The 144179-nt window shown below is 39.3% G+C and overlaps 8 protein-coding genes and 1 long non-coding RNA gene across 15 annotated transcripts; 4 read left to right on the plus strand and 5 right to left on the minus strand.

The window, feature by feature from the left end:
- Positions 1 to 13555: 13555 nt before the first annotated feature.
- On the minus strand, positions 13556 to 54830 carry tmem8b (transmembrane protein 8B). The gene is made up of 13 exons (XM_077715722.1): positions 54689 to 54830; positions 50822 to 51011; positions 50513 to 50720; positions 45578 to 45711; positions 42798 to 43066; positions 39386 to 39768; positions 32636 to 32732; positions 31468 to 31591; positions 29131 to 29273; positions 27117 to 27295; positions 26138 to 26284; positions 21812 to 21928; positions 13556 to 17941 (listed from the first exon to the last, which is right to left on the minus strand). The coding sequence occupies exons 1-13, from the start codon at positions 54759 to 54761 to the stop codon at positions 17606 to 17608; spliced, it is 2400 nt and encodes a 799-aa protein (XP_077571848.1). The 5' UTR covers positions 54762 to 54830; the 3' UTR covers positions 13556 to 17605.
- A 3610-nt stretch (positions 54831 to 58440) lies between these two features.
- On the minus strand, positions 58441 to 66160 carry mccc2 (methylcrotonyl-CoA carboxylase subunit 2). Its single transcript, XM_077714978.1, has 17 exons — positions 65923 to 66160; positions 65160 to 65226; positions 64865 to 64949; positions 64649 to 64750; positions 63742 to 63869; positions 63454 to 63566; positions 63222 to 63335; positions 63007 to 63071; positions 62327 to 62426; positions 62155 to 62250; positions 61907 to 61979; positions 61397 to 61473; positions 60479 to 60545; positions 60005 to 60161; positions 59667 to 59781; positions 59215 to 59300; positions 58441 to 58690 (listed from the first exon to the last, which is right to left on the minus strand). The coding sequence occupies exons 1-17, from the start codon at positions 66052 to 66054 to the stop codon at positions 58573 to 58575; spliced, it is 1695 nt and encodes a 564-aa protein (XP_077571104.1). The 5' UTR covers positions 66055 to 66160; the 3' UTR covers positions 58441 to 58572.
- A 5038-nt stretch (positions 66161 to 71198) lies between these two features.
- LOC144195428 (transducin-like enhancer protein 4) lies at positions 71199 to 98042 on the plus strand. 5 transcript variants are annotated; one of them, XM_077715061.1, is made up of 20 exons: positions 71199 to 71666; positions 72521 to 72618; positions 76432 to 76495; positions 76600 to 76644; positions 83638 to 83700; positions 85977 to 86051; positions 87246 to 87444; positions 87700 to 87716; positions 91027 to 91149; positions 91223 to 91276; positions 91872 to 92024; positions 92156 to 92285; positions 92357 to 92532; positions 93015 to 93091; positions 93713 to 93962; positions 94049 to 94296; positions 95005 to 95152; positions 95243 to 95393; positions 95509 to 95585; positions 96157 to 98042. In XM_077715061.1, exons 1-20 carry the CDS (start codon positions 71622 to 71624, stop codon positions 96262 to 96264), a joined length of 2301 nt encoding a protein of 766 aa, XP_077571187.1. In that variant the 5' UTR covers positions 71199 to 71621; the 3' UTR covers positions 96265 to 98042. The 5 variants fall into 5 exon arrangements, with proteins under 5 accessions (XP_077571187.1, XP_077571188.1, XP_077571189.1 ...); XM_077715062.1 differs by having other exon boundaries at positions 87249 to 87444; XM_077715063.1 differs by having other exon boundaries at positions 71200 to 71666; positions 72533 to 72618.
- A 1422-nt stretch (positions 98043 to 99464) lies between these two features.
- LOC144195130 (uncharacterized) lies at positions 99465 to 115538 on the plus strand. The gene is made up of 9 exons (XR_013326053.1): positions 99465 to 99776; positions 105092 to 105295; positions 108915 to 109090; positions 112151 to 112204; positions 113651 to 113718; positions 113829 to 113912; positions 114005 to 114112; positions 114373 to 114480; positions 114676 to 115538. It is a non-coding gene; the product is annotated as an uncharacterized LOC144195130 (long non-coding RNA).
- On the minus strand, positions 114458 to 119594 carry psat1 (phosphoserine aminotransferase 1). Its single transcript, XM_077714544.1, has 9 exons — positions 119350 to 119594; positions 118328 to 118388; positions 118122 to 118191; positions 117558 to 117763; positions 116546 to 116718; positions 116313 to 116482; positions 115741 to 115869; positions 115519 to 115656; positions 114458 to 114784 (listed from the first exon to the last, which is right to left on the minus strand). The coding sequence occupies exons 1-9, from the start codon at positions 119413 to 119415 to the stop codon at positions 114682 to 114684; spliced, it is 1116 nt and encodes a 371-aa protein (XP_077570670.1). The 5' UTR covers positions 119416 to 119594; the 3' UTR covers positions 114458 to 114681.
- Positions 119595 to 120022: 428 nt separating this feature from the next.
- isca1 (iron-sulfur cluster assembly 1) lies at positions 120023 to 122099 on the minus strand. The gene is made up of 4 exons (XM_077714546.1): positions 121916 to 122099; positions 121115 to 121168; positions 120931 to 121036; positions 120023 to 120608 (listed from the first exon to the last, which is right to left on the minus strand). Exons 1-4 carry the CDS (start codon positions 122066 to 122068, stop codon positions 120460 to 120462), a joined length of 462 nt encoding a protein of 153 aa, XP_077570672.1. The 5' UTR covers positions 122069 to 122099; the 3' UTR covers positions 120023 to 120459.
- Positions 122100 to 122809: 710 nt separating this feature from the next.
- On the minus strand, positions 122810 to 135032 carry tut7 (terminal uridylyl transferase 7). 3 transcript variants are annotated; one of them, XM_077714543.1, is made up of 29 exons: positions 134928 to 135032; positions 133459 to 133796; positions 133177 to 133331; positions 132315 to 132431; positions 132029 to 132206; positions 131168 to 131256; positions 130997 to 131048; positions 130838 to 130907; positions 130625 to 130751; positions 130441 to 130560; positions 130232 to 130360; positions 129336 to 129513; positions 128643 to 129262; positions 128197 to 128347; positions 128036 to 128122; positions 127261 to 127361; positions 127118 to 127175; positions 126941 to 127044; positions 126422 to 126511; positions 126222 to 126335; positions 125469 to 125546; positions 125221 to 125398; positions 125095 to 125142; positions 124918 to 125009; positions 124539 to 124654; positions 124281 to 124474; positions 124018 to 124082; positions 123882 to 123942; positions 122810 to 123797 (listed from the first exon to the last, which is right to left on the minus strand). In XM_077714543.1, exons 2-29 carry the CDS (start codon positions 133775 to 133777, stop codon positions 123724 to 123726), a joined length of 3765 nt encoding a protein of 1254 aa, XP_077570669.1. In that variant the 5' UTR covers positions 133778 to 133796; positions 134928 to 135032; the 3' UTR covers positions 122810 to 123723. The 3 variants fall into 3 exon arrangements, with proteins under 3 accessions (XP_077570669.1, XP_077570668.1, XP_077570666.1); XM_077714542.1 differs by having other exon boundaries at positions 122810 to 123794; positions 133408 to 133796; XM_077714540.1 differs by having other exon boundaries at positions 133408 to 133796.
- Positions 134606 to 137549, plus strand: ccno (cyclin O). The gene is made up of 3 exons (XM_077714545.1): positions 134606 to 135721; positions 136279 to 136464; positions 136995 to 137549. Exons 1-3 carry the CDS (start codon positions 135452 to 135454, stop codon positions 137433 to 137435), a joined length of 897 nt encoding a protein of 298 aa, XP_077570671.1. The 5' UTR covers positions 134606 to 135451; the 3' UTR covers positions 137436 to 137549.
- Positions 137550 to 138982: 1433 nt separating this feature from the next.
- Positions 138983 to 142822, plus strand: mcidas (multiciliate differentiation and DNA synthesis associated cell cycle protein). Its single transcript, XM_077715668.1, has 7 exons — positions 138983 to 139225; positions 139306 to 139372; positions 140591 to 140661; positions 141023 to 141089; positions 141491 to 141669; positions 141877 to 141984; positions 142387 to 142822. Exons 6-7 carry the CDS (start codon positions 141976 to 141978, stop codon positions 142765 to 142767), a joined length of 390 nt encoding a protein of 129 aa, XP_077571794.1. The 5' UTR covers positions 138983 to 139225; positions 139306 to 139372; positions 140591 to 140661; positions 141023 to 141089; positions 141491 to 141669; positions 141877 to 141975; the 3' UTR covers positions 142768 to 142822.
- Positions 142823 to 144179: the final 1357 nt, after the last annotated feature.

Consider the following 144179-nt stretch of genomic DNA (forward strand, 5'->3'; position numbering starts at 1 on the left):
AAGATCTCACTTTTTTTCTCAGTTTGCACCCTTGTTTTCAACACTTATTATCAAACAGACTATGTATTTGGGGAAAAAAATCATCAAAATGACCTTACGGCATCTTTAAACTTCACCAAACAGTCTTCTTATTAATCAGTGACAATGTAGACCGACGCACTTTCACCTACATGTGTTGCTGATCCTTATACCAAAATAAATGGGATAGTTAAGCTTCCATCCCAATGGTTGTACCAATGCCAATCTCTGCAGGTCGAATCAAGTTCAATGCATCATGCATTAAAGCCTCCTCTATTCCCTTTTGTCATGCAATTTATACAGCTACTATAATGTAACCCTTTTGCTAGCAATTCTAGAGTTTTAAGTGAGAGAAGTAAGGTCACTATTTGTCCAGGAATTGGTGCAAGGAGAAAACGCTATTACGAAACCTATACCGGTGCTGCAGAAGAATCCGAGAAATATGTCTAATATTCCTGATGGCACCAGCACAAGCAGTCAAGCAGAAAAGCGTATTTCTAATTCAACTGCCAGTGTCTTTGACAGACTCTGACCTTTCACAGACAGGAGGCACTTAAACGCTTTTTCAGGGTTTTTGTGGAAATGGAAGTCATTTAAGCTAATGCTCGTCCGAGGCACTCACCAAATCCAATAAAGCGAGAGGTTATAAACTGTCCATTCAAGTCTCCCACTGAGCCATTGAGCAGCCCTGGCTCAGAACGTGTGCCTTGTTGGAAAGTCAAACCGAGCGGACAGGTCAATAACAGCAGTCGGGTCGACAAGAAGAATTGCATTTTGGCAAAAAAAAAATCTTTAAAGTTGGATTTGATTAGTAAAATTCAGGTCATCAAATAGGAAGGAGGTGTCTTTTTCGCACATGATAGAAAGGTGTAGCTTAATCATCCATTTTGACTCGTAAAGCCTGGCAGTGAATGATTACTGTCAACCCTTCCTATCAAAACGGATTGGACGTCCATCCCCATCAGAATTAACAGACATATCAAGAATTGAAAGTGTATTCTATTGTAGCAGGCATCCGCTTAAGCAGACAAATTCAAAACTCGTCACACAGTATTTCTGACCATTATGGCTTTTGACCTTTTTTCTATTTAAGTTATCACAAAACTCATTTTCCAAACTCTTTGCCTCCAAGTTTAAACACCTCTTTTGCTTAATATTACAACTAACAGACAAATAGGGTGACGTTAATGCCTTGGAGTGGAACTAATATTGTCAGTCAGATTTAAGAACATATAACCCTTCTAGCGCTTTAAGTGTATGTATGTTTAAAATGATTAAAATGTAACCTTTTCATTCTTTACGTAACCAAAATGCAGCACGAAAAAAAACCCATATGATTAAAAAAAAGGCATCACAATCTTAAAATTACCATTTTCTTGGAAACATGACAATAAGATCATATAGTATTTTTTTATGTGATTTATTGACATTTTTCCATTTGTTAGCCAAGATTACAGCAGAACTAAACCCAATATGTCAAGGCAATGCTGATGCGATACAGTTTCAGGGCTATGTGTCGTTGATAGATCACTCTTTTCGGGACCCAAATGTGCCCCCTTGCTTGCAGATGGAGAGCAGCGACATAGCTCGGTCAGGTCCATTACCTTTAAGCTTCTACTTTTCTGTCTCTGCCTTCATTCTTTATATCCCCTCCATTACCACCAAAATCGGCTCAGTGAACACCAGACACTTTCAATGTAGGGAAAGTGGCCAAGAATTCGAAGTGAATTTGCTTTGGAATACCACAAATATGTAGTATAAGTCTCCAGCATTGAAAATTAGTTTTGCCATGATTCATTCACTTATCTGGAACAGATTTATTGTAAAATTAAATGACAACTATTTTAATAGGTGGTTATGCTTTACTTTATCACTGTTGACCGAAGAAGGTCTAAATGCCCAAATTTTCAGCAGTAATAGTAATGATCTGTATATATCATTCATTTTTGTATTTTATATCAAAATACTAAATTTTCTATAGTATTGAATAGACTATCATATAATCTATATCATATATTGTATTTTCTTGGTGTTTAAATCGTTGGAAAACAAAAATACTGTAAGGTAACAGTATTTTAAAAAGAATATATATATATATATATATATATATATATATATATATATATATATATATATATATATATATATATATATATATATATATATATATATATATATATATAGACATAGATATATTGATAGAGATAGATACATAGATAGATAAAGATATATTGATAGAGATAGATACATAGATATAGATTTATAGATAGATAAAGAGATATAGATATAGATAGATAAATATATATTCATATCTATATCTATCTATAGATCTATCTTTCTATATACCGATATAAGAAAGCCCAAATTGCATTATTGCAACTTAACGATAATGAAAACAAGTCCCACAATGCCTGAATTCTCAGCTAAACACTACCTTGGATGTGAATTGAGTTGACCACAAATTGTGTGCTGGCAAAACAAACCCTTGCTGAAAGGGAACAGCACTCAGTCTAATGAAAGTGTGTAGGAGGCATTCTGGGATCTGTCCAAATTTTATGTCTGTGGGAGCGCATGAATAAATGCATGCAAAAATCCTGTCGACATTTCGTAACAATGCAAGGTGTCAAATGAATCCGATAGTGAAAATAAATAATTATATTATGGTGATTTGCTTCCCCTGTTGTAAATAATTTCCTTTTTTTTCCACTCTTCCCCCACATGCACATATAATGTCTTCATATTCTTGGACAGACTCGTTGACGTGTGGAGTCACATGATTGAGAACTTCCAATCATGTTAATCCTTTACACATTTCAGAACAATGCAATGCGACATCTAAATCCACCGGTGAAAATAGAAGAATTATTGGGTGGTAATTAGTTTTTCAGTCAGTGTTATTCCTTGCTCTGTATATATACTAGAAATGACTTACATGCATTATAGCACAGTGTTGTCAAAACAGAAGTGAGTTGAACCTGGGACTGGTCGCTAGTCAATCACAGAGCACAGTCTGGGCAGAGTGTGTGAATGATGGTCATGTTTTTTTTATGCCATTGACGGAAAATGACGTCCAATCCATTTGAACTCAGTGATGAATCGGTTAAGTTATCACAGTTAGATTAATACCATATCAGGATTCAGTAAAACTTTAGCCGAGATTTCTACTAAACTGCCATGGATCAGTGGTTCTTCGGCCTTGGATCAGCGTGGGCAATCTGGGTTCGATTCCCACTGGGTGGCAGTGTGATTGTGGGTGTGAATGGTTGTCGATTTCCTTGTACTCTGCTATTGGTTGGCAACCAATTCAGGGTGTTCCCTGCTTACTGCTTGCAATTGTGTGGTGGTACATTAATTTTCCAACGAATTATTGAAAATATGCATTATAAAATCGCTATTCAATTGCTGTATTCATGCCATTCCCATTGCTAATGATAAATGAATCTGCCAGTAAAAGAATTACTGACGTTTGTATACTACTCTACACTAAATATGCTTTGTTATTATTATTATTTTAATTGAACAAAGAGCTTATCCACCATGTCAACACATAATTATAAAATATAAAAATGTATATATGTGATGTCAATTAAAACATACAGTCAGCCAAAAATTATCCATTGAGTAGTATTGACAATGGAAGCAGAATTGCTGGATTAAAATAAAATGGCAATGGAAAAAGAAATCAATCTGCCACTAAAAATAAAGAATGACTCAGTAGTAATTCTTCCCTACAACTCCTGTATCATGTTTTTTTTAAACACCATAGCTATTACTTTTTTGACGATATTTATCATAGTTTTATGCAATATCTCATTTTAACTTGATGGTCAACCTGTCTGTACGTGACAATCATTACATTGGTATTTGATATGAATGTTTTTATATGATTTATATTACACTTTTACACAATATCAATCATATTTTTACACAATATCAGCTTTTACTATGTATCGTTTTTTTATCCACATTTTTAATTGATAGTTATCAAATTTTTACATGATATAACCATATAAAAACAATAATGGAGGATTTTGGAGGGGCAATATGTTGTCATGGGTACAACGTTTTCAAATGATAGTTATCATGTTTGCACATGATAACGTTGCATTTTTAAATCATCCTATACATTTTACATGATATGTCCTCAATTAATCAAATAATTTATCGCAATTTTACATGATCAAGTTTTCCCATGATCGTTATCAACTGCAATTACATATCATGGAAAATTCCAGCAGTATTACGCCTGAAGAATTTTCAATTTACCCCTTTAAAAATGCAAATATTTTCCTAGAATGGGCAAAGCACTAATCTACCATGTCCCCTTGTAAATCCATATGGCACCAAAATAAGGTTTGACATGACAAGACCCGAAAAGAAGGACAGCCGCAAGGTTAATAGCATGACATTCTTCATAACTATGGCCGTTGATTACTTTTTGCTGGTAATTTGCTGTTTATAATAAGGGAAAGCTACATAAATAGCAAAAGCTGCACATAGTGACAATGTGATTATGGCTTTGGCGACTCCAGATAAGCAAATCGTGTCGCTGGAAGTAAAAAGCCTTCCCCAGGATTCACTTTGCGTGACCTAGAAAGTCCCGACGCTCCCACTCAGCCACATTCTTATTTCCCCCCTCAAGATGTTTGAACAAGTCGGTTCCGCCTGAAAAGAAGCAGGTCCTCCGTTGGCCGCAAATAGCCTGTCCTCGTTTTCCCCGCAGTTCAAATGTTTACAGCTGTGCGAAGCGGTAAAGTGGGAGCGCTCACTCGCTGATGGCATTGGAACGAATGTTGGGGCACTCGTTGATTGGGATTTCAAGAAATTCATGCGGATTTAGACGGGGATTAAAGCATTAGGACAATAATAAATCAGCTATGAATTTACTCTTATCTCACTGCTTGATAAAGATGTCCAATAAGAAGGCCTACTACCGCAATACGGTGGCGCCGGAGCGGAACCTTTTAATACCATTGAGGGGTTATTGTATGGAACTTGTCCACACTGGTTGGCTTTAACGCCATATTTTGAATTTTGGTTGGGGTTTTTGTTCCAAAGAAGATGTCTGTGACTCTTTTTCATCTTCATTTGTACTGTTCCAATATACGATAACAGGATCGAAGCTATGAATACAACAATATATTTTCTGTATCTGTTATTTTATTTTGAAATTGTCGCGGTAGCGTTGTGTCCTGCATGACAATCTCCCTATTTTCTGCTGGCCTTCCAAAAACAATTTTCCATGTTTGTTTTTTCTTTATATTTAGTTTTCAATTGTGGTCGAACCAACAGTTTTCTTCATGTAAAACTGTTATCCATCTATGACTGATATTGCAAGTTATATTAAATGCTAAGTAGTTTAGAATTTATAGTTTAAGCTGATTAGATGTGTGTTTATGCACGTGTTTGTGAACTTTGTCCGTTGCCTAAAAATGTGCTTCCAATTTACACCTTAAGCACCTGAAAATGTTTTTGCATGCTTCTTCTTCTTTCATTTTCTGAACCACTTATCCTCACAGATTTCCTGGAGAAAATCCACGCAAGCCTGGGGAGGACATGAAAACTCCAGACAGAGTACCAACCTGGGATCGATCCCTTGACTCCAAAACTGTGAGGCCAACGTGTTAACCACATGACCAATGTGCAAATTTCATCACAATAATATTGCTTTTAAAACAAAGGTTGGTGAGTCAGATAAATCTAATGATTACATTTCGGTGCCATTGATGTTGACGGCACTGAAACAAGATCATTCAACTAAAATTTTAAACGGATAGGACATCTATGTCCCCTGAAAGTGTCCATAAAATAAGCACGCCTGTTGTCAAATTTAAATAAATGCCTCTTGCATGTGCAAATTCAAGAAGAGCACTTACCATAGCTAGAACGCTCTTGTTTAGGCGGTGTTAACACAACACTTTTACAGATGAGCTTTTTTCAGGTTGTGACAGCTTGTGATTGCGCCATTTGACTCAATAGCTATGTGTGTGAGTGGGTGTGTGTGTATGTGTGTGTATGTGTTGCAGCACCCAATGAGGCGTGCGATATTTCTGCCTTCAGAATGGTAATGCGAACTTGAGGATTCTACACAGCTGCCTTGATATTCGACATGCAGTTTAGAGTATGAATTTCACATTTTGCTTGGGCGGATATGACATGACAGCTTTAATGATGGTGTCACGGTTAATTGAGAATCAAACTGTGATCAAATATATTATAGATTACTGTAGTTTCTGGTCTGTAAGGTGCACTTAAAATCCTTTGGTCATGAACCAAATTCTCCCAAATCTTACCCGTTTAACACAAAACAAACATAAGTGATCAAGAAGTGTTTACTGACCCACAAAAAAAGCTTTTCCACATTCTGTCATTTCTCTAGAAATTACAATTCCTAGTGGTTTAGAACATGGGGTGGTCAAGTCCGGTCCTAGTGAGCTCCTATCCGGTCAGTTTTATATCTCTCTCTGCACCAACACACCTGAATCAAATAATTATGGACAGCTTCGATCATTTGATTCAGGTGTGGTAGAGGAGGGAGATATGGAAAGCCGACTGGATAGGAGCACACAAGGACTGGACTTGTCCACCCCTGGTTTAGAATGTTAACCTAGTTGTCAAAATAATTGTTTTTAATTCTTAATAGTATTTTTTTTTAATCTTTGTATTTTTCTTCTGTTTTCTTTAAAGGATAAACAGTGATTTTTCTTTTTTTTAATGTTTCTTATTTAGCCACCTGATGGTGTTGAGCGGTTCACTTATATGGTCTCTATTTTTTTCTGTTAAATCGCCCGAATTTACTGCACATATTGTGGTTTCCACGAGTAATGAACAAGTAAATAAATAAGCATTTATGAAATGAATATACATTTTTTTTGACAGCCGATTAATTGTTCATCCATATTTTTATCCTCTTTACTAGGATTGAGTATCACAGGGGTTTTATCTAATCCGGTTAATTCTGGGTTCTTTTCTATTTTAAATATTATTATTTTTTTTTTAATTTGGGAAAAAAGTAAAAATTGTCATTATATTGTAAAATGTTGCTTTTTTCAAATTACATTTCTGCCCACTTAATGCTTTAATTCATATTGATTAATTTTCAATATCATTGATGATAGTAATAAATGTCCAATCATTTGGCATCCAATCTTTGGTTTTGAATTGATGAGTTTGTCAATAGTAAATGTCCAATCCATTTGAACCGGGAGGGTAGCCAGCACCCCGAATCCAAATTGGATGAAAAGTCAAGTGCCATCAATGGCAGCCAAATAAGTCAAATATTTATACGGCTTGGCCAATATAATAGCGCTTTGAAAGAAACCCTGAGGGAGTCTTTGAAAATGTCACATGAGCTTCCATGGGCAAGACCTGGACACCTAAATTCCCTAAAATAAGCCAATTTACCAAATGATTTATCAGGTGTCAATAAATTAGCCAATTGTTGTGAAGTAAAAAAAATGCTTTAACGTTTAAAAATCCACAAACTCAGGAGGCAATCATTATACTGGATATCAAAATCAACTTATGCTGCTACACCTAACATTGACTTTAACAACCCAAATGGAAAGCTTAAATACAAACACATGGGGTAACAAGACAAAGAGGAACAGATGGGTGACACAGCAGGCACCTGATTGGTTGACACGCAATCAGCAGAGAAAAATCAGTAAACTCACCAGGTGATCACAAGGACATGACACACTAAGGTACAAATGAATAAACCCAAAAGAAACCATTTATTCACTTATCCTCACAAGGATTGCAGGGGGTGCTGGAGCCTATCCCAGCTAATTATGGACACCTCATGCTCACTGTCATACCTAGGCAAATTAGGGTTTCTAGCCAGGTATGTTTATGGGATGTGTGAAGAAAACCAGGGAGAACATGCAAAATCCACACAGTGAGGACTCACCTGGGATCAAACCCTCAACCCTAGAATTGTAAGCCTGATGTGCTAACCAGTCAACCCACAGGCCACCCCAAAACTAATCTTTAAAGTGTGCAATTATAAAATCAGAAACAAATCCAGAACAGGACACAATCTGTATGCTTGTTAAGAAACAGAACAAAATAAAATGATAGATAAAAGTTACATTAAATCTGCCAGACTGTTTAGAACAAAAACAATTGCAACAAGAAATTGAAATAAAATCAATATATGGAAAAAACTAAAAGCCTTAGAATACTTGATATGAATACGCTCTTATTAATAATATTGTTTTAAAACCTGGTTTAAAGATGCTCACCTTTCCCCCCCCTAAGAAAGTATTATTTGATTCTTATTCAAATGCGATAGGAATTAAAGGAAGATATCTGGTGGCCTTCACTACTGGTCTCCATGGATTTCTATTCACCTGTATAAGCTTTTTGTGTTAGTTTGAATCCATTGAGAGTAACAAGGTTACTATGACACTGGCACTGTGACATGTCCATGATAGCCCAGACGTGTTCATCCACATCACTAACCTTCAAACTGACACACAAGCTGGGATAGCATGCATTTTTCTTTTCCACATTACTAAGCTTTTCTTTCACATGAAAAAAAAAAAAATCAAAATCAAATCTCGAATGCCATGATGTGAACTTTGGTCCAATATTCATGAGCTTTGCTAGATTTTAGAAGCTGACGAGTCAGTTAAAAAGAACTTCATTGGGAGAAAGCGCCTTGTCAAGTAACGATCCGTCTCCTCCCTAGCAGTCATGCCGCGCTGACAGGCAAATATAACCGTGCGAACAGGCTAATACTTTGCTTATAATTCATAGGCCAGCATCATATTTCACTTCCACTGTGCTGCCAGATGCTCCAGCTACATGCAAGTCATGATTAGTAGTGAATTGAATTGACTTGAATGCTTAATAATGAGATTTAAAGCTTACCCACAAATTGCACAAATAAGAACAAAAAATAATCAATTTTGAAAAAGAAATTAAATAAATAATCAATAAATATCTAAGAAATAAATAAGTAGCCAAGCACATAAATAAGTAAGGAAGTGCATAAATAATGTTAACAAACAGATGAATAATCAATAATCAAGAAATAATTTCAATTAATCAATATGTAATATATAAATAAGTAGTCAATCTAATAAAGAGCCTCGCTATTATGATAACTTAATATGATTTTAAGGTAGGTTGTGATTTTAAAAAAGTACAAAAATTACATTCACTTTCATTGACAAAGTAATATTTTTAAATGAACTGATTAACTGATGTATTTTTATATTTGTAATTTTTGTTTAATTATTATAAATGTTTCATATCATTAAGTCCAATTCCGGTTTCTACCTCTTACGTTATAAATTCAGGTGTGTTGGAGCATTACATGGAAAACAGTCAATGTGGACTGGACCCAAGAATCAAAACTCCATTTATTTATTCATTTCCTGGACCACTATATCCTCCCAAGGATCCTATCCCAGCTGACTTTCAGGCACGAGGCGGGTGACACCCTGAATCGGTGGCCAGCCGATTGCGGGACAGGACAAAACGGATACGCATTCGCACTCACATCCATACCTGAGGGCAATTTACAGTGTCCAATCAGCCCAACATGCATGTCTTTGGAATGTGGGAGGTAACCAGAGTACCCAGAAGAAACCCACGCAGAAGAGCATGCAAACATCACACAGGTGGACCAGCTGGATTTGAACCTAGGACCCGAGAACTGTGTGGCCAACACGCTAACCACTCTTGCAGCAGGGCCGCCCGAATGAATGCTCCAAAGTCAGCAAAGTGTCTATTTTTCATCGTATTTTTTTTTTACAACATGCAACAGTAAATGCCACTCGCACTTATACTAATTGCAGTCACAGATAGCCTTCTAGAAAAAGTACATTGGCAATTCCAATTGAAGCACTAAAGGGTTGACAGTGAAGGCCCATAATTAAAGACTCTGTCTTGCTCGTGGGCGGCGGCGCAAAGCACCGACACGTGAGCCGCCCCGTCAGCGTGGTTAGCACGTGGCGCAAAAGACGAGTCTTCATGACAGACTGTGTTGAGACGTGTACCCGCCGGCCCTCCGCGCGTGTCGTCTGAAATACAGCGTGACCCATTTGGTGTCATGCCGCCGCCTGCCTGTCACCTCCATCCGTTTGAGCCCTTTTTGCGCTGACAGGGACGTTCATATTTGCATCGGTTCGCCATTTTTTTAACGCACGACCTCGCAGAAAACATGGAAATAGACGTCCAATCCATTGGAACTGGGAATTTTAATGTGTCTCATGGAGGTTTGGTGAAGTCTCACTGTGGTCGTTGTTTTTGAAAAATAAAGACTTGAAACTTTCTTTCAAATTAGATAGTTAGAAAATTAACTTTGATATTTTAAAATGACAATAGTAAATGTAGTTTTTGTTTAAAAACAATAACAACATAATTCAAAAAAAGGCTGAATATAGGCTTCTATTTAATTTTTTTCAGTTTTCGTTTTTTCCTGATTTAAATGTTTTTTTAAAGAATGACTGAATGTTCATTTACTGCCACCCTCTAACTTCAAATGGATTGGACGACTATTTCCATGAATGGCAATATCAGTGACTCAATTTATCCAATGCAGGCAAGGGATCAGCCTCTGAGGACGAAAAGATGTTATTTCCCTTGCCGATGTCCTCCATGACAGAATAATTCCTGGTTGTTCCCATCTGCCGGCTTTATCGGGATCTTCTTTTCCAACTCTGTAATCTCGGCACGCGTTCCCTCATCTCGTCTTAATTGCTATCTGAGCAAGCGGACTGCTACTTCCTCATTGAATGCCAGACCTTGAATGGGCAACAGATATAAACGTCAAGAGGCCTGGCTGATTTTTACTTGTTGGATTTGCCACCGACAATAAAGTGAGGAGCAACACCGAAGCCCTCCACTCACATGGGTGCTTTGTCTTAAACACACTTTTCTTTGTTGCAATCCATCATTTAAATTTAGAAAGCAGTATTCTTTATATATGGATGGAGTCCGGTTGTTTTGTTTATTCATGGGCAAAAAGATTGAGTCGATTCCAGTGGCGGGCCATGCATTTTAAACCTATGCCTTCAATCCTACCTCTAATAACTATATCAGACCAGTTATATATCAGGCCATGTTGTTTGGCACGGCCCGCAAATGTCAATCATGTCCATTTATTCTATAACTTTAAAAAGATAAAAAAATATTTAAACGTATTCTTCAATTTTAAAAAGCATTAATGTTTTCCCCTGTGCTTTCTATTAAAATTACATATTAATTTTTTTATCAAATCAAAAACTAACTAGGAGAATATCCCTAATTAAATTTTTCGTATTAAAAAGCCAGACTTAAAACCATTAATAAACATCCGCCAAATAAAAACATGACTGAATGTATGTTATTTTCTTTTTTAAAAAATTGTGTACTGATTTCCACTTAACCATTTTTTATCAAAAAAGTGGAAAAAAAAACATTTTCCTTAAACTCTCTCAGTGCCATTGACAATGATAGACAGCCTTTTCAACCTTCTGCCATTAATTTAAATGTGAGTATCAACGAATGAATAATCACTGCTCTTCTGCCAACCACCCCAGTTCAAATGGCTTGGATATCTTGTGCCGTCAACAGCAGCCAATGAGTTATGAGGCTCAACAAATCGCGTTCCAACAGTTGTTAGGTCTTTAAAGTATCTAAACAGTTCATCAAAAAGTTGTCGATTCATTTATTCACTTACTTATTACCTATTTATTTATGTCTAAAATGTCTTTTACTGTGTCTGTATACTCACCCTCTTGCTAGTGTGACAGTGAAATTTCCCAAATACGGGATGAATAAAGTTATCTAATCTAATCTAATTGGATGGTCGTTTTTTTTCTCCTCCAAAGTAAACCCTGACTTGGGTGTTTGACAGCCTTACTCTACCTGATCAAACGGAAGAAGATCTGCTTGACTGCAATCGACTTCTGCTTCCTGGTTACTAAGCGATCATCAGACATGAAAACCCTCAACGGACGCTCAGTGAACATTTTTAAATGAGGTGAGAAAAGTAAAGAAGCAATCCTTAATGGGCTTTTGAAGCAGCTCTCCAGTTTGCAAATGGCTAGAAAATGGCGTTTCATGTTTCGCCGCGTCAGAACGATAATCTCGTAAAATCAGACGAGGTTCATCAAGATTCTGTGAATAAAAAGGCGACACTCCTCCGTTATTTCACGCGTGGTGGAAAGACGATTATGAGTGCGCTTTGAAAAGAAAAAAATGTACCTGCGTAGAAAAATCTGGCGGCCGTGCTCTGATTAGAGGCAGCGAGGAGCGTGTCGGGCCTTTTGTTCTCGCTATTCTGACACTTGGACGATAGGATTTCTCATTACGAGGACGTTCATGCTGGAGTTTGAAAAATATGGAGTGTGTTCCCGTTTAGAAACCGTCATTGTGCATTTGCATTAGAATTGCAGACCTTGTTTTTTTTTTCCTGGTTATGAAGGTCAAAAGAGAAGAGTTCCAAATTGTAACCCTCGCCATTTGCTGAAACTAGGGGAAGGCAGTTCTGTATGTTGGTCTAGTCCTTCGGTAGGAATTATTATCCAAATTATAGAATATGTTTCTAATAAGAGGCAATTCAATTTAGGGCTATATGGTTAAAAGTCTAAGCTCAGAAAGTTTCGGAAAAGGAATTTCACAAATAGTGTATAAAATGAGTAAAGGGATTATGATCAAACTTTCGGGATGTTTGTAATATGAAAGAAAAGCTGATTAAATTGTGTGGTAAGGAGGTCAAATGTCACCAAAATGATGAAAGATAAATGAAGAACAAATAAAGCAATATTTTTACTTGCTGGATAGGAATGGAGTATGAATCGGAAGTTACCATTTTGGGTATAACAAGGTCAAAGGTCACAGATGTCAGAAAAGGAGTTTTTCGATAACACAAGAAGAAATGAAACGATTCCTAGCAAACTTGAAGGTATGTTTGTAAATTTACATGAGCTGATTCAAGGTCAAAGGTCATGGTGGTCAGAGGCGAGGCTTTTGTAATAACTTGTTTTATACTTTAACTATATTATCTATAGCTTTTGGTCCAGTTTATTAATACTAGGAGGGCTAGCGCCATCATTCATCGCCTGCCCCGGTTAGTTGAAATTTGATTGGTCACTAAAGGGTTAAGTATAGGTCAAACTAATTTCAAAAAACATTTTATATTCAGGTGATTTATTTAAGACACCTCACTCTCAGTGAAAAGCATTGGCAGAATATCCACCTCAACAAATAATGTCAGGAATGCTTGTTATAAATATTTGTATTATTCTCCCCAGAGTAAACCAACTTGCCGTAAGGTAACTCTCTTGTCATTTTCTATTGGAAAAAGTTGGACTTTTATTGAAGAAAAAAGCAAATAGTCTCACTTTTTTTTTCTTTAGCAGAGAGCGTCAACACTGGTTGTAGTGCTCTGCAGGGGAATTATTCATCTCCCGCTTTATTCCTGCGAGGATGCTGTGATAGCGGCATCTCATCTCGCTTACTCCGTCTTCCATTAGGGCCCCGGATTGCCATCCCATGTCTCGGACGGTTCGGCCACCTTTCAAACAACGGGAGAGCGAAGGCAAAGAACGAAAACATTTATTGTTTATGAATGTGGTGTCACGTAGGTCCTGTCGGGAGAGAGCGAAAAGAGGAACGCTGTTGATTTGAGGTCTGCCATGATCCACCTCTCTCTCTCTTTCTCTCCCAAGAGGCAGACACCACTTTGGATTGGGTCCCCCACCCGAAAACAATCAGCACATTCGTCGCAAAGGAAAACATTGCCATTGAAAAAGACAGAGTAACATTCCACGACACCAATTTTTTTCTTTTTTGTTTTTGTTTTTTTACATGTTATACCCGCTGTTGGTTATAAAAATGTACATGACGTTGTGTCTCAGTGCAAAGATACAGTATAATTCAAAAATAAACACATAAAAAGAAGTGCCCTTGAGAAATAATAAGATGGCTCATCACTCAGTTGCAGTGGTTTTAAAGTGTGGTTACAGCAGCTTTAAAAGGTTTGGGTTTTTAAAAAAAATGTATGAGATGGACTTATGTTAGGGACAGATGGTCTGTGATGAAATAAATAACTGCCGAACTAGATTCTTTAATAAAAAAAAAAGGATTGCAATTAACATTTTTACCGTTCACTGTTATGAGCTTGATAATTTAAATGTCTTCTTGTGGTGTCAAACAGATTGTGTTAATTTAATTGTATAAAATGATAATGCAGACATGCAAAATGGGAATCTCAGTGTGTTTATTGTCTGACCAGTTTTCATGTTCCACATGGGAATCTGATGTACCACCATCATAGTGATTTTAAAACAAACATTCACTAGAAATGTCATTGTTTTGTTTATATCTAGTTTAGAAGCAATTACATTTAATTTTTCATTAAATGATATATAATGGAATAAGGTAAAGTGTTATGGAGATACGTTAAAAATATGTTCAAATTTGAATTAAAAAAAATGGTTTAAAGTTTAAAATGACATTATAATAAAATTCCATGTGTATGGATTGGACATCTACCATCCGTCTATTGGAGCTCCAGCACCCCAAGCGACCCTAATGAGGATAAAGTGGTTCAGAAAATGAGATGAGAAATGATTAGATAGTATGCCTATGCAATAAACCTATTTTATGAATTAATCTGAGTGTTTTCCATTATGAATATTCAAAAACTAGTAAATCTGAGCTTTTTGTTGCAGTTTGTTTTTATTATAACATATTATTCTATAAGGGCTTTGTTTCTTTGTGTGGTTATTATCTTGCACGTCTTTACATAAACTGTCATTAAAGTCAGATGAATTAATTAATTAAAAGCCATTTAAACTCACTTTTATTTCATTTACATGCTATGATTTTTACATTTTGTTACATTATGCCTTTTATCAGCAGGCCCCATTGTGACATGGTATATAATATATTAACTATAAATGGTTGTATGGCTCTGCAATTCAATTTAATAGGATAGTTAAGCAAAATAAGTTTCAACAAATTCTATTGTTTCTTCATTTGAATAGTCTTTAGTACTAGTTATTGGAAGACACATTTTGTTTGGAATGCACTCTAATAATAATAATAAGATGAGAATGAGAAGTATTTATGGTGGCCATTTGCAAATGTTTCTCTAATTTGCATTTTCTCTAAAAGTGGGACATCATAGAAGCCTCAAAACAACTCTCAAATGATCAAAAACAAAGATTATTCCACATTATGGTTTAAGGAATGGATTCAAAGAGATTTTACATCTCAGTGGGAGGCCAAAATCAACCTAAGGATAGTGGAAGATGGTGAAAATACTCCAAAGATCTAAAACATAAGGTTGTGGTAGAATGTAGATGATGTCTTTGTGCATTATTCAACAATTCGACGCACACTCCACAAAGTGATGCATGGGAGAGTAATATGGAAAAAGCATGCCACAAAAGCGTCGCTTGCAGTTTGCTAAAGAATATTTTTTGACAAGCCGGGAACACAGATTGAGTAAACCAAGAGAAACTGGAGTTATTTAGACATGACAAGGCATGTTATGCATGAAGGATGAAGAATACAGCATTCTAAGACAATCCTAAAAATAAAATTTGGTGGTTTTCCTTCATGCGACAGGACTGGGGGGGGGGGGGGGGGGTAGTGTATGCACTCACATGGATTCTAATCAGTAATAGCAGATTCTTGAGGACAAAGACATCGGTTTTCAACACTACTCCAAGTCTAGAAAGGCATTCATAAAGAGCAGAATGTTTAACATTCTTTTAAATGCCATATCAATTCCCAGACCTGAATATTTTTGAAAACCTGTGGTGTGATTTAAAGCAGGCTGTTCATGCCAAGAAACCAACAAACATTAATCAAATGGAAATTAATTAAGAATAGTCTAAAGCACATTAAATCACAATCTAGAGCCTCATTGGAAGCTATAGACAATGTTTCAATGTAATTTTTTACAAAAGGATCTAATTGACATTGATGCAATCTTTCTTTTTTGTCAAAATTATATCGCATTCTCCACGAAATTTGTCACCTGTTAAATGTTAGTGTTTTTATATTTTAAATATTTCACTGAAATTGCCAACCAACTATTACTATAGCAAAGAAAATCTTGAAAATAATCCGGGAAGTTCAGATTTCATAGAAAACCCAAGAATGAATATATTTCTTTGCTATTTCACAAAAGCCCATCATAGTAATCTTCATAAATTGCAATATGAAATTAAGTTGCAAGTAACCCACACTTGTAAAACCCTGTAAGTGTAATGTAATCAGCCGCTTTCAATAAATAACTACCACAAGCAGTTGTACAGTCACCGTCAGATAGCAGCCTTGACTTTGAATGCATATTCACAAACAAGTGTGTGTGCTCGTAAAGCACACACTCATATTTCATAAGAACGTCTTACACTATACACACAGCAGTATTCCTGGCGCCTGTCTCCATGGTAACTTACAAAATTGAGAAAGATGACAGCGCCAAGCCCCGCCGACCAATCCGTTTGATTTTAACAGCGCTCGTCCTTGTTAGGGTCACGGTTGAGGTTCACCCTGGATTGGATATACAAATAGGGTTATAACAGTTGACCTCTGTTAACTCCTTCCAATTGCTATTGATGGGGATTGACTTCCAATCTGATTGGTCTCCCAGTCACAATGGATTGGAGATCTATCTTCTCAATGGTCACCAATGAGTCAACTGTGGTATTCATTGGGTTTCAGTGTATAAGGAATGTGGTAAGCAACAAGAACAAAAAATCTGGCAGTCTTGGTTGCCGGGATGTTATCGTTAAAAGGTTTACTGTCAAATTAACACACAAAAAATACCTTTTGACTGCTGTTTTCTAGCAAATGGCTGTAAAAAGTATGTTTGTGCAACCGGTCTGATGTTGGTGGTGACATTATTGCACAGCCTTTTTATTATCTGCATTGTCAATGTGGCAGTTGAGCATCCTGACAGCTGAGCTAACAATCCAATGCTACTTTAAATTCTTAGAGAATGAGACTTCTGAATTCAGGGCCATGTATTGCTTGTTTTGTTCATGTATTTATGGAATAATTGAGACGATAATTCTTTCAAATGATTTGGGTTCGCAGTGAGTTTGAAATTCTTGTTCTATGAGTACACAATTTTCACCAACTAGCCTTAGCGCAAATAACTCAGAAGTCAGCTTGCTCGACTGCTGAAATGATGGGGCGCATGATTTAATCCTAGTTGCCAAGGGAGGGAGAATGACAAAAAGGGAATGCAGCAATGTCACCACCAGAATTATGACCAATTACATATGAATCACATATGATATAAATACAAGTACATTTTTTCACCAAAATTTTGAATGAAAAAAAAATTCTATAGCTTTCCCGTTCTTTTTCTGCTCGTATTTAGTGAACTGCAGCTGCCAGTATATTACCAAAAAAAAAAAATATCCAGTGTCCTCACTGCGTAAAGTGCCGTGCGATAACTTGAGTCGTGAATAAAAATGTCGAGATGTGGCTTCAGCAGGGGGCGACAAGAAGATGTTGAAATCATAGTACTTCTGCATAAAAGTATTTACATTGGAGTTCTGTGGCTTATTTCCCGTCCCCGGTCAAAGAAGGCAATGAAGTGTCAGTAAGGTAGAAGAAGAATTCATCAGCTAGTGCAGATGCTGTTTATGGAGATGATGGCCGGGTCCACCAAGCCAAGTTCTTCATGCTCATTGACGCACAGCTGATAGCCGCAACCTCGCCGGCGCTTGAGCGGCGTCACCTTGGCGTCAGGCTTTGCGCGGGGTGGCAGCAGGAAACCCACGCTGCCGGCAATCAGCATGTGCCAGATGCTGTGGATGTAGAAGTAGTTTTCCTCCGTCTCCACAAAAGCGTAAAGGGCCACAGCTGAGGTTGCGATGGCAGTGCCCGGGAACAGGAAGAATGCCCAACGCTTCCAGGTGGGTGGGTAGCAGCGACGTCGGCGGACGGTGCGTACCGTCTAACGTGCCCAGAAGCAAAGAGAAAATACATATTTTACTCAACTTAATCTAAAACCTTGTCTCAAATGTTGTTAGGTCAACCAGAGTCAACTTCTTGATGCAAAACCTGTGGTCAGGAACCCTATGGCTTGCGAGCCAGATACTGTGTATCTTTTGATGTATGCATCTGGGTCTCTGCTAACCTGCAAGGTAAAATATGGAACCTGCTGGTGAGAGAGATGAAGTCCTGAAAGCACCAATAAGAGCCTCGTGTTGGCACGTCACATTGGCGTCCACACTACCTCTAAGGCATCGATCATTGGGAGCTTCACGTTGGTACATCAGTGGTGGGGACATTAACATCAATCAATGGGAGCCTCGGGTTGTCACATTGGTGACTTTAGCGCTGCTACATCGACCAATGGGAGTGTCGCATTGGCAAATTCCCTTGTTCAGGACACTAGACATTAACTCTAGCGCTGCTTTCATCATGATTTTGCTTTTCATTAGACTCCCTTGCATGATACTTTATACATAGTATTGTATTGTAAAGGTGTTGAAATGACAAAAATTACATGCAATTATATCTGCTCTTAAATTCAGAGTATGGCTTACTACAATATGTTAGATTTTACTCAACAATGTCTAACAAGGTGGATCTTAAAAAATAATAATAATAAATAAAAAATGTCCACAAGCTAGGACTGCATGATTAGGCCTGAAGTTGTACGATTTTTTTGTCATGCCGCAATTAGTGTTTCATACCCATACTGTGTGCCGATTATGTGCAAAATGTATTTTTCCAGATCTAGTTTCCTAACCAACACACATAGCAAATTAAAAAAAAAAAACAAAGCTTGTCACCCTTCCCAAGACGATGATAGATGTCCAATTGTGTGGCATCCAAGCATCCTTCTACTGAAATTTCAAATGCGACTATGACTGGTAGACGTACCACCCATTTTCAGTTGAAGGAAGACAGCGAATGAATATTCGTTCATTTGCTTATAGCCCCTCCCACTTCAGATGGATACCAGCGCCATAATGGCAGAGAATGCTTTATGGTTTATGCAGTGTCTGTCCAGGCCATGATTATTATTTTACATTCACACCCTATTTAAAAAAATGTTGGTATGCACACCCACCCTAAAAGTAGACATACATGTATATTTATAACATGAGAAATAGGTATCTTGCATTTATATTGAACAGCTTATACAGCCAATAGCCTTCTGAAAATTTCATATCAGAATTTTGGTATGGGTCAATTGTTCTCATTTGGTGCATGTAATGAACATATTTCTGGTTCATTAGAGGCGAATATCTTATCTCTCAAGCCCACAACGTGACAGTTGTGACAATCTGCTGATCGATGTTTTCAAAGGCGGCGCCTCGCCTGGGCTGCCATTAAACATAATTAATGTTGTTATTCTCGCCTTGTTGTTCCCTTGCGCCGCCTTTTAACTGGATGTCATTTTAAGTTTAATACAGAATTTTCGCATTCACTCCTAAGTGGCCCAGAAAGGCTATAAATGCTGACCGGGTAGATTTTTCATGTGCCTCTTAACAACATCTGCGCATAACTGTATTTCCCTTTTATTCCCACTTCCTAAACACTGATTGCTTGCATTATCAGTCTCCTGTGGCGTTAGGCTATGGAATGCCAGGACAGATATAGAGCACCCACGAGTGAGCGTAATAATTACATGGATTCCGTCTGGAAAATGTCTGCCGTCAAATTAGCATGCTGAATACATGTGAGGTTAAAGAAATAATTGAAGTGAAGTCAAGGGAGAAGAAAACCTGCTGTGTCTTACTGTCTGTTTGCACTGCTAAGGCCTTTTTTTGAATGTTTGAGGCAGGCAGCTCGTCGAGTTTGGGGAATTAGAGAGTTTGGCGGTGACAGATTTAGACCTCGACGGAAGCGGCACTTCTCCACACATTCGGCACCCTCCACTTGACTGATCTAATTCGCTTTGTGTCTGCAAATGCGCACAATAGACACACCTGCAGAGTTGAAACAAAGACATACTAATAAAAATGCTATACACCATTGTAGCATTGGTTTATGTGTTCATTCTTTTTCTGAAACACTTATCCTCACAAGGATCGCGGGGGGTGCTTCAGCTCGAAGCGGAGGACACCCTGAATAGGTGGCCAGCCAATCGCAGGACAACGATTTCACTCATACTCATTCCTAGGACAAAATTTGAGTCTTCAATCAGTCTACAATGCATGTCTTTGGAATGTGGGAGGAAACTGCAGTGCCCAGAGAAAACGCACCCAGGTTTGGACCTTCCTGTGTGAAGTATGCATTTTCTCTGCGGTCTTGTGTGGGTTTTCTTTAGGTACTTGGGTTTCCTCTCTCATCCCTGAAACATGCAGGGTAGGCTGACTGAACACTGTTAATTGCCCCTTGGTTCAGATTGAATTAAAAAGAAAATATATTATGTATTATATGTATATACTTTTTTTCCCTCTTCATTACACATTCTTCAGGTTTTGCAAAAAATATTTAAAAAATATGGTAGTTGGCCAGGGTGACTAAAGTCGTTTGTTTGTTTTTGTTATTCGTTAGTTACTGTGCACATGCATTACAGTACATCTGCATGTGAGCCCATTTCTCATTGGCTGCACCAAACCGTGCCAGACATCCAATTCATTTAAATGAACAAATGTTCATTTACTTCCATTCCTCCACGTCAAAAGGATTAGTCGTCTATTTGTGATAAACATATTTAAGAATTTTACTTGATTTTTTTGAGACCCACATGATTGGATGTCTATCATCATCAGTACTGTTCATTTTCACCATTTCATTTGCCTTATAGCACCAACAGCTGAGTGATTAAAGCTCCTTGCTGTCTTTCCGATCTTTCATCCTACTAAACGCCCACGCTCATCCACACACGGTTCCCCCCCAAGGAAGCCGCACACCGTGTTCTCTCCCGTCAGAGGCGTGCTCTTTGTCGTTCTCTTTCAACTTGGCCCAAAAGACTTTTTATTTTTCATGTTCTCAGTTCAGTGAGGACAGAAGGTCAGAAAGAAGAGCCCGTAAAAGTACAAGATGACTTGTAATGGAAGTGCAAGCCTTGACTAATACCCACGCAAGCTGCAGAACTTTTAAAAGCCCGTCAGTGATAATGTGAAATAGCTTCATTGGTCAGAATGGCACGCTTCTTAGCCATGCACATGTGAGCCTAAATGATGGATTTCAACTACAAGTAGGAATTTAAACAGGCCCTGGCTGCATTAGTTTCAAGCATAGTATCCTAATGTTATATGGCTGCACTCGATTTTCAAAGAAGGACATTTTTGACAGTATTTTCTGGAAATAAAACTAGGAATTCATACCACTGAAGGCTGAACATTGGTACGGAAACTGAATGGATCTTATAGAATAATTCAAATTCACACAAGGAAAATTCCATTCTATAAGTTGCCCCAACTTGGAGACTTGTCGGCCATTGACGGAGATGGCCGTCTAATCAATTTCAACTGGGAGGGTTTGCAGCAGTCATTCGCTATTGATGCATCTGGTAACTGCATTTTTTTAACAGTTTCACATGAAGCTAACGTTAAAGAGCCTTATGCAAGTGCGATAATTTCAGAAGTGGGAATATATTTTAGGTTTGTATGTGCTCTTTTTCTCCATAATATGAAATTTCGAGAATACAGGATGAATGAAGTTATGTAATCTAATCTAATAAATTGCAGATCATCATATAAAATCAGTACTCAGTATCGGCAGATCGTCAAAATCAGATGACTCTGACTCAAATTTGCAAAAACCATTGGAACAATGCAACTTTATATATACTTATCATCTGCTCATCAGTAGTCCATAGTATAGTTTAAGTGTGAGTGAAAAAAGTAAACATTTGCCTTACCCATGCCATTGCCATGATTCCAAGAGCAAACAAACTGGGTCCCAGCAGGTTCCACAGACCGTGACGATCCAGCTGCAAAGCCATGGACAGGGACATAGCCCCCAGCAAATACAGCACCTACAGGGAAGCAAATAAAACAACACGCTCATGCATCAACGTCAAGTCGCTCTCAATGCTGTAACCGCAGAGAATGGAAGGCTTTACCTTTTACAGAGTAAATAGGACACACTACAGAGTCAATAATTGGACAATGAAAGCCATTTGATACCCCTTAAAAAGCTCCATTGTGGCTAGACGATTGGGGAAGTTGACCATGTTTTGTTTGTGTTCATAAAGGTAAAAGAGATACATTAGGTGACTGATAATGGGAGTGTTTTTTTGTCTACCGTAGTTGTTCGAGTATAGCGCGCATAATTTTGACCAAAACACTGCAGCAAAGTTCGGGTGTGTGTTATACGTCTTCACTTTTATGACCAAATCCCTGATAAAAGCTGCCCTCCACCGGTGAAAAAGTCCCTTCTGCAGCCATTATAGTGGGAGACGTAAAACCTGTCTTTGTCCGCCAGATGGCGCGTGGGAGCCCGTTCGACCAAAGAAGGTAAATTTATTTTATATTGGTATTATTTTATGATGATGAATTAGACTTTAAGGATTAAAAATGCAACTTCTATTTGAGAATTGTGCACATACTGGTAGTTTGTTTTACCAGGTTTCCGTACCATATATGTGTTAAGCATTTGCCAGTTACCAGTACCAGTACAATCCTTGGTGTGAGCTGAAAAAAAAGCGCGGGTGCGTGTAATACTTGAATAAATACGGTATTTTTATAAATACATATTTATCCAAATTTACACACACAGATATGGCCCGCTAGTAGTATGTCTAATCCGGCCCGTGGAGGTGTTGTGCCCAACCGGCACGTTTTAGCTTTTATTTTGTCTTATTCATTTTTTGACAAGGACGCCGTAAAACCTGAAGTTTGAGAGTCTAGTGATCAAGTGCATGCATCATTGCACTTTGCTCAATTTCCTATCCACACTTGCATTCATCCCTGCATGCAGCCAATCATTTAATAAGGAAACCAACCGGAAGTAACCTGGAAATGCCCATAAATCAGCAGGAACTGACAAACAAGAAGCATACCGGAAAGTGCCTTAAAATCAAAAGGAAATGATCCAAAATTTACTCGAAGTGACCTGTGGTTAGCCTTAAATGGAAGTGCCTGCTATTGACAATAATAGATTTCCACTTCGCTTAAACAGGTTGTGGATGCACGAACATTCATTCGCTCCTTCCAGTCAAAACGGATAGAACACACTGTCAGTGCAGTACGTCAATTTTTGGGGATAAAAATAACCTGTTCCGGCCCACATGAGATTGAGTTGCTATTAATATGGCCCATGAACGAAACAGAGTTGAAGATCCGTAAGATAAAGCAACATTTTGACACCGACTCCATTCCGTCCAACTCTTTGACCAAATCTGCCTAGCAACAAAATCTCTTCTCCACTAATTTTCTAATATTTCCAATCAAACAAACACATCAGCTTCCTCTCTTGGGAGAGACCCATCACAACAATGCGAACAAAGGAGGCAAAGTCTAAAAATAACCAGCTTAAGTTTTGTTCTTTTTTTTTCTTTCAAACTCACAATTTGACACAAAGCCACAAGCATGTCAAGAAAAGATAAAGTGAGCGCGGACGGGAGGAATCAATAAGATATGCCACACACGCCCGGCGTCTGCCTTCTGTCTGGTGGGGGAACGTGAGGAGACATTTTCTTTCTTTTTTTTTTTTTCAAACAAGAGAGGGAGGGATGACCCGCCCGCAGGAGAACAGGACTAATTGGAATAGACGAGGGGGAGGGGGAACGATGCCGTGCGGCAACAGTCATCAGTCATGCTGCACCGCTGGGTCAGCGGCCCGCACACTGTATGCTGCCATGGACGCGTGACCGCTCGCGGGCCGCCACGTTAATGAATCATTAGCTGTCGCCGTGATGGATGAGCTTGGGAGAATTGAAGTGGAGGGATTATTTTTAGCTGTCATTTACGTGTTCCCCATCACCTGAACATGGTGATGCGAAGGCGCTCTGTTTCTGATGATTAACGTGTTTTTGAGGATTCTGTGTCGAGTGTCATTTCAATTATTGCGTCGCGTGGGAAAAGTAGGGAAGATGTGAGTGTTACTTGAGGGTCTGATTAGCCAAAAGTGGATGGTACCAATCTGCAGAGATTCTGGGTGAAAAAAATCTAGATTGTGAATAAAGAATAATGAATAAGTTGATTTTAAATAGGCAGAATTCAAATTTTCAAGTTTTCTTCCCTTAGTTGTTATTTTGAGTAACCATAACTCATCAAGTGAACGTCATTCACTTGATAAAGTGAATGCATAAATTGAATGATCAACGTTTGAGCCAAACATGGCATTTCTGAATAAGCAGAACTATAACTCATATTTTGTGTTAATTATCACCTGCATCGAGTTCATACAACTTAAACATTACAATTAAGTTCCTAGTGTACACCTCGGGAAAATATATGAAACAAAAGGCTGAGGTTGAGTGTACCAGATCTTTTTTAAATTCTGCCTTTTTCAAGAATAATTAAGTTGCATTTTTATTAAAATTTTACTTCGTTTTCCCAAATGCATTACTGTGACGGGTATATATTAAGTAGTTAGCACATCAACTTCACAGTTCTAGGGTTCTGGGTTCGAAGCCAGGTCAGTACACCTGTGTGGAGTTTGCATGTTCTCCCCTGGTGTGCGTGGGTTTTCCCTGGGTCCTCTGGTTTCCTCCCATATTAAAAAAGCATCCATAGTAAGCTGGTTGGACACTCTGAATTTCCCTTAGGTGAGTGTAAGCGTGAATGGTTTTTTGTATCCACGTGCCCTGCAATTGGCTAGCCACCAATTCAGGGTGTCCCCCCTCCCCCAACTGGGATGGGCAACGGACATCCAATTAATTTGGACTCGGAGGAGCTGGCAGCGATGGAAAGATCCAAATGGGTTGCATGTCAAAAAGTAAATAGAAAACATGAAACCTGTTTCATACTGATTAATGCACACATTAACCTTGAGTCAGTGTAGATGAACGGCTCCCTTACGGCTCTTCCAAAGTCCTTGTGTGAAAATTTAATTACAATATGCATTTGCAGACAATCATCAGCTGTCTTCTTCTTTGCTGCTACCGCAAGTACACGCAGGCTCTTTCTAGTCAACAAACACGCGGTTGCACTTGTCAGTCTTGACGCGCATTTGATTAGCGGCTACGGACTGCATCGCTCAGCAAAAAAGAAAAACTCCAGAGGACAGCAGATGTTCGTAAACACGGCCCCGCCCCTTCTCTGTCTCATTTATGGACACATTGACACACACACACACACACACACACACACACACAAACACCATCCTGGCTCACAGCGGGACGACGGTGACCCGCAGAGAAGCTGCACCTGTTAGTGTTTGCTCACCGCATAATGTCAACAAGCAGAAAATCACAGAGGCTAACGTATTGATCTTTGCGTTTACGAGACACGAAAACCAATTTGACTTATCGCTGCTTGGCAGTCCACTTATCCATTTTTGCTTGAAGGCAAAGCCCTCAAACACGTGGCCTGGGGGCCAAATCCGGCACACCTCGTGATTTTGTTTGTCCGCGAAAAAAAAATCATATGCATAGACTAAATATTTCTGACTCAAATGAAATTTATCAATGCATTTTTTGTAGTTCCCAATGCAAGATTGAGGACTACAGAATTTTTTTTTTTAAATGTCCAGTTTTATTTATTAGGCAAGAAATAAAAATACGATATAACACAAACATTTTACAAAAAAATATAGATACTGAAAAAAAGAATATTGACTTGTTGACAACATAAACAAGTTTGCTTTTATCAGATTAGCTTTAGTGTATTGTACAATATTTTAGATTGTGCAATATTTTAGAATTTACCTTGCCAGGACATGATTTTTAATATTTTTTTTATTACTTATGTATGTTTTTTTTTTTACTGGAAAAGCGCACTTTGTGGAGTAGCACCACCAATTTCGGTATATGCAGCTGTGTATGATAGCAATAAAAGCTTTTGATGTGATTTGATTTGGATAAATAACATTTAAGACAATATTTAAAAAGTGGATTGGCGCAATTTGGGAGTCAACAATGTCTTTAAACATTTAATAGACTAAAACAATAGCTTTTGGTTCATTATATAATTGCCCACTGGGAAAAGAACAGGACTTGCGACGTGTCCTGTTACAAAGATGATTTTGAAAACCCTGGTTTAAGGTTTATAAGACTAGAAACTCAAACATTCATATGTACCTGTTTAATGATGGATTTCAGCCTGGCCATGGCAATGACGGTGACCCATACTGACATGAGGGAGCCGAGGAAATCACAGAACTGGAGAACGTCATACTCCATGATGCAAAAGACCACAATGCCAGGTTGGTCACATGCGTGGTAGAACTGTTGAAAGACATATAAAAATGTCATTTCGCAGATATTTCATGATTAAATTTTCTTGATAATATAATTTTGAGGATTAACTGATTGAATGCCAAAAAGAATTGAAAAACTAGTGGCTTCAGTAAAAATGAATGAGTTAAGCAAAAAAATAATCAAGGAAAGGTTTGAATATCAATATGATTATAACTTTATGACTAAATATATTTCCAGTTTTGTTGTCTTTTTATTCTAGGAAACTGTTGACGGATGAGAGTTAAAACTATTTTAATTTGCTGTCAATAATTGAGTTGTTTTGCCCTTTAAAAGGTAAAAATGGATCAAAACAGAAAATTAGTCAAAAATGCTTAGAAAAGAATGGCTTTCATCAAATGTCTCAAATGTTATATCAATAAAATTGTCCCAAAAAATAAAACTGCTTTTTATTTCTCATAACGTGATGTAAAATGTAACTAATTGTAGTAAATGTGTACCATTTTATAATAAATGGATCAACGGCCCTTGAAACGGATTAAAAGCAAATTCTCGTTGTAATAATGGCAAAACCCTATCAAATCTAGTGATTCACACCTTGTAACAACTATTGCAAGGAAATGGATTAACAGAATCAGTCACCTTTTACCTTTCCATTCTCAACTAGTCTTCTTTCTGATATTATTCTTTCAAAGCAGCTTCCTGAAGATTTTAAAAGATGTTTGACATGAGTCCGATAAAGCAGTTGGCATGAAATGTCAGCGTTGAGCTTGACAGGCCATTCCTCCAACCCTCGGGAATCTTTTACCTTATCACTACGCAACTGGAATGAAAGATGTGTCGATGTTCGGTATAAACTCACGGTGGAGAAGAACATAGTGAAGATGTAAACGGAGGCTTCCAGCAGGTAGTGACTGCGCACTGCGATGAACACAGGCGGGACGAACATGAGGTTACTGAGACACAGCAGCAGGGTGGAGAGCAACTGGAAGCTGTACGTATAAGCTTCGGAATTGTCCGTGCATCCCCAGCCTTCCCAGCCTGGTGGACATGAAAAACACATGCACGCAATCAGCTTTTGTTTTCAAGTCGACTAGAGATTCACTCTGCAGAGTAAGAAAATTAGTTCCGAGAAGTGATTGCCACTCAGTGCTGGCTTCAAAACAACCATTTACATTGATGACAATGTAAAAAAAATAGGTTAATTTCAGGATTAAAATACAACCCTTTATAGCCTGATGATAGGAGGAAACAATTGACAAACACCAAATTTGCAGCACCTCTCAAAAAGTAAATATACCTTTTTAGTCTTCCTATATTACTCTTCTGTATGGCAATTTGACGTTAGGAATTGGAACAGAGGGAATAGGTTTTGTTAATGTTTTATAAGCATGGCAAAGATCGCTTTTTTACGCGTGTGCGTTGGTCCGTGATTGAAATGGAAGGGGGAACAAATAAGTTTTTGTGGATAGTATCAGTGCATCACCAAAAGAAATATTATTTGCCATTGTGCTGACGTTGAGAAAAGCATGGCATTAACTCCCATTGTGGTGTAGAAAACAAATGTTGAGCTTGTAGCATGTCTCTTGTTTTCTTGTCCTAAAGCCTAATGTCTTTTGTGTCTCATTTTTCATCTCATTTTCTGAACCGCTTTATCCTCATTAGTGTTGCGGGTGGTGCTGGAGCCTATCCTAGCTGACTCCGGTCTAGAGGTGGGGGACAGCCAATCGCAGGGCGCAAAGACAACTATGTACGCTCGCACCCATACCTAGGGGCAATTTAGAGTTTCCAATCAGCCTACCATGCATATTTTTGGAATGTGGGAGGAAACCGGAGTACCCGGAAGAAACCCACGCAGGCCCGGGGAGAACATGCAAACTCAACACGTGACCTGGATTTGAACCCAGGACCCCAAAGCTGTCAGCCCAACGAGCAATCCAGTCAATTTTTGTTTCTGGTTACAGTTCTATTTCCGGCCACAAGTCTTAAATTCTACTCCTTTAAAAATTGTACGATAATCCGACGAATACATGAATGCTCAATCCGACTTTTTAACCTTTCGTTGCCATTGATGATGACAGACATACATTTCATTTTTGTCTGGGAGGGATGACAGCGACCATTCGCTGACTTGAAATGAACACAAACCTTCTCTCATCAGCTCTCCCTTGTAAATCACTCGTCTTTTCGGGAGAGTAGCATTCAAAAGAAGATATGTTTGGGAAGTTGTTTATCAAGCACAATAGAGCCTCCTGGTGAGATCGCCACTGCGCAACATGAATTGGATCCCGATCAAGAGGCAAATTGGATAAGACAGCATGAATTAAATATTTGTGAGCACACTTGAATGGAGAATTTGAGTCCAGGGGCAGAAGCTGAGCCACGCAAAAAGCAAAGAGGATGATTTTACCGCCACTGATAACGGGACAATCAAAGCAGGATTTTATGAAGAATCCTCAAAGGACATGCTTTGTTTAGCTTCATAAGCTCATACTTTATTGAATCGCTGCTCTTAATTAAGCGCTGTCTTTATTGTACTTCCCAGATTGCTCCAATCAAAAGATTAACATCAGCTGCTGGGTGACCTGATCCCATAAATTTCATCAGCGGATGAGGGATAACGACCTCTGCACTTCCATATTCTGCCACATGATGAATTTTTTGATAAGATAACAAAATAAAAGTAATGGCAAAAGATGGAAAAAATTGCTTTTAGCACATTGAAATTTTGCTAGGCTTTATTTGCGGGGGAACAACGTGGACTTCACTAGAGGACTGTCCCTTTTATTTGAATGTGATAATGAAATCATTTTTTTAATTACAGTTTTATTTGGATTAAAAAAGTGGGGAAAGGGAACTTTTAATACAATTCTTACCTGCTTTGCATTCACATGCGGCATAAAGGTAGTTGTTGGTGCGTAGAAGTTTGCACTGTCCATACGTGCCGCAGTCATTGACGCATGGAGTCAGGTAGGCGCGCATGTACACCTCTGCGGTTACGTTGGCGCACGGCTCAAAACTGTAACGTAAAAGAATTTGCATGAAGTATGTTTTCACTCGTTATGCCGTTGATGGACGTCCAATATGTTTGGATTGGGAGGACTGGCAGCGATGGCTTGAGCCACGATAAAGTTTCACGTTCTTTATGGCTCCAGTTTTTTTTTAACTAGGTCTACAATGTCTTGTGTGTCTTGTGTCTGTCTTGCTACTGCAACCAAGAAATTTCCCGAATAATATATGAAATAAAGTTCTAACCTATCCATGGCAGCTACTCCCCATCCAAATAGATTGGACATCAAGCACCGGCCACGACCCTGATTATGATAGTCATGTCTCAACCTATAACAATACATTTGCCTGCACTAAGACAATAATTAATACACTTTGACCAGCTTGAGTTTCAACATCATCACTTATTTTATGAAATTTGAGTCAACAATTGTAATTTCCCCCAAAAATGTTGGCATATTCACACATCAAATTCTATTTAAAGAAAAATCCCGGAGGTCAAAAGTAACCACATATTATTGTGAATTCTATTCTACTTGCGGTGTATCACAGTTTACAAAATTTAAAATGATAAAATAACAGGAATAAACTGTGGCAATGAAATGTGATCATTACATTATGTAGATTTTAGTTGTTTTTTTTCATTCATTCATTCCTTTTCGGAACCACAAGGGTTGCAGGGGGTGCTGGAGCACTATGAATTGATGGCCAGCCAATCGCAAGGCACAAGGAGACGAACAACCATTCACGGTCACACTCATACCTAGGACCAAATAATTAAAAATTAAAAAAGGGTTAGGGTTTGATTTAAATGCTTGTTCCCAGAACTGTGAGGCGGGTGTGCTAACCATTCTTTTGCCATGCCATTCGTGGTAAATATTATTTTATTTAATATTGTTAATTACATGGTATTCATGTGGTCTAAATATTTTAAAGAAAGGTGAAAACATAGCATTAAAAGATTACATTCTGTACACTTGAGATTGCCTTTATTAACCAATTGAATTGGAGCTGTAATACAAATCTGTCACTTGTAATACCTTTTCCACTGAAGCAAAATAATTAAAAGCGAGTAAATATATAAAAATCCCAGCTTGCCTCATACATATTTTTCACAGCACAGCATGGCTCACTCTCACCATCTGTTATTCACACGAAATTGCATCTCCCAAGTGAATTGGACCTCTTTCATTCTCTTCACACTTTTAAGGCTCAGACAAAACAAGTCTGACTGAAAAGACGGAAAGTTCTGAACGTGTGAGAAAACTCAATAAAAAACATTTTCCTTTTGACTTCTTCAAAATGTTGTGAGCATATTTACACATATTAAAAAAAAAGATTCAATACACTGTACCATTTTCAATAGTACAGAAATAAGAAACTAAATGTGTTCTTTTTAACTGATTCAGTGCTATATTATACCCTAAAAAAATCTACATATTGAACAATATCGACGCATTAATTTTTAACATAGAGTAATTGTGGATTTAACCCTATAAAAAAAAGAAACGTGTTTCCTGTCATAATCCAAGTATACTGAATTATTCATCCGGGTAAACTCTTGCAAGTAAAAGAAGAGCAAAGAATGGATGGATAGTAAACAATCTATGTTTAGATGGAAAGTAAAACGTATTGAATGTTTTTGTTTTGTCACTGTCATTCGGGAATAGATGACAAATATTGTCTTGCAGTAGGCTTGGGGAAATTGAGTCCAATCCAAAGAACTGATTACACACTATTTAATATTCATGAGCATTTGTCAACACCTGCTTCAAAGCATTTTGCTATTGTAAATAACAGTTTGCACCCCGGCGGATTAGAGGTTAACGCATCGGGTTCACAATTCTGAGATTGAGAGTTTGATCCCAGACGCCTGTGCTGAGTTTGCATGTTCTCCCCGGGTTCGCGTGGGTTAACTCTGGGTATTCCGATTTCGTCCCACACAAAATAAATGCTTGGTAGGCTGTTTGATCACCTAAATTGCCCTAGGTATGAGTGTGAGTGTATGGTTGTATTTCCTTGTGCCCTGTGATTGGCTGGATGTAGCTGAATTTGCATTAATTGTTATTTCTTCCTACTTTATGTACAGATTTAAGGTAAATGACATTGTGGCATAATATCTAAATTGACAATTTCAAACCTAAAATGTTTGTAATTTATCTGAAAACATTTTTTTTAAATGGTAAAACACTAAAGAGGCTTACCCGTGTTCTGTAGCACATAGCGAGCGGAGACTGAGGTACCACGTGCCAGTCTGAGGGTATGGAATCCTGAGTTTGGTTATATTAGTGGAGGTGTTCACAGAGAGGAAAAATCCAGCAACAGATTCTGAAACAGAGCAAAAAGATGGATAGGTGTTTATTCTATTGCTCACTTTATGTGCGGAGGTGTTTTTCCCCAAGTCCACATTTAGCTCAACCACTCATAGGAACAGAGTTTGAACCTTTCAACCCTTTTATTTTCATCCTTTCTTATTCATTGAATCATCATTTGAGAGGTTGCTACTGAGGAATGAATTCTGTGTTTCCAACATACTTGGCCAATAAAGATGGTTATGAAATATTACCTGTTTTGTTCCTTTTGTTTAACTTTGATCATATAATAATGTCACTGTTTTTTATGTTGATTGAAACGGAGAAGCAACCTGGTGATGAGTGTTTACATGGTTGGCTTCGCAGTTCTGAGATCGAGGGCTCAATCCCAGGTCGGAACCTTTCTGAGTAGGGTTTGCCGGTTTTCTCTGGGCTTGCGTGGATTCTATCAGAGTACTCCAATTTCCTCCCACAGCCCCAAAACATGATGGTTGAGCATTCTAAATTGCCTTTAGGTATAAAACTGAGCGTGGAAAGTTGTCCTTCTCCTAGTGCCCTGCGATTGGCTGGCCACAGGGTGTTCCCTGCCTGACTCATATTCATTGAAACTGAGAGGTTATTTTCTACTGTTTCCAACGTACTTGGCCAATAAAGATGTTTCTCATAGACCTCTCCCTCCTTTTGTTCCCTTTTTCTACCTCGCTACATATGGGTCATGTTTTTCTTTATAAGATTTATTTGGCAGAATGAAATTGAGAAATTAATGCCTATGGTGTTTCCAACAGAGGTGATTCTCTTATTAACGTAGCTTTTTCACCCTTTTGTTTTCCCTTTTCCATCCAAATAATCTTTAGCCTGTGTTTTTATTTATTTATTTATTAGTAATTTGGCAGGTTGGAATGAAGAAACAAATTGTTTGTGTATGTCACAACAAAAATGATTCTTATATACCTTTCCCAACCTTTTGTTTTCCCTTTTCCCCCCCAGAAAAATTGTGTTCATGGAAGTTGAGAAATGTATTTTTCTAGCATGCGCCACCAACAAGGACCCTCTCACATACCTGATTCACATTCCAACGATGAATTTTGCCAGAGAAATAGCGGCCTCCCATGAGCCAGGCAGCCGAAGATGGTGACATTCTTATCTTTAAGCGTCGACTACAACACATAAGAAACAGAAACAAAATTACTACATCTATCATATGCTGTTCAAATAAAAAAAAAAGTAGCAAAAGCAGATTGTGCCAAGTGAGTGAAGTAAACTGGAAAAATGAATCTAATTTCGTCAGACCTCAAGTTATAGTAGGAAAATAAAAGGTTGCATAGTGTACAGTATTGCTAGGCAGGGACAGTGTTGATTAATGAAAGGAACCAGCAGACTATTTGCCAGGTGCTTCCTGGAGTCACCATCTGGCCTACAATCTCTTGATAGAATGACTCAATCAAACCCTATTTCAAAACTCAGCCCGTAATGAGTCCTGCACCTCCCTTGATTACACTTGCGCTTCGCTCTCTAGGCAACAAAGTGCAAACTCTGCTCGGAAACTTAAAATTGAATCCCCCAACTTTTGGTGACGACAACCTACAGACATCTTACTAGCATCTTACTAGCGGGGGTCCTCTGTTGTGTAGTTTGTGTCCATGTGTGTGCAACCCCCCCTGGGGCAACCGGCAGATAACGAGGCTTTCTCCGTTTACAACATCTTTGATTTAACGCTTTTAAAGAGAATGTTAAGGCAGACACACTGGAATTACAAAGTAATAAAAGAACTAAATTGAAAAGAAGATGACCGCAATATGCGATCCTCAAGGACAGATTTTGTCTGCTTACAACAGAAATGATCACATTTGATTGCTTAACTCATGAGTTTCGCAACAGGACAACCATCCAACACACCAAAAAATTGGCTCGGAGCAAAACATAGGAATTTAAAGTGGTTAGAATCTTTTACAGCTAGTAAAGTCATACTCTTCTTTATCATCGGCCATATCATTGATATGCATTCATTCGATTGACAACGCGGGCTGCCGTAATTATTCAACTAATGGACAACAATGCATTAACAAATGGATCAGCAACTATTTTAATAGTCAAATTGCAACAGAGACATTGTCAACCTTTAATCTGTTCAACCCTCGTTTTGAGCCTCTTTAAACCAATTTGCTTTCGGACTGTGAATTAACATTCATTTTTCCATTGCCAACCTTCCAAGCCCAAATGGATTTGACATCTTCGAGTGACAAACTAATTTAAACTCACAGCAGAAAGATGGATAGAGCTTTAATGTCAATCTTCAAAACTGACAATAAAATAGTCATATTCTCCTGGAATTACCATTTTAAATTCTCTAATCCAGTTTTAAATTGGTTTATTTTTATCATGCAATGTAATGTAATTTCTTGTTTTTTTAAACATAGAAAATGAAAAGTTGTTGGCTAGTGTATTCATTGCCAAAATAATGGATATTAAATAAAATACCCAGGTGGTTGGTACCTTCTTTTCTGCTGTGGGTTATGTTACAAACAATATTTAAATTTCCTAACATTTTATTTAACTATTATGTTATTTCACCAGGGGGCCCGGTGGACAAATGGTTAGCACGTGGGCCTCACAGTTCTGGGGTTAGGGGTTCGATCTCGGATTGGTCCTCACTGCGTACAGTTTGGATATTCTTCTGTGCTTGCATGGGATTTCTACGGGTACTCCGGGTTACCTCCCATATTAGAAAAACATTCGGGGTAGCTTGGATAGGCTGGGATAAGTATCAGCACCCCCAGCAACGCTTGTGAGGATAATCCATACATAAAATGAATGAATGAATTATTTAATCAAACCTATTTCTGTGACCTCTGCAGCTTTTTGTTTATTTGTCAAACAGAGATATGAATGACCACTGCCAACCCTCCCAGTCAAAATGGATTGTGTATCGGCATAGGCAGCGAGTGAGTTAATAGCCAGTTGGTATCATTTCCTTTTTATTTGCTGCATTCAGCAGCATTCGTGCGTTTACAGAGCCACTACCCCAAACTAATTAAAATCAACTTCCATTTGGCTCCTTAATGTACACGCATTGCTGTCGATGTGATTTGCAAAGGGGGTAAAAAAAACAACCAATTTGTGTTGACTCAGTTCAACACCTTCCACTAAATAAGTTTCTCAAAGGAGGTGCATCTCTGATTAAAAAAAAAAATCTGTAATGTAAAAAAAGCTATTAAGACATACGGTGTCAGACTTACTCATTATAGTATGCGTAAGCCTGACTCAAAGAAAACCTCGAAAATTGGATCTGGGGCGATGAAATGAACGCATAAGGATATATTTTTATATATAAAAATTTTTAAAAAAGAAGTCACATTGCATCCAATTTCCTAGTCTTTTCTACCGAGTGATGCAATGCGTACGATATGTTCTTGCTTTTGTGACTGCAAATCTTTCAGATTCCCCAAAGGAAGCTCATGACAAGCAAATGACACATTGTGGTTTGAGGCACAAATGTGGCTATGAAATAATAAAGCCTAACTGCTTCTCACAAAAGGTAAAGAAGCGGCCAGGTTTCATCACGTGCTGCTTCTGGCCAAATCAAATCTCTTATTTTTAAGATTTTTTTTCCCGGTGAGGGCAGGAATAAATTGAAAATATATGTTTTGTTGATTATGAATATATAGTTATAATAAGCCCAGCGGCCCACCTGTGTGGAATTTGCATATTCTCCCCAGGCCAGCATGGGTTTTCTCCGGGTACTCTGGTTTTCTCCCACATTCCAAAGACATGCATGGTAGGCTGATTGTACATTCTAAATTGCCCCTAGGTATTAATGTGAGGGTGAATGGTTGTTTGTCTCCTTGTGCCCTACGATTGGCTGGCCCCCAATTCATGGTATCCCCCGCCTCTGGCCCAAAGTCAGCTGGGATAGGCTCCAGCACCCTCCGTGACCCTATTGAGAATAAAGCTGTTCAGAAAAAGAGATGAGATGAGATTATAATGTAGACATTTTCCGTATTTCTCAGACTATATGTTGTAGTTTTCTTTTTTTTTCCAGAGTTTGGCCAAAATCATCAAAGTGATGAAGCTTGAGAGATTAGCAAACATAGGTAATAAATAAAATAATGAAAAATAAAGGGTGGCCGGGCAGATGAGTAGTTTGCACGTCGGCCTCACAGTTCGGGGTTCCTGAGTTCAATCCCAAATCTTCTGGGTTGAGTTTGCATGTTCTCCCTAGACTGTGTGGGATTTCCCTGGGTACTCTGGTTTTCAGATTTCATTTTTATCAATTATTATACATCATAAAAAAATAATGTATTCATTTTCAACCTTGAAAAAGTGGACTTCACCCTAGATTGGTCGCCAGTCAGTCATAGAGCACACATAGATACAGACCATTCCCACCGACAATCACACCACCACCAAGAGTAATTCAACCCTACACTGCCTGCTCCAAAGTCTGGCGAAAGAAATACTGGCATATCAGGTGTCCACATCAGATTTTTCGTTTTTTATGAAGTTGTAAAACAAGATTATTTCCGCTGGGAAGCAAATAATAAAGGTTTTGTTTTTCCCTCGTAAAATATCAGCCGATACACCGAGCATTAACACATAACTTAAAAAAAAAAAAAAAAAGGAAAATTTTAGTCCTCCATAAATGTCGTAAAAAGTGCTTATGAAAAAGACACTGAAGGCATTTAAGGGACATTAAAAAAGCTGCAAAAAGCAGAACAGGGGTTGCCATTCATACGTGTCTGTGAGGTGACGGTAATCACTATTACTTCATGACATCAGTCGATAAACTATGCAATGAATTATTCACTCCATTAATCTTATTTCCGAGAGAGGAAGAAAAAGAACAGAAAACCCGCTTGTTTGCTTTTTTTTTTTTTTTTGCAGCCGCCATGAGAGAGATGATCAATTTCATCCACGCCTTTACCGGCCGGAGATGAAAGACGTGTTTGCATATCACACAATGTGGAACAGAAGGGAAGCAGCATCCAGGTTGTATTTCTAGTTGGCAGGCTGCACCTGTTGGAGCCGGCGGCATAGTTGGTAGCGGTGCCAGTCAGATAAAAATAAGATTAAAACAATGAGGGATTTCAAATAACTCATTTTGGGCTCCTCTAGGCATACGCCACGTCAATGCTGCAAATTGAAATTATTCTCTAAGGGCCCCCGTCACTAGAATTTTCATCACGCCCTCCTGTCACTCTGATAAATCACAGAAAACGACAAGAGAGATTAAAATTGATCATACGCTTGATCGCTAACCTAGGCTGAATACGGATGAAAATGGAAGAAAAGTACTGGAAGGTTTGGGAAATCGAACGGATTAGTCGACAAGTTATCAATTTGAAAACTAATGGACAACTATTTTGGTCATCTATTATTCATTTTTAGCCTCTGTCAAGCATAAAATTAACCAAATCCTATTATTTAAGACTCCCATACAAAAAGTAGTTACCTGACTTGTATGGTTGTCAATGAAACATTGTATAGCCTCTCAATAGTTTTATTTTAAAACCTTTCACTTTTTCTCAGTCATTTATATTTTTATTTTTTTAAATAAAAAGGGAGACATTTTGAAAAAAGTGTTCACGTATTTGTATAACACTTTGAAATAATAGGGACAAAAGGAAAAAATAACTCACTTTTTTTAAATTACAAATACCAAGGAAAAAAAAACTGAAAAAATCCTCTCTACTCTCTTAGGAGATTTTTTGAAGGAATAGAAATATGGTTTATTTTTATTATTCAATTATTTTTTTAATATGTTTTTAATTTTAAAAAGTTGAGGAGATGGTTGTACACCCACCTTCATATGTTTTCAGGTATTTTTCAATGCTATTAAACATCTATGGAAAGCAATGACCAATATTTTTTTCTATTTTCTGAATATAACGGTCGTAAATAGCCTCGTCATAAAAAAATCATAGTCATTTGACAGTGATAGATATCAGATGAATTTGACGTGGCAGGCCAATATTTTTCCGTATTTTCTAAAAGTAATGGACTAACATAGTCAGGTCATGAAAAATTCATCGTCATTTGACAGCGATAGATGTCAAATTAACTTCAACTGGCAGTGATGATAATGTTTCAGCAATATTGACGGCAATAGAAAGGGAGAGGATGGCTGACGTTTATCACCGTCCTAGGCAGCAATGGAGTTACTAAATATAATATTAAAATAGTTAATAGTGCATGGGCCGGTGGACGAGTGGGTAGCACATTGACCTCACAGTTCTGAGTTCCTGGGTTTGATCCCAGGTTGGTCCACCTGTGTGGAGTTTGCATTTTCTCCCCAGGCTTAGTGGATTTTCTCTGGGTACTCCAGTTTCCTCCCACATTCCAAAAACATCCATGTTAGGCTTTGTGAGTATGAATGGTTGTCTTTCTCGTGCCTTTCGATTGACTGGTCACCAATTCAATCGACTGAGATAGGCTCCAGCACCCCCTGGAACCCTTGTGAGGATTAAATGGCTCAAAAAATGAATACATGGTTGATAGTTGTGTCGTGGTCATTATTTAGGTCGTAAATAATACTAAAATGGTTTAATGTTATGTGTTGTGGTAGTTTGTAACAAAACGACATTGAAAACACCTTTTGACACTTAATTGACATCCAATCCATCAAAAGTGGGAGGGGCTGGAAGCAATTATTAATCCAGCGCCTCCCAGTTCAGACGGATTGGTGGTCTATCGCCGTCAATGGCAGCCATTTAGTTACCAACAAATACTAGAACGCTCTAGCAATACAGCCTTAAAGGATAAAAGAAACACTGTCACTTCCAAAAACCTCGTTTAAATGCACAGTTGTGTAAACAGCAGACTTTTAAGCTACTTAAAAGCTAAACTAGCTGGTGTGCTGAGTGCAGAGATATTAAATGACACCCATCCATCAATGCACCAAGAAGAAACGAAACATCGGATGGGGAGCAAGTCAAAGTTCTCAGGTGGGATTGGCTGTGTCATCCACTGGATATTTCAACAGAGACTGACTGCCTTCTATTAAAAGTCCACCTGGCAGCACCCCAGCTCGCGTCTCCCCCCAGACCCCCCCGAGCCACTGCAGGTGCATTGTTAATGCCATTACCAGCTGAAGGACAAGCTAACAAAGACATATCGGACTCTTCCCTACTGATTTTTCATGCACTTTGCCCGCTGTGCGCTGTCACAATTTGACAGTGACGGGTGTCGTGGCCAACTACTGCTGCTCCCGTTGCTTTAATAGGTAGTTGCTATTTGAAGGTTTTCCACTAGCTTTGTACAGCATGAGTCACTGATTATTAACTCATTGGTTGAGAACACAAACACAAAGAAAGAAGAAAAGAGAATCTCTACTTTATCCCCACAAAGTAATAACAGCGTTTTTATTTGTCAAATTTACAGGTTTTTTTTCCTTTTTGATTTATTTTGTACATTTTAAAATGAAGTTTAAATAAACTATTGTAATTGAAAATAATGACAATATATAAAGTTTTTGCTTTTTTGATGTAATATTTTGTAATGTGATTTTATTTATATCGGAAACATTTTTAATGTATTTTACTACATAAAAACAAAGAAAAAACTTTTTGACGAATAAATAAATTTTAGATACCAATATTTATTGTTTTTCAATGCAAAATCAACTTTTTATAAGGTTAAGAAATATGATTCTAAGTTATTTTTTTTAATGTATTTATGTTATAATTTGATTCAAAGTATATAAATAGAAGAGTCACTATAGTCAGGCTCCAAAAAGAGGATTTAGAACAATTCTTAGGCAGTGAATATGGACCACGCTATCAACTTGTCTTAGTGATGAAGAAGCATAACTCACCATGTTGAGCTTCAACTCCATGTTAAGAACTCCGCCGCTGTCCAAAACGGGCATAAGGTTGATGGCGAAAATGGCAGCTCTGTCAGGCGGAATGGATATATTTGGACCAAAGAAGACGTAGAAGTGCACTGAGAAAGTGTCCAGCTCATTGCGAAGAGTGGGCCGGACAGGCCAACACTTGCTGGTCCCGGTGGGAGGAGCCAGGTAGACAACGCCATCGCTAGAGGCGTGCAGGTGAGTGGCGTTGTACGATGCGCCTCCCGAGGCCACCACCGACAGACTGTCAGACAAGGAGAACGAAATTCCCGTGCCGAATGACTGTGGCATGTTCATTGAAGAGCCGGGTGGCAATTGCTCCTTGGATGAGTTGGATTTAGTGCAGTCTGGTAAAGAGAAAGAGGGAAAAAATGATTTTCAGAAAAAAATGGAACATATTCATTCATTTATTGTACAAAACGTTTATCCTCACAAGGGTCAAAGGCGGTGCTAGAGCCCTGAATTGGTGGCCAGCCAATCGCAGGGCACAAGGAGATGGACAACCATCATGCTCACACATACATAGGGGCAATTTAGAGTCTTCAAACAGCATAACAAGCATGTTTTTAAGATGTGGGAAGATACCACATTACCCGGAGAAAACCCACATAAGGGGAGAACATGCAAACTCCACACAGTGCGGACTGACCTGGGATCGAACGTTCAACCCCAGTTGTATGTGAGGTAGTATGTCACATACTAAATGATTATATTCAATTTGGATTCAGTTCTGTGCTGTGGTAGTAGCAAATATTTAAAATAAAATAAAAAAAGACTTACAAAAACGACGGAAGTTAATTCGCCTCTCCCAGTAAAAATGCATAGGACGTCTATTGCTGTCAGTGGCAGCCAAATAATTGAGAACAAACGATACAAGCCGTTTTTCTAGTTTTGTTTTTCACATGTAAGGATGCATTTTGGTTGGTTTGTTTTTAAATGAACTTAGACCTTGCATAAAACTACTGTCAACATAATTCCCAAAAGAAAATATCCATCCCGGGAGAGCTTGTTTCTGAAGGATGAATCCCAAAAGGGGTCCTCATGCAGTAGCACATGACTCGGTTCCTTGCGCATGTTTTTATCACGCAACGAGCAGAAATGTCATGTGGTCTCAGCCCCACGGGAGGGTTGAGAAATCTGTGGGAAGTCCGCTCATTTCCCTCTACTCCGTGTTGTATTACAGTGCACCTTGTCACCATGGAAACACAAGCACTAATTATTCACAGTTTGTCTTTTCTCTGCTGGACCAGCCTGCTCTTACTTGACCTTTTGTGGGCTTAAATTGAAGAACCCTTCAGGATCATCCAGCTTGTTGTTGGCACTCTCACGCGTTCCAGACGAAAGTAGTGCAACTAGGCTGCCCTTTGTTTTAGTGAAGATGCTTTGCAAAATATATTCTTTTGTTGTTGTTGTTGTTGTTGTTGTTGTTGTTGTTGTTGTTGTTGTTGGATATTCAGGGTGCAGCACAGCTCACACACATGGACTGATTCATAAAGTTCATACCATGAGGGTAGCAGCCAAAATCCCCCTTTATGGGCAGTTTTTAATCTTATACACCATCAGCTCCAGGTGGCGGTGAAGTCCTGATTCAACCCTCATTGGTCACAGAGTTGTTCACGAGTTTTACTGAGTATGCGGAGCATCATTTTAAGCTGGTAAATTGTGTGTTTACGTGCGTGTTTAGGTATTGTAATGTGCATGCTGTTCTTGAACGCACCATGTGAGTCACGAAGAAAGAAAGAGTTGGATGTAATGGTTTCAGTTTTGTTTGCTTTCTGTTCACTGTTGTTGTTGGCGACAGCAGACAATAGCCGTATTGTGTTTTTCACCTTCCAAAATACATTATTAAAACCCGACAAGTCTGGGGACTTCTTTGTCGATGTTACAGTATGTTACCCTGCTGCCATTCGCAACATTACCCCATTGAAAAATGTCTTTGCATTTCTTATTCCTTTTAATTGCCTAATAAATAATGTTCTTTTTTTCATTCATACATCCATACAAATTGGTATACTTTTAACATTTTTTAAAGGTTTCAGGGGTTGTATAAAAGTTCGTAAAACTAATAGTGCTGATTTAATGTAAAATATAGCCCTACTTGTGAAAAATCCAAGTTATGAAACCACATCTGGAACCAATTAATTTTGTGTGTAGAGGTACCACTGTAGTATATAGACACAGTTCGAAAGACTGTAGCCTAGCCTATGATGGAGTGTTTTATGGATGTTTGAGCAGGCTGAACAAACGATTTAAAGCCATGCCGAGCCAACATTTGTTCAAAGCAGGCGAGCTTCCAAAAAACCTTAGCAATCGTTCCCCCTGGGTAACGGCTGCTGTTTGACTGTTGCCATCCATGACCATTTTGCAACGGGCGGCTTTGTGCGCGCTGAAAGCACAGGGCTCGCAATTACTGTGAATCTCTGTCTCATTAAAAAGCTTCCTGTTTACATAGCGGAAGCTCGCCAAAGGGGACGATCTGCAAACGACTCTTTGTGCTTGGTGCTTTAATATTGCAAGTTACATAAAATAAGTCAAGCTGTTATTGCCTGTTTGCCTAGGACTTAAAACCCCCGCTTTCACCCACCACAACGCAGCAAGTTGACTGTCATGTACAAAACAAGCAGTAAGCTCTAAAACACTAACATAAACCTAGCATAAATTGATATTAAAGTAAATAATAACAAGTACTATTGAATGAGAAAGGAACTAAATTTGAAAAATTGAAATCTTATCAAATTACTACAATTTGCTCATTGTCGTTTGTGCCTTACTGGCCATGTTAGTTTTTCATTCTTTCACTTTGTCTTTCTCTCTCTCTCTCTCTCTTTTTCTCGCTTTTCTCTCTTTTATTTTTTTAAATTAAAGATCATTTAGTAATGTTATATAGCCTTTGAATGGTGTTGGAATTTTTTATTTTTTTTATTTTAAATATTTTTACCGAATACTATTCAGAAAGTAAATACAGATTTATTACTCATAATATTATTTACACTTTTTTTAGTTTTTTTTTTGTTCCATCCATTGACTCAAGAATTTACATTTCAGGTTTTAAGTGTCATTGACGAACGGTAAGAGTAAGGACAGTGAATGAGTATTTCAAATTATTTTAGAGTGCAAGAAGAATGTAAATGTAAATGCAAATGCCAAAATAAAAATTCAAAGCATCTCCATCAGATCTCTTTCTATTCTCATCATATTCACTACCATGAACATTTTTGTTAGATAGGCTAATCTGGTTATGAAGGCATCACAAAAACCCTTTTCTGACACCTGTGACCTTTGACCTCTACACCTCTAAACACAACTTCTATTCACGGCAAAATGGATGAGATGGATTGCGCCTTAGACGACAGCCAATAAATGAGGCAAACCTCACCTGTCACTTGCACGCCGATGCGGAAGTATACGTCAGTGTTGGTGAGGTATCGCTCGACCAGGATGTAGTACCATCGCTCCCAGGCGGGCATGGAAGCATCAAGCTCACAGGGGCTCCACTCTCGGCAGTCGAGGGCACTCGAGTTGTGCACGGGGGGCGCCCGCTCTCTTATCTTCAAAACCACGGGGCAAGTATCGCCGCTTTTGTTCTTAACGCCGCAGTTGAGGATCTGAACTTTTACCTTTGAAATGTAATTGGGAACAAACACTCTGTACACGCGCGCGCACACACACACACACACAAGCACACACACAAACACACACACACACACACACACACACACACAAACAGCCATTTTAGTCCAGTGTAGTATAAAGAAACAAAAAGCCTAAATACTCAAATAAATCATTAAACATGATTTCCCTATTTAATCATTCATTTCAATAACCATACATTTCAATGATTATTTATTTATTTCAACATTTATTTGGTTATTTCTACAAATGAATGTAATTTGATGTATTTGCAATGTTGTTATTATTTATTTTAACTTGAATTGAAATAAAATAATAAAAATAAAAAAATCTGCGCAATAATACATTTAAATTTTATGGAATATATGAGATTTTAATTGTGTATTTATTGATTTCATTTTGGCACTCCTGATTCTCAGTAGGCAGTGGTGAGCACTTCAGCCTCACAGTGCTGGGATCGAGGGTTAAATCCCAGGTCGGTCTTCACTGTCATGAATCATGAATGATTGATCCTTGATAGGAAGCCATTGTCTGCTAAGTATTATACTAGGCTAATATCTCAGATATTGAGCCCACAAATTTTTGTAAAATGTGTGAATGAAGAAAAGTAACTCATATCTGAAGTGACCAATAAATTTCTCTTTTTTCTGCCCCAAATAAACAACAACAACCAAAATTGGTGAGGTTACGCTTCTGAATAGAGAGGCAGTGAAGTTTGCATGAATAATGCAGTAAATAATTAAAACATGCATAATTTAATTATTGATGAATCTGTAAATACTGCATGAAGCAAAACCACATCTTTGTATATTCTATTTCAGTGTATTTTAATTCAGAGTACAATAAACAAAAGATAATTAAGGAGAAAGGTTTTAGCATTTTTCATTTTATAACAAATTGTTTTAACCCAACAAAAGGGCAAGTGCTTAAATTATTAAATACCTGAACTCTAATACTATTCATTATTGTAATGTATTTTTTTTAATTACTTGCATTACTATGCAATTGGATGGCAACCAATTTGGCTGCCCCTTGTTGGCTGGGATAGTCTCCAGCACCCTCTGCGCCCATGTGAGGATAAGCGGGTCGGATAACGAATGAATGAATGATGCTATTTTGTTATATTATATACATAAACATTGAAGTGATTCAACAAATTTATAAGTACAGAAAAAAACTAAGGTTATGCCCCCCCAAAAACAGTCAACAATACATTTTTAACACGTAGTTAAAATTTCATGTACTGTTTATTTTAAATTATGCACGCTCTACTTGTTACTATGTTTACTGAGTACTTTTTAGTCACTGTTCATATTACATTCTCCTAATTTGGAAGCACATCGACTTGTACATCACAGTACATAATCACCAACTGTAGATGCCCTAATGTTATTCAGAAAAGTTGCTAATATGCAACCAGAACAACAAAAGTAGTTAAAATTTCAATTTAACCAAAAAAAAAACAGTAAAAGAAATAACAAATGCAGGAAAAAATGTAAAAATCTTATGCGGCTTTATCACAACTCTGATTTATCTGAGCAGACACAACATTAAAAAAGCAGAATGTAAAATACTTCATATTGTTCCTTAGACACTTCTCTTTTATAGGAGGAAAATCAATAAAGATGCAAAGAAAATTACGTCTATTTTTTAATGAACTAGTTGCACTCCTAAAAAACTGTAATAAGATAGAGGAGTCAACTGAGGCAAATATGATGTTTGTTTATTTATTTGTCCTTCTGATGGTACTTCTTTCCTGCCATTAAAGGCGATGGACATTTTTATTTTTTCTTTCTGTTGATGCTATTTACCAGTCCATGTTGACATGTCACTCACTTTCTGTTGATTTGAGGGTATTTGAGGGTAAATTTAAATCAATCTGTGCTAATTTTGTTGATTTTGGGCTTTTTCTTTTTGATTTTTCACAGATTACAAAGTCACGTTCTACTGATTTTTGGGCATTTAGCAATCACTTTTGTTGATCTTGTGAAACCTCCTGTTTATTTATGCATATTTCTGATTCACCTTCTAATAATTTAAGTCATTTTCGGTTTAATTTGCAACTGTTGATTTTGGGGCATTTAAAGTGACTTGCTGTTGATGATTATCTGTTGAATTTGTGGCATTCAGGATGCCTTTTTGTTGATTTTGTGGCATTTCCTAGTAAATACGTGATATTTTTGATGACGAAAAATGGCTAATGGGGCATTTTTTGTGGGTACTTCAAGGTAGGGTTTTTTTTTTGTGTTCCAAGAAGAACACCATAGAGGAGTGAATCGAAAGGTGTAGGTCAGAAGTTAATGTGTAAAATGGGGAATTGAATGAGCAGAATTTGATTGAATGTGTTAGAAATAAATGGGAAATTTTGAGTTTTAGGCTGGAATTATCCATTTGTGGGCAAATAAAAAATAAAAAGATCATTCCCATGAATATTTTAAACATTATAGTGATTTGGTGTGGAAAAAATTTTGAAAGATATTTTGACAATGTCACAAAAATAATCAACTTCACAAGCGGAGTACTTACTTATAAAGAGCGGATCTATTGTGAGCAGGGATCTTCTGATCAATGAAGTAGCCCGGGTAGAGCACAGCTATCCCGACAAGCCTTTGTACTATCAGCTGTGGCTGGAACAAATACTGGCACTCTTCAGAAAGACCCTGAAGGACACAAACAGAGCAGATTTCAATGACTTTTTACAAATTGCGCAAGACTTAAAAGATGGTTATCATTCCGACCATCTGCCTCCCAGGGCACACGAGCGGAAAGTCTGTCTCGGGGATTAATAACACATTTGGGCCGCCGTCCCTCCAGCGAGCCGCCCAGTGAAACGTGCACCCTTCATTTCACCGGCGTCCCATTAGAGTGTCACGTACGGCGACTCCTCGCGCCACCAGCCGCCAAATTAGTTTGGAGAGCATGGGAGCACCGCGGCGAGGTCTTTATCACCCTCAGGTGATCACGAGGCCTTCGTGAAGGCTGTGACTTTCCAATTTTGAAGCCCAGGTTTGCGCCAATCACGTGTTCTTTTAACGCTCTACCCTCTGTCGGCGTGTTGTACACGGGAGGGGCATCTATTCTTAACTTTGTGGTGCTAATTTTGGCATTGGTTATACGTCAGCTGCCATTGACAGCGTTAGGCGCCCAATCCATTGGAATCTGGAGGAGTGGCAGCAAATGAATAGCTCACGCTCAATCAGCCTATGTGGAGGAATGTCGGAGGAAGCACTGAAGCACTGGGCCGCCACTTTTACTTTAATTTATAACAATGTTTACTGTATTCTTTTGTTTTCAAAGTTTTGATAATTTAAATACGTACCATTGTGTATTAGGCTATGCTTACTGTGAAAAAATGTCTTATTGTATCCTTTTTAAAATAAATATAATGAAATAATTCAAACAAAAAAGGTTAAATGATGTAAAAAATAAATATAAAGACGATAAATAATAATAAACTCACTATATATACTTAATGTGTGCTAATATATTTATACTAAATTATAAATATTTATAAATAAACCTCCCAAAATATATAAATGGTAAAAGAAAATATTTACTGTTTATTTTTAACAAAAACAATAGAATATTTTAAACCAAAGCAGATAATGAATGTATTTACTGTTTCCCCATTTCAATAAAAGACAGTGTTTAAAAAATATATAATTTAGGAAATAAACAATTAAAAATTATGGTCGCAGTGTTTTTAACAAAAAAGAAATACTATTTTTAATAGGAAAGTATTAGCTTGCTGAATGGCTACTTAAACAAATGGCTCAAGAAATGAGTAATTAACATTTAAGTGAGGGGGGAAAAATGAATCCGTGTCGGTAATGAGAATCACATTGTTCATCGGGGCAAGCGACACCCGGAGCACAAAGACGGATGGTCGGACGCTCGCCTACGCAGTCGATATCATTCGCATCACACATCAACTATTAAATCCCTCATTGAACTCCAAGCTTTGCATGATGGGTAATCAGGAGGCTGCGCGCTGGGCTGATAAGCCGTTAAATCAGACAGTATTAAATGGCGGTGTTTTGTGCCGGGCTGATTTTCGTCAACGAGACAGAAATGGTAAAGGAAATGACAAAAATATATGGAGTGTAACAAAACAACGCCGTTGATATTGCTAATTACCGAATGGAAATTGACCAACTCATGTGTGAACTTGAAAAATGACAAATAATCTTCAAGAAATTGCAACTAGAAAACGTCACTATCAAGCCGCTATGCTTTTCCATCACTATTCCCAAACTGAGCCAATTCCATGTCTCAGATAATTTGTGATAATATTAACGTTTTGGGTTTGTTGGGAGGGTTTTTTTGCATTTTCCAAGTGTAGTTTTCTTTGGCCACTGAAGACCGCAAAGAAAAGCACAGGCGAACATAGAGGCGGCAGCAGGTAAATTGATGCAATGGAAATTGGCTGGTGTTGACGTGACCACGTAGAAACTCTTCAGACACGGTTCTGCCTTTTTAGGTTCTGCCGCACAAGGCAGAATACTAATCTCAATGAATACATCAGGGTTGGGGATTTTCATCCTATTTTTCAGGTGGGGAAAAAGGCAAGTGAGCAACAAGGGAATGGTCCTGTGCTTATGCAAGAAACAGACTGAAGCCCACACGTGATATTGTCAAAACCCAAATGTTAAAAGTCTTCAGTTCATGCAGTAGTCAGCAAGCGCAAATGCCAATAGTATAATTAGACCTTTAAAAAATGTATATCATTCATAATATTATATTCTTTCATTGATTTTCTGAACTAAATATCCCCGCTGGAGTCCCAGCCAACTATGGGTACCAGGCAGGCTGGCTGCATGTTGTGGGAAGAAACTGGAGTACCAGGAGAAAAGCCACGCAAGCCCAGGGAAAACATGCAAAATCCACAAAAGAATTGTGAAATATTTTAGATTTTAGCTTGCCCAGATGTGACTTTTTATATTTTTACATTACTTATTTTAGTTTTTACTGGGAAAACGCACTTTGTGGAGTCGCACCACCAATTTCGTTATACGCAGCGGTGTATAATGACAATAAAGGCTTTTGATTTTCATTTGGGATCAAACCATCGACCCCAGAAGTGTGAAACCAACACACACTAAACATACATTCACCGGGCTGTCTCATAATATTTTCATATTATTTTGGGCAATTTGCAAAGAGATGACAAAATGTATGTATTTGTAAGACGAAAAAATGGCTAAACAGTAAATGATGTGATGGGCCAGATTTGGCCCCCAGGCCACAAGTTAGACACCTGCAGTCCAGATCATCATCTTTTATTAACAGAAAAATATTCTCCTGATACCACATCATTATGTTGCTATCTTGAGGGGAAACGGGGCGATAGGTCAGCAAGACCATCACTTTGGTCCAATCAAAATAGAGCTCATAAACATGATGAAAAATAACACCCACCCGTCACATCATTAAAACGCTCCTCCCTTCAGCGCTTTGAGAACACCACTGCAGGGATGACAAGCCATCATAAAAGTAGTCAAGTGTGAATCTATTTTAGTCGTCGGAGGACGAGTGGGGCGACGGCGCGCCGCACACACCTGACACTTTTTCACGATGCACTGGATAATGAGCTTATAATATCCCAAATTAAAGATCATCAACCCAAATCTGCCATCTGCACAGCAGCGAGTAATAATCTTAATGGTTTATTTATGAAAACTATTGTAGCATGTCGTGCATTACTATGGATACCTGTTGCTTTGTTGTGTCGGGAATTGTCTTTGGATAAAATTTTACTTTTAAAGCAGTGACCACAAGCTGTGATTGAGCCGTCACTAAGCAACAAATGATTTAATTACACCTAATTTTGTCCTTGGAGCTGGATATGTTTGACATCGTTACCGGTTGTTAAGAGGCGGTACAAACCAGATCAACGCCTGGGTGCAATCAACACGACCTGGTTCTGTAGAACCAAGCGGGTTGGGCCGGGTGGTACTAGCTGGTTATGTTCAAGGCCCGGGAACACCATTGTGTACATGTCAAGTCGTTTTTTAAATGACTAATTATACGCTGCATTAACACACAAAGGATAATGTAACGACTCATGAAGGGGGCGTAATCCTTATCTGTCCAAATGTGTTCTGTCTACTAGAGGATTCAGTTCAAACATTTTGATTAGGTTTCGCAATATCTGGCATCTTACTATCCTGAGACCAACTGGTCTCAGAAGCTAAGTAGGAGACTGCCTAGGAATACCAGGTAGTCTAAGTTTGTGTTATTTTTTGTTTTACTTCAACAGGCTCGGCTCCTAAAAAATGTGCACCCTCCGATGGGATCAGATTTGTCAAAACAGATTCAAACAATACTTTGCAATTGGGAATCAAAAAAATAAGCAGAATAAAGAAAATCAAGGCAACAGTTATCTGAAAACGAAAACTCAATACTTAGAACAAATACAAGTTGCTTTTATTTACTCTCATTGTTCAGACTACCTTCAATGTCAAACTTTCTCACTTGCACCACCTCTCTTTTTGCTCAAAATAAAAATAGAAATCTATTTCGTTGCCTGTCTTTCGTCGAATTGCGCTTACAATTTTTGACACAAACATCACGGGTGGGCGGGCTTTATGGGAAATGTGTCTTCAAGTAGGTTTCTCGTGCCCCCGGAAATTTCGACAGGCTCACTGCTCTGTTTGGCATGATACCAACTGTATGTGCTATAAAAAATAAATATGTTCAACATCTGTTTCCTTGATTTTTGACTGAAATATTTGAACAATAAAAACTTAATTACTTCTCTGCACATCAGCCTACATTTGATTTTACACTGTCTTCTCCCCCGATGACTTTATGCCCTAAAACCTGGCCCCTTGGGGCGTACCCCTTAGCACACCCCTTATAATAATACTATTCATCATTTTGTTTTACAACGCAACGTTTAGATGTCCCACAAGCTTGTTTGTCTCTGGTTACAAGTGACCTTTCGTCTCAAAAAATGTGACAACACTTTTGACCGCCATACAAGCAGTGAACACACTTACATTTATATTAATGAGAATATGGGAGTATTTACTATTTAGGAGGTGAAACACCGAAATGTCACTAAACAATTCATTATTTACTATTGAAGAATAGTAGTTATCGATTATTTGTCAATTAAACGGCTACTGCAATTTTTAGACTATGAGCTGCAACCACCTATTTTTCACAAGAAAACTCCATTTAATTGTATACAGGTATAAGCAGCACTGGCCTATAAACCACAGGTACCCACATTGAATTATGAGCTATTACACCAAAAAACTGTAGGCTGCAGAATTCAAGACAGGGGGAAAAAAGTCACGGCTTATAGTCAGAAAAATAAGTCAATCGTGGCAGGCGGTGTGCTGCATTGGTTCATAATAACCAGAAATGCAATTTTTGTCTCGAAAGCTCAGACAATACAAGACAGCAGTTTTTATCAGCCGTGAAAACCTCAACATTTGTTGTTCTGAGCATTACCTTGACTGAGATCTTGCCTTCATCCTTGGGTAAATGCGCAGCCAGGAACCAGTCCCCCGGGAGCGGGCCGGTCACGTTGAACGCCCCCGTGGTTCGGTTAGGGAGCGTCCAGGTCAGAGTCACCGCAAAGGATCCTGGGACGGCCGTGTCCCGGGGGAAGTGTGTGTTCAAGGGGTTGATTACCGGGGGAGCGCCGGACCTGAAGTACCTGTCAATCACCAGAGCATTTTTATTATTACTTCCCTGCTCTTGTTCATAAACAAGAAGGATGTCAAACAGCCAGTGGGCTGCAATTTGAGGTACGCTTACACAGTCACGTTGCGATTGGGGCAGCTGTCCCCGAAGGTCCCGCCTTGTTCCTTGAAGGTAATGAGGTTCCATACGGCCATCATGGTGTCTTCAGGCACATTAAAGTGGAAAAGTTCCACACTGGCAAAGGAGTTGAAAGCATTGAGCTTACGAGGCGTTCGGGTGAAGTATTCAGTCACAAAAAGGCAATCTGGAAATGAAAAGAGTATTTTGTTTGTCGAAGGGTAAATCACACACATCAAATTTAAAGCACGGAGGCCACCAAATCAAATTGTGTGGTCCGTGAAGTAACTACTAAGGGCATGCAACTTAATTTTCAAAAAGTTACTACATTTTCTTTAGTCCACAATGAAAGATTGAAGACAAGAATTAGTCCATTTATACACATTTAAACATTCAAACTAATAAAATTAATCTTGACTCTTTTCCCTTTTAAAATATCTCTATTTGTATCATTTTTACTTAAAGATAAAAAAAACAAGCACCAATAAAATCAAATTAATCTTTAGTCATATTTGTCTTTGTCTAAATTCTCTGAGCTAATCTCATTTTCTGAACCACTTTATCCTCATTAGGGTCGTGGGGGGTGCTAGAGCCAATCCCAACTTTCAGAGGCGAGGGACATCTGATCACATGGGCAACCATGCACACTCACTCCCATCCCTAAGGGCAATTTATAGTGTCCAATCAGCCTACCATGCATGTTTATGGAATGTGGGAGAAAACTGGAGTACCCAGAGGAAACACACACAGGCCCTGGGGGAGAAGATGCAAACTCCACACAGAAAGGCATGGCCTGGAGTTGAACCCAGGACCCAAGAGCTGTGAACCGACGCGCTAACCACTCGCTCCACCCAACCGTCCCCTCATATTTTAAAAAAATAAGACCAGGGGAATAATAACAAAAACAGCACAACAATATAAGGAGCTATATAGGAGAATACTTATCAAGTTATCAAGGCTCAAAAAGGAGGATGCAAGCCATTTTTAGGTCGTTATCTATCAAATTTTCTTTGACAATCCATTTAGATGTCCATTCGTCGATGAATGGCGACAACACTAACAGCAGATAAAACAGGCCACCTGAGGAAAGCATAACACAACATAGCCCAGCACAAAAATGAGTTTGACACCCCTGAGCTGTATCATCTCAACATGTGTGATCCTGCGGGCTTCTTTCTAAGGGAGCTGCATGCATGCGTGTTCACTAGCGTCCTGCTTAATGTCAAATCCTTGGATTACATCCAGTGGAGGCTCCGCATATAAAAGCAGCAGATCAAGAAGGCAGGCATAATCTGTCACATTACCGGCACTAGCCAGGTTGGCATTGAGCTCAGCCAGCAGGTGGGCAAAAACCCAACAAATGGAAAAAATAAAATAAAATTCACACTTAATTCCTCCTATGAACATCCGGAAAGCTGCTAAGATGTCTGCTTTTGTCAGAATGCCGGGGGAAGAAATGTACCACGCAAGCACGTTTTAAGCAGCGCTCTCAGAAGGAGCCTTGAAAGCGAACTCTGGAAAAACTGTGGAGAATAAAGCCATCTTGTTGTCAAGGGTTGAACTTCCACCCTGGACAAAGCCTCTTCAGGTTATTATTAAATGAACATTAACACCTTGCTTTGACTTGGATGATTCTGTTTCAGTGACAATAGTGTCAATGGACGTCCAATCAAATCAAATCAAATCCACTTCAATTGGGAGGCGTTGGAAGCGAATGAACAATTTCATCATTCGCTGCCAACCCTCCCAGTTCAAATGGATTGGACTAGTGACGTTGCTAGGGTCATTTGGGGCACTCGGGGGGCCCTCTGATTTAGCACGGGCCTCAGCAAGTACCTGGCTTGCCTGTCTGTTAGCTCCACCTCTGGACTGGACGTCTATCGCCGTCAATGAAAACCAACGTGTTAACAAAAATCAAGAAGGAGCATTAGATTTATCTTTTAAAGAACCATTTCCCTTATATAACTTCCTGATGGTGTAGTAGTTCACTTGCCTAACTTCAGGCCTGGGCTCAATACCCGCTAGTGGCGGTATGATTGAGTGTAAATGCTTGTCTGTCTCTCTGTGTGCCCTACTGCTGACTGGCGACCAGTCTAGGGTGTAGTCTGCCTATCGCATAAAGTCAGCTGGGATAGACTATAGCAGACCCCCCTGAATGAATTAATGTTTTTCTTAGAGTCCAGGTTTTCCTTAATTTTCCCTGGAGATTAAAATGTTTCCAACTAGCGATTTTTTTTCTAATCAGGTGCAGCCAAACCAGAAAGTTGACATTTAAATGACTTTAGCTTGAGGTCAAGCAATAACATGTGTTTTTTTTTCTTCACAATTAAACAACTGAGTAAACATACCCTATGAACAGTGATTCCATTATTTTTTTGCTGTGAGTTGTAATCGCAACCAATGTTACAACTGTCTTGAAATTGTCATTATGCTTTAGTCTTGCAATGAAACGCTCGCCACATATAATCATATTTTTTCCCCCTCTACGTTGTTGGCGCGCCGCATAGCACACACACTGTGATCGATTCTCACTGTTCAAATCGGTGAAATGTTACAAAAATTCGCGCGACACAGACTCTCTTTGAATTTCAACCCTTATGTTTACAGTTGTGGCAAAAGAAACCTGTTTTTTTCAGGGAGGAAAAATCTCCATTCAATTTCAATGGCAAAAAACATGCAACCCGAATATCAGGTAAAAAGTTTTAAAAATGCATAAAAAAAGACAAAAAAACATGGAATATACAAAAAATATATGATAAAAGGTCAAAAATACAAAGAATACAAAATAAAAATGCTAAAATAACCTTAAAAAAGTATAACACTGCATGGAAAAAAATCTAATAAAACACAAAAACTGCCAGATTAAAGAAAATAAGAAAAAGGAAAAACAACACCAAAACCACAAAAAATCCTCCAAAACTAATGTCCATTCACCTCTCCCAGTCCAAATGGATTGGACACCTCGGAGCTTTAAAGGGAGCCAATGAATTAATAGGAAAGTGACCCAAAATAGCCCTAAATTAACAGAAAGTGACCAAAAACCTTCAGGAAGTGAGAGCAAAGAACATCCAAAGAAATTCTCCAGAAATTGCACTTTCTAGTTGAGTGTTTATTTTTCCCCCTTCAATCCAGTTAAATTTAAGGAGCATTATTTGCTACTTTTTCCTAGTTTCCCTCTTTCTTTTTTTATGAACAAGGTTATTTGCCAGGTGCAGGATGAACAAATGATTAACATTGTATTCTATCCCTTAGAATGGAATAAAATGGAAAGAAAAGCGATGAGCATCTATACTTTTCATACATTTAGGTAGTGTAAGAACGCACAAAACAGTTTGTCTCTTTTTTCTTTCTAATTATTGTTTCTATATTAGTAAAAGAAATGTTCTTTGATGATCACCTCAATCATAACCCAACTGAACATATGTGAGTGATCTACATTCCATCCCAAACCGTAAAAGTCCAATTACTCATTTTATGGTTTTCACTACATTACGTTTTAAAATGTACACCCTGTCGTAGCTGATTTCTTTGTTTCATGCTTACCATACACGTAAACACCTTTACACGGCGAAGAGTAAAAATATTTGCACTCCGAATTCAAGTAGTTGACTTGTTTTACTATGACAATCCCAGCCAGGCAACTGGCTGTTAATGTCACTTTGACTGGATTGCTCATAACATGAATATTGTGCCATAAAAGAGTGTATTGGGCAGAAGAGGGAGACAATGAAAAGCGTGTTGGAGAGAGAGTACGCTATAAAAGAGCGATGATCATGGGGTCCGTTCAGCATCAGGACCAGATGAACATCGCCACTCGAGACACCCCCCGTTCGCATACACGTACACACAAAGCAGCGTACTCACCCCCAGGAACGCAGAGGAAAGTGTAAACGACGAAGAGCAGCATCCTCCTCACGAGACGACCCACCCTCCGCATGGTTCCAACTGTTCGTGGCCGTGGGCTCGAGCCGCGGTGCAGCTCGATGTTGCCGCTTTACATTTTTACATCCTCCTACCCCCACCCCCTCCCTCTCTTTATCTCTCTCTCTCTCTCTCTCTCTCTCTCTCTGGCTCAAACACCAGCTGTTGTCACATGACGTCATTCTGACAACGGCCGTACGCCGCCCGCTGGTTGGCTTTGATTGGACACGGTTGGGTGGTGGGGGAGCGCCGCATTGGACCGCCGATGATGGCGGTCCAGGGGGAGGGAGCGCGTGCACGTAGATTGCAGCAGCAAGGGGTGACACGCACGCGCGCACTCATGAGAGAGGATGCTCTCCTTGGAAGTAAGGAGAAGAAATACTTTAAAGCAGGCACAAGCAGAGAAATTTGAGGGCTCGGATACTCAAGACCCTCCCAAAAATGTTCAAATATTGCCAAAATTCAAATCAGAAACCCAGTTTGGTTAATGAGTCAGTTAGTTTACAACAGACCTATTGTATGATAGTAAAACCAAATAACCCGGCACGGTGAGCGGTTAATTAGCAAGTACTGAAATGGAGGGTTTCGAACTTCCTGTGTGGAGTTTGCAGGTTTTACCTGTGCCTGTGTGGGTTTGCTCTGGGTACTCTGGTTTCCTCTCACATCTCCAAAACATGCATGATGGCTGCAAACCAAAAATTGCTGGGATTGGCTGCAACCCTTGTGAGGATAAACAGAATGGAAAAGGAGGAATGAATATCAAATAAAACTTAGTAATAGGCACTTTTTATCCTTCAACTATGAAGTAGTTGATATCAGAGAATAGAGATTCCAACTTTTGCCATTCGGGAATGCAGTTTTGTTTGAACTATGACCTTTTAATAAATTGACCAGGTGCCCTTTTTCTTTTGATGATTAACTTTTGAAACTCCCTGTGGCATTGATGGTGGTTGATCTTGATTGACCTTTAACATTGTAGTTTTAAAAAAGTTATAGTAAAGTCATACTAAATATAGTCTCTTGCATAATATTTTCTTGGTTTAATTAATCCATCAATGGCAGTGAAACATGATAATTTACTGGCATAAAAAAGACATACTACAAAATATGGCCCGGCTTAATTTTTTTCATGACAACAAATGACGTAGTTTAGTTACGTAAGCTATTGATTACTGAAGTCACACACTACAGAAACATCCACTAGGATTCATTACATATCACATTACAGTACTGTGTACATTGGAGAAGTAATCATCTGGCTGGTGAGTGTGCAGTATAATCAATATTTATGGATGTGTCATCGCTACACCCTGAATTGGTCACCCAACAATTGCAGGGTAAATTAACAAGGATGCATTAAAACAAAGAAAGTATAGTAGCATGTTTTTGGAATGGCAGATTACCTCAAGAAAACTCACATAAACCTGGGGTCAGTGTGCAAATTTAGAAAGAAAAAAAAAGTCAATTTTGAAAGATTTGTAATGTACTAATGGATTAAAATGTAAATGTTTTTGGGGGGTGAGAAGATGAAATTGTGGTCTCAAGATCATGGTTTTTATATGTTAAAATGAGAACTGTTTTTCCATCGCTTGTTTCTTATCCACGATGACAAGAGCATGACACAGTGAGATGTTAATCATGCGCTTCATCATGGTGGGGAAAAGAAATTGATTGTTGAGACAGTTGGAACCACAAAACACGGCTGACAGGAAAATGAAATCATAGAAACCCATTTTGCCCATATATGAAATTCTCTTTGTTTCCCCTGGGAAGATTTTTTTTAACCCTTTATAGGGCAAGTTACTATTTTTGCAAATTAAGAATACAATATACCAACCAGTATAATAGTTAAGTAATACTAAAATAGTTATCAAATTTTGAATTTTGAACTACTAAGTTGTTTTTATTTCATAACATTTAACCCATTTTCTCCTACTGATGTTCAAATGAAATCATAAAATTCCCAAGCCAAAATGTGGCACATTTTAATTTTAAAAAAGGATTGTTGGGTTTTTCCAATCTAAATTTGCCATAAAAATGTATTATAAATTTTATGGAAGAAGTATACAGATCCAGTGGAACAACATTAATAATAATAGATCTAAAAATGTTGGTTTGCAATTCCATTGGGATAATTACTGTAAAATTATCTTAAAACTTTTATACACTATAGGTTCGATATTCGTTGTCATCAAGTACTAAACATTGAGAACAATTTTAAAAAAGTGACAGCTCCTACTATGGATGGAAAAGCCACAGGTATCAAGCAACAATCAAGCTCTCTCCAAGAGGTGCACACTGACTCAGACTTGCAGTCAAGGCTTATTTTTAGGCTGCTGCTGGGTGACTTGGATATGAGTCATAATTGTCCTGAGTAGATTCTGTCAGGGAGCGAACAAGCTAGTGAACCCAGGGCATCTATTAAACATGACACTGCACACTTAGCAAGCAAATATGAGCACATTTCTTGGCTAAGGATGAAAGATGCTGCTCTCCCTTGTGATTAAAACTTAGTGGAGGGATGAAGTCATGGCCAAAGGAGAAACTGGATGAATTCTACTAATATTTTACCACAATTATGTAAATGATGCTATTCTGTCAGCAAGATTCTGCTAAAACTAAAAATTGGACAATTTTGAGTTCAATGATCTCTGTAAACGACGGAACCAATATCAAAGTATTTGTCAATTCATTAGATCATGGATTTAATTGTCAGGTAATGAACATGGCAACCCGACCTAAAACACATAACAGCTGACTAAATGAAACCATAAAAAGGAGTTTGACACCCCTGACTCAGTCTAATTTTCCTAATTGTCTCTTGGGTTTAGGATAAAGCATTTTCCAGTCTTGGGCCTTTTCACTCCATTTTATTAGCAAAACCTTCATTGACATATGAATGGCTTTGTTTTTATTGCCATTGACGATTATGGGCATCCAACCCATTTAGACTGGTTCCAGCCCAAAGGAATAGACTAAATCCCCATCAAGAGCAGTCAGTGAGTTAACTTTCAAATGCTTGCACTTTTGCATTATCCATAATATGGAAACTTTTCGGCTTCATCCATTTTCAATGCCCCCGTCAGGGTAATTTGATGGACGAGGAAGAAGGGATGGCCAGTAGAGCGGCATTAAAAATGGTGCAGATGCTAGAGGAGTTTGTGTGTGGGTGGCATTCAGACTCGTACAAATACATCCACGCACACTCACCATGGGGTCTGAGTTATTTCTGTTGTCAGCCGCCTCAGAGTGCAGCAGGCGAACTGGCAGACTTTACAGTTCCAACCACTGCTGCATCAAATGGTAATCAAAATGTCACGTGGTGAAAAACAAAACAAGGAATCACTACTGTGAAGTTATCATGTTATATTCAACAAACAAACTGACCATGTGTGGGTGGGGGGGAAAAAGCTTTAGTACACATCCCCGCACTCCACATGCAACAAGATGCCGTTTCTGGTAAGGACACAATATTTTCCGTAAATTTAAAATGAAGAGAATACAGAAGATGGAGAAAAACAAACCCACCTGGGTCGATGCTCTCAAGACATCTCCTTCCATGTTTACTCGCTGCAACTATTCGGTCAATACTCCAGCGGCCTTCAATTTTGATTCCAAGAAGATCTTTATGGCTCCACAGCGCCCCCATGTGATAATCCAGCAATTACTGGTGTTGCTCCTGATGAAAATTCAACTCAATGTCTAATTTAGTTTATTTATTACAAAGTGTAACATTTAAGGCCTGTTAGAATCTAGATGCATATCATTCAGAAAAGCCAAAATATTAATGATATCCTGTGTGACTTCAAGTGCTTTATACATGTCCATCACATTCGGAACACGCCAAAACGTGTTTTCTTTGTTGGCGCATTAAGCGCGGCACTCAGACTCAGTCCCAAAACCAGGCGCGTGTCAGCAGGATCGATAATTCCATCATCCCACAGTCTGGGGGAACATGAAAGCATCACAATATTGAGATTAACTCATTGCTGCCATTGATAGTTATAGATGTCAAATGCAAGGTGATTGGATGTCTACCTTCATCAATAGCACCAAAATTGTTAGTTACTTCCGTGCATTTAATGGACGCCGTTTTTTTAATAAAAAATGTAAATACAAAAATAATTATATCATAAAATAGTATTGATTGATGTTGGGTTTTTTTTAAATTACAAACTGTAATATTACTCTTTTTTTTAAATAGAGTTGAATAAGTTTAAAATACATTTCAAAATTTTACGTTGAATATACGGAAGATATTTGCTATTACGAGGCTCAAAAAGGAGATTTTTTTTCAGGTTCACAAGTTGAATATATATATGTATGATTCTTATAATCTAATAGACAATCCTTTATGGCATCTCTAGTTAACAGCCATAATTAGCCTTCAAAAGAAACCAGAGCTACGATGTAATGTCAAACTGTAGTGTGAAAATGATGCGCATTTTCAACAAAATAGACGCCATCACCTGGCACTAGAGTAGTAGGGACTTCCTTCTTCTTCAAATCGTCGCACAATTGGTTCTTTCATGGCAGCTTCCTGCTCAGCCGAAAACTTTTGATAAGTTAAAAAAAAAAAAAAACATTGTCACTTCAAGTTGTCAACATAAGAAAATTAAATGATGCTAATTTTGGAACATTACTGCAAATGTTTTTCATCTACACTTTAGTCGTGTTAGCATTGTACAATGTATAATTATCTTAATCATCAGTACTGAGCAGAGGTGTCATTTTGTCGCTATTAAAGTTCTCCACACATCCCCCACAGGACATCTAACACGTTTTAATAGCAGCCAACGACAGCACTAATCAGAATCATTACGGCATTAAGTAATGGTCTAATGGTGATCTTGAAATAAAAAGGTGTCAAAGCATTATGTTTATGCTTTTGGCAGGATAACCTGAGGGGAGCTTTTGTTACCTCCTTTCCTTCTCTCGCTCGTTGATCCTTGGTGATGGTGGCCAGCACGGTGGCAGCCTGTTCTCCACCCATGACTGAGATCCTGGAATTGGGCCACATGTAGAGAAACCGCGGGCTGTGAAAGAAGACGCATGTGTAAATTTCATTGTGTCGACGAGACGAGTGACAAAATGCAATCTGATTTTAAAGAGCGAGGTGGCAAATACGAAAGGTTGTTAGATTGCAAGAAAGAACATCAACAAACCAGACACACTTCATGTCCTATCAATTCAAACAACAGTTATTTTCTGCAACCGGAATGGAGCCTTGGGAGAAAAAAAAAAAGAGTGCATCTATACCTGTAGGCTCTTCCGCACATGCCGTAATTTCCAGCCCCGTACGAGCCGCCAATGATCACAGTCATCTTGGGAACATTGGCACAGGCGACAGCGGTTACCATCTTGGCGCCGTCCTTGGCGATTCCTCCTGCTTCATACTCTCTTCCAACCATAAAACCTTAAAAAGAAGCCATATGTAGTATCAACCTCAGGTTTACTGGATTCTTTGAGACAAAATCAAAAGATTTTTCCACCTTAACTTTCTGACTAAAATGGATTGAACATCCTCAGGGATCAATGGAACTGACACATGATCCTTCACTGTCCAAATGTTGTGGCCGTTAACTCTTTTAGTGCAATTAAATGTGATGGATCTCCAACAATGTGGCTCTTAAAACTAAATTCAAACTCTAATGTAATTATCACTGGTAGATGACCATTCCATTTGAACTGGAAGTGTAGAAGCCAATAAGAAGACATCAAATTCACACTCACCTGTTATGTTCTGTAGAAAAATAAGCGGAATATTTCGTTGGCAACATAACTCGATGAAATGCGTGGCCTACAAAAAAAAGAAAGTGAATAGCGTAAATTCACAAAATGTCCAGACATGCATTTAATATCTTTGTTTATAACAAATTAGAATGAGTTAACAAAGTCGGAGACTAATTATCACTGAACCCCCATCACAACAGCTTGGATCAAATTGTTTCATCGTAGACTTTCATGAAAACACCAACAGCTTTGAGAGAAGAATTTAGTATGACAGAAAGCCGCCGGCATCTTGGGCGAAGACATAGCATCTCCAAATGCAGGCGGTATTGATTTTCCATAGATGAGCTTGCCGGGCATATTCCAAGCACCGCGTTGGTCACGTTCAACAACAATAGCGCTGATAACACGGCCAATGTTCGCGCTGTTACACCATGACGGGCAAATGAATCTTTTTTTTTTCACCTCAAATCGAATCTCAATTGTGAAAAACGTAGAGAGCCTTTCATGAAGCAATGGACGTCTCATCCATTTAAAGGGTGACTACAGTTCAGCTTTGTTCAAAGCAGAATTGCTTGGCAAATTATGTTGAATGAAAATGGTCCGTGGCTTTCAAATGCAATGGTATTACGATAGTATTGAGGGCCGCTCAGGAGTGGGCCCAGACAAATGCAATTAGAAAGCTTATTGTGGCAGCCCCTTTTGCTAAGAAGGGTCAGAACAAATCATCTATTAGGACCAAAGCGCTCTCATGAGAGGGAGATTGGTATTCAGTGTTGGAAGCAGCACGTATCCCTGCGGGAGGGGGCTTACTCGGCTAATGCGTTTAAGTCCTTGACACTTGCAGAACACTGCGGTCGTACTCTTTGAAAACTTTCACATGACAGAAACGCCTTAGCACTAGAAAAACATCATCTTTACCTTTTTCGCAGATTCGGAAAACAACACTCCGTTGTTACCAATTATTCCAACGGGGTAACCAAAAATTCTGGAAAATCCTGCAAGCAGACAGACATAATTACATACCAGTCTAGATTTTACTAACCATTTATACAGCATGTCACTATAACTGGGTCATTTTTAGAAAACTAAAACTATAAAGATCTGGATTCTGCTTGTGGACACATTTTTGGGGGGTCAAGTAGGTCCCAATACAAAGTCTTTCAATGTCATCAATGAGGAGAGACATCCAATCACGCTGCTCTTTCCATACTATTTAATATAGTAAATTTAAAATACTGTAATTTTCCAACAATAGGTGCACCCAACTATAAGCCACACCTACCAAAGTTTTTACAATTTTTAGAGCGCATTGTGGACTTTTAATAAAGGCTAATGTTGTGATGATACTACTTGTCCGCCCTGCTGTGCTATTATGGACATATATAGTATATTTGATTTTATCTTTATTTTTTTTTCAACTCAACATACCTGTCACAAGTGTGTCTCCATAAAGTGCCTTGAATTCATCAAATTTACTCCCGTCAACAATTCTGGCAATGACCTAAAAATTAGCAAACACATTGGTATCAGTAAAGGGTGAGAAATTAAAAAGCCAAAAAAAAGACCCTCCACCATATATTGATTTATTTCCACAATGTGTTATAAGCCTGGTGGGCCACCAGTCTTTACTTGGTAGTGGACAAACTTGTATTCAATACACAAGAAGGTTAATGTACCTCTCTGACATCAAAATTACGTTTGAGATTGTCTCCAACAATGCCATAAAGTTCATCTGCTGGGTAAAGAGGCGCTTCAGTTGGCTCGACAGTGACCTGAAAGATATGACTTATCAGCGGCGGTGTAAAAAAATAAATACATAAAATAAAAATTGACCTTATCTGGACTTACATCAAGATTTTTCTTGTAATTGAGACTCCGCACGGCCTTCCGTGCCAAATGTAGAGCATGATTGTCATCTAAAGCATAATGGTCCGTCACGCCGGACTTCCTGCAGAGTAATGATATAAATCCAACAGCTATTGCAAAATAGGATACAGTTCATTTATACAGCTAAATAAATGGAACAGTAATGGTCGATGTGTCATGACTAATCATGTCTGGCCACCTCATGCACTGAGAAAAGTTGGTCAAATAATAAAAAAAACTTTAAAAAATAATTAATTTTAAAAGAGATATTTGCAAATATTTGACTTTGATTAATTAGCAAATTAATCTGACTGCTTTAAATTAAGACTACACAAATCAGAAAAAAACAGTGTTTTGTCTTCAGTTGTTAAATTCCGTGTCTTTACCCAGCTACCACTCGCAATTCCACCCCATTGGAAAATGTGCTTGCATTTCTCTTTCTTCTTAATGGCTCAATAAATAATTTTCAGTTTTTTTCTGTTTTGGTTTTTAAGAGGTTTGTGGGTAGTAATAAAGACCATGGAACAAATTCTGCTAATGCGATGTAAATTATGTCTATATATCTCTACTTGTGAAAAATCCAAGTTACGAAACCGGTTTAGGCACGAATTAATTTCACAAGTAGAGGTAACACTATATTAAGATAAAGTGTAATTTTCGACCTGCAATGCAGATCGGCACCACCGAGGTCCTCTGCTGAAACTTGCTCTCCAGTGGCAGCTTTGACCTGAGAACACAGGCACAGGGATTCTTCAACTCTTTACTTATTAAGTACAGGTAGGGAAATCACAGACAGTTATAATTCAGCAGAAAAAAAAGTATGAAGCTGCAAGGAAAAATATGATTGCTTTCACTGAAAAGAAAAAAAAATAAGTACCAGTGGAGGTCCACCAAGGAAAATGGTTCCTTGCTTTTTGACTATGATGCTTTCATCTGCCATGGCGGGGACGTACGCACCACCAGCTGTGCAGGAGCCCATCACTACCGCAATCTCAGGGATAGAGGGGAAAAAAATATTTTCAAAAGTGCTATTCCTGAACTTTAGAAAAAAAAAATCTTTTTAGAAGTGAAATATTATCAATAACACCATCTAAGAGTTGCAGTATTACTTGTGCTATTCCTTCTGATGACAGTCTGGCCTGGTTGTAGAAAATGCGTCCAAAGTGTTCTCTGTCAGGAAAAACGTCTGCCTGTCTGGGAAGATTGGCACCTCCAGAGTCCACTGAAGCAATCAAGAACATTACCGTGTGAACAAATGCTCCGGACAAAAGTACTATTTGAAAGGAAGTATTTTATCTTATGCATCAATGACAAATGATTTCTTAAAATTACTACACACCAGGTCTGACTGAATATGATCCATTTGGAGAAACTTTTAATGGTAGTCCAAAACTCACCTAAATAAATGCAGGGCAGATGGTTTTGTTGGGCGATCTCTTGTGCACGAAGATGCTTCTTGACTGTAACTGGATAGTACGTTCCACCTTTGACTGTGGCATCATTGGCGACAATGACACATTCTACACTGGTTTGAACAAAGGGAAAATAATCAGTAGTGCATTTGTTTTGTGCAATTAGAATTGTCTTTTGATTGGTATACAGGTTAACCAATGTCAGAAGCCATTTAGCCTATCACCCCCCTGATATGTAGTCTTTGATTGTCACTTTCATGACAGCAAGTTCGCAGGAGTCTTAACACATGCTAAGTCAACCATGCATGGAGGTGCATTCGTTCTGGCTGACTTGGCCAATAAAAAAAATCTACATTTTTCCAAACCAGCCTATTACATTATTTGATTATTTGTTTAAAGTTTCTGCAATTAAAACTTAAGGAATTATATAAGCACTGTAAGAGAACTGACCTTTGCATAAGCAGTAAATTCAAAGGATGGACATATTTCTTACTTTTGCTCTTCTCTCTTTTCAACATACCTTGCAAGTTTTTAATTGAAGACGCGACAATTTAACGGTCACAATTGATCCTGATACTATCCTTTAAGACTATTATTGCAATTGTATTCAAGTGAGGTAGACACTTTTTGTTTGGGCATTACTGTCCACTTGTTGAATAAATGTATATGGTAAAATCTGATATGGCACTTGAGCTGGGAAACAGCGCCCTCATGCGTTGGAAAACACAAACAACAAAAACACACGTGTAAAGGTCGTTTCAGTTGAAATGCTCAACACCCATCCAAATAGAATGGATGTCTATTTTTATCCAAATCAGTGACCAAAACAGCCATTTAAAAAATTTCACTAAGAAAAATACAAAAAAAAATTGATAATGACCTGAAAACTTACCCGGACACACGTCCAATTCCAGTAATCATCCCACCTGCTGGCACTTCCTCTTTTCCATACAGCTCATAAGCAGCAAACTGGGAAAACTCTAAAAAAGGAGCACTGTAAACATGTGACAACAGGTTACAAATGTATCAAGACAGTGTATGCTTTTTAAATGTTTTGATTAAAATTTTAATTTGAATGTATTTTTTGATTAATAACATTGAGCCATACCCTGGATCAAGCAGTCTATCAATCCGTTCTCTTGGTAAGAGTTTTCCACGAGAAGTGTGAAGTTTTCTTGCTTTTTCTCCCCCACCTGCAAATTACAACAGAATCCAACGTCTTTTGTGGTAAGACACTGTCATTAAATTATAAAAGTCATACTAGGGGTACTTTTTTAACTAACTCAGAATAATCAATTCCTCTAACAACACATAGCATTAAATACATCTTTACTATATTATGCAAAAACGTGCATCGTATCGGCATCTGGCAAAGGTATTTAACATGATCTATTCCCACCTACCTAATTTAATCTTCTCTGTTCTGGTTTTCAATTCATCAACAAGAGCTTTCATTCGCTCATAATTCTCCTGAAAGAGAAAAATTAAAATAAATGTATGTTCAATTGCATGACATAATTAATATATGCGGTTAGAAAAACAAAACAAATGGAAAAAAGTCTTCATTTATTTTTCATAGTATTTTTTTTATTTTTGCACTCTGGTTTTCCATGCCACACAGCTGTATTGTATGTTTAGGAAATTTTATATTTCTTTCATATACAATAATTTCCAAATACGAATATTGTCATTTACAGGTTCAATAACATTTTAAAACAAGAACTTCGAGAAAAAAATACTCTTGCATTCATGACCAATATTGCAACAGAATACTATGCCTTATTGTGTACTCATGTACAAATGAATAATACACACATGATATACGTCTTTATTTGAAACCATTAAATATGAATCTGTGTTTTATACATCAGTTGAATGAAGACGAGTTTTCAACAACTACATTTCAATTAAAGCTTAATAGAACTGAGGACATTCGTTTAAAAAATGCAATAAATATAATAATAATTGCTAGATGTAGTTCCCAAGAGTGAAAACGTTCCCTTTTAATCACAATTAAAATCACTAACATCTTACATGGTGTTATTTTTGTTTGTTTGTTTACTTTTAGTTGTCATTTTGACCTTCCGAACTTCCGCCACGTATTTCAGCAAGGTTTCCTGGCTGTTAGCACCTAGGTCTAGCTATTGATGTAAGTACCTAGCTTACCTGATAGTCGTCGGAGTGTTTGTCAGGCTGAGCGCCCAGACGGGCGACTTTGTCAGCGTAGTAAAATCTCGTACATGCCTGCGGCAGGCTTCTGCAACGTAGCAGTAGCGGCTTTACCTTATGAAGAAGCATATTGACGCCTAGTTATGCCTCGTAGCGGAGTTTTCCTGCTAACTTAGCCTAGCAGAGCTCTTCCTTTCTGGAAAATTTCAGCGCAAATAAAGACAAGTAGTGCTTCCTGGTGGCAGGATGATGTAGTGCTTTTAGACGCTAGAATTTCATATAACGCATAAATGTAGTCCAATAAATTGACATCTACCAAACTTAATCTGCTCTTTTCGGATTTACAATTCATCGACAAGAGCTTTCATCATTTGAACCCAGGTATCCAATTGTGAGGCCGAAGCCCTTGCCACTTGCACCATCGGGCTGCCCTAATAATTAATATACACATTTATATAACTTTTTATACATTTACATATTTTTATATATATATTATATAGTTATGATATGATATAAACATTTTAACAATTTCTAGGTTCAAGGACTTGCTAAGGCATGGACATTCTCCCCCAAAAGTTATTTATTGATTATGTATCTGTTCGGGGTGTTTTGTTGTTGTTGTTGTTGCTATTTGTGCACTTCCTCACTTATTTAGGTTGTTGATGTTGTTGACTACTTATTATGTTGACTACTTTTTATCTATTATTTATAACGTATTTATTGATTACTTATTGTTATCATGTATTGATTATTTATTTGTTGTTGTTATTGTGCACTTAAATCTCACAATTGTAAAATGAAAATAAATGCATTCCATTCAATTCATTTGAAATATCTAGCCAGCAGATGGAACTAAAGAACCTTGAGACAATCTACAGCCTAATAATGCATTCCTGTGGAGGCATAATCTACCGTTGACGGCAATAGATGTCAAACCCAATTTAAAGTTGGCTGCGATCGTTCAGTGCCAGCCCCTGTCAAAAGTATCGGACGTCTATAGCGGTTAATGGCAATGAAATATTGTAACATATGTATGTCAATGAACCCACATTAATAGCGAAAGTGTTACCAGCTCGCGATTAATATCCACTTGTGGATTCCAACAAAAAGAGTCCTTTGTAGGAAAATTCCACGCTCCGGTAACACTTAAACGCACTTGCTGGTTTTCATTTGAAAATGTGAACTAAAGAGGTTTTTAAATGGAAATCAGCATCAGCTTAAAAGCTTGCAAAAAGCATCCTCTGTGACCCGAGCGCCGTGTGGAGAGGCAGTGTCCATTTGCCAAAGTGGTGTTGAAGAGCATTCCAAACGAGAGCTTTTAGTTCACTTCGTTCCTCCTCCAACGCTGGGCCAACGCGACCGTGACCTCCACTCCAACGGGCCGCTCCTGTTTTCTTAGGAAACACACGATCCGCCACTTTCCCCTGTCCGGCCCGTTCTACTTTGCGCTGACCTCTGACCTCCCCTTCGCCGAACGCGGCGGCGGAGTGACAGAATGGAGGTAGAGGCATGAAAAGGTGCCGACTGAAATGGAGAGTGCTTCATACAAAAGCCCCAAATGATTGCTTTGAGAATGTGCTACGAATTAGTGGCAAAATTAGGGCTAAATCACCTATCATTTGCGTGGGCTTTCCATTTTTAGCTTTAAATGTGCGTTGGGACCAAAAATCATAAGCTGAGAGAAGTTGGACTATGAATATTTCAGTAAGTGTATTACTGTTTTTCAATATGAAGGCATATATTTTCAAATATCTAATTCTAATTAATTATACCCAAAGACTGACTTGCGACCAGTCAAGGGTGTAGCTTGCCTTTCGCCCAAAAACAGCTGGGTTTTGCTCCAGCAACCTACGCAACTATTTCGAGGATGGGCGGTATGGAAGATGGAGGAATGAATAATTGTAATTAATTACAGCTGTTAATTATTAATTAAGATAATCATCATGTTTTTAGGAAGGACTATAGAAACCAAGAGCATTTTCCTCTTTTTTATATTTTATTTTAATTTTAAAAAAGATTATAAATTTACTCTTTTTTTACAAAAACAACAAAAAGTATATAGTTTATTATTTACAGTACATATTTTTAAATAAAATTAGAAATTTTAAATAAAAGAGAATATTTTACCTTTTTTTTTTAAAAGAAAAACACTTGAAATGTGTTGGTTATACTGGTCACTCGAAAACCGTGGCACGTGGTCGTGGGGGTGCTGGAGCCTATTCAAGCCACTTTTGGGCAAAAGTGGGGGACACACCCTGAATTAGTTGCTAGCCAATCGCATGGCGCAATTGAGAAGAACAATTGTGCCACACTCATACTCTTACCAATGGACAATTTAGAGTTTTCAATCAGCCTAGCAAGCATGTTTTTGGGAAGTGCGATGAAACCAGAGTACCCAGAGAAAACCCACTCAGACTAAGAGAGAATATGAAAACTCCACACAGCAAGATCCAAACCCAACAGGCATTGAAAGCTCGATCTCAGAACTTCATTGCGGGTGGCATTATTTCATTCTCCCAGTTCAATTGGATTGGGCGTCTGTGGCCGCCAGTAGCAATGAAGCATGATCATTTACCGTGTGTCTTTTTAATCCTCCTCCTCATTCGGCGTGTACTTTTCGGGCTCCTGTGAAGAGCCTGTTGCCGAAGAGGAGTACCATTCATAGGAATAGGGGAGCGCCATCATTCTCCACAGCCCTCACTTGGATCATCCACTCTAACCAACACGTGTGGAGTATTTCAGTATCACCACCATCTAAAAAACAACGTTCTTAGGTCGCAATATACACTCCCAGGATACTTGGTTAGGTATATGCGGAAAAACCCTGTCCAAACATTTGTCGTCGACATCAAGGACACAAAAAACAACCTCCAGTACCTGATCTTAATAGTAAATCTTTGCTTTGTGTTGCAATTGAGTGGGAATTTCAATTTATACTTGGAATTTGGGACCAAAAAAAGCAGGTATCTTTACAAATGACCCAATTAACTCATTCATTTGAAACCAGGAGGACTACCAGCTATTTTTTCAGCAGCAGATGGAAGATGTCCATCTGCCCCTCTCAGTTAAAGTAGATTGGACGTCTAACACCTTCAATAGTGGCCAATCAGTTGCCTCTTTATCACTGAAAATAAATAAATCCGAATTGTATTGCTTTCAAGCTCATGGGTTCAAATCCATCCTCTGGTTTGAGGTTGCACATTATTCTGCACGCCTCACCAAGCACTACATTTAAAGCTAGAAACAAATCTTCTCACGTGACACAGTGGACAAGAGCAATATGTTCATCTTTTTCCGGATTTGTCGTGTAATGAAAAGCAGCCGTATCCTTACAAAGGCCTGGTGTTAACCACCGCTCACATACACACACACACGCCCCATCTCCAAAACCTCGCTCCCTTGCAATCTCCCGTGCATCAGCTGCCAAATGAAGTTCCTCTTTAGAAGAACAAAAAAAAAAAGAAAGAGCAGGCTGTCAAATCGTCAGAGGCTCGCTGGCCAGCGGCGCGGGCGGCCCTCGTGTTGAAGCCAATAATCCGGCGTCAGGGCTTCAGGCGCGGCGAGAGCCGTGATTGACAGGGCTCGATATGAGGCCCTCGCCTCACTTGACATTTGGGTTTCATAAGGTCTGGAACAAAAGGCTGGGGCAAAATAATCAGAGACGGGCGCAGGCAAATAAATCTGTTTATTCCAGCTCACCTCTCTCACTTGTGCAACTCCCCTGCTCCGCCCGAATCATGGCGACCTCCGGAGAGGATAGAGGGAGGGCATGATATTACCTTTTCTCAGCCTTAGTGGATTCACGCGCCACGGCAGCAGGTCACTTTAGGCCCCGTGCTTACCTGAGATATTAGTTTGTATGTGTGCTGGATAGAGATGTGTATTTGGACTTGTGTGTTGGCCCAGCGTCTGTACGAATCAACACTGAAGTGCTGTCAAAGTGGAGTTGATTATTTTCGCAAGAACCGCGCGTTCCACCACGATAACTCATTCGCTGCCATTGACGGTCTTAGAGGCGCAATCCAATTGCACTATGAATGATCGCTGCCAGAACTCGCAGTCCATTTGGATTGTGCCTCTATGGCTGTCAAAGGCAAAGACTATATTAAGCTGTTTTCATGGATTTCAACATTAGCCCAGTTGTCTTCGGGCGAAAGGCTGACTACACCATAGACTGGTCGCCAGTCAGTCGTAGGGCACAGATTTCTGGGTCATTTCATACTTATATGGAAGTATCTTTTCCTGTGAATTTGAGGCAATTTCAGTTCTCTTCCTATTGGAATTGTCGTGTATGGGTCACTTTCTGTTAATTTTTCGGCGTTTCTCGGTCACCTTCTGTTGAATTTTCCCTGTTTATTTCTGATGATTTTAGGGAAGTTTTAGGTAACTGTTGATTTTAGGTCATTTCTAAGGAATTCTATTGGTTTTTGGTCACTTACTACCGATTTAGCATGACTTCCTTTTGAATTGGGGCATTATTCCATTCACTTTTTATTATTTTGAGGTCATGTCATGTGGATTTGAGGGCAATTGTGATGTACTTCCTATTGATTTTGGGTCACTTCCTGTTGATTTGGGTCACTGTCTGTTGACTGGATTTTCACTATGAACTCAGAGGCCCACAAAAATAAGACAGATGGGGAGAACGGTTGTTTGGGGCCCACCAGGATGATTAGTGAGGTGATAAAAGTAGAAAAATGAGGTTATACTGTCATTCAGACAAAATGCACGACTCGAAGAATGAAAAACGCCCATATAACCATTTACTGTAAAGTATATAGCCCTGATTTGCAACTGTGATAATTCAGAATGTGTTCACATCAGTACACCTGGCGCCGTTAATTATTCATGCAAGATACAAGCAGAAGTGTTAAGCTTGGTGACAATTTAATTGCGTGGTTGTAAAATGCAAAAACGGGAAACTGTTTTAATGTCTTCATAAATAAATGGCAGAAACAAACAGTGGCGCATGTTCGCCTGGGAGTCTGTGATAAAAGGCACATAAATCTACAGATAGTTACAAACCTGTGTCATTTAGCACCAGAGATAACCGTGGTACCCCACGTGGGGGCCCCTTGCTCCGATTTGTGCTTCGGGGGTGCCGATTGGACAACACGAGAACGAGTGACAGCTCGCTCTCGCCCGGGTTTGACATCTATCGCCCATGATTGGTCGCCGTTAATCGCCACCTCTCAATAGGCGGAAAAACCCGGAAGTTGTAGTTCGTCCTTCCCCTCCACACGCGCAGAGTGTCTTGGAAAAAAACTACATGACCCAAAGAAACGTCGGAGCGAGGATGCGTAATTGCGCTCGTTTTTAACTGGCTGCTTCCAAAATGTGCTTCGGCGGGGAGGGCTACAGAGCGAGCGGACAGTGTCGCTGAAGTGGTCTCCGCTGCCGCCGCCGGGATATCAACGCCGACCGGGGGGGCCGAACTAGGAAATTAACCGGTTGCCACCACAGCGGGAGGACAAGTGGGGTCACGATATGGCGAAAGACGACAACTAAAGAGGAAATTCAACGACATTGAGTGACTACCCGGAGATATATTTCTGAAGGCACCTGACGATCTCACATTGTGAGACTTTTTTCAATGTTGTCTGCTAAGGTTCGAAGGCTTTCGTCCCACTAACTCACCTTTTACGCATAGTTTATTTTTTTGACTTGTCGTGGAGGAACTTTTAAATGCTTTTTTAATGATTCGAGATTTGAGCAAGATGTACCCTCCGGCGCGGCATCCGGTGAGTAGAGAATAATAACAACAACAAAACAGGTCAATCGATGTTAATTCACTGGCTGCATTTGACGATAATAGACGTCCAATCTTTTTTGAACTTGGAGAGGCTTGCACCGAATAATCGCTGCAAGATGGAAGTCAATTATTACACAGATTTTATTTTCCAGCATTTAAATTTAAACAAAGATTTTGGTCAGCAGCAATACTAATCCGCAAATAATTGCAAATAAATCTTTGCAAGAAAAAAATCGGAGTAAAAATCATTTGCAAAAGTTCATTTAGCTTTGGGGAAAGCTGGGGAACAGTAGGATTTTATTTATTTATTTGGTCCTAAAGTTTTGCCAACAGATTTATTTCTAAATTGTTATTTCACCACTACATTCTTGCCACATTTTTTTACACCTGAATTTTTGCCCTTCTATTTTTGTGATGGAATTTTTGTAACTGAATTTTTGCTTCTCTTTTTGGGTCTGAACTTTATTGCAGCTGAATTTTTGCTTATGTCTTTTAGTGGCAGTATTAAAAATGTTATCTGGATCAATTTTGATGCTAAAATGATCCAGTGGTAGAATTTGAATGTGGGAAAACATTCTGTATTAGAAATCATACTTGCATATGAATGGCACAGACATGATGCGTAATGAGTTTGGAGTCGAGTTTCTACGCCATTGGGCACTAGCATGGACAATTGCGCTCATTGACAGACGTGCGTGGTTAAAAAGACACATTAAGCCGAAATTGGTGATTCCTCGAGGCAGAGTGAGTAACAGAGGCTCATTGTGGTATGAGACTAGAACCTCAGTTGTCTCACTATTGCCTCTCTTTTCTCCTCCTTCCATCTTCTTCTTTGCTTCGGAGGTCCCACCACAGCCTGGACAGCCGTTTAAGTTCACCGTGTCTGAATCCTGTGACCGGATCAAGGAGGAGTTCCAGTTCCTACAAGCTCAGTATCACAGGTGAGGGACTAAATAGACCTTTTTGGTATAGTACAAATGTAGCCAGCCTACATAATCCAAAATGTGTCAGGTCTGAATTTGAAGCTTTTGAATTTATTTTTATTAGGGGGCGGTTAAGTAAACAACTGTTTCAGTGCCATTGACAATGACCAGCATCCAGTTATGTGGCTCCTCTCAGTTTTCTGCTATGAATTTGAATTAGTTTGACATTAGTTGATGTTCAAGCCATCTAAACTGTACAGAATGGCAACAAATGGACATTTGATGTCTCTTGTCATCAAATGGAGCCACTGAGTTAAGAATTATTTTTATATATTTGTATCGATAAATACAATTGTAAATCAATAAAATATCAGTAAAAAACGCTTTTTAAAATGAATACAATCTGAAATACACACCAGTAGTTTGGCCCCCAATAGTGCTGTACAATTGATATATTTACAAAAAAAAAATGAGGTGCACTGAGGGAAAGCCTATCTAGCCAAGTTCAAAGCATCACCATATTTGGTAGAGTAGGTATTCCTTTTATGTATGGTACAAGTTGTTGCAAAATTCTTACTTCTCTAACCTTTGATCTCACTCCTCCAAAATCTGTGCACCTTTTTTTCATATTAAAAGAAATCATTCAAATATGATAATAACCCCTTTCTTTGGTCATTTTTGAGTTTTCATGAAGTTCTTTTTCTGACCTTTGAACTCATTTCCCTAAAGTTCAATCACCTCTTTTATTAGCTACAAACATATCCTGCCAGTTTCACAATAATCCCTTTATTCGTTCTTGAATTATCTCTAAAACAGATGGACAAATACGTATCCAGAACTGAATACATAAACTTCCCCATAGGTTTCACATCCAATTCAATCCATTTTCAATTAGGTGGACTGAAAACTATCATTCATTGCCAACCTACCCTAGTCAAAATGAACTGATCATCTTTTGCTGTATATGGCAGCCAATGAAATACATGTTTGCCCTTTAAATGTCTAACAATACCTGAGCAGAAATAGTTTCTGCCCTACCATCTTGCTAGTTTCACCCACGATACACTTTTGACTAACCACAGGTAAACCCCATCAGTCTCCGCATGCACGTCTGCATCTACGAGTGCATGAGGTGTGAAATACTTTTTAGCCGACATGATGAAGTGTGAAATGTATTGCTCGGGGCAGAACCACAAGCGCCATACCTATGCATAATAATCACCCACCTTTGCCTACCCCTGTAATTATTGTCCAGTCACCAGGTGAATGTTGGTCAGTGTGTTTTTAAAAGAACTGAATCAAGCCAAAGGTATCAGTTGGATTTTTCAAAGAAAAACTACATGAATAAAATAAAAACATGCTTTAGTGCAGGATATGGTTCACGTCTTGACCTGGAAGTATATTTTGGGAAAACATTTAAATAAACAAAAATCTGTTTTTGTTATTCAATGCCACTTGACTCCAAATTTAATTTTAATTTATTAAATAGTTTAAAAATACTTCTATTTTGGGAATATATTTTTAAAATGAATTTGTGGTATTTCATTGGGTATTTTATTCACCAGAGTAAATTTGGTTAAATTCATTTTAATAAAAAACAGTAACATGCTTATCAATTTGCACAATGGTATTCACAAAAGATAAGATAAGATGTAAGAATAATGATCAATAAGATCTAACCTTAACCCTTCATCTATTAAATATCAAATGTAATAACATCATAAAGAAACAATCTCCTTCTTGTGGAATCTACTGAATAAGTCCTTGCCAGATTTCTTTTTGGCAAACGACAACATCAAAAGAACTAAAGTAACTCTAATTTCCGGACAGTAGAGCCCACCTGACGATAAAACGCGTAGCTTAAATTACACAAAATGTATCCATAGATATGCCACATGTGACTATAAACTGCATGTGTCCAAGTCTTAATATGGGGTAGTTCATAGAGAATTGTTACACACAAATGTGATCAAAAACATCTTTATTACCAAAATGTCAAGCAGGGGAGACAAACACCACAATTCCCACTCGTGTTCTCTGAGGCAGACTGAAACCTTAAAAACCACAAAGAAGAAATGATCAAATCCACTTTACATCGACCTCTATGCTTACAGCAAACAAAGTCCTATTAAACATCCTCATGATAGGCCGTTTAATGAACTCAGTACTTATGGCCATCTGCGTATGTATAGCCCCTTTGTAGGAGCACATTGTGCCTATTTTGTGTCTTTAAATCTCACAAAACCATAACTAACCCTTAAGATGCTCTTCTGTAATGGCATTAAGCATCGGAAAGAGCCTTTATGGCCATTGAAGTCTTGTGATTGCGATCTGAAAATTGCTAGCGTGCACTAGTGTAGCATCCTCTAGCCCTGGCAGACTATGGATATCCTCTCTCATTTTCTGAACCGCTTTGTCCTCACTAGGGTCACGGGGGGTCTGGAGCCTATCCAAGCTCACTTCGAGCCAGAGGCAGGGGATACCCTGAATTGGTAGCCAGCCAATCGCAGGGCACAAGGAGACAAAAAAACATTCATACTCACATTCATACCTAGGAGCAATTTAGAGTGTCCAATCAGCCAGCCTACCATGCATGTCTTTGGAATGTGGGAGGAAACCGGAGTACCCGTAGAAAACCCACACAGGTCCAGGGAGAACATGCAAACTACACACAGGTGCACAGACCTGGATTTGAACCCAGGTCTCCCATTGAGCTAACTCGCATCACCGGACCGCCCACAATGGATAGCCAACCTGTCATCGTGCCATGGCCACGTCAACTTGCAGTTTTGTGCAGGTTGTGTTTTTATGCGCGTATAAGCCGTACCCTCAATTCAGTCATCATTTTGTGGTCCGATAAAATTGGCTTATAAGCGGGTAAATATGATAAGTTTTTTTTGTCAACATATTGGCCTATTCGTGGAAATCGATAAACTTCTTACAAAGTTTTTACAACGCTAACACAAATCTGAAGATGCACTTACGTTGGAGCACACCAGAACTCAAGAATCTTGCCATAATGGAACATTTGCGCCAGTTGTTAGACACTATGAATGCACTTTTTTTAGGGAGTGGGAATTTCCATCTTGATAACATAAAGCTTGTTTGTTCTCCAAAATATCCTAAATTTGTCGCTGCTCTATGAAATCTACAAGTTAGCGGCGAATAGCGTGAACATTTAGGTAATTAATGTATTGAGTCATAGGCAATAAGAAATCAAATTATTTCATGAAATCAATTTGTCGCCCATGCCTATCCTGTCTCCCAAATCATTTCAGTTAAATAATTGCGGAAAACAAAGCCTGCATTGCTTTTCCACTTCAGTGTATTCCAAAAAAAGCCACAAATGTGCTTGTAGTGTATTCGCTCACCCCTTTATTGTTGTGTCAGCATCCTCACTTTACCTGCACTGATAAGGTTCATTCCTCTTTTATCTCATAAAACACTCATGCTTAAGAGTCATAGTGGTAAGTGGATAGTTTCCTGTAATAGACGACAAAAAGGAGGAAAGGTTTAAGCTTTAGCATAACCACACTTGTGATATGGATCCTCGCATTGTATATTTTTTTTGTCGATGGTGCAGTTCGGGCCTTATGTTGAGGTTTGTGTGGTCGTCTATTGATCCATTAATTACCGAGATGTACGTGCTGAGTAAGTGTCTGCAGGGGAAGCTGGTGAGATCCGAAATGCCACATTAAAGTAGCAGGATGTGGTCGCGTGCTGCTTCTGCTTTTACATGCTTGCATTGTTTTTGTGACAAAACTGAAGAGTGAGCAGAATGTGTTTATGTGACACTGATTTTTTTTTCTCCCACTTTCGGTTACCTCGCAGTCTGAAAATGGAGTGTGAGAAACTGGCAAGTGAGAAAACGGAGATGCAGAGACACTATGTCATGGTGAGTTTCGCACCTGGGGAGTGTGTGTGCATTTATTGAAGCGAAAAAAAAGTAAAACAGAAGCCAAATGTTTGCTTTATCTCATTGTGATCTTTGCTTTTCAGTACTACGAAATGTCATATGGACTCAACATAGAGATGCACAAGCAGGTAAATGGAATGATAGTGTTTAAAGTTGCTATATCACCTCAGGGGGTACTTTACTGAATTTGTGACATATGAATTTGCTGAGCCACAACCCATAGTGATTTTCTTCATTAAATAAACTAAAATCCCATTGCGCTGTTGGCTGGAAAGTCAAAGTTGCTCTTGGGTTATCTCACGGGTGGACGGCCTCTTTGCATATTGTCTCCTCTATTGTTTATTTTCATAACTGTGGCAGCCAGCTTTTTATTGTCTTTTCTGCTCCAACATGAATACCGGCGATATAAGCCTCTTTTTATCTCTGTCCGATCAAGCGTTGAGTTTAGTAGATTGAGCGTATAGAAGGAAGTGGACACCAGCTAAGTAGCCTATTATGTTGTTTTGGAGCAAGGATTTTACCAAAGGCAGCTTTGACCAAGAGACAAATGACGTGTGGTTCATGAATTGGGTTGTTTTTTGGGGGCGAAAACTGGAGGTTAGGTATACGGGTGTTAGTTATTTAGCCTCTCGCCTAGCTGTTGTAGTTAACAATGGCAGGTGAACCCAAACAAGGTCTTAGCTGTCTGTCATTGTTGGTGTCACCAAAATAGAACCAGTAAAGAAATCCCGGTTTTAAGTTGAGATGGTAAATTATGGTTTTCAGTTGCCATGCTTGCATGTATATTTGAGGGTAGTAAATTATAAGATATTTACCATTCAGCAGATTGATATTGATGAACCCCAAGATTGATGTCGTTTACCTTTTTTAAAATTTCAAATAGAAACGTATTATATGAATGTTTAAAGGTAGCAATATTTTTTTCCATTTTATTTAAAGATTTAAAATAAAATTGATTCAAAATGTATTTTTGCAAAAAACAACGATGGAACATTCACAGATTTATTTTGAATGAAAAAAATGTCCCAAAAAAACCCAACTAAAATTAAAAAATAAAAACAAGGATTTCGACAATTTGGCCAAATGTTGTGTCAACAAGGTCTTCAACTAATTACTTGACTATTAACCTAGTCTTCAATTAATAATGGATCAGCTGTTTATAAAGACTACAGTCCTCCCAATTAAAATGGGTATTATGTCTATCCCCATCAATGTCAGCCAATAGGACAAATAGTGTAAATGGTATAAATATACCTTTTAGGTAGACCGTGCCGTCGTACTGGCTTCTTATGTTGATTATTATAACAGCTCTCAGCGAGCCAAGTATTTTTTAAGTGGGGTTGTACTTCATTTAAAATTTGTACTAGGTCCTAACTCCTCTAGTAATCCTTATTCTGCTCATTAGAATAAAATGTTCCCACTTGCAAAATCTTCATCATTTAAATGAATGAGAAAAAAATTGGCTCTAATGAAAAAGATTGTGGCCATAAACAAGCACTTTGCAACCATGCCGTTAGTTTTCTCTAAAGGCAGTGTCTCATTAGCATAAATGTATGTGTTAGCCGCAAGGTGAAATGGGCAAATTCAACTATACACACGATCTACGTATGCTTTTGTCGCCTGCTTGTGTGTAGCAGGCTGTTTGTAGAATGCTACATGTTGACTTAGTGTGTGTACTGTATGCACGCCTGTACGCATATAGAAGTTATTGATTTAATTTTGTGTGTGTATCAGTCCTGGTGTTTTAGTGTGTGTGTGTGTATATTGCCGAGTGTTATTGTGTTTCTATATGACAAGCGCTTCGCGAGGGAATGTTGCACACGCACGCAGCTTTTCATGGTGCACTAATCAGAGCCACGTAATGAAATATGGGGTGTCCACATAAATCCTGCTGTTGGCCGCGTTTGAGGCCCTTTGTGTGTGTTCGCGCATGTCTATAAAGCCAAGATGGAAACAAATACAAATGTGGCCGTTGTTTGTTTTCGCTGGGTGGGCAGGCCAATGATTTCCATTGTGGAAGGCAAATCTTTCCCATCTGCATGGGCGTCGCTTGTAGAACCAAATGATTTTAGATGGACATTTGTGCGCACACGCCTACGTAAGCGAATCTGTGTGTCAATGTGTGTTTTTGCCTTCCGATGTAGCGATACGACCCACAAGAAGATGTGGGGAAAATACAGACTTTCCATGTTCAAATATACAGTATTATTGTTTGAAAAATATATATGTATAATTCCGATTTGATTACTTTGTACTGGTCAAACTATGAATACCAAAAAAATGTTGCTTGCGGTTTTTAAGGTTTTTCAGTGTGAATAGTTTTTTTGAAACTAAATTTTTGGGGTTGGCCATATCATGCTAATGACTTACCATCATACATAGTATGTAACTAATTTTGCAGCAAATGACAGTGTTAGATGTCCAAATCATGTTGTGATTGTTGTTGTCATCCTTTCAACTCAAAATGGATTGGACGTTGCACGTCTGGCGCCGCCAATCACAGAGCTAAAATGACAGCCACCATCAATCAACAACTAATTGATTAGAAAATTAAATCAGCAACTATTATTTTTTACTCATTAATTGATGCAAACTCGACACAGGTAGTCTGGAACCATGGATTGAACCAATTGTTTCAGAACTGTGAGGCAGACATACTAACCACTTGGCCACAGTGCCCATTTCTGCTAAAATTGTGATTAAAAAAAAAAAATAATTCAAAGAACAGATTTTTCCACCTGATTCAAATATAAAAAGAATTATATATAATGGGGGCTAATTTCTGATAAAGTGTTCGGATACGAGACATCTTTACAAACCTACTGAACTTCGCACCATTGTCAGGCTCATACAAAATGCTCCTTGCCACCAAGTGAATCTCTGATATTGCTTGTTTAGCATTTTCCGAGGGTAATAGGCCCATTGATTTTCAGCTCGGCTCTGTTTTATTTACACAGAAGGGCCGCGTCGCCCGAGAGCGAAATGTACCAACACTCGTTAGAGAGAAATTGACTTGTGGACTGAGCTCAAGCTGGCCAGGCGCAAGGTATGAAGCCAGAGACACTTGGGACGGTGAGGGCTTAGGGGTTAGCGACTGAGCTACGAGAGGACAGCTAATCAATTGCAAATTAGTGAGACTGAAAGAGAAATAAGGAAAGCAATGGACGATCTGAACGAAGAGGAGAAGGTGGCGAGATGCGGAAGTAATAAGATGGTGATGATAGTGAAGAATGGCAGGCTCCTCAACCAGGGCTGACAACTCATTTTCTACTGCAGATGGGGAGGGGACGCATTCGATTCGCTTGCAAAATTTAACCGGGATTTAGCAATCACTGTCACTTTTGGAGATAGATCTGGATAGAAAATTAAAAAGGCTTGGAATAACCTGGAGTAACATATATCCTTGAAGTGTGCAGAAAAGTGACCTACATTTAGTGGTCTCTTCAACGGGATGCTCTAACTACAGGTACAATACTTGATGCAAAACTAAATGCAAACTATATTTGACTTTCTCTGGTTTGAATCTTTTGATTGTTTTTGCAAATCGCATCTACCTCTTATTTGGTATGGTTAGTTTTCATAGTACAATTCAGTACAAGTGATACAAAGTGTGTGTCTCAACCATCCTTTGCTTCGTTCAGACTTCAGGTCTTAATGCAAAAAAATATACACGTTTTTTTAACCATTAATTGACCTTTTGTTTTGTGTGAACATTGAGTCTACTGTTTTCCAAAGCGACCTATAAAGTGTCGCTTAGCAGAGCAAAAATAAGAGACGTTACAACAAAGCCAACTGCATACTGTTACAGTCCTTAGCAAAAGGTAGGATACCTTTTGCTAAGGACTGCAAATTGACATCATCAATGGTAATTTGTGCTCCATTTGGGTGCTGTAGACAATTCACAACACAGTCACATTCCTAGAAATCTAGCTCAAATCAGATTTTAAACCGCACTCAAGTAGGCTAGATTGGAAATGAGAAAAACATATTTTCTGAGACTCGGTCGGTTCAAGAAAAAAAATCGCAATAGCGTCAGTTCTACCTTGGGGTGTGAACATAGGCTATTGACTGAAAATTCAGCAACACTAGGCAATTCATAGTAATGTAGGGTATTGTACCAATACCAATACCAGATACTATAAGGAGCCCAACTAGAACTTTATATGTTGGAATCTGTGTTGGCGAGTCCTAACAAATAATGCGTAAATACACACACACACTTTTCTGGAATATTTTTCCAGCCGCCACAAAACCACAAAAGAACACTTGATAGTCGAGGGATCGGTACAGTATCGGCATTGGTGCCAAACATTGTTGCAGAAAACACTAGTATATACAATAGTAAATCAGAAAAAAATACTGAGCCAGTTTGCTCATTTGTAAGGAGCTTTGTTGGATTGATTTCATTCCATAAAACAATTTGTTTTAAACCATACCAGTAGACCACCTAGGAGCCACGGTCTCTGGATAGTTTATTTGTTTGGCACCCGAGTTACTGTTTATACTTGAGTAAAATCACCACACAACAATTTAAGGGATTAGATCAGATTAAAACAGCTCAAAGGGCGCTAGTGTGAAAGCAGCCTAAAAGAACTAAGGGGGATTTTACTCCAGAGAACTAACAACTTCTACAAATAACACGGTATATGTTGAAATTGAAAGGCATCTATTGTCGTCAGTGGTTGCTTGCAATCAGTTCATTTTTCCCCCAAATATTTCCCTGCTTGCCAGATACTGTCTTTACACAAACAACCACGCTAATATGCTGTCACTCAGTCTGTGGGTCCCAAGGGAATGCAGCCTTTATAAAGAAGGGCTCCATTAGGTGTATTAGCTGGTGTTGAAAAGTGGTGCTGATGTGATGCTTACAAAGCTCCACGGGGGAGGTGGACATTTGATCTTCGCTCTGACCCAGCCTGACTCCCGGCAGCTGCCTGGTTTCATTTATGGGATGTGAGCTGTTAAGGTGGGAAGTCGTTACCGTTTTTTTTAACGCTTTCAAGCGACATGCACTGCGATAAGTGGTTGACAGTGAGATGCTGCTTTCATGTTATTCTCAAAAGGCCAATGTAGTTTAGCTGACAGTCACCCTTAGGTAAAAAAAAAATCCTATTGGATTACAGCTGGGTTTAAAGACATTTACATTTTAGGGAAGTCCCGATCACGTTTATTTTAACACAATCCAATTTTTAGTCCACTAGGTTGGAGTATCTACAGAAACAGTGCTGTTGATGTCATTGTTCCGCCATAGATTTGATAACATATTAGCTAATATAACATACACATAGCATGGCATAGGATATTATGTTACTTTTGTGTTAACCCTAGACTATTTATTTTGTGTGATCACTTTGAGATCTTAAAATATCTGAAAATTAATAAAGCCGTAATTCTGATGGAATTGGGGCAACCATAGAAAAATAGTTATTTTTGTACTTAACATTGGCAATGCTCTCATGCCTCGGCTACTGATTTTTTTTCTAATATACTGGCGGAGCAAACCTGACTACTGTTTTCCAAATTGCGCTCTTGAAGGTCCACAAAATTGTCTTAATACTGCTTTGAGGTATGCGATATAGAAAAGGAAATACTTTTTGATGTGGCGCAATGTCATCATTTGTATATATTCGTACAGGAATAATTCCAGTGAACGAGGAATGTTTTATTGCATGCAGGTTGCTGTCTTCTGCCTCTTTTCTTGTTTGCATGCTTGCTGGGTTTAAATTGCACTTCTAGCACTTCCTCTGGGATGGTGGATCAGGCAATTTCCTGTTAAAAAAAAACCCACCTGGCAGGGGTTGGGGTGCTTTATAATCTTTAAAAGCCAACCCTTGGGTTCAGTCAAAACATCTGATGAATACAGAGTAGCTTGGGGAGGTACGTATGTGCGCATAGGTGTGTGTGTGTGCTTGTGTGTTTGTGTGTGTCCACTCTCATGGCCTGTGGCGGCTTGTGTTAGCACTGATACCAACTTCAACTGCAACTTCACCTCGTCAAGGTCACAGACATAAATCGAGTAGGTTAAGGTTAGATTTAAGCCCCCTTGCATTTAGATTGCATTGAACTTTTCCTTTCATCATTGGGTTTTGGGTTCGTTCACACTCAAATGTTTCTCATTTTCTGTGATGTACGATCAGAAGGAACAACACAAACGTGTTGGTTGTTATTGATGGCATTAGACATTCAATCCATTTTTACTGAGAGGCGTGGCAGCAATTATGAACTAGCTAAAATGTGTCACGATTGATTTACAAATTGATGATCAGATTACTGTAATATTTAGACTATAAAGAACACATGATTAAAAGATGCAGCCACTAAATAGTAATTATTCATATAGAGGCCGACATATACTAAAGGCTATTGAATTATGGGATAATTACGCGAAGGGACATGCAGATCATTAGCCTGTAAAATACAAAATTACGCCGCGCTAGACAAAAAGCTGTAGCATTCTTAGTGTTGGGGGTGAGGGTACTGGCTTTACTGAATGAAAATTTCAGGAATCGACTATTTGTTTGGTTGTCAGTATGTCTATTGTTTAGAGACATTGTCTTAAAAATCCTATTTTTAGAAAGAACCTTATTGGCAAACCTCTCCTTTCCTTTCTCAATTTTAATATATTATATTATTATTATATACAATTTTAATCAAAAGTATGTATTCGAATCATCTTTTTTTCCTTTGTAAGACAGTGATAAGGTGGCACTTTTGCATAGTATTTATTGTCCACTTTCCTTAATGCTTTGTCATTTATTCCCATGGACATTTAAGGTATAAATCCCGGAATAATAGAAGAGTAAATTGGACATGATTTTAGCAGTCGACTAATCTAAAAAATAATCAGTGATGAATCACTTCAAAAATCTCATTTGTTGCAGTGAACCATATATGTTGATTCTCTTAAAAAGCTGTCTATCATGAATTTCTTTCACTAACATAAAAGCTTTCATATACATTGTATAAATCCTATTTTAAAACCGCTTCAACTTGCCATCCAGGCTTTACCGCAAGTTTATGTGACTATTTATCACCTTGAATTGGCTGGTATTTGTGGGCTGCGCTTAGCAGTTGTCCCTATCAGTCGTTTGAGATTATGTGCCCACTTCTCTGTTTTCCAGGCAGAGATTGTCAAACGGCTGAATGCAATCTGCGCCCAAGTCATCCCCTTCCTTTCTCAAGAGGTAAGAAAAAAATGGCCTGTCGCCACTGCTAAGTTAAAGAAGAGGCAGAGTGAGGTGGGAGGAGGAAAATGGGATGCACCGGGCATGGATGGACACACATTCACGCTCACATGTTCGCCACACACTCACACACAAACAGATTATCCCTGGTTTATCCCCCCCACTGCTCAGGATAGGCAGATATGCTTCAACCTATTAAATGTCTCCCACTAACATATGCAGGAAAGACTATGTACGTGATTTCCTCAGCAAATGTGCACGCTGTTTTAATAGTAATGTTTACTATGGAATGCTTCTGTGTATGTGTGTGTTTAGCAGATAAATCCTTCCTCTGGAGGAGGTAAAAGTGGTTGCCTGTCCGTGTGTGTGTGTGTTAGCGGAGTGGTGGGAATGGCAGTAAGGAGTGAGTATGTACTCCAGAACTCTCCTTCAGATTAGCCCTGGATTAGGAGGATTTAAAGTGGATTAGAAATAATGGCATTAGACAGCGGTGCTGCTGCTTGCTGCACAGCCCCGAGGCCCGCAGAGGATGGAGGCAGCCGAAGGAAAGAGGCTTTTGCTGTTTTGTTTGGATTCACAACTACGCTTGACGCTTGCGAATGTGGAATGTAACACAATCATATTAACTGAAAAGCTTCCAATGACGGCGATAAGCGTCCCATTCATTTGAATTTAGAGTGTTAGCCCCGATTGAAAGATTCATTGTGTAAGCCCAAATCACATGGTAGTGTATTAGTATAATTATTATTGTAGTTTACAACTAGCAATAAACTCAGGTAATACCATCTTATTCTTAAGTAGTCTAATTCAAAACACTGCAGTATTTATAATAAATCTCATCTCTTTCTGAAACGCTTTATCCTCATTAGGGTCGCGGGGGGTGCTGGAGCCAATCCCAGCTCTCTCCGGGCCAGAACTATTCTGAATCGGTGATCAGCCCATTGCAGGGCACAAGGAGACGAACAGCCATGCACACTCACACCCATACCTAGGGGAAATTTTGAGTGTCCAATCAGCCTACCATGCATGTTTTTGGAATGTGGGAGGAAACCGGATTACCCGGAGGAAATCCATGCAGGCCCGGGTAGAACAAACAAACTCCACACAGGAGGATGTACACTGGAACCACTCGCGCCACTGGGCCGCCCTATTTATAACAAATTAGCACGAAATTCCTTTTCTTACCTGTGACATAATTATCACAAAATGCAATAGCCTCTTCTGTTTCACATTACAAACATATCCGAAAAAAAAAAATAATAATCCATGCTACACTCTTGAAATTCCACTTCTGACCTCTATGACCTTTGGCTGCATTACCTCAAACTGTAAGTGCCTATTGTGTTTTATTATTACAAACATCCTGCAGGTTTGATAGGAATCCTTTATTCATTTTTGAGTGATCACAACCTCCCTTTTCTGACCACTTCCATTTCATATTTAATAATAAGTTATGCTAGTGAAATGATAATCAAATTTTTTTGGTCATTTAGTCATCTTGCACACAGACCAAATACATGCCCTCCCTCCATAGCCATAGATCATACTGATAAGTGTTTTAAATACTTGGCCCCACTTAAATATATAAATAAATCATATTATTAAGTATTTTTATTTTATGTACACCCACAATGTTAATCATGTGTATAACCTCTTTGACAGAGCATAATTCACTATTGGCTTTTGAACGTGCAGCACCATTCCCATCACACTGCTAACAAGACCTTAATTTGTTGTTTGTGAAGTATGATTTAGCCAAAGTGGGCGTAATGTGTTTTGGATGAACAAACAAGTCAATTATACAGCTGTAGTCTACAATAAACTACCATTAAAAGCGACTTTAGGTATTATTTGGCTGAATTGACGCCTGTCGGGCAGCCTCAGTGCTTCAGTTCTACTTCAGCACTGCAAACTTGCTCATTTCCAGCTCTGATAGGCTCTTTCATCTTTGGCCTAGTTTCCAGTGATGGTCCTTGATGAATGTTTCACTTTTGCTCGCCGACCTTCTCTACCTTCCTACACTTTGGATGACTTTTCTAGAGTTTTTTTCATGTTTCTTCATGTCTCTACTTGGTTTTCTTCATGCTGAAGTATTCTGAAAGTTATCCAAACAATAAGTTTGTGATGTGTTACTAATTGGTTCTTAAGTCTTCTATGTCTGTCAGTTGTTTTGCTTATAGAATTCAACTTTTTCTAACACCTAATGAAGTCTTAAAATTGAATAAAACCTCCTAATGTCTGCTATTACATGATGCACACTGTTTGTTTTGTTTCAGCATCAGCAACAAGTAGTGCAAGCAGTGGAAAGAGCCAAGCAGGTCACCATGGCTGAACTGAATGCTATCATTGGGGTAAGTTCTAATCTTTTTTTTATATGTATGCATTATATAAGAAGAATGTTGGGAAACAGTTTTTTTGCATTTAGTATGTTTTCCTTATCAAGTGAAAACTGCACCTAGGTATGAGTGAGTGTGAGCATGAAAGATCGTCTGTCTCCTTGTGCCCTGCGATTGGCTGACCAATGATTCAGGGTGTCCCCTGCCTGGTGTCCATAGTTAGCTGAAATAGGCTCCAGCACCTCCCGCAACCCTTGTGAGGATAAGCGGTTTAGAAAATAAATGACTTAATGCAGTAGTTCTTTTTTTTTTAAGTTAGTCAATTATATTTTTTCTCCAAACTACTTTTAATTATACTTTTCTTTACCAAAAGTTAAAATCCTATGGTATTTTGTTTCACAAAGAGATTCATTACATTTAATGAAATTGGTTCATAAGTTTTGGGAGATTGGAAAACTACTCTGTTAGGTCTCTAAGACTTTCTTTTTGTGCATCTTAATACCTTTTAGTGAATCGTTTGAACCTGTGTAAAGCAAATAGGAACTTTCACTGAATAGGTGACTGAATTCCAGGAAAGAGAGTATTGAGGCTATCTAGCTGCTACAAAAAAAAGAGCACACACAGTGACTATATGGAAAGTCGATATATGTTCTAGTCATTCCCGCATTGGAAAGTGCAGCCGAATATTGCTTAGATTGTGAAACTATAAAAATCGGTGGCCAGCCAATCGCAGTGCACAAGGAGACGGACAACCATGCACATTCACACCAATACATAGGGGCTATTTAGAATGTCCAATCAGCCTACCATCAATGTTTTTGGAACATGGGAGGAAACCAGAGTACCCAGAGGAAACCCACACAGGTCTGAGAAGAACATGTAAACTCCACACGGGCCTTGAACCCAGGGCCCCAGAGCTGTGAGGCTGACGCGCTAACCACTTGCTCCACCGGGCCACCCTCATTAAATTTATTTGGGTACTATTTGGCCAAAAGTACCACTAGTAGTATTGCAAAAGGGAGGCCATGCCTTTGGAAAGTTTCTCACTTGTTGTGTAATCAATACAATGTATTGTAATGTGCAGTCATTCTCTTTCTGTTTATTAAAACTGCCTTGTGGGCACAGAACATAGTCATACCTGAAACTGGATATCGTAGATAGGGAATAAATGTTCAAACAGCTCTCCACACAACCGTTTTTACGCTTCAGCAGCAGCAGCAGCAGCTTCAAGCTCAACACCTGTCCCACGGCCACGCCATCCCTGTCCCGCTCACACCGCACCCCGCGGGCCTTCATCCCCCCCTTCCCCCTGGCGCCAGCCTGCTGGCGCTGTCGTCAGCCCTCGGCCATCAGATGCCCCTCAAAGATGAGAGGAAACACCCAGACAGCGCCGAAGAACACCCCAGAGGTAAATCTCACATAAAACTATTTTGTTTTTTATACCTGTTGAATTTCAATGAGCTGCCTTTCCTTCAAAGACACACAATTTGCTGTAGGCTTACTTTATGTGGAATCAAATAATCTTCTTGGAACAGTCAGTCTCATAAATCCAGGCAATAAGCTGTATGTATTTGTGTTTGTCACATTAGCATGATGTGATTACTTTGGATGACGCTCATTTGGAATGTTTTCTTTCTCTTTTAATGGCTGTCTACTTTCTCAGAGAGAGATTCAGTGAAGGTAAGCCTTTCGTCTTATCAATCAACTTTCATGCACTGCTTTCCATCAACTCAAATAAATTATTGGCTACCCTTTTATTATAATTTCTATAGTGGGCAGCATAGTGGAGCAAGTGGTTAGCGATTAGGCCTCATAGCTTTGGGGTCTTGGGTTCAAATCCAGGTCATGTTCATTATGTGGAGTTTGCATGTTCTCCCTGAGCCTGTGTGGGTTTCCTCTGGGTACTCCAGTTGACCCCCACATTTCAAAAACATGCATGGTAGGCTGATTGGACACTCTAAATTGCACCTAGATATGGCTGTAAGTCTGCATGGTTGTCGTTTGTCTGCCATGCATGCGATCGGGTGTCCCCCACCTCTAGCCTGTAGTCAGCTGGGATAGGCTCCAGCACCCACACGACCCTAACGAGGATAAAGCGGTTCAGAAAATGTGATGAGATTATTCTTAATGTCTCACGTATCTGTTCTAAGATCAGTTTTAAAGCACGTCTAACGTTTTTGTTTCTCTTTGAGATGTGCTAAAAAAAAAAAAAGAGCAGCAGCACGGTTGGTGAAGGAAAAAAGCTTCACCACTAACGTTACAACTTGTAGCAATTAGTCCCTCAAGCTCAGTCATTTCCCAAGGCAAATGTTTGGTTTGTTGAATACTCAATGAGCAGATTAGCATTTCTTTATTCCGGCCTCCTGAGCACGACACAGGCGCGCACGCTTCGCAAGGCTGCATGTTGACTGGTGTGGTGGAGACAAGAATGCTTAATATGTTACTCCCAGCTGCGGGCGCTGTGATGGCAGCGATTAGCGAATGTGCGTGCGTGCGTGAGGTCTTCTGGAATCAGTCGCAAAAATAGGAAGAGCAAGATGATGAATGCCTTTCATTAGCGCCCTGTGGGGGAGTGAACACACACATGCACACTTAGAGATGCTCTTTGACACGGCGGCCAACAGTCACTTCATGAAACCAATAAGCCCCTTGTCAGCGGTCTCCAGTTGCCTTGGCAACAGTCCACTGGGCACAGTGTGTCTGAAATGCCTCAGTCTCTGTGGCTTAATGTCCTCGGTGTTCGCACCTCGTACGCAGAAAACGCTAACGTGGGTGGAGACAGCACATTACGCTGCATGTTGGCTGGACAGCAACTGTAGGGAGTGTTTGATGATAAAGTTAGTAATTCTGTTGTACGGCTGCCGTAATTCGATGATGTTATTTTTCATCTAAAAGGTTCGACCGCCTATAAGCAGCACCCACCAGGTTTTTTTTATAAGGAAACAATATTTTTTCCAATATTTTTTATATTTTATATTAGCCATACTGGACGGTAAACTGCAGGTACTAACATTGGGTGATAGGCTATTTACAACAAAAGACATCCAGTGCATTAACCTGAAAATATGGTAGCATGGCAAAATGGTCGAGTTGCCTAAACCCAGAGGTTGCATCATCAGTAGGTAATTGAGCATATAACTTCACAATTTGAGTATCTCAAAGGGAGACTAGAATTATATCATTGTAAGACCATCTACCAAAATCCATAAATACTTACACTAAAACATACTAGATTATAAACCGCTAGATTCAAAACTGGTTGGGGTTAGATAACACATGATATAGTTTGGAGATATTTCTGTAAATCATTAATTCTTTCCGTACTACACACGTGTGGTACTGGAGCCTATCGCATGAAACTATTGGCAGCAGGTAGGGGAAACCATGAATATCTTAGATTGTGCAATATTTCAGAATGACCTTTTTAAATGACTTATTTAAGTTTTTTTTATTAGGAAATACACGCTTTGTGGAGTAGCACCACTAATTTCGTTATACACAGCTGTTATATGATGACAATAATGTTTTTCCTCACCGGTTAATAGAGAGCCATATACATCCATCAAAAGAGCCACATATGGCTCCCGAGCCATACCTTCCCTAACCCTTAACTAACATGTATAAATAAAATACATTTGTACAATATTAATTTTCCTTGAAGGCTCAATTAATCCATCTCTAGGCTGATGATTATAGATGGAAAAACATATTCATGCATTATTTTTTTGTAGATTGGATTATCACAATAGCGTATTTGAAGTTCTTAACATAAATCTATCAGGAAGCTACAGCTAATACAGAATGCCCCTGCTAGAGTTCTTACTCATAAAAGGTAATTGGACTAGATTACACTATTAAACCATCACACTGGCTTCTTGTGAGTCAAAGGATAGCAAGCTATAAAATCTTACTGCTGGTCTACAAAGCACTTAATGGCCTTGGACTAAAATACATGCTTAATTTCTTTGACCCATACGAAGCATCTCCAGGGGTGCTCATAACGTAGATCGCAATCTACCGGTATATCGCACGACAATCGCAATTCTATCCCTCCCCTGTTTTGATTTCCTTAGCTAGGCTCTTATGAATTTGGCATGTCCAAAAGTAAGCTTTAGTGTGCATGGAAAGTGGATTTTCTCCCACGTTCCGGAACTGAGCTCATATGTCGATTCACTCGTAACTCAAACTTTTTCCATTGAAATGAACTAAAAGCAAATTATTTAGTTCCAACCCTCTGAAAAAACACACACAAAACAGGATTTTGGATTGGAAAAACATTTGTATTTGTTCTAATTCGCCATCTATTAGCAAAGTAACAATAACTAGTGGTTTAATAGTACTTAAATGTGTTTAATTGTACTAAAATGTGTTTAATAGTACTAGAATTAGACAGAGTAACGTAAAGCACAATTATCTTGTGTTGAATTGTGCTGTAAAAATAAATTTGGCTTGTTTTGCCTATTTACCTACACTCCTTCAGAACCTCTCAAAATTGTTCACACAAAAATGTAAACAAGCACTACTGCTACACACACACACGCGCACACTTTGACATCAAGCCCCTAACTTTGCTCCTCCCTCGTAGGAATCTTGTCATCAACACTTGCATCACTGCAAAGGGCAACGGAAAGGTTAGAAGCGTGAATTAGTGGAAAGGTCGAGTTAAAGGTCCTATTTTATTTTCCTTCTCTCTGCTGGTCAGCTGCAGGGGAGAAGTGCTTCATGACGAGACCCCAATTGAGAAGGCCCGAGTGATGGCGAGAATAACACATTGCAATTAATGTTGTATACATTCTCCAGTGCAACTATATAAAGCTTTCTATTTTTAGTAGACCTTCTCAAAACTACCATCTTGCTCCATTCATTTTATTCAGCTGACTCTAGTGTAATCTTAATTGACGTCTATCGGTGTCAATGGCAGCCAATGTTCTTTTAATGAGCTGGGGCTTGATGCAAACTTGCTTTTAAAATGTAAATGTATTTCTACCAGAGCTCGTCCGTGTCACCGTCCGCCAGTTTTCGAACTGGAGAGAAGCACCGAGGTTCAACCGATTACGCCACAGACGGCAAGAAGCAAAAAACTGACGAAAAGGAGTCTAGCTCGAAACTCTATGTAAGTGTTTTTCTTTAGCACAATCAATTATGTGGAAATGTGCACATTTGTTTCTGTATTTCAAAAATTCTAGGAGAGTGACGGAGAAAAGAGTGACGACAACTTGGTAGTAGATGTCTCTAATGAGGTACATTAGTGTCATCGTTGATTAGGTCTGGGCGATTAGGCACAATGAAAACTCAAAAATGTAAGGCTAGGACTGTGACATTGAACAATTACAAAAAGAAAAGACGGGAATATCTTCAATCTCTTTAGTTTTTAGTACAAGTGCAACAAAATGCAATTCTAGGTCAGATGCAACGTCATATAGTATATGGGGGCTGTATAGTCAAGCGAATGAGAGTAAAACCTCTCCACCATCGTTGGGGGGTAAGCAAAGCGTATCTCAACATTATTTAAGAAAAAAAGTAGAACCTCAAGATGTTCATTACACTACAGCTGGTCAACTGCAATGCCAAACACACATAAGAAAAATGAGGATTATAATACAAAGTATACTTCCTTTTCTGAATATCGATGTATTGTCACACCCCTATTGTTGTTATTTTATATGTCATAAATCAGCAAAGACTGACACATTAGTGCTTCATTTGACCAATTAAATCAGTGAATCAACCTTAAATTTTCCATGACCAACAATCACAATGGATTAATCGCCCAGTCCTAGCACTTTGTGTGGTAGTGAATTCGCTAAAAAATGTGTGCTGAAACAACCACCCCAGGATCCAACTTCCCCCAGAGGAAGTCCCGCCCACTCCCCTCAGGAGAACGGACTGGACAAGAGTCGGCTGCTAAAGAAGGATGCTCCCCTGAGCCCCTCCTCCGTCGCTTCCTCCAGCAGCACGCCTTCATCCAAATCCAAAGAGATTAATTTAGTGAGTAGTCTCATCTTTGTACCATTTCTCAAGGTAGTTCTTGCTTTTAAACGTTGTTAACTTTAGCATCTCAGATGAACAAATCGAAACGTTGGTATCGTGTATTTCTTTTTGTCTTTTTGTTGGAGAAGAATGAAAAATCAACTACACCAGTTTCCAAATCCAGCACACCCACATCCCGCTGCGATGCGCCCACACCTAGCAGCACCACGACCAGCCTCAGGGCAGCTCCGACTAAGCCATCAGGAGTTGAGACACTCGGTAAATGCTTTTCGATGCATAGAAATCCACCAAGTACTGATTTTGAACTTAATTTTGTCAAAAATCTGCAGCACCTGGTCTGCGCACACCACTGGCAGTGCCCTGCTCGTACCCCGGTCCGTTCGGAGTGGTACCTCACCTCGGAATGAATGGCGAGCTGAGTGGAGCGGGTGCCCCCTACGCCGGCTTGCATAGCATGAGCTCAGTGGCTGCAGCTGCCGTGGCCGCGTATGGACGAACACAAGTGGTAGGCAAAATTCACATGTTGCGCTAAAATAGTACAGTAATCCCTCGAATATCGCGGTTAATGTTGACCAGACATGCCCGCGATAATCGCGAAGTAGAGTCGCCCCTATTATAACTTTTTTCCCTTTTTATTATTCAGTGCTGAGTCCTAGTAGCAAAAGTGGCTTCTGCTTACGAGTTTCAATGTGGATTTTCACATTAAAATACTAAGGGCGGAAAAAAAATTAGGAAGTAGTGAATTCAAAATAAGTGAAGACGCGATAATCGAAGGATTACTGTATTACTTTTTTTTTTTTTTTAAAGAAAGTCATTGTGTGCCAGTGACTGCTGTAGATGTTCCATCCATTTTCTAACAAAAGTATCGCTCTTAGAATGGATGGGCCGTCTATCACTGTCAATGGGAGTGAAAGATGATCATTGACATAAATGTAATGTGTGCATTTGGCTTATGTTCCATATTAATTGAAGTTTGATCTTCTGCAGGTGGGATTTGACCCTCACCATCACATTCGTGTCCCTGGCCTTCCTCCTAACCTATCAGGCATTCCTGGTGGAAAACCGTAAGTCTCCTACAAAATTTTAAAACAATTTCAAATCACAATAGAGTACGGTGGACCTTTTTGTATTCAGTGTGTGGTCCACGAATTCATCTAGATACAGGTTAGACCTGTCATGTCGAAGTGGGTCTGAAAACCTTGCATGGTGGGCTGGTTCAACAGTCTAAATTGCCCTTAGGTATGAATGTGAGCGCGTATGGTTGTCCGTCTATTAGTGCCATTAATTCAGGGTATGGAGCAGGGAGACGTAGCAGCATTCTAACTAAAGAGATGAGAAATTCAAATTAAAATACAGGATACAGCAAGTATATTTACATTTCGGGGGTTATTTAATTTTTTGGGCAATTTTGCATTTCGTAACTTGAATTTCTTTTGTATCCTGGGACAACATTTTCACATGGAGGCATTTTGAAACATGAATATTTTGTAAGTAGGCATTTTCTTAAGTAGACATACTACTGTACTATAAAATAGAACATTGTTTGTGAACGACAAGATTTTGAAGGGATAAGTTAATTTTCCCCTTTAGTTGTATTGTGGCTATTTCACATTATGTTCCTTCAGTTTTCTTGCATCAAACTATATATAATAAAATATGTGCAACTTTATTTTAATTTTCTCCAGTGCCTACTCCTTTCACGTGAGTTCTGACGGACAAATGCAGCCAGTACCTTTCCCTCCCGACGCTCTGATCGGCCCAGCCATCCCGCGTCACGCACGACAGATCAACACGCTAAACCACGGAGAGGTAGTGTGCGCTGTCACCATCAGCAACCCGACCCGTCATGTTTACACTGGCGGCAAGGGGTGCGTAAAGGTGTGGGACATCAGTCACCCCGGCAACAAAACCTCTGTGTCCCAGCTGGACTGCCTTGTGAGTCGCATCATCGATGCTCCCATTCGTGACAGATACGGGATCTGTATAACTGTGAGATTAGAATGAAATGTCTGTACCATCAGAATCGGGACAACTACATCCGTTCCTGTCGACTGCTCCCTGACGGACGGACGCTTATCGTGGGAGGTGAAGCCAGCACTTTGTCAATTTGGGACTTGGCCGCGCCTACTCCACGGATCAAAGCGGAATTAACCTCGTCAGCTCCTGCGTGCTACGCCTTGGCCATCAGCCCAGACTCCAAGGTCTGCTTTTCCTGTTGTTCTGATGGAAACATTGCCGTATGGGATCTTCACAACCAGACACTGGTTAGGTAGGATTTCAAATCTCCTGGTTTAAAAATTGTGATGATAACTCGTTGCAGTCAAGAAATCATATAAAGGGCTTTAACTAAACATTAGATTAGGTTCAGAACTGAACATCAACATCTTGTCCGATAGATATTCACTGTCGGAAATAGTGATAGCAAACATGTTATGCGCTGTCCAAGTATGCAAATCTGGTTTTCCCACTGCTGTACACCACGCTCTTGGGATTTACTGTGTTGATGGATTTTAATTTTCTGGACAAAAAAAAAAAAAAGGATGTCCCAGTCTCATATAGTCCCCTGATTTAGAGAATTGGCCGATACCGATCCAATACCCAGGAACTAGAGTTTGGCGATAAAATGCTAACAATAATTTTTGTCGATGAAAGTTACAATGATGCAGAAATATAAATGTTTGCATTGTACTTATAGATCATTTTGTTACTTCTTAAGTTATTGACTGCCATAGCAAGTGATCCGATTTTACTTCAATTTACCTCCAGTCACAATGGATTAGTACTATCTAATGACATGTGACACAGTATTTGCCTCTGCCTTCATATTTGACACGATAGTAAAGACAATGCAAATATATTATTGGAGCAATTCTGATCATTTCAACTCTGATATTGTACAGCATTAGACTCTAGTGTTCACAGCAAGGGTGACAACAGACCCACTTCACAACCAACCCGGTTCTCCCCTATACTTCAGGCAGTTCCAGGGTCACACAGATGGCGCAAGCTGCATAGACATCTCCAATGACGGGACCAAGCTATGGACGGGAGGTCTGGACAACACCGTTCGTTCTTGGGATCTGCGAGAAGGCCGTCAACTGCAGCAGCATGACTTCACCTCACAGGTATGTATAAAAAGATTTAGTTTGTGTTAATAAATCCAGCTAAAAATCACATTGGAGACAATTTTTGCAAGCACAAGGCTGTGATTGCAGATTTTCTCATTGGGATATTGTCCAACTGGCGAGTGGCTGGCGGTGGGGATGGAGAACAGCAATGTGGAAGTCCTACACGTCTCCAAACCTGACAAGTATCAGCTCCACCTACATGAAAGCTGTGTGCTTTCTCTTCGATTTGCTCACTGTGGTGAGTCCAGTCTTGTGTTTGCATGGAAGGGAAAAAAAATTATGAACTGAAGAAGACCAAATCAGGTTGGCTGATGTTTTTGTCACATGCTTATTGACTGTGCTGTCATCTACAGGAAAGTGGTTCGTCAGCACAGGAAAAGACAATTTGCTTAATGCTTGGCGAACGCCGTATGGAGCCAGCATATTCCAGGTAACCGCAAGAGATGTCTTTTTGAATGTTGGACAGAAAAAGTTGATTGGTTAAAAATCTTTTAATAAACCAAATGAACGTAATCAAAATGCCATATGCATCATACTCATTCAACTTGTTCAGTGTCACAAATCTTATTCTTGTCTACTCAGAACCAAAAAAAATGGCGCCTAATAAACTGAAAGCTAATTACTGTTGGTGCTAGTGAAAGAATTTGCTCACAAAAGTAACCTCAAGAATGCTACTGCTAGGAAATGAAGCTGAAGACACAGTTGTTACTACACACCGACCATTAACTGCTACACTGAATGTTGTTGCATCCATTATTAGAACATTGGTACTAATATTTTCAGTAGCAAAGTCATGATGACGCTCCTAATCGCTAAGCAAAATGGAATAAATGAAATAAAGAAGCATAACAGTGCTACTTCACTAAAAACAAATAAATCATACACATATATATGAAACATTTCCATTTAGTGTGTTTAATGGGAAAAGGCGTATTAGTTTTAAAATATAGTCTTGCCTTATAGACTTTGACATATGTACTGTCTTTTATTCTCCTTGGCAGTCCAAAGAGTCATCTTCAGTGCTGAGCTGTGACATCTCCGTCGATGACAAGTACATCGTGACGGGTTCCGGAGACAAGAAGGCCACTGTCTATGAGGTCATATACTAAATAGAGCTCACTGTTTAACGTGGCCAACATACTGTACAATATGTAATATGTCAAATAGGATTTTTCCTTTGTTTTAAGCTTTTTCCCCCCAACTAATCAGAGTACGTGAATGTCAATACACACTTAGCTCGTGTTATGAAATGAATGTCCGACATTCCTTTTGATTTCTTGATAATTTGATTCCAGTGTCACTAACGGCTAAGAAGCCAAATCCACTTTGACTGGAAGAGACTGCCTGTGAGTAATCGCTGGCAAATCAAAATGCATTGGACATCTATCGCCGTCAATGGCAGCCAATGTCTTTATTGATGAAAGACCGACACAGAATTATCAGTGTATGAATGCGTGCGTGTGTTTATCTTGTATGGAAATGCAAGAAATAGTGCCCCTCACGACTGACTAGTAATCTTTTTATGCATTTGTACGTCCCCTCAATTGTAAGTGTTGTTATTTATAGTTAACTTCCATGACTATTTGTACAATAGACAGTCCGTATCTTCTTGTCGATAATCACCTCCGCGTTTGATTTAAAATGAAATGAACAAGCTAAAATGATGAGAATTGCGTGAGTGTCCCAATATTTATGAACACAACGGACTTACTGAATTGTGTGGGGAAAATTAGAAAAAAAATCAGTGCCTTTATGCTTCTCTTTACAACCAGATCGTTATAGACTTTGTTTTGATATTACATTTTTTTTGCAGGATCACAATATTGGTAGTAGTAGTTATTAGTAGAACTGGGAGTGAATGGTTACACTGACAAACATTCTTTTCCCCCATTTTCTGTTGCATGATTTTTTTGTAACTGTTTCTATACAATAGTTGATTTCAAATCTGCTATCAGACTTTTTTATGCTTTAGTTTTCATGCAATCAGCATTTTTATGTTCATTTTTTAGTGGTATTTTATCAAGAATAACAGTGTTACTTTGTTACTATATACATTTTTCCAGATGTTTTGTCAACACTGGCTTGTCATATCTGACTGATTTCAAAATTTTGGAGCATTTTGGCAACCGTGGGTCTCTTTTGGTTTTCTGTGTTGCTCTCCAGTTGTCTGAAACATGCTTGAAAAGTAATATTTTGCTACATATTGTTACTTTTGAGCAATTTTTTAAGTGCCATCTACTTTGTATATAACCACTTTGTTTAAATAATCGCTCTGCAATAATTTTGCATTGCTCAAAAAATACATTTTGGGGGGGGGTTGGCAACCTGAAATTACGCAAGAACAAATGTTAGCATAAATGTAACCATTTTTTTGATGAACGGTGTTGTGTTTACGTGCCATTGACAGTGGTAGACATCCATTCCATTTGAACTGGGCAATTGAATGACCACAGTTTGTAATGCAGAGTCTACTTGACACAAGTGTGCATGTAAGAATGTTCAGGATGCATTGATTAGCTCCATATATTATGTAAATGAACATGTTCTCGCCCAGAGAGACTTGATGCGTCAAACATTGTGTTCTCAATTGTGGTCTTCTTTTTTCCTACTGTTTTTTTTTTTTTTATAATGAAAAAAAGAAAACGAACACAAAATACACATTGGTGGTTTCAACCAAAATGTTCATGTTACTGCTAAAGATCTAGCTTACACAAGCTGGTAGCAACCTAGAGGAGGAAGACATTATTATGGTATTGTATAAGAACTGTAAACATGTCATTATTGAAGTTTAAAAGAAACTTCTTCTCACTAACAGTTTTTTTCTTATAGACAAATGGCCTTTTTCTTTGTTTAATTTTTTTACGCTGCTCTGTAGTTGAATATTAAATTATTGTGTGGATTTTTTTGAGTGTAATGTTTTTTTTATCTTTTTACAATAGTGCACTCCTTTTTAACACAATAGAGTCCATCTGTGTGGAGTTTGCATCTTCTGCCCGGGCCTGCGTGGGTTTCCTGTGGGTACTCCAGTTTCCTCCCACATTCCAAAGGCATGCATGGTAGGCTGATTGGACACTCTAAATTGACCCTAGGTATGAGTGTGAGCATGAATGGTTTGTTTGTCTCCTTGTGGCCTGCGATTAGCTGGCCACCTATTCAGGGTGTCCCCCGCCTCTGGCCTGTAGTCAGCCGGGATAGGCTCCAGCACCCCCCGCCACTCTGATGAGGATTAAGCCGTTCAGAAAATGAGTTAGTGAGTTAACGTTCTCTGTATGCGTCCAGTTAAAACAAAAACAAATCAATAAAGGCAGTGAGTCAAGATGTGAAAACGAAATGTGGACTTCTCCAGCTGATTCTTACTTTGTTGTGTGTAAGGTCAGTAGGGGTCATAAGGTATATTTACTATACGATCATATTGCCACCACAGTATCCTCTCTAGACACATGCAATGATAACACATCAGCTGTCTACCAAGCCTTGTGTGTAGGGGGTTGTCACTATCTTATCATACTCGAGTGAGTACTAACCGCTGGCCCGTGTTCTCAAATCTCCCGTCCTTACTGCAAGCTGCATCTAAATCCTCCATCTTGCCCCTTTAACACGTCATTAATCCCCGGCGGACACCCCCTTTGAACGCGTGAAGGCAGTACCAGACACGGAGACGTAAAGGTGGAGGGAGGCGAGTCTCGATTGACTCCGCCGGCAGCAGGTTAAAAAAAAAAAGATGGCAGGGAAGGCGTTTAACGATGGGCTCCATCACATTGCATACCCTAAGGGGACGTCAGCGACGGGTGCTCAAAGTCATCCCGACCCTCAAAGGCAACATACACATCACAGTGGTTTTACAAATGGTTGCAAGTGTTTGATTGGATAAACATGATATAACTATGATGACCTGGGAGGCCCTGAAAGTTCAAAATAGGCATTCATGTATGGATAAACTCTGACCTCAGAAACATTCACTACTCGGTTTGGAAACTGGATTTGAGATTGTTTTTGGTTTGCTTAGTAGAATATTTGTGTGTCAAAATGTGTAGTTAATGTCAGTACAGTGCAGTTTCACTCATAAGACATAGCAAAAAATAAATAAATTAAGATGATGATTATTATTTTTTATTTTTATTTTATGGTGGCCAGAAATGGCTATCGGATCCTCATGGGCGAGTGATTGAATTTCTTCACCTTCTGTGTGTAAACTCAAGCTTTGTTTTTGTTAAAGCTGAAAGCAGAATTGATGAATGGATCGTTGTTTTTACATGATGTTGTAAACGCACCACGTGGCTGATGGGTCGTCGGGTTTCCAGGTGTTTTCTTTCCATGTTTACTACGTCACGCGGCAGCTACGTCCGTTCTCTCGTTTGGGTTTCATGTGTAGCCTTGATTGGCCCCGATTTGTTTGTATTTCATTCATTCATCTTCCATGCCGCCCATCATCAAAAGGATTGCGGGGGTTGCTGGAGCCTAGCCCAGCTGTCATCGGGCGAAAGGCAGGCTACAGCCGAGACTGGTCGCACAGAGAGACAAACGATCATCCTTACTCCCAAACATACCGGGAATTGAGCACGCACCGAAGGCAGGCGAGTAAACTCCTACACCACGTTGCGGCCCTTGTTTGCATTTCGGGGTACGTATAGCTGCCTTGGGGCCTCGTATGCTTTGTTAACAGGGCCATGGATGCAGAGTTCTGGGTGCGATTTGATGATCGTTGTTAACACAATTGGTTAATTTGGCAAATTCGTGTTGGTGGTTATTGTTTCCAATGGTGTTGGGCTGAGTGTGTATGTGCCGCTGTCTTGATATTTTTGGTGAGTACACTTCATTTTAACCTTATCTGTCTCCAGAATATTCACGTTTGTTTTTCCACTTTTAAGGATGGATCCCATGAAATATAATTAATATTCCTCATAATGATATTGTGTGCTACTTTGTTTTGGTATCAGGCTGATGCTTTTGCTTGATTGAATTGAACTGCTGATTTGCTTTTCATATCATATCTACATTTTGCTTGATTCATTTGAAGTACTTCTTTGGTAAATAATTGCATACAAATTTTGCTTGCTATGCATGTAACTGGATTTTTTTATTTCTCACCTACTTAACCCATTTTTTAAAAGAGATATTTTTTATAGCACAAAAACTGTCTTTTAGTTCTAAACAAGCAGGTGGGACCTCTGCATGTAGAATATATAACCTGAATAATGGCATGATCCCTCAGGCAAATATCTCCTACCTTCATTCATTCATTTTCTGAATTTCTTTATCCCCCAAAGGGACCCGGGGGTGCTGGAGCCTATCCCATATCCGATAGTCAGCTGGGATAGTATGAGCAAAGTACAAAGGGCCACCTGCTGGCTAGAATATAGATTTTGAGTATATATCAAGGGCAAATAATGCCCAACTACATCCGTCCGCTTGAATGAAAGAGTTAAATAACTTCCTGCCTTTACATTTTCTACTGTCCTTTGTGTGGGTGACCTCAGTGAGTCAGGCAGACTTTTCCCGTCTCGTCTCTTCTTCCATCTAAAGGCCTAATCAGGGACTCGGCAGGACCCTGGCCACTAACCAGGACTAATTCTGCCTCCCGCCGGCCTGTGACACACGCTGGGGCCGCCATGATTGGCTGTTTAACACCAGGGGGTACACCTTGATTGTCTGCTTAGCATATTTTGCCGCCTTCTTCCTACGGCTTTTCGCCGCACTTACCCACACTGAAAGTGGGGAAAAAATAGAAGCAGACTTTGTCTCCCTCTCATTTCACCCGCCATCCCTCTGTTCTCGGATTCCCGCAAGAATGTCACCCGGACGAGCGGAGGCGAGCTAATTAGCGGTTAGCTGTGTTTGTGTTCTTGACCGATGACAGGATCGTTTACTCTGGTCTCCAGCTGTCTGTGTTTGCTGGTGCCATCTCATTAGCATGGCAAATTAGTCCGGCTCAGTCAGGGTTCTCGCCCAATGAGAGCTGACTGGAACGCAATCCTGTCAAGCGGGCCGGAGAGAAAGGACAATGCTTTTTATCCAGCGAAAGAAATGAACTGCGTTTATTCGCTCGTTCTTTCGGCGTCCAATTCATTTGGACTAGGACCTGCAGGCAGCGAATGGTTCAGTTCATATCAAAATCGGGTCAATTACTGTTACATTACAATTAAATTGTTGTTTTAGCTGACCACAAATAATGAGTACATTAATTGTATCATTGTTTTACTCCGTGTAAAAGGATGTAGTGCTAGTATCTAATCTTGAGCCATTACAAAAATTAAAGTATCTGTTTGATTGTGAACTTCAGAAATCACATTGCTGTTTCCTTTTTTGTTATGTTATTTTAAACATGTTCTGACAATAACAAATATTTAGCTAAGAATTGCCACCGATTCGGGGTGTCCCCCGCTTCCGGCCCGTAGTCACCTGGGATATGCTCCAGCACCCCCCGCGACCGTAGTGAGGATAAAGCACCTCAGAAAATGAGATTAAGTTAACGATTGTTCTTTATCTGTTACTTTTCAAAAGCAGAAAAGTTTCTTTTACAGCTCTATACGTCTGATCCATTTTGACTGAAAGAGGCTGGCGGTGAATGATTTACAATGTAAAATTCAAAAATTATTCTCAAGAAAGCTAGTGTTGCAAGTAAACAAGTGCCTGCGAAATGCTGTGATCCATCAACGAGGATGTAAAATGATATCGAACTAATTCAATATACCGTCATCTGATTTCTCTCTTTATCGGCAGGAAGTTATTGATCGTCTCAGAGCTTCTCGCAATGCGAGTCTAGCATCTATTGACACAAGTGTATGTTTAACCCATCATAGGGCAATCATTTCTAGAGACCAAATGCCATTGACAGCATTAGTTAATGGGAAGGCAGTGGCGATGGCGAGGATGACTGGCCACGCCCTCACTTTAGGAAGACAGACCTGGATTAGAACCCCGGACTCTAAAACTTTGGGGCCGATGCACTAACAACGCCCACATTCACATATACATTAATTTTTAACACAGCTTATCCTTGTCGTGGTTGTGGGATGCTGGAGCCTTTCCCAGCTGACATCGGCCGGAAGGTGGACTATACACCCTAAACTGGTCGCAAGCCAGTCAATAGGTTTAAATTTGTTTTAATTATTTTATTTTATTTAAATAAACCTTTGAAATAGGGCGGCCCTGAGCCTGAGTGATTAGCGTGTCGGCCTCAACAGTGGGGGACCTGGGTTCGAATCCAGGTCGGTCCACTTGTGTGGAGTTTGCATGTTCTCCCCGGGTCTGCGTGGGTTTTCTCTGGGAACTCCAGACACGCATAGTAGGCTGATTGGTAACTCTAAATTGCCCATAGGTATGAGTGTGAGCACGAATGGTTGTTTGTCTCCTTGTGTCCTGTGATTGGGATAGGCTCCAGCACCCCCGAGACCCTATTGAGGATAAAGCAGTTCAGAAAATGAGATAAGAGATGAGACTTTTTAAATAATGCTGGTGTCCACTGCTATGAAATAGTTAGAGTTAGATATACAGATATATACAGTATTCACAACTGTGGCAAGCGTATAGTACAATATAAGTAGTAGTAGTAGTACATTGTCTCCTTAATGTCAGAAAGAAGCAGTCGCTATCGCTAGTTTTATTCATCGGTGTAGGTGAGCATAAAGAGATGAAGGAGTGGGTTAGTAATGTAAGAAAATTGGAGGATTAGACGTGGAGCCCTTTTCCTGTCTGCTTCACCCCCACAACCTCTCCCACCCCTTGCCGTTGTCCAACTCAGACTATAATAACATGGGCCGACATTGTGATGATATAGCGGCCCCCCGCTTCCCGAGCCTGCTCTCTCTTATCTTCAGCAGATTTGTCATAGCGCTTCTTTCATGTCGTTTTTTTTTTTTCCTCTCTCTGTGTATGATGGAAACGTCGCGTCCAGTTAAAAGCAGGATTATTGCTCGTTTCGCCTCTGGCGCTTCGTACGTCACGTAGATCATCTGGATTTTGAACTGGAAGCACATTTTTTTTCTTCGATATTAATTTTGTAATTGATATTTACAGCACCTATTGATATAATGAGAGTAAATGGTTAAAGAATATGCATCGTCAAATATTTATCTTTATAGCATATGTTTGAAATAACAAAACCTCAGTATTTGGTTTACATGTATACTATTTACATTTTTTGTTTTTCAATTATCATAGGGGGAAAGAATTTTTTTTGTTTTTCAATTATCATAGAGAGAAAGAATGAATACATATTTTTAAAGCAAATGATGATCTTAGTAATTCAACAAAATAAGATGCTATCTTAGTATGCACAGGAAAATAAATGATTAAGTTACTGTACATGATATTTATAGTTCAACTTTACTCAGCACAAAGTATTCAGTTCCAATGAACATTTTGAGAATGTTAATCGCAAAGTATTGTAACAGTAAATGTATAACATGGATTATACATGAACCGATTAGTTAATTATTTGCAAAAGTAATTGCAGATTAATTGACTATGATAATAATCCGTGGCAGTCCTAGTGAAGTCAATGTAACCTATTTTATACAAACACGCACGTAAAATGGTAATGCTTCCTTTATAAGGAGACCCCATGATGCAGGTAACAAAAGTGCAGAGTGAGCAATGAGCCAGGCTCTCAAAATGTCCACCATCGGGTCTGAAAGGGCCTAAATGGACCCGCAATCGGACTCTCGGAGGGCGTCATCAACCCAGATTGGAGGCCATTAGGGCCTATTTAAAAGAATTACTTCCTGGATGCAATCAAAAACCCTGATAGGTAATCAATGGCAACAAGATCAGCTCACAGAGGCAGGCAATGTGTCTCAATCAGCCACCATTCAGCTGGACAAGCAGATCAGGAAGCGTGTCGGCTCTGAATATGCCTTGAATCCATGGAAAAAAACAAGTCAAAACTGAACTAGGTGTAGCTAATACATATTTGTATATTTAAAAAAAAGCATCATAATCGCAAGAATATCTCTAATCAAGTGTGATCTGCAGAAGACAGTGATGAGCTTTAAAGAGAGAATTACAGGACATAAAACAAAGAGAGTGTGTGATGAAGTAAGTAAAGCGGTAATATATAAATACTGAGCGAGGAAGCGTGATGGGAGAGTAATGTAGTAGGGGGATGGACAGCCTGAATTATAGTATGACATTCTACTTAGCCTAACCATGTAAACACACATATGCACACACCTGCCTTGCCCAGTGAGAGTTTGGAAATGCTGCTCAATGGTGTGGAGAGTGTTTAGTTCAGTATGACTGCACAAGCAGCACAATGAGGAGATGGGGTGCGCTGCTTTGTTAACTCATTAGCCCCCAATGACAACAATCCACATCATATTTCAATGCCACTGACGGCGCTAGACGTCTAATTGTTGACTGGGACTCAAATTCATTCAGCCAGGCATTCAATCCATTTTGACTCCCAGTCAGAACGGATTGGACGTCTAGTGGCATCAATGGCAGGTAATGATGGTCAATTGTCAAAGACAAACCTCATGCATTTCATTCAGTTTCTGTATTGTTTATCCTCACAACAGTGGCAGGGGGTGCTGGAACCCATCCCAGTCAACTATAGGCACAAGGAGACTGACGACCATTCACACGCACACTCATAATTAAAGGGAAATGTATAGTACTCAATCAGACTACCATGCGTGTTTTTGGGATGTGGGGGGAAACCAGAGTGCCCGAGAAAAGCCACACAGGCCCAGGGCGAACATGCAACCCACCGGATATTGAACCTTTGATCTCAACTGTAAGGCGGACATAGTAGCCTTCCTGCAGTTTGCCCTCCTATTCACTTACTATTGTATAAATGCTGTATGTGTAAAACGTTTTTGCATTAGTTGGTGATTGCATGGTTAGCATTAGAGTTGCCAATTCCCAGTACTAACTACAACGTATCTATTAGTCTCTCATCTCATCACATTTTCTGAACTACTCTTTCCTCACTAGGGTCACAGAGGGTGCTGGAGCCTATCCCATCTCACTTTGGTGGTCAGCCATTCGGAGGACACAAGGAGACAAACAACGCACACAGGGGAGAACATGCAAACTCCACACAGTTGGACTGACCTGGATTTGAACCCAAGTCTCCAGAACTGAGAGGCCAACGCGCTAACCACTCATCCGCTGGGCCGCCCCAACCAGGGATAACAAGTAAGAATTAAGAATGGGCCCCAAGATAAGTAAGGAATGCAGGACAAAAGAGTACCGTATTTTCTTGCATATAAGCCGTATTTTGAACTAAAAAAACGTGACTGAATCAAGGTTAGGGCTTATATACGCACAAGACTTGCTATACTTTTTTACACAAGGAGACAAACAACCATTTGGTGGGGAAAAAAAGGCCTTTCCCAAACATAATGGAAAGGCTTTGTCGTAACAGGGCAGGATGAGTACATTTTAACTCATCGGCTGCTATTGACGATATCAATTTCTATATGAATCAGCATGTTCCGTTTTTTTTTTGTCTTCCAATATGTTCTAGCAGGTTTCACACGACGCATCCCGAGACGTTTTATTTTTCTAATATTTTATCTGCCTGAACAGCCACTCGCCCCGCCGACACTTTTATTCACCTGGAATAATTCGGAAATGACAACAGCGTCGGTGACAACGAAGCAATAAGAAAGTCGGGAGTACAAAAAAAAAAAATGTCAGGAAACAATAAATCAATAAGCCTCGCCAAGACATGGTGGCCGACTCCTTGCCACCTGAAGCTCATTAAACGCAGCCTAACGTCAACTTAGAAGAAAAAGAGTACACAGAAAGTCGCCATTTCACAGTAAGAGCTGCGGAGCGAGCTTGATATATTGTATATACTGGAAATAAATATGATTGTCCTTTAATCTGATTTTATTATACTGGGGACTCCCGCTGGCGGGCCTTCTGAGGGCTGATGCCGTGTAATGTTATTGCAAGGGGGGTGCAGTGTGTTTCATATCCCCTTCTTGACGCTGTTTTATCGTGTCAGGGCCATTATTGTTTCTCTTGCTTTCTGCATTTAAATGCAACAGTGGATATAACTTCATAAATCAAGTTATTGCGCTGTCTCTGTTTGCATATGCGTTCGCGGCTCTCCGGTGGTTACGCGGGTTTGACGACGCTCGCTAATTTTTGTTCCTCCGTGTGCCAGAATTCTCTTGGGTTGAGGTATGAGTCAACTAAGTACCTTGTGGCTATTGGGGCAGCCCAAATGGGAGAGTCTGGACCGTTAATTTAACGTCTTCTTTAATTGGAGTACGATTAGGAAGCATTGACAACAAAAAAAATGTTTCAATTTCAACAGTTTTCTTTAAAGGGAATTAGCAGGGGATTTATTTTTTTTCATTGATTTGTGAAAAAATGATAACTGCTTTAATCGGGGCAAATAGAGCCAACCCGGGAGAAGAAAGGTATAAAAATTTAAAACTAAATTAGACTTAAATTTAGTGTAAATTTAGATTAAATTTATTCTTGAGTGTCTGCATCGTAATCCAAGTTCATTTAATTTTGTTTTTGTTATGTTAAAAGCGCCTTGCCATGCAAAAAGCGGTATACATGTTCCAAGTCAACTACTTCACCATTGAAAAGTCATTTTCCAATAATACTATTCGTCCCTTAAAGTGCACACTTTTATGACAATATCAATCAAAACTGAGCTTTATCTTTGTGGTGGCGTATTTGTTGATGCGACTGATATGGCAAATTGTTCTGCGGGTGCACCTAAATTTATGTCCGCTGATGACATATTACGGCACAATCACACCTGGCATTCGTCTCATCTCCACTTTAATCTAGTCATCACAATTTTCAATGATCTAAACAGATCACTGGCGAGAAGGCAATTTTCTTCTAAGCACTGACTTACAGTACTTTTGCATGCATGCGCGTCAGTCTCTGTAATGAACCCATCGCTCCATGCGGCTAATCTTGTTAGTGCTCTGTTCCGCCACGACTCTTTTTAATTGCTCGTGTGTTATTAATGAGCGGGGAGTAGGGAAATGGCTCCTAATTAGCCCGTCTCAAGTGAAGCGCTAGAGCAAACACGCTTGGGATAATTAGAGCACTTCACTTGTCCAAGTATTTATCGAAATCACACAGCAACAATTAGCGTGGCGTCAATTAGCAGCAGAGAACTGTCAATGTGGAGTGTTGTGATGTCATTGCGCCGCCACTGACACTTGGGGAAGTAAAAGAATCCCTCTACAATTTTGCCCACGTGGCGATTTCACGAGCTCAGATTGATTGGCATGTCCACAGTTTTTGGATAAATAAGTACCGGCTACAGTCTTACATATTTACATATATATATCTTCTTTAAAATGAATATAAATATGTTCATTAACATTTTCTGTTCCTTAATAAATAAATTCAATCAAATCACCGGGCCGACAATTTATTACGTGATCAGTAAATCATAATCAAATTATCGAAGAAAATAAATAATGACCGTAATGCGAAATTAATCATTATTTGCAGCCATAGACAAATCAACATGTTTTTTTTTGTTTTCTTCAATCATTGAAGAGTACCTAAAAAACTACAATAATCACAAACAACCTAATTGTATTCCATTCTTCAATGGAATATCCAACATTATAATCGACTCTAAACATAGTCAATATTGACATTTCAACAGTGCCAAAATAATTGGACATATATGATGGTCAATGGCAGCCAGTGAGTCATTATCCAGTCTTTAGCCTGTGTGCAACTTGTTCATTCATCTCCTGTAGGCCAAAAAAAGCAAAGCAGCTCATTAACTTCACCGTCTTTGCTGACATTCTGTTATCACACGCCGACAGACACACACAGATAAACACGCACATTAAATATTCACTCAAGTATTGACGTTGGCAAACCGACAGTGGCGTGCACACGCGGACATGTGAATCGCCCCGTGGCAATTAATCTCACCCCAAAAGAGTTCCTTCACTCGTTTCACTTAGCTGTAGGTGCAGACTCAAATTGTCATAGCGCTGTCACTCATCTCTATTCATAAGATGATAAATCGAGTTTGCACAAAGATAAAGATTCCAACACGGTTTGATAATTGTCGTCATCGTGAGCAAAAATTTTGAATGAAGAAATATTAGGGCAGTCACCTGATGGTGTAGTAGTTCACATAGTTACTCTGATGTTGTGTCTATTCACAAAATGGCTATTTTAATATCCAGTTTTATGATTGGTGGGGAGAGTGGTTAACGTGTTGGCCTCAAAGCTCCGGGGTCCTGGGTTCAAGTCCAGGTCGGTCCACCTGTGTTGAGTTTGCGTGTTCTCTCCGGGCCTGCGTGGGTTTCCTCCAGGTACTCCGGTTTTCTCCCACATTTCAATAACATGCATGGTAGTTTGATTGGACACTCAAAATTGCGCCTAAGTATGGGTGGGAGAGTGCATGTATGTCCTTCTCCCTGTACCCAGCGATTGGCTGGCCACTGATTCAGGGTGTCCCATGGACCAGAGACTGCTGGGATTGGCTCCAGCACCACCTGCGATCCAAACTTGATGTGGATTGGACAGTGATGAGTGTGACGAAAGGAACTATCATCAGAAACCACAGCCGCCGTATATTTTTTGAAGGTTCCTCCCATGAAAAAGGTCTCGTTGCATCTTTCGCAGATTGATATATGTAATATATTTCTACCGGATATATATGGAACAATCAATCTGCCGTACCTAGTTGAGAAAGAATCGTACTCGCCAAAATAAACTCCCAGGGTATATCTATCAAGTCTGATTTAAATACACATTGTTTCACCATTTTGATTATTTTCTTCTTCCTCTTCTTCTGTAGAGTTTGACAGACCATGTTCTCTTAACATCGCTCTCTAGACACCAACTCCAGCCTTTAAGGGCACCTAATCAGTCTGTTTTCCATGTTCCTGTCATCAAACTCACCAGAATCAAATGATCAACTTCTCAGCAATCTCTCCAGCAGCCCGATAGCGATCCTGGTTATTTTTGATTCAGGTGTGTTGGAGTAGGGAGGGCGTCGGGGGTCCTCTGGGGTCCAGGGTCCTTACACTCATAGGGGAAATTTAGTGTGTCCAATCAGCCTACCATGCATGTTTTTGGAATGTGGTAGGAAACCGGAGTACCCAGCAAAAACCCACAAAGGCCCGGGGAGAATAGGCAAACTCCACACAGGTGGACCAACCTGGATTTGAACCCAATACACCAGAACTGTGAGGCGGACGTGCAAACCACTCAGCCGTTGGGCTGCCTATGTTTGGGCGATGGCCATTTTAAGAGTTTTTTTTATTTTTACTTTGCAAAATATCAAATTATGGTGCTCGATATCGAATCCATTTTTACTGGAAGACCTGCAGCAATCGAATGATGAGTTCAAATGGATTGGATGCCTAACACCATTAATGGCAGTCAATGAGATTAATTAAATAGAATCATAAAAAACAGCATTTTGTCATCTGGTGCAATGCAGTTCTTATGTACCGCTCGTAAATTGGAAAGCAGTGACTTTCATAAAATGTAATAAAGCACCGTTTGGAAGCTCAAGGGAGCTGGCATTAGCGACAGGAAAGGACTCCAGTCTATTCCCAGCAAATCCAGTCGCCATAATGAGGCCGAGCTGACCGTCGCGAGGAAGCCGACGCAGTTTTGTGTTGTCTTTATCGTCCTTGTGACACAATGCGGATGGACGGACGTCTTTAGTCCACCGCTTTGGCCCCGTCGGGCGCATTGTTTAAACGTGGTCGGCCAGCTCGGACAGACTGGGGTTATTTCTCATTTCCGAAAGATCACGGCGCTTTAAATGCTGCGAAGGTACGTGGTGAATGCCAACGGCGGCGTGATTGGCAGCTCGGCGGCGCCGGCAGCATTTGCATGGCATTTAGCCGGCCGGGCCGTGGCCGCCCCCAACGCCGAGCTGGGTAAATAAAATGACTGGCCTGTTCACACACATGCGCGCAATCTTCGTCTGGCCCCACCCATGCCTGGACGGCGCTCATAATCGGGTTGCATTTAGGCAGAGCATAGGGACATCTACTAGCGGTTTACATTATCTGACAATCATTAGGTACAATTACAGCCTAGTGACACTGCCCCGGGTTGTGTTGTAGACATGCTAAATTAGCTATAATGTAATGGAAATGTTACACATGGAGGTTAATGTTTTTTTCTCAAGCAGAGAAATGTAGAAAAAATGTGTTAAAGGATCGAGGAAGGTTCAATTAGGAATGGAATTTGTTCTCTTATTCAGTGACAATGGTTGAGATTGATGAATGGCCGATTGTTATGCTGTAACTCTTTCATGCATGAAATAAATGGGATGACACAAAAATTCAATCCAGAGAGGGTGAATGAACGTTCAAATATCCAAAATGGATTGGACGTCGAGCACGGTCAATAAAAGCCAATGAAGTTCAATTGTGAAAGACAAACCTCCACCTAATGAGGATAAAAGCAGTTCAAAAAAACCAGATGAGAGATGAGATGTCTGAATAGAGTCTGTAACTACAACTTCAAAACAAAGTGATTTATCATTTACTGGTTAAATTATAGCCTGGTGGATTGAGTGGTTAGCACGTCGGCCTCACAGCTCTGTGGTCCTGGGTTTAAATCCAGGTCGGTCCACCTGTGTGGAGCTTGCATGTTTCCCGGGGCTGTGTGGGTTTTCTCTGGTTACTCCGGTTTCCTCCCACATTCCAAAGACATGCATGGTAGGCTCATTGAGTACTATACATTTCCCTTTAATTATGAGTCTTAGTGTGAATGGTCGTCCGTCTCCTTGTACCCTGCGATTGACCAATTCAGGGTGTTCCCCGCCTCTGACCCAGAGTCAGCTGGGATAGGCTCCAGCACCCCCTGCAACCCTAATGAGGATAAAGCGGTTTAGAAAATGAATGAATAGTTAAATTACATTTTATATCATCGTTTTGCTAACATTAGACTCGGTCCTTTGTTCGTTTGGCCATCCCAGTGGAAATGGTTTGAACGTCTAGCCCAGTCAATGGCAGCCAATGAGTGGACTGTATAAAGTGTTAAAGTAACCAGAGACCCCCCCCCCCCCCAAAAAAAAAGTAGTACAACTTCCATTTCTTTTTTGAGTATCTATACAAAGCAGACTTGTAAGCGCGCGTGTTGCAAAAGACAGCGTGGAAAGGGCGTCAGTCACAGTCGTCAAGAGACTCAATCAGCAGCACTAAAGCCCGCCTGCGCCGGGGACGGTTCCTTTGCCGCGGGCTAATCTCCACCGCAGGATGTAGAGGAGCCGTTTGATATTGTCTTCCCTGGTGTTTTTCATTACTGCCGCCTTACGTAGGCTTTAGCTTCCACATTAGCCTGGCTCCACGCACAATCCCAACCAAACCTCCCATCTCGCGCTCTAACCCCACTTGGCTCACAAAGCCCGCCTGCTTAGCATCATCTTATACTTGCGGGGTCAAAAACAGTTGCTTTTTCTCATTGGCTGCCAACGACGGTGATAGACGCTCAATGCATTTCAACTGGGATTACCTGGCTGCAAATTATGTTACCCTTTTTAAATGTTTTTTATTTTAGCCCTGTCAAGTTCAAGTAATCTTCTTTTATTTTTTGCATTAGACTGTTTTGGAATGCATACTCTCATTGATTAGCAAATGCTGAGTCTTGTCAAAAGTATTCAGATTTTTCCACTTTAAAAGTGGTAAAATTACAAAAAAAAAAGAAAAGAAAAAAGGCACCCGTTTACATGTATTTTGACTTTTAAATTCGGAGTATGGTTCCCAGGGAATAACATTAGAAAATATGAATTGTTTGTGGCCCTCTTCATTGAAAAGGTTTCTCGACCCCATGGTGTAGACGTTTGTTCACCTGACTTCCATGTGGGTGACTGGGGTTCGAATCCCGGTTAGGAAACATTTTTCCTTATTTGATTCTATGTATTTGTAGTCAAGACTTTCCAATAATGACTAAGGAAGGTGTGGCCAATGCGTGGCTTAGAGGTTAACTCACCTGACTCCCATGTGGGAGACCTGGGTTCAAATCCTGGCTGTGACACATTTTCACTCAGTTGTTTCTGTGTATTTGCAGGCAAGACCTTCAAATGACGACAAAGGAAAGTGTAGTCACTTGGTTGGTGCAGAGGTTAGTTCACTGAACTCCTGTCTGGGAGACCTGGGTTCGATTCCCGGTCAGCACACATTTTCACTTAATTGTTTCTGTGTACTTCTTGTCAAGACACTCAAATGATTACTAAGGAAAGTGTAGTCACTTGGTTGGCGCAGAGGTTAGTTCACTGGACTCCCGTGTGGGAGACCTGGGTTCGATTCCTGGTCGAGACACTTTTTCACTTAGTCATTTCTGTGGACTTCTTGGAAAGACACTCAAATGATTACAAGGAAAACTGTAGTCACTTGGTTGGCGCAGAGGTTAGTTCACAGGACTCCCGTGTGGGAGACCTGGGTTCGATTCCCGCTGTCGCCCTTTGGCTGATCACTACACCATGTAGTTCAGAAAATGGAATAAGAAAAAAAAAAGAAAAAACTTTTTAATTTATATTTAACACTTAGTCATACTTTTCAGCAAAAGGTTATATTCCGAACTGCCTTCGGCAGTTCGGAAGACAGTTGAAGGACCTGTCTGTGCGAAAGGCGTTCTCGGGTCGGCCTTCGGCCGACCCTCGACCGCTTGCTTGGTCAGTGAACCGCCGACACCGGGAAGCGAACTCACGTTCTCTCCGTGCAAAGGCGAGTGTGCAACCCACTACACCAACTCGTGCCCCACTTATACATAGGTGTTGAAACGTTTTATCCAAGGAAATGGGGTTAAACACTTAGTCATTTTTTTGGACAAAATGCTTCATCCACCACTGAATACTTATTCAGTTAAACACTTAGGCATTTTAACTTATTATTTTAACTGAATATTTGGAAAATCTTTGCCGGCACTGGGAATTGAACCCAGGACCACACCGGTGGCGGACTGATGACTTAGCCACTGGGCCACCAACCTGTAAGAGAAAGCAGTAGTACTTATAGTTTTATCCAAGGAAATGGAGTGAAACACTTAGTCATTTTTTGGACAAAATACTTCATCCACTACTGAAGACTTAAACACTTAGGCATTAGGACTTATTCTTTTAACTGAATAATATTGGGAAAATCTTTGCATGCACTGGGATTTGAACCCAGGACCACAGAGGTGGTAGACTGACGACTTAACCACTGGGGCACCACCCTGTGAGAGTCAGCAGTAGTACTTGTAGTTTTAACTTTCATTTACCTGAATAATATTGGAAAAATCTTTGGAAGCACTAGGATTTGAACCCAGGACCACAGAGGTGGGAGACTGATGACTTATCCACTGGGCCACCACCCTCCAAGATTAGGGAGTAGTATTTGTTGTGTTATCCCCTTTCACTCCCAGATCATACTTAGTACTTTATTGTACCTTCAAGTGGGAAAAGTTAGGTAAGTTTACTGAGCATTCTTTATCTTGATTGTTTCTTAAATTTCTTGTAAAATTTCTCTTTCCTTTAACAATTGTTTGGAAATTCCCAAATAGCTTGGTTAAATCAGGTTTTCCGTTTAGCATCAAGATGCAGCTCTTCTCCACTCACACTGTTGATGTTACAGGAGATTAGACTGGACCAAATCCAGGTAAAATTATTTCCAAAAAAAAAAAAACACCTAAGCCTATCTACCTAGCCCGAATCTTCTGAACTCTATGTGATACTGTTTGCTTTTTTTTGCACGTTTTCCCTGTTTAGCATCAACATGCAGCTCTTCCAGCCCGCACAGAACACTCACTCACCCTTGAGGTTACATGGGGATACTGGGCCAGACAGATCAAGGTAAAATTATTTCCAAAATTAAACCATTTCAGCCTTTCTGTTGAATCTCCAGTCTCTATATATGCTAACCTTTTTTTTTTTGCACGCATCAGACTGTTGTCCAGACTCTGGGGGACCAGGTAATTTTCTTAGCAGATTGCCCACTTGAAGATGATGCCTCTGAACTTTGCATTTTGGAGAATGCTAGCAAACTTTAGGAGGTAAATGTGTTTGTTTATTATAAAATATCCAAGTATTCATCCATATTAAATAAATAACTCAATGATGTGAAATCCAATCTATTTTATGTATATTGCCATGGTGAAGTTTCACTGATCACTCATTGGAGTTCAAATACAGCGATGAAGGTCTATTCCCGACTAAGTTTTAAGAACTAAAAGGGCAATGTACTCTACTATATTAATCACAATTCCAATGTTTTGATTATTCTTTGTTGGTGTGCCTGGATTTTTTGTCTTAGTGTGCACCTCCACCTAGCGGCCAAACCCAGCAAATGCAGGCAGACCTGAGATCTCAAAAGGATCAAGTCAAGAAGTGACAGCATCAAGAATAAAGAGGAGTGTATTATGTAAGTTAAGCATGTCAACAATTCACCAATGGTATTTACATTTAAACAAGGTCAAAGGACCTGCCAAGTGCATGTGCGCATTGGAGCTAGTTAGGAACAACAAATCAAAGTCATCTACATCATCCACCATTGGTCCATAATCAGGATTTGTTTTTTGTTTTGTTTTGTTTTTTTGTTTTTTCCAAATAATACCAGGTCATCTCACTGATGTTCTTTGAGGAAATCTTTCATGTACTGGGCCAGAGCTTCAGTATCCTCCAGCGTTACAGCATTGTACAAAGAGGCACGGATCCCCCCAACTGATCTGCAATAGAAAAACAAATCATCAATCAAACCAGCAGCTGCAGACCTACATTTGAGAATCCTGTGGACCTTCCTGTGTAAGAACATTCAACCCTTTACTGGAGAGTTTTTACATTGACTACTCACTTTGGCATGATGACCCCTGATGAACAACCTTTCTACATCTCAAAGGTTTTCATTTTATTTCCAAAATTAAAATCAATTGATTTCACTGACAACAAGATTGATCGAATACATTTAAAGGTTAAATTTATGTATAGATTTGTATATTCATGCTGATTTTTGAAGTATTGGACTGATCTAATCCAATATTCACATGTTAGGAGCAACTTTGTGATTTTTTTTTGGGCTGCTGTAAACCAAGTACACATTTACACAAATATGTCCACCACCTGAGACTACTTCTCTAGTAAAAACAAAGTATAAAAAAGAGAGAAGTAAGTATCAGTTTTATTGAAAAAAATACTGAACTTATTTTAAATTGTTTTAATCAGTGGTTCTTAGCCTGGGTTCAGTGGTACCTCGACATACGAGCACCTCAACTGCCTCCCTCTATATGTCCCTCTCTCTACCCTCCTCAAAATCCGTCTAATTGTAGTTCTATTAAACACATTTTAGTAATGTGAAACCACTAGTTATGTGTTACTTTGTTAATAGATGGCCATTAGAAGAAATAAAACATTTTTTCCAATCACCAACCAATAATAACCTGACTAATCTTTGGCGAAATCTCACCTGTGTCCTTTGAGGGATATCATTCCACGTTTGGCCGCTCCGTTGAGGAACTCCTTTTCCAAAGCCTCGTCGCCCTCTTTCTTCCCGATACGGAAGGGAATATTCATGCGGCTTCGGCAGTTTTCATCCACCGGGCACCTGGTTTGGGTGCAGGTGACAAATACTTGAGGCAAAATACTCAGGAAACAGAAGAACATTTTCACCAACAACTTTACTACTTACACATAGAAGCCATTGGAAGAGTTGATAATGTCAAATATCAAATCCGATTTGCGCTTGTTAAGCGCCCCCATGGCCGCGGCGCCGCCGTTATTTTTGATCCAGTCCAGAACCAGGCACATGATGTAAATACTGCAAGGGGGAAGTGAAAAATGCATGTTTTAATATCACCTTGAGTTTCCATTATATTGATTGTGCATTTTGTTGGCCTTTGTGAAAATTCTCCCATTTTGAGTTAGGATTAAGCCCTATGTATTATATTACTGATTTTGTGGATGGATTAACTTTTTTTTAATAACTTGGTTCAAGTTGGAATTGAAAAAAAAGTACTATCGTAATTGCGATTGTTTTTTCCCCAAAAAAGTCAGTCAATTATTCTAAATATGATTCTATTTTTTATTGTTTTAATGGATCATTTTTGAAGAAACACTTTGCGTATTTGTTTTAATGTATTTATTTTGCAATTTACATTTTTTTGGACTGTATTCCTTTTTTCTTCTCTCTAGGTTGCTATCAAAAATGGTTTAAATTTACCAAACAACAGATTGGCAAATATGCATGGAGGCGTTTTCTACCTGAAACAGGGAGGCGTGTTGTACAACGACTTCATCTCGGCCTGCACTTTGTAGTCCAGTACGATGGGGCACTCTTTCTGGGCATGGCCTATCAAATCCTCCCGCACGATCACCACCGTCACCCCCGCACAGCCCACGTTCTTCTGAGCGCCGGCGTAAATCAGACCAAACTAGATGGAAAAAACACATTATGACACGTTCCCGGGTTCGCCTGTCGAGAGCATTTCTGTCACCTTGGAGACGTCGACAGGCCGTGACAGGAAGTTGGAGGACATGTCGCTGACGAGGGTGACCCCCTTGGTCTCGGGGGTGAACTGGTATTCCACGCCGTGCACCGTTTCGTTGCAGCAGTAGTACACGTAGGAGGCCGCCGGGTTCAGGTTCCAGCTGCCCGGCTCGGGGATTTCTGGAGTTGAAATAACACTTGAGTTACAGCTCTTTAGGAGTATCTCACAGGAGCGTAACAATTTTTCAGTGGGAGGTACTTTTTTCCACATCCAGGTGCTAAATACAGTAAGTACTTTTAACCAGTTCATCGCTAGTAGATCTCAAAGTAAACTGGTGTTATGTAAGATTTTGCATCCTTATCAGATATTGCTACCTTAGCGTCTACCAGATTTTGCTACTTCATCAAATTTTGCTACCACTGTTTTTCTGTAGCAATGTCCATTATAGTGTAGGCCACGTGTGTCAAAGTGGCGGCCCGGGGGCCAAATCTGGCCCGCCGCATCATTTTGTCTGGCCCGGGAAAGTAAATCATGAGTGCCGGCTTTCTGTTTTGGGATCAAATTAAAATGAAGAGTATGGATGTATATTACATTTCCAGATTTTTCCCCCCTTTAAATCAATAATTGTAATTTTTTAATCATTTTTTTCTCTTTTTAGTTCAAAAATCATTTTTTAAAATCTAAAAATATATTAAAAAGCTCAAATAAACATTGTTTTAAAGCTATGAAACACATTGTTAGTGTCTCAAAAAATATCAAAAAAATTACTTCCAGTACTTCATGCATAAAAAGATGGATATTAACCTCAACTCCCTAGTGAAATTAATCACAGCAACTTTGGATGCATTCTTATTATTTCTAAAATTATTGGGTTAATTAATAAACTGTGGTTATGTGCTCTTGTCATGGATGTTTTGAGAGTTTATTGAAAAAGGGAGCCGTTTTTGATCAAATATGACAAACCCCCGCAATGAAGCATCACGTTTTGTGTGTGATTATCCTTTGGTGTTGTACTCACTGGTGTAACTATCCATCTTGGGGTGCACTATGTTGACTTTGCCGTATTTCTCGGCCTCTTTGGCCGCCTTGGCCGACCACGTGCCGGTCACGATGTAGTCGGCGCACTTGTCCTCTTTGAGGCCGATTAAATTGAGGGGGACGCCGCTGAACTGGCCCGAAGCGCCGCCCTGCAGGAACATCACCTTGTAGTTGTCCGGAATGTTTCTGTGGGCACAAAATCATTATTAATAATAAAAGTAAGTGGTATTTTTCATAATGTTTATTGAATTACTACATATTTTTGCCTGCAATAAAATAAAATAGCTTTTCACATAAACTGGAGAATGTATTTGTCAACATAATACATTTGGGAAATAAAAAGGAGAAAAAAAAATCAAATATAATAACATTTTAAATTCAAAAATTTGGAAAATCATTTGAAATAAAATGAACTTAGAAAAACTATTTGATCACTTTTTTCCAAATATAAAAATGTCATTTTATATTCCTTAACATTTTTACAACCACCACAAAAACTGTATTTTCATTTTTTAAAACTAATTTGTAAACAGTGACTACTTACAGCAACTCTCGTAGGAGACTCTCTGCTTTGTTTATGATTTGAGTGAATTCCGACGATCGGTGGCTCATTTCTACAAGGACCACATGTCATCTTAGTACATCTTTGCAGATCATTATGAATGAAGCAGTAGATGTACACTTTACACAACAATCACAACTACAGATGAGGATACAAATTGGAATTAATACAGGAGCAATTCTTCTTACCAAGAACACTGATCCCAATGTCATTGTAGTTGAGGAGCTCTTTCTGGGCTTGAAGCAGCACCTGCAAATAAATATATATTATTACTTTTTTTTTCACTGTGAGATGTTAAGTAATTAAAATAATAGTAATAATAATAATAATTAAAACAAATATGATAGTGATGATCATAATAATAATAACACAACAACAATAATAATCATAATAACAAGTAATAGTGGAGTATTTCGACATAGCAACTACTATATACTTTGCATAAATAATATAAAATTAATTATTCATGATAGAGCCCCGTGATTGGACGTCTATCGCAGTCAATGGCAAACAACGACATCATCCACAAAATGAACTTGAACACTTTTTCTCCGTCTATTCAAAAAATAAAAATAAAAATGCAACAATTTTAAGTTAGATCGTGCATCCATTAATTGTTTTTTTAAAGGCAGAAAAAAACCTAAGGACACGTGCTAGTGATTGTGCAAATTCTCGAGCAGGTGCGTCACACAAACTAAACTAAAGATTGAGTGAGTGATGAGTGTCGAATGTGCAGTTTGGCGGCACAAAGCAATCCGCATGATTTGCTCCGAATAAAAAAGAGGCAGGCTGATGCAACTCAGCTGCCTGTTTTCAGCTTGTTGCTGAGCGATGCCCAAGTGGCCCCAGTCTGCACGCCCATTCATTTAATCACGCCAAGGCATAGCCTTTCTTCCCCCTTTTCCACTCACGAGCACCTAAAATAACCACATTTTAAGTGCACCGTTCCACAAACACACGTAGTCTCGCAGTAAATAGGAAGTAATCACTATAAAATGAACGGCACGTTCGCACTGAGATGCATTCACTGCACAAGCGTAATTCGATGCTCGATATTTTTAACGTTGTTGCTGTATTGTAATTATTTTACAGTTTGATTTATTCTGCACCCTTCGTGTTGCTGTATTAGAACCCCGAAATTGGCTTATATCGGAAATTGTATTTCATTTTTGCAGACAGTTGACGTCGCTAGCAAAAGGCTACCACTTACCGGGGGAGGGAGTTTGGCGGGTCCGGCTCCAAAGTTGATGGTCTTTTGCTGGATTTGGGGATCCATGTTGCTAAGAAAAAGCCGATAATTGGAGCTAAAAAGTGGGGAAAAGAGAGATCGCAAGTAGTCGCAACGTGGATGATTCTTGCTCAGTCTGCTCTCCTCCACCACTGGACGAGGCGAAGTCACGGGATGAATGTTCACGGTGCGTTCAAAACCGCTCGGTCATCCAACTACTATTGCTACGGGGTTTGCATTAAGGAGCGACACATTGGCAGTGCAAAACTATAACTGGATTACTGTGCCCAAGATCTGATTGGCTCTATAAAAATTCCAAAATCTGAACTTGACTATTGTCTATTTCTGACACTTTCACTGCCATTGACAGCCACAGCCGTCGTAATTTATTAGACGAGGGGGGTGACGGGGCCGGAATCATGATGCATTCAAGTGCAAGTTTGGTACAGTTAACGGTCCTGCAAGATAAGGGTTGAATAATTCTAAAAATCAACTATATATTCAACATTGATTGAAAATTCGACTAACTCAATTTAAGAGGTATATAGTTATTTTATGTTTTTTTTAAATACATTTTCAAATTGAATGTATTTGTAGTATAAAGATTTGCTTTCATTTGTGTATGTTTTGTTGCTCAATCAAGTCAACATACCACTGTTTTTCACATGACTTTATTGTGCGCAAATGTGGTTCTTAGTTTATTCACACGCTTATATTTACACGCTGAGATAAATACTGTCATTTTTAAAAGAATATACAAACCTATAAATCACTATTCAAGACATTACGGTTTCATTTCGGCTTTTTTTTGCAAGCTTAACGGCATCTTCTTCAAGTGACAACGTGAAGTATATGTGCATATCTGTTAAACAGTAGAATGCCACTACAATGAGGAAAAGCACTCGGCGAGGAGCCCCCAACATGGGGACGTCAATTGGAGGAAATAAAATCAGGAGTTTTGATTAACATTGAGTGAGCCTGTGTTAGAGTGTATGGTTTGCAGTGGTGAAAAAAAATGGCTCCAGCGTCCATGAGGAGTCTTTTTTTTTTTTAGATTGGGAGGAGGGCGACTTTTCGGGCAATTGGACGCATTCAGATATTGAAACTCTCTCCACAGCCACACATGCCCTTGATGTTAGGGTTGTTGAAGATGAATTCACTTGATAGTTTGGACTCCACATAGTCCATCTCTGTCCCCAATAGAGTCAGCTGGGCTTTCTTAGCGATAAACACCCTCACACCTGTAATTAAAACAAGCACCGTGCATTTAAATGTGTTTTCTATGGTATGTAACTCCTGCTTTAACTTCTTCAGGGATATTATCTATTCAAAAGATATCACTATCTTAACTCATTTTCTGTCAGTTCATGTGTTTCTGATTATGTATTACGTACTACATTTTTTTTTTCGTTTTTGTTGCTGATTGTATATCTTATTTCTTTCAAAATCTTAACATTTTGATTATTTTCACCTATTCCAATCTTCTATAAATGGCACAATCGATCCTGAATTCCATTCTTGCTCGTATCCCGTAATTCGTTATCACTAACAAAGACAACTCACCGTCCTGCTGGACTTCCTCGTCACTATGTTCCTTTTCCTTGGTGTAGTCCAGTGTGTACGTCAGTCCATTGCATCCACGTGTTCTCACGCCAACCTTCAAGCCAATCTATAAACCAAACGTGTTTTGTCAGAAAATGTATCCATTTCAATTGCTACTTTCAGGAAGGACAGATATGTTACTCACATATTCTGGTTTATCCCGCAACAAACATTGGATCTTGTTCACTGCCATTGGCGTCTGGAATAAAATTTGAAATTAGAAATCACCAATAAAACAATAGATACAAGTCTGCATACCAAAAACGTTTTTATTTCCTTCCAGTTCAAATGATTTGGACGTTTATCACAGTCAATGGAAGTCAGAGGCTGGAATTTTGTTTTCAAAGTCTCCATTGAACATCTAATTATTTAGCTACTTATGCTTTGTCATTGTATTTCAACTCAAGCAATACTATTAAAAATTGTGAGGAATTATGATATTCTTATGATATCCTTCCAATGTACGTTCACTAGGCGTAAAATAAAACCCGCAATTGTATAAAATAATTGCGCATTTTGCCGATAGAAAAAAAACGTTGCTTTCACGGGCTACTACTAATAATTTCAGTTTCTTGGAAATAATGTGTGCATTATCATCATTATATACAGTTTGATATTGTCATGACGATTTCCGCATTGGAGATTAGTTCGCTAAACAGTGACTTACAAAACTGCGAATGTCATGTTACAAAACAACTAGCAGCTCATTTAGGCTGTCTGCTGACTTTTATACAAAAAAAGGCAGAAAACGATTATGTTAACGATCCGGAAGACATTGTAGTCACTAAACACACAAGTGAGGTTTAAAACCTCGACATTTTGGAAGCAGATAGTAGTACGTTTACGTCACAGGCGCGTGAGGTTGATCTCACCTAATAAGACAAAATATTGACTAAAATCTAAAACGACGCCTCGACATTTGTTTACTGCACGGGGGGAAACTTACCAACGTGAGTGCAGCTCTAGTGGGAAGTATTTTCCTTTTACTGACCGCTCGAACGGTCGCTCGTACCACGGAGGCAGACATGTTGAATAAGTGAACATCACAACAATGAAGTGCGCATGCGCAAAACATGTGGGCTGCGCGTCCTCTGAGCATGGTCGCAATTCGATGACGTTGGGCATCAGATTAATGCTATAATTTTTTAAATGGACCGTGTAATATTATGATACGCAGCAATTGTCCAGTATTTTTGTTGTTGTAAAGAAATCAAATGTTTTGCTGCTAAACCGTCATGAAGCTTTGAACCAATGACGTTTCCCAGTATGACATAAACAGTACTACTATACACTTTATACATATTAATATGCATAACCCCATAAACATTTATATATATATATATATATATATATATATATATATATATATATATATATATATATATATATATATATATATATATATATATATATATATATATATATATATATATATATATATATATATATATATATATATATATATATATATATATATATATATATATATATATATATATATATATATATATATATATATATATATATATATATATATATATATATATATATATATATATATATATATATATATATATATATATATATATATATATATATATATATATATATATATATATATATATATATATATATATATATATATATATATATATATATATATATATACATACATACATACAAACATATATCTATAAATAAAAAAAAGATTACATTTGTTTTGGTTGTTTTTTTTTAATCTATCATGTGTCACGGTCTGAGTTTTACACCAGTATTTGACTGTGTATAGAATGCAGTATAATCAAGAACAGTACTCCAAAAGAAAACGCGTTCCAGGAAAAACAGTTGGGAATCGGTTTGTATTTAAAGACTAAAATATAATGAAAAGCCGAACCTGGCAGGCCCGTCACAACACACTGAACACAACTGTGGTAGTTGCGTCCTTAACAACAAATAACAGGCTGCTATCATTGAAAAATAAAATAAAGGTTTACAATATCATCCACCACCACCTTCTTTTATAAAATTCTATTTTTCATCACAACAGCAAGAAAGCCAGACAGTCTGGGTGAGAAAACCTTTGCTGTTTTTGTTGTTTTGTTTGTTTTATTTTAGCAAGCAGCAACATAAATGGAAGGAAGGTTTGTCCCCTCACAGTGCAGCTACCAAATGTGTCTTTATGTTAACAAAGTGGGAACTTTTTTTCTCCTCTGATTGCATTAACTGGGGGTGTTTTGTATGTTTCTTTTAGTGAACTCTATGTTTATAAAATGTTTGGACCGGCAGTCTCTTAAAATGAAACAATGATCCTAAAATATATACACATCTACAAAGAGAGAAAGCTGCTTTTTAACAACTTTTAAAGCTGGGCTGATAGGGGATTTTGGGTCTCAGTGCAAAGGACAAATCAAGTTCAAATAGTCAAATAAAAATTAAAACAATATAAATAGAAATAAAAGAACTCTGCACACTCATGTCCACTAGATACAGGACCGCCAAAAGAATGATAAAAGGCAACATTTCGTGCTATTTGGGGGGCCATTTGACTAAAACTTGCTTTACAAATATATAAAATAATGTTTAAAAAACACTGGCTTTCTAAAACATGCATTTGTGAGCTGACTCAGAACAAAATTGTAAAAGACCAATAAAAGAAAATTAAAAGCACAAAAAAAAGAAAAAAACAAGGCCCAAGGTGGCATCCTGACTTTGGCTATTTCAATGAGGGATCGCCAAAAATCTAACATCAGGTCTTCAGTGCGGCTGCTGCTCACTCCACTGGGTTCTTCTTGTGACTGGACCGACCCGAATGGAGGGTTGCCAAACTACTAGAATCACAAGTACAGATGTTTTTTTTCAGCACGTCTATAATATTACACAGAATACATGTCCAATCCGTTTGAACTGCCTACCTGCTTGTGGCCCAAGCATCAAATTCTGATATCTTTTATTCTCAGCTTCTAAGGGCGAACCCTAGAGAAGGAAGATGGCCAAAAAATGGACATAAATTTGTTTGTCTCGTTCACTGCTTTAGAACTAAAGTCATACTTGTTTCTCTCGGAAATTCCTCGGGGCGGATGAAGACGAAGCAAAGTTGTCCATTTTCATGTTTCCTGTCAGACATGATATCAAAAAAGATTAGTAATCCACCGACGGCCACACACAGCTGAAATAAATCAAAGGCATTTTGTCATCAATATGTGAGTGAATACGGTACATATGTAGCCTTAAAATAGGAGACCTGGCTAGCTCTGAGTGATGAAGGCAACTCAAATAAGAGCATGTAGTTGAAACATTTAAGCCAAACGCACCTGCGGGGCCCCTGTAGTGCTGGCAGTCCTTCTTGATGTGACTGCTGGATCCACACAGGAAGCAGCAGCGCTGTTCCGGAGCCTCTCGCCTCCTCCAGTGTTCGCTTTTCTGCCTGGACGCCTGCTCCTCAAACGTGTCCGGTCGCTCGCGCGTGCCGTCCGGCCTTCTGTCCGAATCGTGCCTGTGCCTTCCCCTACAATAAAACACGTAAGCGTGGTGGTTCTTTCACGTCCGGGGATGTGGCGGACGTCACTTACTTCCTGCGCATGGGGCAGTCTTTCATAAAGTGACCGATTTTGCCACAGGTGCGGCAGCAGCGGTCGTTGGGGGCCACCTCTCCCTCGGTGAGCACTTGCGGGTCAAAGAAGTACTCCTGATGAACACATAAATGGATCATTAAAATATTAAAAAATACATGTTTAGGTTACTGCAGGAGTATTTGGATTTTTTTCCCATCTCAATGTGCACAATACAACTCATACTTTATGTGAATATAATTTGGATATTTATCAGGTGCGACCGCATTAATAGGATGCTCAAGTTTGATATTTAATTTAACAACATGTTCTTTTCTGAGTCTCTTAAATAATAAATATTTTTTTCAGCCTATCACACAAGGAGACAGGGTTGACCAACCATCTGATTGGGGTACTCGGGGGGAAACGCCTTTACTGGGGTACCAAACACAGTTCGACCATTGATGAAGGCCTTCATGATGAAAAGAGTCACTGCAACAATCATAATAAAAATCCAAAGTTTGAACTGATCAATAGAACATAAAAAAAGCTGAAAATCCAGGAAAAAAGATCTTACTTTTCCTGGACACACCAGCACCAAGGTTGTGATTGAGGTCAAATGGATCTGTAGTGGCAGAAGAGCCAACAGGTCACATTTTTGAAAAACAAGGCTTTTATTTCCAACAGGTTAACACTGACTGACCTTCGATGACGATGTATTTTGACGTCCACTGCTTATTGAAAGTGGTGAGACGAGCTTTCTGCCGAGTACACACCACATGCTCCTTAAAGTCAAAATCCTCCGTGTAGAAGCGCAGGAGACCGAGCCAAAGTTCCCCCACAGTTTCCGTATTCTTGCCGTACTCTGGCCATCGACTAGGCTGCGATCAAGTATCGATGAATAATCAGTAAGGTAACGCATGAACAATCAATCGTTTATGGGATACTGACCAGTACTTCCAAATCATCAAAGAAATATATGTTCCAGCCCTCCACTAACACGGTCGGCTTCTCGTCACCATCATAAATCTGAAAAAGACCAGTAGAGGGGAAGTCATTTTGAATCAGTGGCGGTCAGTATGAGTACATGACAAAAATGGTCGAGTCGTCAATTTATTGTAATGTCTTAGTTGATCAATTATTCCAAAGAGTAAGTGTATTCCACTCTACAGTGCTGATACTTCTTAAATCAAGGAAAAAGAACGGCCACTAAATGTCCTCAAACAGGAAAACACGGGTATAATAAATAAAAAAAAAAAACAGCACAAGTCTATTGTGTTAAGATAAAACAATAAAACATTTTTATATCTACAAGAAGCAATACACATCACCTTTACTTAATAAATTAGAATATAATTAGCCAGTGATAAAGAAAAACACAATTAATACACCTTTTCACCAAAAGCCACCGTAAGGCAAGCTTGAAATTCATTCAATTTCAAGTGACCTATAGGTGTCCCTGTACTGGCAAACTAAGGTTCTGATGAATTGCCACAAAACACAAACATTCAGTGCAAAAATAAAACAATAACAATATAAAATTAGAATTAGATGAATATATTATTAACAACAATATATTTCCAATTCATTTGAAGTGGGATGATTGGCCCCACTCGAACCGCAGTTTCTCCAATTGACACCACACTCAATAGTATTGTATTAAATATGCAAATTTGACAGTCAACTAGAAGTTTATGTGTATACCTCCTGAAGAACAGGTATCAGAGGGGGTTCCCTCTGCTGGAGGAAGAAGAGTACCATGAGGGTGTAGGCGTAAGATGAGAGACTGCCACGTGACGCGTCACCGATGTCACACACCTAGATTAAAAAAGTCAATGCAGTTGACAAAAAATAAAAATAAATAAATAATCTGAGCGATGGCTCGTGCACTTTGGAATACAGACCTTGGCGAAAACCTTCATGACATAGCAGAGGATCTTCACTCTCCTGTCAATAGCTGCGTATAATGCCAGCAGACGCGTGTTGTGAAGAGCCTGTGGGCAAATCGTGTAATTTACAGTACAGTAGTACCCCGTCATACAAGTGCCCCAACATACGAGAAATTTGAGTACAATTTTGAGGAAATATTTATCTTAAGATACGAGACAAATTTTGATATATGAGCAGACAGCGGACGCAAGAGGCTGCTCATTAGAACATCATGGGCACTGTCTCTCCCCCCACAACTCCCTTGTGTGAAGTCTCGGTGGTCCCAACTCCTTCATGTAATGTCTCTACGAGCACTGGGCGGAGGGTTGCATTTTTTCAGTGTTTTTTTTGTGTGCATCATTTTGGGAATATCTTGAAGGGAATACAAAAGCAAACAACCCTCGATAGGTTGCATCTGAAAGTCAGGAACGAATTAAGCTCTTATCTAGAGTTACCACTGTAGACCCCCCAAAAAAATGCTGTGAATGTCTTACCAATCTATTGTAAAGGCTGATGTCTCCCTCAAGGCCAGTGCGGACGTGGTAGAACTTCACAATAGGGACTTTGGCTGTGGTGATTGGCAGGATGTTCCTAAAATCTTGGAGGACGAAGCAGATGATGAGATGCTCAAAGAGCGTATAATGGGAGAATGAGGAGCACGTGTGCCTTACCAGGATGTTTTCGAAGAAGTTTTGCAAGGTGCTCAATTATGTTGATGCAGTTCACATCCTGAATAAACACATCGGAAGCAGGGTTCTATTTTTGCAATATGAGATACTCATGTTGACTGACACTCACATACTCCATTACGTACATCTATGCTGTCTTGGCCCTCGCGCACCATACAGATGTCCAGGTCACTCTGCCTGAAGCCAAAACCATTTTTGGAAGAGCCAAAGAGCTGCAGCCGAGCACCTGGCCACAAAATTAAAGGAATGCGAGACCATCACATTGACAGTTTGGTTAACTAGAAATTACAATTTCTGAACATCTTAGGAGACTTCCGGATCACTTCCTAAAATTTGGGTAGGTTTTCAGGTCATTTCCTTGTCAACTCACTCACTGGCTGCCCGTCCAGTCAATAAATAGCTAGGACCCCTTTAGCCATCAAAAATAGTTCGGGGAAAAATGAACATTCACAGACAGCCCTCTCAGTTTATATGAATTAGACATCTAATGTTGTAAATAATGGACAATCAGTTAACTTTTGACTGCCTACTTATTAATTTGAGGATATTTTTATTGCATGTCACCTTCTAGTGACTTTAAGTCAATTACTGTACATTTTGGATCATTTATTGTTCTTTTTTTGTATTTCTGGATAAGTCTGTGTAGATGTTGGGGCTTTTTGGAGCCCTTTCTATTAATAACAGTCATTTAAATGGGGATGTTCATGCCAATCTTTGTTGGAACGTCTACACGCCGTCATTTACAGGATTAGTATATGTGACTGGGAAGAAAAATGCAGGATGACATAGATTTTGCATGTTTTTGTCGTTGGTAATGAAGGGCCTCCCCTGCTTGTAAATGATCATTTAGGAAATTTGTCAATAGTTTAAAGCTAAAACGCTGATTGTGTTTTACTGCACCAGGGAACTGCCGTCTGACGAAGACCTCTAGATCTTCCAGGATGGACTCTCTGACGGCCAATTCCAACTCCGATGGGGCAAAATCCTCTGGAAGGAAACACACGTTGCTTAAACAACTTCAAAAATGTAATGGCAGAACTCAAATTTGGACGGCAACTCACTAAAACACTGCTCGCAGACTTGGTCGACCACCCTGAGAAACTCCGGTGTCATCGGGGGCAACGGCGGTAACTCCACCTTCTTAAAATCCTCTGGACAATCTTTTTTCAAGTGGCCATCACGCTTGCACAACCTGCACACGACCATGTGTGACTGTTAAGGATGAAAAGCAAAAATTAGTGGGAGGAGCTGCAATAAGTCAGCTATTGACATTGATGAATGTTCTAATTATTTAAACTGGGAGGACTGGTGGTGAATGTTCAGTCTTTCAGTGCCATTGACAGTGCGAGACATACAATTAAGTCATTTGAGTGCGAGAAGCTGCCACCAAATGATCGCAATGTTAAATGAATCTTTAGCGCCAATGATGACACTGAAATGTAACAAACTACTGGAATTGCATGCTTCAAAATTTGTGGAGGGGGGGGGGGTGAGGAAAGAAAGCTACCTTTCTTCTGGTAAACATTTGTTTGGCGAATATATAGGTCTCCGTGGACTGGATTTGTTTTTGACTTTCTGGGAGTGTATTTTCAAGGCGGTCCTTCAAAGCTGGAAGTGATGAGACACTGGGTGCCAAATCCTCCTCCTCTTCTTCATCTGACCCAGGGGTGTCCAAATCATGAGGTTCTTCATCGGACAATAGCTCCTCGCCCGAAATCTCATCCACTGGAAAAATCTCCTCGTCCTCCGTGGTTAAGCTGTCTAAGTGAGGTCTGCCTTGTGCCTCGACATCATCCTCTTCCTCTTCCTCCGAGCTTTTCCCCAAGTCCACCTTTTCCTTCTCCTGGTCTGACTCACTGCCTTCCCCAATTTCCTCCTCTTCCTCAATGATGCAATCCGAGTCTTGGGGGCCATTTTCTTCACCCTTTTTGCGGGACTGGAGGGTCAGTTGACTCAAGTCCAAAAGGGCCGCATCATCCTTTTTCGTGGCTTTCTTGGAAGCGTGTGCGTGCGGCCGGAGTGGCAGCGCAAAGTACTTGTATGTAGTTTTGAGGCAATGGAGTATGTAGTCGTACGTTTGCTGGCTGCTAACAGTGCGCGCCACATTCCTCTTGACAGCAAAAGGGTCTACAACCAAAACACATGGCAGAAAAGGATAGACGCACCCACGCAGACAATCAAAATGAAGATTTACTCTTACCCTCGACTGCAATGCGTTTCTTAGGCCAATCTTTTACATCCCGGGAAAGGACGGCATTAGTCCGTACGCTGATGACATTATCGGCCAGGTTGTACTCCAGTGAGTAGAAGCGGAGCATTTCTACCCAGAGAAGACCGACCTCCACGGGGGGGTGTCGTCGGGGAAAAACCAGAGGAACCTAAAAGGGAATACCATTCAAAGGTTTAATATGCTCGAAATGACTTCATGTAAAATACCAAAGCGGCACTTAGAGAGACCGAGAGACAACTTTACTCAGAGCACCCAAATTTAAAGCTTCGCCATATTTAATAAAGTGGTGCTACTTTTAATAATAATACAAATATATATATATATATATATATATATATATATATATATATATATATATATATATATATATATATATATATATATATATATATATATATATATATATATATATATATATATATATATATATATATATATATATATATATATATATATATATATATATATATATATATATATATATATACATATACACATACACATACACATACATATATATATATATATATATATATATATGTATATGTATATGTATATGTATATATATATATATATATGTATATATATATATATATATATATATATATATATATATATATATATATATATATATATATATATATATATATATATATATATATATATATATATATATATATATATATATATATATATATATATATATATATATATATAACTGTATGGTAACCTCAGTCTGAGCAATTACGAACATTATTGGAGTTTATCGTCATTCACTATCATTAACGTTGATACGTTTCATCGGAGTTCTACTAAATGAAGGTACATGAAATTAATAAATCGGTCGATTTTGGCATGATGGTTACCTTCCCCTTCCTATCATCTGGGGGATTTGCCCCATTTTGGCCTGAATGGTTGCAAGTCCAGTGCAGTTGTCCATCCTCGACATGCGTGAGATTGAAGTCTGAAAGCTTGCTCAGTGAAAAAGTCTTTATCTGAAAAAAAAAAAAAATACAACAGTCTTCATTAGTCTGAGATTAAAATCAACTGAAGTACATGAATCATCATTACAAACCGCTTGATTTAGATATGCTGGCAAAAGAGGCTCTTTGCGCTGTTGTAAAAAGTAGATGACCATGAGGGCCAAAACATACGGTGGCAGTCCACCTTCCTCAGGTCGGTCGAGTGAACATATCTAGAAAAAGACGTGTCATTAAGTCCTCGTTGTTTGGACAGACCAAAGGCGTAAACAGCGTTACCTTAGCCCAATGTCGCAAACCAAGAACCAATGGAAGGATGAGATCTTCTTGCGTGGCTAAAGATGTAAGATAAGAGGTGGTCTGGAATGCATTTTCATTCCCTGCACTTACTTTGCAAAGTAGACCACTGTAAAGACAAAAGAAACCTGCTTTATTTCCTAGTTTAAAAACTGCCAAGTATCGTTTGAGTACACATTTCGCACGAGTACGGACCTATCCTTTTCTTTGCAGATGACAACAGGCACGCGTGCATGAAATTCAGCTTCCATATCGACAAAAAGAGCTATAGGCAAATAAACAGAGCCCATGAATGACATTTTATTCACTTCTGGTGATTCTTACATGGGCACTCAAACAAAAAAGGCAACTCACGGCTCACGGCGAGGCATTCTTTGACCGACAACAAGACATCTGGCTGATGCATCTGTGAAAACATTCAATTTCAAAGCCTTTACACAACATAAATATGATATAAAAAAAGACATGATGTGAATTTCATGCGTTCTGCTAACATCACATCCCTCTGTGCAGCGGCCTACTCACATGTGCTGGAAAGAGAATGTCGATGTTCACGTCCGAGTCCTTGAATCCAAATTTAGTGCAAGATGATCCGTATAACCGGAGTCTGACCTCTAAATAATTGGCAAGCAAATAATACTGTCAGGTAATTGGTTAAAAAATAAAAAAATGATTTTTTTAAAATAAATAAATATGTATATATGTATGTGTGTACATGTATATGTATGTATATGTGTGTGTATATGTGTATACGTGTATCTGAATATGTGTATGTGAATATATGTGTATATGAATATGTGTATGTGAATATATGTGTATATGAATATGTGTATGTGTATATATGTGTGTATATGTGTGTGTATGTGTGTATGTGTATATATGTGTATGTGTTTATATATATATATATATATATATATATATATATATATATATATATATATATATATATATATATATATATATATATATATATATATAGAGAGAGAGAGAGAGAGAGAGGGAGAGAGAGAGAGAGGAGAGAGAGAGAGAGAGAGAGAGAGAGAGAGAGAGAGAGAGAGAGAGAGAGAGAGAGAGAGAGAGAGAGAGAGAGAGAGAGAGAGAGAGAGAGAGAGAGAGAGAGAGAGACTGATAGGTCAATCCATTTAAGGTGGGAGATGCTGGCAGTGAATGGGTTAAATAATAAAATAGCACTTTGACATGAGCGGCCATAATTTAATTATTTTTTTATTATATTTGGACATTTATTGGAATCTAGGGTATGGCTGTGAGTGTGAATGGTTGTCCGTCTCCTTGTGCCCTGCAATCGGCTGGCCACCGATTCAGGGTGGCCATCTGTATTTTAATAGTCACAACTTCTCTGTCCTTCACACTTGCGAGGTAACTTACCAGGCAGGACAGATAGGAGTAGGTCCTGCATGAGGGCCACGACGCTTCGTCTGCTGTCCACATCGCAGTCATCCATTCCGTGCTCGCTGACCACAAGCTCTAAAGCAGTTGTCACTGCTTTAACTTGTTCAGGGCCCGGGGGCAAGATTTCGGTCAGCTTGACGTACTCTTTCTTCTCCTGCAGATACAAAGAAAACATCCGCAACCAGTTTTTCAAGTGGAATAGACTGTATATGCGCTGTCAGTTGTTAACAATAACGGGACCCAACTGGCTATTCCCCCTCACCTTGACCCTTCTCAGGTGGCGCCAATCTCGGATGTGCCTGTTGGCGTCAGACACGGAGGCTAAGGGGACGTCGCAGAGGTCACAGGTGTAAGGTGCATTGGCCTTGTTATTGGACTTCTGGTGAATAGAAGAGGGTAGAAATGTTGGCAGAAGTTAGCCTAACTGAAGAACACAATCCAAAAATACAAAGGAAAATGGGTGTCGTGTCTGTGAAATTCATCTGGATTTAACATTTTATAACTATTATTTAAAATATGAGAAATTTATTTCTTCATTTTGATTCCTTTTTTTTCTCGAATATATTCTAGAAAGAAATATTTGTGAAGAGAAAAAAGGAAAATTGTTTTTTAACTAAAATATGTATTACAATTTTCAAAAAAGAGGTTTTTCTTCTTTTTTATTTACCGTATTTTTCATTCTATAAGTTGCACTAACCAAAGAATGGAAAATGAAAGTAAGTCACACCAGAGTAAAAGTTTCATTTTTGGTGAACGGTTTTCTTTTTTTTATTTTATTTATGAGAAACCAAGACCAAAACTTCTACATTAAAAGAGATGTAAAATAGGGAACAACAGGAAAAATAGGTACCGGTTGAAATAACAGTAATCATTTTTGAATGACTAAAGCCTAAAAAAAACATTGCAAGCTGTTTGGGGCCAGAGTGGAAAAAAAATTAAGTAAGTTGTATGCCTGAGCAAACTACAAAAAGGTGCGACTTAAAGCTCGAAAAATACGGAATTTCCATTAAAGAAAAGGATAAAAAGTTGTTTTCTCCCGATGTAAATTTGAAAATGAAGTAGAAAAATAACAATAAACACTGGAACATTAAACAAGAAAGTTATTTGAAAATGTGTTTGTGTACCTTGTTGACACGGTGTATCTCATCTCTACTTAAACGAGCCTCGTCCTGTTGCAGAAGGTGCAGATCTTTTGCTGAGAGTGAGGACTCCACACTAGTGAGGTCCCGGTCCTCTTCAGCAAAATGTCTCCCCTTGATCCTCGGCCTTTGTCTCCTCCCTTTTGGGAAGAATAAATAAAATGACAACAATCAAGTTTTTAGGTTGGCAACTGAAACAACTTCCCCGCATCCTACATTCATAAAGAACATTTCCATCACATGGACCCCCATCGCGGAAATTCTTGCCCCAATGTTGTTGTTGCGTGTACTCCCTCCAGCCTTCTTCTTGCGGTCCGGCGCTATGGTCTGGACTCCAGAAGCGACGTGGATCATCCCTCTGCAATGGGCTGTGACCACCTCGGAAGGCTACTGGGGAATACGCCATCGGTCCGTGTCCTCCTCTTTTGGGGCTGGCGTGATAGGGACCGCCCTGGATCTTCTTGCCTTGTTGTCCTCCATCTGTTCTGAAAGGCTGTCCTCTAATCGGGTCTTGGATCCTCCAACCGTCTGCAGCTGCTCCCCGGCTTCCTGGCTTTGTCCAGTTGGGCCTGTCGGCATTCTCCATGATGCGCTAAATGCTAAAACTGCAATGCATTGAAAGGTTAATTTGCGATGTACTTTGTAATTCCTATTGAATTATAAGTCACTCATTTATAACTGTTATTCTAGACCAGGGATGAGGAACAGGTTAGACACAAAGAGACAAAACTTTAAACGGTGTGAGTCAAAGAGCCACACCTGACTTCAGAAGCAGATTACTTAAAAATATATATATAATCTTTATTTGTTTGTAATGGGCCTTGGTGAATTTGAGTGTTTTAAGAGAATACAAATAAGAGAAACATGAAATGAGACAAAGAGCCACAGTATAAAAAAATTCTAATAAGAAGGAAATGCTGCATTTATTTTGGCTGGGAGCCCTTGCGGCTCTTGAGCCGCACATTTGCCACCCTTATACTAAACAATGCCCATCCCAGGTGAAATTGGTTAGACGTCCATCGATGTCAATGGTAGCCAGTGACTTAAATACAAGAGATTCATGCTTTCATTGTTTTTTTACACCCTTTAACAGCACTCATTTCACTGAGTTCCATTGACGACATTATGCGTCCAATCCTTTTGGACAAGGAGGGGCGAATGAAAATACATTCATTGCCATGTAATCATCAATAGCATACAATGAGCAAGAAAGAAAAAAATGTTAGAGTGTTACTTGGGGTCGTAATCAGTTGTTGATTTTATTATCGTCAACTGCAAAAAAACAAGATCAGCAGAACAGGCTTTTGTTTTTTTTTCAACGTTGTTCAGTGCACCCCAAACAATAGCAATAAATAAATAAAAATAAAACACTATTACGAAGCCTAGATTATAACGCTGCTGAGGACTTCTTCCACGAGATTGTTATGTCATGGCGGTTAGCATGCAAACGCGTGCGTATTGCAACGGTTTTTGACTTTTTTTCTTCTTCTGCGAGTGGGCGCTTCATAACTTCACTCACGGTGCATGGAATCACGCAAAGAAACAAGTTTAAACAGACAAATACATCAGCGCACACAGTTTATGTCGCAGTTAGCCATGTAGCATCCCAAGCTAAGCTAAACCCTTAGCAGCTAATGCTACGAACGTATTTTTTTAAACAATTCAGTTGCTAATTAAAATAACGAGATAAAGGCGATGTCTACTAATTATTCGCTATACAAAGGACAATGTCGTACCTTTAAAAAGTGGACATCGGGCATAGTTAAAGCTTGGTTTCGGCCGGGAGGTTGTTTTGAGTTTCGAAAGTGCAGATAGAGCTTGGTTGACTACAGTGGCCGGGCGGATTTCGTGTTCCGCCCACTGCAGGAAAACAAATACTATAGTTTCGATCCATCAAAATTGCATCATAAAAAATGGTCTGTCACGGAAAGATAAAGCAATAATAACTCTTTTTTGAGTGAAACTAAATGGGGCACAAAATTAACATTTCCACGTTTCTATTTACCTAAATGTATTTTCTTCTTTTAATATCGTGACAAATATTTAGTTTTTAGTTTTAATAGAAGTAATAATAGTTGGTGAAGCATTTGACATAGTACGGTGCATATAAGTGGAATTTGGAGAACTGGCGTTGTGGTCCAACTCGTTACCATGGTAACGCCGAGAACTAAGCGGGGAAGATCCCGGGAAAAGGGTGACTCCACCTTTACCTTTTGCTGGGTGAATCCCGGCGGCGACCTTAATTTGATGCACACCGGCGATGATGCTCAGGGAACGGGGCAGAGATGGTTCTGTACGGGCCAGGGTCAAACGGCACCGGAAGCAGAAACTTGTGTCCAGGTTGAGTGACTCTGGTTTTGAGGAGGACTTTTCTGCTTCTCCATCGCCTCTTGTTGTGGACCAATCGGAGGGTGACCCTGCAGGACAAGTTTCCAGTTGGTACCACCAGTACGGTGATGTCGGCTACAAGATCCAGAGGGAGAGGGAGATGCTGTTTTATCCGTGCAAAAGTCTTGCTTTGCAGCCTCAAGTAGGTTCAAATCCAGCAATGGGGGAAATTAACTCATCATTTTCCATTGACGACGATGACTTCCAATTCATTTGTCCAAATGGATTTGAAGTCCATTGTCCATTACTGCCAACCCACCAAGTTGAAATGGTGATGTGGCCTAAAAATATAAATACATTTTCAGACAATAAAAACAAAAAAGGGTTAAATTTTGGACAAAAATTAATGTCAATAAAATCTGCTATCATTTTTGGTACCATCACACATTTCCCATTAAAAAAACATGTAAAGCTCAAAGTAATTAATCAGTAAATAATACATGATTTATACAGTATCTTAGCCTAGGGGTCGATAAATTACAAAATAAATATCTGTGAATAATCAACTATGTAAACTTGAGTATTTATGAGAGACTAGTCTTCAGACTGAGCAGCCAAATTCAAAGAATCACCATCTTCCTGACCCCTGTGATCTTTGACTCTTTCTCTTTTGACCAAATCTAATTAGCTCTTCCGTTTCATATTGAAAACATATGCAATTCTGCACATGTAGATATAAAACTACCTGATTGATAACAGGTGACGGCGGAGGCGCGCTGCCATCTGGTGAGCTGGCTGATTCCGGTGCACAAGCAATTCCGCCTGTCGTTTGAGTGCTGCTGCCTGACTGTGAACATCATGGACAGGTTCCTGGCGTGCACACCGGTGGCCCTTGACTGTTTCCAGCTTTTGGGCCTCACAGCAATGCTTCTCGCTAGCAAAAAGGTATTCAGATCAATGCTTAATTCATTTTTTTCCTATAGCACCTATTAAACCACTAGTTATTTGTTACTTTGTTAATAGATGGTGAATTAGAACAAATACAAATGTTTTTCCAATCCAATGTTGGTGTTTTTTCAGAGGGTTGGAACAAATTGATTAGTTTATTTAGTTCATTTCTATGGGAAACGTTCGTTTGAGTTACAAGAAAATCGACATACGTGCTCAGTTCCGGAACGCATTAAGCTCGTATCTCGAGGTACCACTGTATATTGCACTAGACGGCATGGTGGAAGAGTGTTTAGTGCATTGGCCTCACTGATCTTTCCCAGGCCTTTGCGTGGGTTTTCTTTGGGTGCTCCGGTTTCTTCCCACATACTGAAAACATGCAGCGTAAGCTGGTTGAACACTCTAAATTTTCTCTATGATTGGTTGGCTACCAATCCAGGGTGTGTCCAGAGTTGTCTGAAATAGGCTCCAGAACCCCTTGCAAACCCGGTACGGAAAATAAATGTACTATTGTGTGTCCTTTGTAGGTGGAAGTGTTCTCCCCTAGAATCAGCCAACTTTTATCTCTCTGCTCTGACGGGTTCACAAGAGATCAACTGTGCAACCTGGAGTTTCTCATCCTACAAAGGCTGGACTTTGGCTTGGGTGCGCCAACCCTGGCATTTTTTCTTGACTACCACGCCAGCCAACAACCGATTTCAAGGTCTCGTGGCGACCTGGCCCTAAAGGTGTGCGAGCTGAGCCTGGCAGACTACGCTTTTAACAAATACCCCCCATCCTTGACCGCTGAATGCGCATTAAGTCTTGCGGGCGAGTTACTTCGAGACAAGTCGTGGGACGCCGCAAAGGATTCACGTGTGAGCGATTTGACCCGAGAGTGCAGAGAAAACCTGAAACTTCTTGCTGCTCTCAACTCATTGACTCCAATTGACGGGATTAGACGTCCAATCCATTTTCACTGGCAGTGATTGTGAGATTGGCATGATTTATTCAGTATTTGCTGATGTTTTCACATTTTTGTTCAATGCTGTTCAATATTTTTTGAAATCTTAGCTTAATAAAGTTGTAGAGCTGTACATTAAGAATATTTTCTCCAATATTTTGACATATAGCTTCCATTCATTATGTACTGCTTTGAGAATGTTTAAAAAATGTTTTTTTATGAATAAAGTTGGAATGAAATGAATTGTTTCACAAATGATTGGATTTGAGTCGTTCAAAGATCACACATTTAAATAGGATGACATTCAGAAAAGTTATTAGGAGCCATAGTCAGACTTGTCATGGAAAGAAGTGACCCAAAAAGACTCCCAAATCATCAGAAAATGACCCAAGATTAACAGCAAGACACCAAATATTGACCACAAATCAAAAGAACATGACCCATTAATGCCCCTAAATCAACAACAATCTAAATAAATTCACCAAAATCAGTACCATATATGCGTATTAACATTGCATTGAGATCTAAATACAATATTAATAATAACAAAACTATATACTATTAATAAATGTTATTATATAGTATGCATTTTTAATCTTCCCAGGAATAGTCACTTGCCTGACTTGCACTTACATAACATTATGTAAGCTGTCACACAATTCACAAAATTGTTTTTTAACTCTTGAATTGGAATCTCATTAACGGAGATAAACGTCCATTCTTTTGGACAAGGATCATTCAATCGCTGCCTGACCCTCCCAATCCAAATAGATTGGACATTTATCACCGTCAATAATAGCTAATGAGTTGATTGCTGCAGAAAACACAGTTAATGCATTTATTTTGTATGGTATTCTTCTTCCCCTGAGACTTATCTCGGTCATCCATTATTGTGGCAGCTCGACCTGCTGACACGGAGACATCCACACAGGTGCATTCAGCGTAAAGAGGTTTCTACTCTTTTTGTTTACTTGTGAAAGGTATTTGTCACAAGCGTGTTTGTTGAGCTCTTCCCCTTAATTGCCCTTTTCCTTTTCCACTTCTAATGGTCTTGAACTCCAAATTTAGCTCTATTTGGGGGGGGGGGGGGATACTCTAAAATGAGTCAGATGAATGTAGAACTATGTTGATGCTCAATTGGTTAGAGATGTTAAGTAAATATTCCGTCTCCTTTTGCCCTGCGATTGGCTGGCCACCGATTCAGGGTGTCCCCCCGCCTCTAGCCCGGAGTCAGCTGGGATCGGCTCCAGCCCCCCCAGCAACCCTAACGAGGAAAAAGCGGTTCAGAAAATGAGATGAGAGGTTTTGAAGACCCACCGGAATGAATGGCAAGGTTTTTCTGGTATACCTGAACGTCCCATTGGAAATGAATGGGGCCATTGAAAATGTATGGGGAAGTTGATGCATATGTGCTGAAAATTCAACTTTTTAAAATGTTGGTGGCTGATTACGTAAAGTTTTGACGTATAAATGATAGGCACTTGTATTAGGAATACTATATATTTTGAAATTCAAACAATAAAACAGGAATAGAACCCCCACCACCCACCCTCGGGCTGACTGCTATGGCGCCTTAAGCGCGCGTTTCCACAGCCAAGCGAGCGCTTTCACAATCTCCGAGGACGCCTCGCCTCCCTAGAGACGGGGACTAATTCCACATTTGATTGGGCCGCCACGCGAATCCGCGCCACGAACCGGGAATAAAGTACCCTTAAAGGAAGGAGCGATGGCGCGGCGTCGGAGGGAGGGATGAAGATGCACGGAGAGAGACGCGTGTTAGCCGGCGTGTGTCACGAGGAGGACCCTCGGCAAAAGGTACGATTTCATTCTGAAATGTGGCGCAAAATAAGTATATGTATGAAAAAATACATCGATGTCATTCCCAAATGCTGCAGGGTCAAGTGCCGAGAAGCAGCAGTCCTGTCGCGCTGTACGTGGAGCTGCCCTGCACCCTTGAGCAAGGTATGTGCAATTGATGCTCACGATTTATACGCATGGTCGATTAATCGTAAGCATATCTTCATGACTTTAAAACTGTCCAAGTACGTCCTGTATTTAGGGTTTTATAAATACTAAATATGAGCACTCGTGCATTTGTTTTACTCAATAGAAAAACTAAAAAACAATTCAATTTTTAGTTGATGTTTTCTAAACAAAAGGCAGCAAGCCATGAAATGTTTTTTTTGTTTATTCATTTGTTTTCTGAACGGTTTATCCTCACAAGGGTGGCGGGGGGTGCTGGAGCCTATCCCAGGTGACTTCAGGCACCATGAGGGGGCAGCACCCTGAATCGGTGGCCAGCCAATCGCAGGGCACAAGGAGATAGATAGACAACCATTCATGGTCACACTCATACTTAGGGGCAAGTTAGAGTTTCCAATCATCCTATCATGCATATTTCCGGGATGTGAGTGGAAACCCAAAGAAAACCCACGCAACCTCGAGGAGAACATCTATACTCCACATAGTGAGGACCGAACTGTGATTGAGCCCTCGACCCTAAAACTGACAACCATTCACACTCATACTTAGGGGCAATTCAGAGTGACCAATCAGCCTACCATGCATGTTTTTGGAATGTGGGAGGAAACCACAGTACCTGGGGAAAAGCCACGCAGGCCCAGGGAGAACATGCAAACTCCACACAGCGGGACCGACCTGGATTTGAAGGATGTGAGGCCGACGCGCTTACCACTAAGCCGCCAGGCGGCCAGAATAAGTTATCCACTTTATCTATTTTTAACATGAATAAAACAGTTTCAAAATATTGTTACTTACAGTAAAAACTGTGAATATCATTCCTTTTTTTAATATAAAAACTAAAACTATAAATAGAAATGTTTTTCTTAGTGCCCCATTGTTGGTTGCGATAGGCCCCAGCACCCCCCGCGAACCTTGTGAGGGTAAGTCTCTTGAAACTTAAAGATTCTGACTCGATGAAAGCAAGCTGTCTTTGTTAATTCATACAAATGAGATATTTCCAAACCTCTGTTTTTTTGCATTGGAAAAAAATATGATTACACTTCCCAGCGCTTACAGCTAAAGCAATAACAGAATATACATATCACAAAAATAATCATTGATTAATCGTCTGTAGCAGCCCTAATCCTTAAAACACCACTCTTAACCTCCCCAAATGCGTAATTAACGACTCGCGCTCGGTCTCTTTCTACTTTACAGCCTTTCCAACAATAGCATGGGGTGATTTAGAAGACTGCACCAAAACAGAGAACGACTCACTTGGCTCACAGGTTGGACATCTTGAAATTTTATCACCACATTTTTTGCCTTCCCCTGGCGTTTAATGACACGTTTTGGCACGGAAAAGAGGAATAACATCCTAGGTGGCAAATCTGCGTCACTCCCAGTCTGTTAATCTTTAACAATGTGCGCTGGAATCTTGCACAAATAGCGTTGGGAGTTAGACTACCGCAAGACTACTTTTGTCTTACTGCCGTGAACGCACCACACTCATGTTAACTAGTGTAAAGCCAGAATATCCTACCTGGTGGTCCTGGTGGGACCCTCAGGTAGATTTCTTTTATTTATTTTTAAAGTAGCTGTTGTCATGTTGCATATATTCTTCATATTAAGTTGTTTTTTTCCCAATAGGTAAATTAATCTGATGGAGATGAACAACATTTTGCAGATTTTGCACTGGATTTTGTGGCAGGAGAAGGTAAAGTGTATTTAGTGTTTCATATTTTCTACTGGTTATTATAGCAATATTATTGTCTCATGCATGCAAGTATGATTTTTCTTTGTAAAATGTTTTCATTACATTCATATAAGACATGGCTTTTAAACTTGTGGGCCAAGAGAGGATATTCCATGTCATGTAGAATTAGCGTTCCCCAATCGTAAAGTTGGACACAATAGTATTGAAAATGTGGAACTTTTTGCAACATGTAAAGCAAAAATATCGCAAATAAATGAACATACTGCAGACATAATGAATATTTAAAGTTAAATATAACAGAACTGTGATTTTCATGTACTGATCTCCTGAAATCATTGGTTACCACTAGATGCCCAATCTGTTTGGACTAAAAATATTGTGATTTGTCATTGTTGGTTTAGATTCTTCATCTAATCTGGAGAGCAGTCTATCCCCTGTGGCTTTCGTCCCATTCGAGGGGTGCGTCATCCCACCCCTTACCCCTCAGCACATTTACCCTCCAGAGGACGGTGTGGCTTTGACCGATTTGTCCTGCACGCCTTCCCAGAATGAAGTACATTGGGCGGGACATGTTCAAAAGGTTAGTCTTTATGGTTGATGAACCGATTACTGACTCTCTCTATAACTGGGAGGACTGGCGCACTTTTCAGTGCCATTGAAGGTACTCGATGCCCAATACAGATGGGTGGATAATCGTTTGTCTGATTGGACGTCGAGCGCCGTCAATGGTAGAAAATGGGTTTGAGTTGACTCAGTGGTAAAATGTGACTACACTGTGTTGTGCCAGCAGGAGCATGAGACTTTGTACAGAGGACATAGTGAGCCAAGTGAGGAGAAAAAGCTTCACCTGAGACAGCTGGCGGGCAGAGCGAAACTGTTGGCGTCCATGTTGGAGGTGAAGTCCGTCGGAAGTAGAAAACTAGGGTTTGGGGGTTTGGTGCAAATTTGGGGGAACACGGGAAAGAATGACCAGTCTGCAGGAACACAAAATAATAGAGTTAGTATCTTGGATGGTAGTGAAACAAAACAACCACAACTACATTTATTTATTTATATATGTATTTATTTATTAACTTGTTTACTACCTATTTATTAAGGTCTAAAATGTCTTCCTCTCTGTATTCTCACCCACTTGCTACTGTGACAATTAAATTTCCCGAATACGGGATGAATAAAGTTAGCTAATGTAATCTAATCTAAATTAATATAAATAAACAAGAGTAACATGTCACTTCTTGAAAAGTAATTTTCAAACTTGTAGATTTTTTCTTACACTCTTAATGCGTTTATGTGTTAGAAACTAATGGCAGTCCGAGAGCCAGACATCAGCGAACCAGCAAAGCCTTGCAGCGCTAAATCCAGCAGTCCGTGCAAGAGGCAGCGACTGGATGCCGAATGGGAACACACCGAGTCGGTGGAAGAGATGCTGAAAGACGTCGGCACCCGCTGTGACGCTGCTTTGCGCTTAGGACGGGACCCCAACGCCCTGCCCTTGTACGGCTCATTCTCGGGCCTGCGAACATCCGTGGGCGAAGTGGCGGAAGACGCGCCGGCATTCCGCACATCGGTGAGAGAGCGAGGCACAGTAAAGACGCAAGTCTTCCCTCACGGCCTTGCTTTCACTTCGGGCACCCGGGAAGGCGGGTACCGCTTCCGCTGGGTTCCCAATGACTGCTAATAACGGAAAAATGAAAAGCCCACTAAAAGCTTTCCAAACATGATTGGGATGCCACACCCACAATTGCTGAAAAAACTGGGGGTTCTCCTATGCATTGATTTGGATGGAATCACCATATGGAATGGTAAAAAGTCCACTTTGAGTGACTATCTTTTACGAATGCCCCTACATACGACAATTTGAAGTTACAAAGCCCTTCCAAATTACTATTCCAATATACGAAAAAAAAGATGCAAGTCACAAAATCCCTCAAAACATCAATATATTTCCACCATACCGTTATTTTATTTTGAAATGGTTGCGAGTGTTGCATCATGGTTGACTATCTCCATAACACTATGCTGGCCTCCTGTTGACTGGCTTGTAATAACAACTCTCCATTTTTTGTATGTATTTTTTTTGATTTTATGTGCTTAAAGCAACTTTGTTCTTTATTTAAAATTACTGGTGTGAATGAAATGCATACGCGGGCCCTGTTATGCATCCACTGCTACTGTTGGAGTTGTATTTAATGCTAAATTGTTTTGAATTCACAATTCAAAGCTGTTTAGATGTGTTTATGTGCTTTGTCTGTTGCTAACGTTAACTTCCACCTTACACTTTTGCACCTGCACAAATAGGAAATGTTTTTTGTATGTTTGTTATTCTTTTTAATACATTAATAAATCATTTTCATATCAATTCTCTCATTTTGTGTGTTTCTCACAGATTACATAAACTTTATGACATCGTGATAATTTTTAAGGGGTTTAGTAGTTTGTTTTTTTAGGATTGTGGAACGACTTTGAGAATTCTCTAGATACCTTTTTTTTTATTAATGTAACAAAATTAATTTCTTAAGAAGCGGTCATACTGTACTATTATTAGCGTAGTCATTTTCATTTTTGATGTGGTCACTATTTCATAGCGCCTTTAATGCTTCATTTATAAACTCCTGTGAGATGGGTCAATGATTACAATATCTTGTCAGGTAGCATGGAGCCTAATCAGTTGAAAAGTGTTCTACTGCCCGTGCACTTGTTTACATGGCTGCCCAAGTCATTTTGTCAACATTTGCTTTGTTTTTCCAATGTTTTTGGCAATTCAGCGAGTCCACTTGAACGCCACTCGGGATTTTACTTAGGATATGTAAATAAATGATTTGTTTGAGCAGTGAAACAAATGTGACCTGATGGCCCTTTCTCTTCCTCTCTTCTCTTTTGCTTTTGTTTCTCAGTCTCAGCTTTGACTATGTGCTCTCAAAATGGCCACTGTCTTGTGTCATGAGGCAGTCAACATCCTTCTATAGATCATTCTTTATCACATTTTAACTACAGCCTGACACAATCGGCCAAACCTGAGGCCATGGGGTCACATCAAGCCAAACATTGTTTTTCTATGGCCTGCATAAGAACATCAAGGGCATTTGATTA

This window comes from Stigmatopora nigra, chromosome 4, assembly GCF_051989575.1.
Source record: "Stigmatopora nigra isolate UIUO_SnigA chromosome 4, RoL_Snig_1.1, whole genome shotgun sequence".
NCBI classification, from domain to species: Eukaryota; Metazoa; Chordata; class Actinopteri; order Syngnathiformes; family Syngnathidae; genus Stigmatopora; species Stigmatopora nigra.

Coding starts and splice junctions, on each gene's coding strand:
- tmem8b (XM_077715722.1), bottom strand. CDS start 54,761: ATGCGGAGGGTGGGTCGTCTCGTGAGGAGGATGCTGCTCTTCGTCGTT. Junction 51,012..54,688: donor TTTCCTCTGCGTTCCTGGGG/GTGAGTACGCTG, acceptor TTTCATTTCCAG/ATTGCCTTTTTGTGACTGAA. Junction 21,929..26,137: donor TGAAATCCATCATTAAACAG/GTACATATGAAT, acceptor GCTTCCCTGTAG/GTGCTGTATTTGCTGGGGGC.
- mccc2 (XM_077714978.1), bottom strand. CDS start 66,054: ATGCTTCTTCATAAGGTAAAGCCGCTACTGCTACGTTGCAGAAGCCTG. Junction 64,751..64,864: donor GATAGACTGCTTGATCCAGG/GTATGGCTCAAT, acceptor ACATGTTTACAG/TGCTCCTTTTTTAGAGTTTT. Junction 63,072..63,221: donor TCCTTGGTGGACCTCCACTG/GTACTTATTTTT, acceptor CTGTGTTCTCAG/GTCAAAGCTGCCACTGGAGA.
- LOC144195428 (XM_077715061.1), top strand. CDS start 71,622: ATGATTCGAGATTTGAGCAAGATGTACCCTCCGGCGCGGCATCCG. Junction 76,645..83,637: donor ACATAGAGATGCACAAGCAG/GTAAATGGAATG, acceptor TCTGTTTTCCAG/GCAGAGATTGTCAAACGGCT. Junction 94,297..95,004: donor CACAACCAGACACTGGTTAG/GTAGGATTTCAA, acceptor CCTATACTTCAG/GCAGTTCCAGGGTCACACAG.
- psat1 (XM_077714544.1), bottom strand. CDS start 119,415: ATGGATCCCCAAATCCAGCAAAAGACCATCAACTTTGGAGCCGGACCC. Junction 118,192..118,327: donor CATTGGGATCAGTGTTCTTG/GTAAGAAGAATT, acceptor TGGTCCTTGTAG/AAATGAGCCACCGATCGTCG. Junction 115,870..116,312: donor AACACGCCTCCCTGTTTCAG/GTAGAAAACGCC, acceptor TCCCCCTTGCAG/TATTTACATCATGTGCCTGG.
- isca1 (XM_077714546.1), bottom strand. CDS start 122,068: ATGCTCAGAGGACGCGCAGCCCACATGTTTTGCGCATGCGCACTTCAT. Junction 121,037..121,114: donor TGCGGGATAAACCAGAATAT/GTGAGTAACATA, acceptor TTTGGTTTATAG/ATTGGCTTGAAGGTTGGCGT. Junction 120,609..120,930: donor CGAGGAAGTCCAGCAGGACG/GTGAGTTGTCTT, acceptor TTTTAATTACAG/GTGTGAGGGTGTTTATCGCT.
- tut7 (XM_077714540.1), bottom strand. CDS start 133,777: ATGGAGAATGCCGACAGGCCCAACTGGACAAAGCCAGGAAGCCGGGGA. Junction 125,547..126,221: donor TGATACCTGTTCTTCAGGAG/GTATACACATAA, acceptor GGTCTTTTTCAG/ATTTATGATGGTGACGAGAA. Junction 123,943..124,017: donor GGAATTTCCGAGAGAAACAA/GTATGACTTTAG, acceptor TTCCTTCTCTAG/GGTTCGCCCTTAGAAGCTGA.
- ccno (XM_077714545.1), top strand. CDS start 135,452: ATGATGCTCAGGGAACGGGGCAGAGATGGTTCTGTACGGGCCAGGGTC. Junction 135,722..136,278: donor GTCTTGCTTTGCAGCCTCAA/GTAGGTTCAAAT, acceptor GATTGATAACAG/GTGACGGCGGAGGCGCGCTG. Junction 136,465..136,994: donor TGCTTCTCGCTAGCAAAAAG/GTATTCAGATCA, acceptor TGTCCTTTGTAG/GTGGAAGTGTTCTCCCCTAG.